Source organism: Vulpes lagopus, chromosome 13 (assembly GCF_018345385.1).
Source record: "Vulpes lagopus strain Blue_001 chromosome 13, ASM1834538v1, whole genome shotgun sequence".
In the NCBI taxonomy this organism is placed as follows: domain Eukaryota; kingdom Metazoa; phylum Chordata; class Mammalia; order Carnivora; family Canidae; genus Vulpes; species Vulpes lagopus.
In genome coordinates, this window is record NC_054836.1 from 39,233,673 (window position 1) to 39,349,685 (window position 116,013).

A 116,013-nucleotide genomic window follows, 5' to 3' on the forward strand; every position below is an offset into this window, starting at 1 on the left:
AACCTTAGTGACTATTCTAAAGCCATCAGGGTGAGGGACACATGGGAACCACTGGAGAAGGAGGCCAGGAGGAGAAATCAGGTAACCCAGGTACACAGACACCCAACTTGGCCACCTGCTTTGAACCCAGGAGATAGCAGCGGACCATGAACTGGGCCTGTTGCCATGGAAGGGGGTGCTATAACCCTCCCGATTCTAAACTGCCCGGTGTCCAGGGAGTTCAAGCCCCAGCCCTCTCCATGCTGTCCTGCTGACCTGCTGTGTCCCTTCCCTCCCCGCTTTTGCTGCTGCCCATCTGCTCTGGGGCACCTACTGCTCTCCTTACTGCTTATCCAGTTCTCCCCTCAAATCACAGAGCTGTTCTCTGAGCCCATGATTAATTCCAGGTAACGCCTGGCACTCTACTATGTGCCAGACACTGCTCTGAGTGCTTTCGCGCATCTTAACTCCTTTAACAACCCTGTGAAGTAGGTATTATTTTTATCCCCATTTTATAGCTAGAAAGACTGGGGCACAGAGAGGTGGAGGGACTTGCCCAGGTACACGCAGCTAGTGAGCAGCAGAGCTCTAGGATTTGAACCCTGGAGGTCTGGCACAAACATCTGTGCTCTCAACCATTATCCTGCCTCTCAACACCAGCCTGTCCTAGGATGCCCGATGTTAGGTGGTGCAAGTTCATTTAGAGGCCCTTTTGGTTTAGCCAATGAGGCTTCCTGCAAGCACACTCGGCCCTGCCTAACCCCTGAGCCCATCAGGACCAAGGTGGCTAATGGCTGGGATCCTGGCATCCTGCCCAGCTCTTGCCAGACTCCTTCCCATGGAGCTTGACGCTAACCGTCTATCCCCTACTGATGAGTCCTGCTGAATACAAACCTCTCACCTGGGACCACTGTCCTGGACCCTGGCTGACTTTGAGTACCACCTCTAGCCGGCTGCCCCAGACACAGCACGCCTGGCACAAAGCTGGGCCCTCTTAACAGTGAGACGGCCCAGGGGCACCACTTTGCACCACCCTGGACTGCTCATTACTCATCCTTCTACCGCCACCCCCCCCACCCCCACCCCGCTCCCCACAAACTCCCACTTCCATGCTGAGCTCACCGGAATCGTGAGGGCCTTCAACCTTCTGTGAGGGCAGGCACCGCCTCCTGCTTCTGAGCACAAAGGTGCAGAGCTCGTGGTCCACACTCCACGCAGCTAGTGGACTGGCGAGAGCCTTTTAGAAACCAATGGGTAGGGACGCTTGGGTGGCTCAGCTGTGGAGTGTCTGCCTTTGACTCCTGGTGTGATCCTGGAGACCCGGGATCAAGTCCTGCTTTGGACTCCCTGCAGGGAGCCTGCTTCTCCCTCTGCCTGTGTCTCTGCCTCTCTCTCTCTCTGTGTCTCTCATGAATAAATAAGTGAAATCTTTTAAAAGAAAGAAGAAAGAAAGAAAGAAAGAAAGAAAGAAAGAAAGAAAGAAAGAAAGAAAGAAAGAAAGAAAGAAACCAATGGGTAGGTGGAGTCTGTTAGGACGCTTCTCCCAGAGGCCACATTAATGGAACACGGTCAAATCTCTGACCTCGGAGCGTCATTGAAGGAATCCTCTGCATCCTCTCTCCCTGTGACCTCCACATTCACCGTCTTCTGACCACACTGATGGGGGTGGAGGTGAGACAGCAGTGTGACCCAGAGGAAGACTGTAGGGGGCCACCCTGCATGTGGCATGGGCCGTGTGGAGTGAACAGTGAGGGGCAGAGCAAAGAGCCAGGAGGAGCGCTGGAGGCCACCAGGCCCCCCACATTGTGGGGGGATCCTCCTGCCTCATCCACCAAATTCTCCAGGACTGAGGGAGTGAGGAACACTGATATTTGCTAGCTTGGCTTTAGCTTTCCTTCCCAGGAACATAATCTCAATTCAGCATTTCCAGGGAACTATTGCCAGAAATATTGCCAGTTCTGCTGTCCAGGGCTTTTATGAGAGCACAGGCTGCTTGTGGCCGCTGAGGACAATTGTCCTGCTTCCAATTGTCCTGAGGACAATTACCTGCTACCAGCCAGGTGAGAAACACATGCATATCTTCATAAGTAATACTACTTTAAGTATCCTAGACACGAAAACAGCATTCTCCTAAACATGTCCTAAGTACAAAGAATTATAAAGGGGGGGAAAAGGTGTGGGAAAGGGTGGACCTAGGGTGGACCTAGGGATTCCAGTGCCTGCTCACATGTTGAGGCCGCTGGGAGGTTCTGCAGCAAAGAAGCCTGTTCAGTTTCATTGAACTCTGTATTTCCCCAGGCTGGGCGCGGGAGTGATTGGAGAGTGACTACTTAATGGGTAAAGGGTTTCTTCTGGGGGTGATGGAAAAGTTCTGGAATCAGGAGTGATATTTGTACAACGTTGTGCATGTACTCAATGCCACCGAATTGAACACTTTAATGTGGCTTAAGTGGTACATTTGTTGTTCTTTCTCTTTCTCTGAGAGAGAGAGAGGAGGGAGGAAGGGTGTACCTAAGATGGGGTGCAGCGGGAAGTTCATGGCACCTCCTATGAGGCAGTCTTGCCAGAAAAATCCACCTCCACTATGCCTCTGGGGCTACCAGTTTATAGGAAAAATGGGGGAAAGAGGAACATTCAACAAATGCAGGCAGATGCATTCAGCAAAATAGAAAATGAGGGACGTTTAAGGGATAAATCACCAGGTTTCTTCAACAAATAAAAGAGAAGGAAAAAAAAAAGAGGGAGAGTGAACAGTCAGTTTAAAAGATTTACAAGACCTATCAGCCAAATGCAGCATATGAACTGTGTTTGGATCCTGATTTAAATGAATCAACTAATTTTTTAACGTATTAATGCAACAACCAGGGAAATTTGTATACTGACTGGATTTTTTATGATATTAAGGAATTATTGTTAAACCTGTAGGTCTGATAATGTCACTATGGTGATGAAAAATAGAAAGATTTTATTTTTAGAAATACATACTGAAGCATTCACAGATAAGAGATGTCTGGGGTTTGTCATAAAGTAATTCAGTATAAGGAAGGGGAGATGGGGTCCTGGGTGGCCTCAGTCAGTTAAATGTCTGACCCTTGGTTTCAGCTCAAGCCATGATCTCAGGATGGTGAGATCAGGCCCTACGTAAAGCTCCATGCTCAGTGCAGTCTGCTTAAGACTCTCTCCCTCTCCCTCATTAGCCATGAATTGATCATTACTGGAAGCTGGGTGTCCTAAATTTATATAAAGTCTAAAAATGTCCATATAGGAAGCATTTTAAAAATACATTGTTGATGGGATGCCTGCATGCCTCAGTGGTTGAGTGTCTGCCTTTGCCTCGGAGCATTGTCCTGGAGTCCTGGGATCAAGTCCAGCATTGAGCTTCCTGCATGGAGCTTACTTCTCCCTCTGCCTGTGTATCTGCCTCTCTCTCTCTGTGTCTCTCATGAATAAATAAATAAAATCTTTTTTTTTTAAAGAAAGAATACATTGCTGAGCCCCAAATGAAAAGAAGGACCTAAATCTTGGACATGGGATAGTTTGCTAATAATCAAATCTCTGGTAGATATAGGATGTTAAAATTAGATCCAGAGAGATGCCTGGGTGGCTCAGCGGTTGAGCGTCTGCCTTTGGCTCAGGGCGTGATCCTGGGGTCCCGGGATCAAGTCCCACATTGGGCTCCCTGCAGGGAGCCTGCTTTTCCCTCTGCCTGTGTCTCTGCCTCTCTGTATGTGTATCTCTCATGAATAAGTAAATAAAATCTTTGAAAAAACTAGACCCAAAGATTATAAGATCAGGATTTTTATATTTTGTTTTCCATCCTTCCTGCCATATTTGTAAAAGAAAATACCATTCTCATAAAGCACAGTAGAGTCAAGGAAAGCAAAAATAAAAGCATTTCTTGAATGTTTGCAGCGTGCATGTATTAATTTCTTATTCACAAACCTCTAAGAGCTTCCCATCACACTCAGAGTAAAATACAAATTCTTCACTATGATCTGTGATGGGTCCAGTATGACTTAGTACCTGATACAGTTCTCCCTTCCTACTGCATTGGCCTATTTTTTGAAAACAGTTGGTGCTCCCCTGCCACAGGGCCTTTGCACTCACTATTTTCATTACCTGGAATACTCTTTCCCCCAGCTAGCTGTGTGGTTCTCTCCCTTACTTGACATCAGACTTTCCCTAGGCACTTCCTTATGTAACACAGCTGTGAGCTCCCACACACATACCATCACTTACTTCTCCTTTATCTCTTTTTTTCCCTCTTTTGTTCATATTTTTTAGCATTAATCACCCCCTGACAAATTATTTGTTGATTGCCTCAAATGGACTGCGGACTCCAGGCAAATGGACTGAGGACTCCAAGAGACCTGGGCTTTGTTTTATTTACAAAACAATACCTAACATACAGTAGGTGCTCATTAAATATTTATTGAATTAATTAATTCAATTCATACCACAAACTGTGTAGGTAAACATGCCTATGTATCTTGGGGGGCTGAAATGTATTTCCATACTGGCCAAGACCTTCCCAGATTAGCTGGATGTAGTTAAACTGGGCCAAGAGGTCTGTAGAGCAGACAAATGCCTTGCAGTGAGAGAAGACTCCTAGTTCACTCCAACCTAGGGGAAGGACATCTGGGGGAGATCTTCTAGAGCTCTGTTGAGGCTGATGACTGTTCTCTTCCTGAGAAGAGCAAGATTAGATGAAGGTCCCCTGAGGGGTGTCAGCATCTGCTGGAAACAAACTTGGAAGAAATGATACAGTTGGATGGAGTGTTTAGGGGTCACAAGAATGCTATGGATTCAGATTGATTCTACAGACGGTTTGAGACACTTAGAGGAATTTGTTTTCAGGGGAGAGCCAGAGAATACATGAACGGATAAGCAATTCTGAGTGGTAATTACCCCTCTGAGCAATACTGTGTGGGAGAACTGGTCCTGATAGCTGTAGAACACATTTTGTTTTTTAAAGATTTTATTTATTTATTCATAAGACAGACAGAGAGAGAGAGAGAGAGAAAGAGAGACAGGCAGAGGGAGAAGCAGGCTCCATGCAGGGAGCCCGATGTGGGACTCGATCCCGGGACTCCAGGATCATGCCCTGAGCTGAAGGCGGCGCTAAACCGCTGAGCCACCCAGGCTGCCCTGTAGAACATATTTTGAAGAATTTCATTTCTACCCAGGATGACCTTTTGAATTACTCTTCAGGTTGCTGTCCAAAGGGATCTGGTTTTTTTTTTGGGGGGGGGGGGGCGGGGGATGTTTGTTTTCCCAAAGGAATCCAGGTAGCTAGGACCCTCCAAACCCAGCTCAGACAACTCACATTTCAGAAGCTGGGCTTCGTGTGTTCTGTCTCTATCCTAAAACCACAGAGGAGCTCTGCTGGAGAAACAGCATGGTTGAAATAGTGGAACAATGAGAGGGGAACTGGGTCTCATCCACTGCCACCTTCCTAAAACGCTGTACTGCAAAATGATGTGTTAATGATCTAAATATTTAAATCAACAAGGTGATCCTGCTGGTTACAAGATTTCTGTCGGAAATATTTGGGGAAAATAAATAATCCTTAATTTACAGTTTCAAAAATGAAACATATTTCTATACTTTCAGTTTTCACATGGCAAAACATCTCTTTGCATCAGCCAGTTTCTGATCCATCAGCCACCTTGCCGAATTTCAGTGTCAGCTATGCCAAATAATCATCCCTTGGCTGTGAAAAGATTTTCTGGCAGGCTCTCAAAGACAAGGACAGATGGCATTCCATTGGGGCTACTCCCAGCTCTTTGTTTTAGCAAATATTGACACTTTTGTGGGAAACAGATCCAGATCCTGTTTCTTCCTAAACTCATCTTGGCAATCCTGAAGGTTTGGAGAGATGTAGTTCAATAGAATTGGGAAAGTGCACTTGCTGCTGAATTAAAAAAGACATACATTAAGGAAGGTGATGTTCACAGTTAATGGATGTTCGTAAAAGTCACAAAGTAGTAAGCGATATTCTATGATCACAAATCACTTTCAAGCAGAAATGAGAGAGGATAAGCAGGAAGAGGGGAGACAAGTGACAAAAAAATTCAAACTTTTTAAAAGATTCCCAAAATATGTATAAAAACAGCTTATCAGGGAGTTCCAATAGTGAAAATATGACAACAACCTAAACATTCATCAGTAGCAAATTGTTTCACTAAGTCAAGATACATTCATATTAGAGGATATATTATTGCAGCCTATAAAGATGACAGTGAGAGAAGACTCCTAGTTCACTCCAACCTACAGGAAGGACATCTGGGGGAGATCTTCTAGGGCTTTGGTGAGGTTGATGACTGTTCTCTTCTTAAGAAGAGCAAGATTAGATGAACGTCCCCTGAGGGGCGACAGCATCTGTTGTGTAAAGCTATATTTGTTTAATATGGAAGATGCAATGAATATTAGTGGTTTGAAAAAACCAGGTACAAGAAATTTGTTATAAAACCAAATTATTTTTTATAAAATTATTATAGAACTCATATAAGTTATATAAACAATAAAATTATTTTTATAAAAATTAGGTGCATGTGGGTAACACTAAAAAAGTATTTGTCTTTGGGTGGTGAAATTCTAGGTGATTTTATTTTATTTTTTTTTAAGGTTTTATTTATTCATTCATGAGAGACACAGGCAGAGGGAGAAGCAGGCTCCATGCAGGGAGCCCGATGCGGGACTTGATCCCCGGTCTCCAGGATCAGGCCCTGGGCTGAAGGTGGCACTAAACCGCTGAGCCACAGGGCTGCCCCCCTAGGTGATTTTAAATCCTATTTTTATTTCTGCATTTCCTGTTGATGCTGTTTTCCAGGGAGCATATATTGCTTCTATCATTAGGAGGAAATGGAAAAGTTATTTCAAGTTGTAAAAAGGAAGTCACAGGTAACTTTTAATCAACTTCTGCAAAAGCCTGAGGCAGTGTTTTGCTGGGGGAAAGGGGGAGGGACAAAACAGAGTCAGTGCAGAGGGTAGATCAGCCTCAAAGGTAAGACACTGGGGCAAGGTAAAGGGTTCAGATGGCTTCCAAGCCAAGCCTCCCGCCCATCTGCCCTCACCTGAACTGGCCTGAAAGCCAATGTCGAAACTACCCCTTTCAGCAACACTCCCTCCCATACCCTGGCTTGGAGGTTGCCGTGAACTTGGCAGCACCCAGAGTGTCCCAATCTTTACTCAGGGGAAAAGATAGTTCTTATATAATAACAAGAACAAGAATAACAACAACAACAAGGAAATAGAAAACTTGTATTTGTTTTCTAGAAATGCCACAGCAGATGACCATGCCAAAAGCCTGGGGACTTGAAATGGGACTGTAACTCTCTGGTTGGGATATCAGAAGTCTGAAATCAAGGTGCTGGCAGGGCTGTGTGCGTCCCCCTGAAGGCCCTAGGAGAGAACCCTTCCTTGCCTCTTCCAGCTGCTGATGGCTCCTGATGCCCACTGGCTTATGGCAGCACTGCTCTGATCTCTGCCTGTCTTCACACTGCCTCCTTCTCTGTGCATCTCTGTGTCCTCTTCTGTCTCCTATAAGGACACTCTCGGGGGATTCAGGGCCCATCCTAATGCCAAAAGATCTCTCGTCTCAAGCCTCATCTTATTATATCTGCAGAGACCCGATTTCCAATTTAGGCCACAGCCTGAAGTTTGGGGTGGATGTGAATTATGTGAACTATTCGGCCCACTATAATACCATAGACAACATTTGTTTAAAAAGGAGGTGGAGGGATGCCTGGGTGGCTCAGCGGTTGAGCGCCTGCCTTCAGCCCAGGGCGTGATCCCGGAGTCCTGGGATCAAGTCCCCTCTGCCTGTGTCTCTGCCTCTCTCTCCCTCTCTCTCTCTCTCTCTGTATCTCTCAGGAATAAATAAATAAAATCTTTTAAAATAAAAAGGAGGTGGAAGGCTAGCAGGAGTTGGAGGGGGGGTGGTGCTCAGAATTGGCTCCATAGGGCCCAGAAGGCCCTGCCTCTATCTTGTAGTTTGTCATTCAGAAAGCTGCCTTAGAGTTGAGATCTGATAGGGTTGCTGGAGTACAGGAAAATAAAGAATTAGAAAACAGCAAGGACAAAGAAACTGTTAAGCAGGAATTGGTTAACGATGTGAATTAGCACAGAGAACATTACAGCTGCTATCAAAAATGCAAATATGCTTGAAGGAGAAGATCAAGGAAATGAGAGAATTCAGGTGCTAAACTAACCATCAGTTCAGGAAATAAAAAGGGCATTAACTCTACTAAATAATGATCAGGTCATTGGCCTCAAGACTAGTTTCTTATATAGCAAAGGAGCAATAAATCGGGCCTCTAGAAACTGGATTTCTATTGAGTCCCGATTAGGATTTCTCGGGTTTTCTACTTTCTGGATGATCAGTGAGTTTCCCCACAACCCAATTTATGTGCAGCTTCCCACCTTCAAATAGTGTGAAGTCGTAGAGTGAAGATCAAGGTGATAGACTTTCCAAATATCATCCGACAGGTACGTGTACTAACAGAAAAAGTAAGGAAGCTACATCATAAAGTCAGAGAGAGACGCTTTCATGTTCCCCTTCCAGTTGGAGGTTGAATCAAGAGTAGAATGTATTAAAAAAAAAAAAAAGAGTAGAATGTATTTTCTTTTCTTTTTTTTAGAGTGTATTTTCTTTTCCAAAACTATGCGGTGGACTTAAAGCTTAAGGACTGAAAGCGTTCAAGTCAAGTGAGAACATGAGTTTGATAGGAATCAAGCATAACTCCTCATTCACTGCCAAGACTTTCAGAGACATTGAAAGCAAGAAGGGGAGTTAGAAGCCCGTCCAGTTCAATTTCTCTGTGCAGGTAAGAGGTCCAAAGTCCAGATATATAGGTCCCCCTTCCAAAATGACTTGTTTGGGCCAAACTAGGATTAGAAACAGGAACCCCAAGCTTGCTTCATGATATGCTTTAAATGTTTTCACCATGCAGCACTCCTTAAACACCTAGACTGTCAGGGCAAAGTGCTACTCTACTTTGAGTAAGCCACTCCAGGTTTGCATTAGTGTATCAAATTCTGATGAGTTGCTAAAATAGTGCCTTCAGTCAGAAATAGTTAGATACCAAGGAGGTGCTGAGCGAGTGGTTTCTAAGTGAATAGAATGTAGACCAAGGGGCAGATGTGTCCAAGACAGGTATCCGTGTTCTCTTGGTCTTAGGAGCACCACTAGGTCCCACCTTCCAGCTTCCTTTGCTTTTAAGCGTGGCCATCAGGCTGAGTTCTGGCCAATGGAATGTGGAAGTCATGGGTGCCATTTCCAGGCCCAACCCATAAAATCTTCCTATGCTTGGTCTTTACTCTCTTCTCCATCACCAGCTGAATGGAGAAGATGCCGAGGACCTGGAAAAAGACAGAGCCACAGTAAGGAAAGGGCCTGTGTCCTCAAATGACCTAAAACAGTAGAGACTCCTCTTATCCCAAACATTTTTTGAAGAGTGAAATAAGAAAGAAGTAAAGCCACTGAGATTTGGGGATTATTGAATGTAGTGGTTAGCTGCTCTGGTTAGGTTTGTGTGGGCAGCTCACCAGAACCAGGCCCAGAATAGTTTAGGAGCTAGGCCCTTTGGTTGTGATGGACAGGACCAAGGTTGGCAATGCTAATTCCCTTTGTCTCAAATGCGTATGCTGCAAGCTTGCACATTTCTCATTCTCGGCAGATCAGCATCACTCTGTCCCCTAGACCTCTCTTGCTAACTTCTTTTCTATCCTTTGCAGTACCCCCACCCCCACCCCAAGCACCACACACTTCCTTGCACACATGGCAACGTCAAACTCTGGAAGCTTAACCTGAATGTAAGAATTTTTTTAAAAAATTTTATTTATTCATTTATTCATGAGAGACACAGAGGGAGAGGCAGAGACATAGGCAGAGGGTCTTCATGCATGGAGCTCGATATGGGACTCGGTCCCAGGACTCCGGGATCACGACCTGAGCCAAAGGCACATGCTCAACCACTGAGCTACCCAGGTCCCCTGAATGTAAGAATTCTAATTCACACTACAGAGACTGAGTGGGAGGCAGCAGGGCTCCTTAGCCTCTTGTTTAAGGCTTGTTTAAGGCTGGCAAAGGCCCAGCCTTAAACAAACCGATTTCTCACATAAGGAATCAGATTCCCAAATCAGTGGCGTGACTTTCACCTTGTTCACATCCTGCTTCCCTAAGAAGACTGCAAGATAGAAATCAAAACTGTGTCCTAAATACAGGAGTGGTTAGTTTTGTGTCAAAGATCAAAATGGAAGAGCATCGTATGAGGGACAAACCAATACTTTGTTTTCCCTGAATCTTTGCAGAGAAGATTTTAGCAGATTGGACACTTTCAAAAGCTATGGGAAGAAGGCATTGAATGAAGAATGGCATCCCCTCCTCCCAGAGGAAGAGGAGGGTGAGTAGTGAGAAAACAAGTGACACAGCCCAGAGGAGGTGTAGCCTACAGTGAAAAGTGGAGAGCTTGTGGGTTTGAATTCTGACTCTGCCATTTAGCACCAGCATGTCACTGAGCACAGGGTCTCAGTCCTTATCTAGACAACATAGAGGTATGACTTCATACCTACTTCACAGAATTTCAATAATAATAATAATAATAATAATAATACACATGAGAAGGGCCCAGCTTATGGGGGGGGTTCAGCACGTCGTAGCTTCTACTGTGAATGCTGTGTGTGAGCGCATGGCTGATGGTCATCGTCATTACAACATCCAAAAGAGCTTTACAGCCAAACTTTCAGAAGATTATAGACTAACAAGAGGACAGACTCTTTCTCTTGATTAGGTATCAGTTGATTCATCATCACCAAGACAGGTTACTAGACTGCAAATGAGGCCATTCATAAATCTATTTTGCAGAAGCCTTCGGCAAAATTTCTCAACAACTGCCGAGTCATTTAAATTCTAGTGATTACGCCTGTTTTGAAACTAACTATGCTTAATTCTTCCTCCTAGATAAAATGACTTACATCTTAATTCAGGTGTTGGACTTTTAGTAGGCCATTTTGCTTAATCCTTGGAATTTCTATTATAAATTTAAATTTCCTGTGGCTAACATTAGCAGAAACGTTCAACAGAAGGATGCCAAAGTTCTAATCTGTTTTAGTTTTTTGTTTGTTTTTTTTGTGTTTTTTTGATGATTTTGGATAGATACTTATAAGAAATTGCCACCGAAGAAGGCATTGGTGCTCCCTTTATAGAAGCTGTTTTTGGCTATATTTTCATGATAACTATCTTTCATGCCAAGTTACAATCTTACATTTAAAATTGGAGTAAACTAGGGACACCTGGGTGGTTCAGTGGTTGACCATCTGCCTTCGGCTCAGGTCATGATCCCAGGGTCCTGGGATCAAGTCCCACATCAGGCTCTCCATAGGGAGCCTGCTTCTCACCCTGCATATGTCTCTGCTTCTCTCTGTGTCTCTCATGAATAAATAAAATATTTTTTAAAAAATAAAATAAAATAAAATTGGGGTAAACTAGATTATTGCATCTAAGGACCACAATGTACCACTGCAATGTTACTTCATAGTTATAAATTATTCATTGACTAAAAAAAAAAAAAAAATTATTCATTGACTATATAACTAACTGTGCAGCACAACTATACTCCCCTTTTGACACAGGGTGTTAGTTATCTAGGCTGTGTAACAAGGTACCCCAAGACTTAGTGTGGCTTGAAAGAACATTTATTACCTTAGAGTCCTTTCTGGGTCAGGTATCCATGTGCCACTTAATTTTGTCCTGTGGCTTCAGGGTCTTTTAGAGATACAATTGATGAGCCAGAGAGGGCTATAGTCATCTTAGACCTCAACTGGGGAAAAATCTGCTTCAAAGCTCACTCAAGTGGCTGTGGGAAGGCCTCAGATTCTCACTGTCTATTGGGTGAAGATGCTAGTGTCTTGCCACATGAGCTTCTACATAGGGCTAACTCACAACATAGCAGCCCTCTCCAAGAAGGAGAGAATAAGAGATGCAGAGAGGAGGTAAGTGCTATGGTCTGAATTTTTGTGTGCCCCCAAAATTCATGTGTTGAAATCCACCCCCCAAGATGATGTTATTAGGAGTTAGGACCTTTGGGAAGGGGTTAGGTCGTAAAGGTGGAACTATCATGAATGAGACTAGTGCCCTTAAAAAAAACCACTGGGCAAGCTCCCTTGTCCCTTCCCCCGTGTAAGGATACAACAAGAAGTTAGCAGCGTGCAACTTGGAAGAGGTTTCTCAGCAAAGCCTGCCCATGCTGGCAACCTTGATCTTGGATCAAGCCACCAGAACAATAGATTTCTGCTGTTTATGAGCCCCCAGTCCTCTGGTATTTTGTTAGAGCAGCCAAAAGAGACTAAGCAAGCAAGCAAGAAGCCACTGAGTCTTTTTGTAACCTGACCTTGAGGATGACATCGTATCACTTTTGCCATGTTCTAGTTGCTAGAAGTAAATCACTAGGTTTGGTCCACACTCACAGGAATACCATTGAAGGCAGTGATTTGCAGACTAATCCTGGTGAAGGACCCACTTTCCTTTTTTCCCAATCTATTGTAAGTCATTTCTTAAAAACATACCAAATGCATAGAAAAGCAAACCCACTGATCATGTGTTGGATGTTGCACAATGTCAAACTGCTATAAAAATTTCTAAACACTCTCAGTTCTATTACTTACCTCATCTGGATCAGAAACAGTTTGTGGACTGGCACTAGTCTTGGACCATCCTTTGAGTAGCACTGATTTAGGGATTTTAGCAAATGCAGGTGACTTTTCAAGGCTTTTACAAGACAATTTGGCTTTTCACTTGGCTATTCTTTTCATTTGGCTATTCTTGGATGGAGGGATTTTAGAAATTTTTAAAAACCTAAGTAGAAGCCATTCCTCCTAATCACAGCACTTTCTGCAAACCTAAAATTGGGACCTCTTGTGATTAAAGTCAAGGGTGTGTGGGACTGATTTTGAGTTTCTTGTTTAAGATTTTACTGCAAGGTTCTTTATGTGCTCTCCTCTTTACCAGTCTGTAAGCTAGAATTAAGGCACTTTTGAACAAAGCAGTCTGACAAATATGATTATCCGAGCGCATTTTTAAAGATGAGGGGTCAACCCCCTTCCCGATTAAGGTTACAAAGGAAGTTTGAATGCCCTTACTGATGCTAGTCTATTATTCGGATTCCTCAAAAACACTTCTCAAGTCTAAATGCCTCAATTCAATTGAAAAAAATATATTTTGAGCACCAGCTCTGTGTGTAAGATTCTGGAAGATACGACCTTGAACAGCGCACCACCTCTGTTCTGGTTCACACAGCACTTCCTTTAGAGTCACATACATTTCAATATTTTGGCATGTGAGTACATTTTTTCTCTTGTTTTTGAGTGTCAGACATCTCCATCTAGTCTCCCTAATGAAATCATAAACCCACTAAGCAAAGTATGCATTTCATATCCTTCAGTCTTCAGCACAGCATCAGGCGATTTAGTAGGTGCTCGGTAAAAATCTAACTTTATAGCAGCATGAACTGAACCCAGAACCTGGATCTCCTGTCCAGGGACTAAGCGCTGTGAACAAGGCTTCAGTCCCAAATCTCACTAACCTGGTGAGCATCTCTCTTCTAGCCTCTTTGCCACCTCCTAACCCATCCTTCAGGGCTTAAAGCAGAAGCAACTTTAAGAAGTCTGCTTCTGCCCCCCTTGCTCTCAGTGGGAAAAATGAACTCTAGTGTGAACTTTTTACACTAGGCCCAGAAGAAGGAACCAGGTAGAGAAAGGGGGCTTTAAAAACAAGTTTTCTTGCTTTACTCCTTACACAACTGCTAACCCTCAGTTGGTCATCTTCTTTTCCCTTCCTCCCCCTCCCCCCAGGGAAGGGAGTGAGGGTTAGTAAAAGCTACATTTGCAAGGCCCAATACTGAGTACCATGTGAGCACAAAGGTGATCCAGACAGGTTTTTTGTCCTTGAGAATTTACAATAGGCAAATGAGACCAATCCTCAACTACAGTACAAAGTAGAATGTGCCAAGTGTTGCAATGTTGGCATATGGAGAAAGCACTGGAGAACAGATGGGGGAAGAGATTAATTCCAAATGGTGAAAATTTAGAGGATGTATCTCTGGGGTTAAGTCTTGGGGGATGGGTAACATAAATAATGGGTAACACTCAGGGAACACTTCCTATACCAAGAGCTGTGGTTGGTGGTTTAGATGCATCTCATTTGGGGTTCACAACAGGTCTGCAGGGGATGTGCTTTTATTAGTCCCACTTTACAGGGAGGAAACTGAGGCACAGAGTGAGTAATTTGTCCAAGGTCCAGGCTAGTAAGAGGTGGAGGGGAGGATTTGAACTCCTATAGACCCGGTGCTCTTAACCCTCGCTTAAGGAGCAAAGCAGACCCCAAGGGAAGGCCTAGCGGTGTGCAGGGCGTGCCCAGGGAACAGTGAGGGGTCGGTGGTGAGGCTGGAGCACAGGGCCTGGAGGGCTGGGGTGGGTGGGGAGGAACAGGGGTTTAGGTGGAACGCTGTTTCATCCCAACTGTGGGCTTTACATAGAGTAGTTCACCTTACTTCACCGCATCCCTATTGGGCAGGTACTACTACCCCCACTTGTACAGAGAAGGTAAGTCATGTACGCAAGGTCACCGCCAGCTGACTGTGCGGCTGGGACACGGAACCAGGTCGGACTCCTGGACTGTGCCCGCCACTGTTCTCACGTGGGTGGTGGTCCTGTGCCTGCCGCCCGGGCCTCCACTGCCCCTGGCCTGCACATCCTGCGCCTGCCCACTCACCTCCACCCGACCCCCTACCCCGACCCCGCGCGGCCACCGACAGCCGCCCAGCCCACCTCGGGCCCCAACCACCTCTGCTCCCAGAAAGCATTGCGTCCCCGCCCCCAGCCTCCGAGCCCGAGGGCCCCGCCCCCCGCAGGCCCCTCCCCCGGCGCGAGCCCGGGGCGGCCGTGGGCGTGTCCCCGGCGGCGGCGCCCGCGGCCCGGGGCGGGGCCTGCGGGGGGCGGGGCCTGGCCGCGGCGCTGGGCGGCGGGGCGGCCGCGCCGCTGACTCTCCGTGCAGGTGGCGGGTCTTCCGCCTCTCCTGACCCCCGGGCCCCGAGGCGGCGGCCGCAGGAGCGCCTTTGTGCCCGGCCCCGAGAGCCCGCGACGGCCGCCGCGCGCCCGGGCCCATTGTTTCGTCCTCCGTCTCTTCCGGGCAGGTGCCCGCGGCGCGCGGGGCCCGCACGTGCCGAAGCGGCGGCCGGAGCGCAGGGACCCGCGGGCGCCGGCAGGGGCGTCCCGGGCGCGCGGCGGGAGATGAAGCACCTGAAACCTTGGTGGTCGGACGGCGGTGGCCTCCTGCACCTCACCGTCCGTGCTGAGCTTGGCGGGGCTCCGCCTGGACCTGGACCTGGACCTTTACCTGCTGCTCCCGCCGCCCACCCTGCTCTGGGACGAGCTGCTGCTGGCTGGCGGCCCGACGAGCTCCACCTACGCGCTCAGCCCCTTCGCGGCCCCGGGAGGGTGGGGGCGCGCGGACCAGCTGCACCCCAAAAGCCGCGAGCCGGAGCCCGAGGGCCGGCTGCTTCGGGAGGTTCGCGCGCTGGGGGTCCCCTTCATCCCCCGCACCCGCGTGGATGCGTGGCTGGTGCACAGCGTTGCGGCGGGGGACGCCGACGGGGCCCACGGGCTGCTCGGCGCCACGGCCAGCGCCGCCTCCGCGGGGGGAGCGGGCGCCGGCGTGGAAGACGGCAGCCAGGCTGCGCCGGGGGATGGGGACCCCCGCGCGGCTGCGAGCAGCCCCGTGGCCGCCGGGGAAGAGGAGAGGGCGCCGGCGGCACCGACGGCCCCGGTGCTGGACGCCGGCGGCCGCGCGAACCAGGTAACCGGAGAGCGGGGACGCGCGCGGGGCTGGGGGCTGGGAGCTGGGAGCCCCGGAGCTTGGGGCGCGCCCGGGGGCCGCGCCCGCCCGCCCTCAGCCCTCAGCCCCTGGGGGGCTCCGGTCTCGGGACCACTCTGGCCTCTCCTTTTTGTGAATCCCCACGAAAGCTGTTAGTTCGGCCGCTGTGGCTTTAAGGTGTCTGACAAAGAAGTGGGTGAAGTCATCCGCTTGGTTCTAGAGGAACCGGAGTTCGGGGCTGCGGAAGGCAGAAGGGATGCTGGTGACTTCCTCGCCCGCGGTCTCCGTTCGGCGTCTCGCCTACACGGAGATGTCTTTTTCCTGGAGCCCGTGTCCGAACCGGAGGACCCGAAAGAGGCCTCGGCCCCCGGGAGGACAGGTTTCCCCGAGGAACCCCTGCTCCCTGTCCAACGCGATGGCCCCTGCGCGCATCTTAACCCGGTTGCAGTTCGTTTTTGTTGCTTACCTGGATTAAAGAGCCGTGGTCGGTGTTCAGCCCCAGGCCACTTGGCAGGCGGTCCCGCTGTGACCTAACCATCCCCGGCGCCTAACGACCCCTCCTCCCTCCCGGAACATGTGTAACTTTTTTTATGATTTTATTTACTTATTTGAGAGAGAGCGAGCGAGCGAGCACGAGCGGGGAGGAGGGGCAGAGGGAGAGGGAGAGGGACACCAGCAGACTCCCGGCAGAGCGCGCAGCCCCGACCTGACCCCAGGACCCCGAGATCACGACCTGAGCCGAAGTCAGTCGCTTAACTGACTGAGCCACCCAGGCGCCCCGTGTGTGACTTCTGAGCATAAAGAAAGCAGATACCCTGATGGTCACCTACTGGCTTAACAAGTGCTCTCTGGTTTATGGTTTCAGATCCTCTGGTTTAACATCCTTTTGAAACAAAGTGCATGAAAATCAACTGATGAAAGTATCTGTATGCTGCTCCTCTTGGCTTTTGGAGTCTCAGGACACTCTCTCTCTCTTTTTTTTAACCAATATTCACATAACTGCCTTACCCAGAGTTCCTTCAAAGGGGCCTTCTTAAAGATCCCTTGTCCCATACCCTAGTGTCAACAGTCGGTATCGATCAACAGGTGTTCCTTGGATGTTGTTTCTGTGGAGTGCAATCTTATGCAAAATGGGAACTGGGGCTAGACTGGTTTGTTTGCTGCTCTTCAGAATTGCCCTGTTTGTGTAGGCAGTTGCCAGACGAGCTTCTCCACCCTCTCCCGGAGGGGTCATTGTGCTGAAGTGCTTGTGATTCACTGTTATGCAGATCTGATCCCTTCCTCTTCCTGAGGCCGGAAAGAATGGGGTGGGGGGTTACTGAGAGTCTTGGGTGGGCTTCTGTCCAAAAAAAAGTGGAAGTTTCTTCCCCTTCACTCATCCAATCTCGATCATCACCTGAATCCTCTATCTCCTAAGGAGGTGACGCATGCTGCACTACAGCCTTTCCTGATTCTGTAACGTGTGTGTGTGTGTGTGTGTGTGTGTGTGTGTGTGTGAAACCCAATGCACCTTGCTGCAGCAGATGGCACCCTCCCCTCCCCTGCTGAATGCCACCCACTTGCAAAGCATACCAGGACCTGGAGGGAGGTGAAGCTGTTCGCTTTGGGAGGACTTCCCCTTCTCAGCATTACCTATTCAGACTGGCAAACCTGCTTTGGGGGAAGCTCTGGGGGCTAGCAACCAGCCACACCTCCACGGAAGGTGGAGCCCAGTTTTCCTGGGGTGGGGGGGAGGATAAAGTTCATTTGGGGCCAACCCCCCCTGGCATTGCCTTCCCCAGCTAGCTTGTATGGACCTGCTGGACTGTGGTAGGTGCCCTTGGTTATGTTCATTCTGGCAGTGATCAGCTGTGGAATACCTTACAGTTTTCACAGCCAGTTCACCTTCTTTGGTAATGTCTTTTAAAAACAAAACCAGAAAACCTAAGGAGCTTCTGCCTCGTTGCAAGTATGTAGTATTTGGTAATACACTTTATTATTTTATCTTATTTTTACATCAACTTGAGAGGTAGGCAGGTGGGGTATCCTTCTATCCAGTTTGTACTACAGGAAAATAGAGGCCCAGCGAGGTTAGGGGACTTGGCTAAAGCCACACCGTGGTGCCAGAAGTACAACCAGAACCCGAGCTTTCTGACACTCATGTTAGCACGTTAATTAAGCACCTGTGCTTACACCCGGGTTTTCTGAACAAGCATGTATCTAGGATGGGGTGATGCCCTCCACTCCTGACCTCAGCACCACTGCCCCCTGATTGACTGTTAAAAGCTGGTTGTATCGTCTGTAATGGTGAGGTTGCAATCTGAAACCATGACTGGGGGAGAATGGGTTGGGAAAGCAGCCCCGGGTTTTGCAGTCAGCAGACCTGGGATTAGGGCTGTCACTTACCAGTGTCAGGTGGGAGAGTGATTCTTATTGTAAGGTTTGTGCAAATTAAATGGGAAAAGCTTGTGTGGAGTGTCAGCCTGGAATGTAATTGCCAATCTTTTTTCTCCGCCTCCATTCTCAACCCACCCTCCTTAACCCGTCCCCACTCTACTCTTCCCTTTTGTCTTGTTTATGAGTCTGACCTGGTTGTTTGCTTGTTTAAGGGGGTGTGGTGTGTTGCAGCTGAACTGCCTGGCTTTGAATCCCAGCTCCACCACTTGCAGCTCTGTGTGACCTTGGGCCAATTTCTTCACCTGTTTACTTCATTTTCCTCACCTCACAATGAGAATGATAAAGGTGCCTACCACAGATGGTTGTGAGAATTCATTCATTTTTTGCAAGAGGCTTAGACTCGTGCCTGTCACATTTTAAGCACTTATTAAAAGTTAGCTACTCTTAACTTTGAAAAGGAGTGCTTTGTCCTACAGGACCATCGGAGGTTTGTTGTGTTTCTTTTTTCAATAAATAATTCCGATGGCTTATGTATTTGAGTTGTGGGAGATTCTGGTTGTGTGGTATAATTTTCCATAACTTTTGTACATTTGCAAAAAATGTTCTGGGAGTGGGGGATTTTCCAGGTATCAAAAGAAAGTACTGCTTTGGTTTCACTTCTTAGTGGGGTAATCATTATTTGAAAACAGAATCCGGAATTCCCCAGGGCAGACCTGCTTCCCTTCAAAACCACTCACAACTGATGATGCACGTGTTCTCAAAGTAATGCACGGCTTAAACAGAGACTGGAACAGTTTTTACAAATATGAATATGTGAACGTATTTGAAGATGGATAACCGCCTGTAGCCAGCTCCCAGCACCCGTGTTTCAGAGAGCTGTCTCCACTTGGAAGCTAAGTGGCCTGTGGTCATCTTCGTAATGGTTTCAAGCCCCAGAATGGGGACCCTTTGCTGGGTGAGGGGTCCAGCAGGACCTGGAGGAGGATTAGACCAGGTTTCTTCAGATCACAGGAAGAATCTGAGACAATCAGTACTTGCTTTTAAGAGTAAAGGAAGAGAAAGAAGCTCCTTGATAAAGTAAAATTTGTCATTTCAGAAGCGAAGTTAATCCTGGTGCCTGGGCAGTTGGAGATAGGTGAATTTTCTTTTCTTTCTTTAAAGATTTTATTTATTTATTAATGAGAGACACAGAGAGAGAGAGGGGCACAGACACAGGCAGAAAGAGAAACCAGCTCCATGCAGGGAGGCCGACCTGGGACTCGATCCCGGGACTCCAGGATCACGACCTGGGCTGAAGGCAGCACTAACCCGCTGAGCCACCCGGGCTGCCCTGATAGGTGAAATTTCAAACGCTTGTTTTTAACTCACAACTGTGATACAGAGGTAGCCTTCGGCCTTCATACATGGTGGTATAACGAAGTGTCAGAGGAGGCTCTTTGCTTACTCAAGGACTTGGTAAAAATTCACCTGTGATCCTGTGGGGAAAGATGGCATAGGTCACTGACTTAGTGTCCTAGGGCTGCAATAATAAAATACCGCCAACAGGGTGGCTTAAACAGCAGAAATTTGTTGTCTCCTAGTTCTAGAGGTGGAAAGTTGGACATCAAGGCTTGGTTCCTTCTGAGGCTGAGAGGCAGAACCTGTTCCAGGCCTCTCCTTACTTCTGGTAGTTTGCTGGCTATCTTTGGCAACCCTTGGTTGGTTGATTGGTTGGTTTTTCTCTTTTCTTTTCCTTTCTCTTCTCTTTCCTTTTTCTCTTTCTCATTTTATTTTGAAAATTTATTTTAAGTAATCTCCATACCCAACATGGGGCTTAAGCTCACAACCCCACTGTCCAGAGGCAGCTGTTGGTTTCTGTCACCCCAGTGTCTGCGGTCATCTTCACAAGCATTCTCCCTGTGTGCTGGTCTGTGTCTACATTTCCCCTTTTATAAGGACACCAGTCACAGTGAATTAGCACCTCCCCCCCCAGTCATCTTTAAAACAAAAAAAAAAATTTTTTTTATTCATGAGAAACACAGAGAGAGGCAGAGACATAGGCAGAGGGAGAAGCAGGCTCCCTGAAAGAAGCCTGATGTGGAACTTGATCCCAGATCCCAGGATCACGCCCTGAGCCGAAGGCAGACACTCAACCACTGAGCCACCCAGGTCCCCCCCTCCCCCTGTCATCTTAATTACACGTGCAGTGACCCAATTTCCAAATAAAATCACATTCTTAGGTACTGAGGGTTATAACTTCAGCATGGGTTTTGAGGGACACAAGTCAGTCTATTACACAGTCACCACGTCCCTTTTCCTGGCAGCTCTTGGGTTGTTGAGCTGGCTTAGCAAGTAGGCTACAGCAGTTTCTGGAAGCAGCTTGTCTATGTAGGATCATTTGCTGCAGGTTTTGGTGTATGCTCATGAGCAAACTTGGGGGTTTTTTGGTTTCGTTTTGTTTTTTTTGCCGACTTCATGTGCAAGTAACCCCAAGGAACTCTGCTTCAAACTTTTTCCCAGTCAATCCTTCACCTCAAAAAGCGGGTTATAGAAATAACCCCTCTGCAGTGTCCCTTGTACCATTTGGCTGCTCTCCGTTTCCCCTGCTTCTCTGCTCAGAAAGCAGAGCACAGGGCCTGGGCCACAACTCCAAGGCAGGCTGGGCCTAGTGGTCAGGTGTGCTTGGCATGGGGGGTCACTCCAGCTGGGGAAGCTGCAGATCTCAGAAGCCACTGCCTGGTTGTATGATCACTTAACCTCTCACTGCCTTGGTTCCCTTATCTGTAAAGCAGGATGATAAGAGTACCCTAGGGAGTCCTTGTGATGTTTAAATAGATCACACAAGTTCAGGGCTGGTACTCAGTAAGCCCTCAGTAATGTCAGCGACTGCTGTTAATTCAGCTGTGGCTCTAATGCTCCTGCCCCAATTTATTCCACTTCATTCTGTTGCCGGGCACAGCTTTCCAAAGCTCACGTTTGTCTCTTCACTTTCATTTGGGGAGCCTCCACCAGCTCATTACCTACCTACCGGTTCTTTTTTTTTTTTTTAAAGATTCTCTTTTTTAGTTATTCATGACAGACACACATACAGAGAGAGAGAGGCAGAGACACAGGCAGAGGGAGAAGCAGGCTCCATGCAGGGAGCCTGATGTGGGACTCCACCCTGAGACTCCAGGATCAGGCCCTGGGCCCAAGACAGGTGCCAAACCGCTGAGCCACCCAGGGATGGCCCCTACCTACCAGTTCTATATTTTGTCATTCAAGGCTCTGCATTTGGCTAGTGTGACCTAACTCCCCAACTGCCCTAGCTGAGTTCATCTCCCACAAACACTCTACCTGTGGCCTAGTTTCCACCTAAAACTCCCACCCACCTCCCACCCCACCCCCACCCTGCACAGTCCCATGCTTTCCTGTGCTCCTCTGTTACCTTTGCCCAGAATGCATCCTTTCATTCCTTCCAAGTCTTATTGTTAAGTTCTCAGACTCATCTCCACTATCGTCATTTCATCTACAGGCATTTCCTGTTCTTGTCTTTGAGCCCTGAGCACACTATGTAATATTTCATGTATGGGCCTTGGAATGCTCTACTTGTCTTGAGCATAGAAACTGGGACTTTACTTTCACCTACAAGGAGCACCAGAGACAGGGTCAAGAGCAGAGGCCAGTCCAGCTAGCCTCTCTCCTGAGCACTCCTCATCCATCCCCCGCATCGGCCTTGCAGAACTTCCAGGATACCGTGAGAGTGAATGTGGCGTGGTCATTCAAGGCTAGTCTCAACTAGTAAGTAGGTCAGATCTGAAATCCTGATGGGCCATCTGACCATTTAATGCCAGTTTGAGTGATGGGGGCCATGGAAAGCCGACTTTGAGCTTGGCATTATAATTAATCAGGTGGTGAAACTCAGGATGGCCTAAAGTTATAGAGCAAGTCAGTGTACCTTACCCAGAATAGAACAAGTCACTGTTCTTAAGCACTGAGTAAACCATACCTCCCACCAGCTGCTAAACTTCAAACTTGTGACGGCAAACTTTCCCCGTTTGTGGCAGCCTTCGGATCTGAGTAAGTTATTCTCAAACTCTAGTTGAGGATCCGTGTGAATATTCAGGTATGCTTCTGAGCAGCCGCAGCTGGCCGCAGCTCCAGACCCACCCCTGGGTTGGTTCTGGTTGAGTTGCTGATGGTGGTTGGCAGAGTATGGACAGTGGCACAGAAGCGAGACCCGGCCTCTTGAGGTTCCAGAGAACTGGGTTCCTTCCCATCGGTGGCAGGGTGCTTCAGAGGATAGAACCAGGATAATAAGTATACAGATGTAGATGGGCGTGTGTGTGTCTACATCTGCTTCCGAAACTTCTTTCAATTGGCTGATGTGATCGTGGACGCTGGCAGGTCCAAACGTTGGGTAGCTGGAAACTCTGGGTGGATGCTGATGCCGCAGGCTTGAGGCAGAATTTCTTCTTCCTCGGTGAAACCTCAGTTTTGCTCTTAAGTCCTTCAGCTGGTTGCGCGAGGCTTACTCAGACAACCACAATCATCTGTTACTGAAAGTCACTTGGTTGACTGTAGCGGTTAACTACACGTACGGAGTACGTCCCCAGCGGCACCTCGGCTAGCGTTTCATTGCTTAACTGAGTACGGTAGCCTGGCCACTTGGACACGTGGAGCCAACCTTCCCCGCCCCAGCTCCATCTCTTCCTGGGCAACCTCTGTGAGCCTTGGTTTCCAGATGGTGCAAGGAGAACATCAACCTGTTTCTGGGAGAGTTCTGAGGACACTATAACCCCATGTGCCAAGGGGTGGTACGGGTCCTGGCGTGTTACTAGACGTATAACGGATGATTTGCTCTTATTGCCCCTGAACTGGGGGTCGAATGTCCAGGAAATTGCTGTCCTCTGGAGGACAGGATCAGACTGCTAGGTCATACTGGGACCTGCTTTGGTGGGAAAAGAGGAACCCTCTTTTATGAGGGGGAAATCGTGCCGGAAATGGTGGAGCAGAGTGGGGATGGCTCCATGCTGAGGTCAGACTGAGGAAAGAACAAGACGGGCCACTCAAAATATCTGAAGAGCTGTTATATGAAGGAGGCCTTGGGATTGTTGACGAGGCAAGCCCTGATCGTGAAGGCTCATCTAAAAGAAGGACTTTATTATTTTAAGGTAGACTCCATGCTCAGTGTGGGGCTTGGACTCAAAACCTTGAGATGAAGATTGCATGCTGTAAGGAGTGAGCCAGCCAGGCGCCCCTTTCTTTAACCTTTCTTAAGAGCGGAGTTTTGGGGTGCCTGAGTGGAACAGGTGGTTGGGTGTCCAACTCTTGGTTTTGGCTTGAGTTGTGATCTCAGGGTCATGGGATAGAGCCCCGTGTTGGGCTCTGCATTCTGTGGGGTCTGCTGAGATTCTCTCCCCCGCCCTTCTGTCCCTCCCGTTCATTCACTAGCACACTCTCTCTCTCAAATAAGAAATAAATCTTAAAAAAAAAAAAAAAAAGGAACTGAGTGATCCAGTGAGTGCATCAGTTACTAAGTTGCTTGTTAAAATGCAGATTCCGGGGCAGCAGTTTAGCGCTGACTTCAGCCCAGGGCGTGATCCTGGAGACCGAGGATCGAGTCCCGGAGCCTGCTTCTCCCTCTGCTTGTGTCTGTGCCTCTCTTTTTCTCTCTCTCTCTCTGAATGAATGAACGAACAAATCAATCAGTCTTTTAAAAAAATAAAATGCAGATTCCGGTGCCCACTCCAGATCAGCTGAACTAGAGTCTCTCAGGTGGGGCCTGGGAATCTGTAGTTTACTGGACCTCCAGATGATCTTTGAGCCAGCAAAAGCTTGACCTCAGCCATAATGCTCATCTCCTATGGCCTCCTAATATTCTGCAACCCTTGCGTGGAAGGAGTGTCTGGCTGAAACCCTGCCCTTTCATGAATTTAAGGCTCATAAGAGCTAAAGGACTGGGCAGCAGGGCCAGGGCTAGTGCTCTGGTTTACCAGGTATTTTCTTTTTTCTTTTTAAAGATTTTATTTATTTATTCATGATAGACACAGAGAGAGAGGCAGAGACAGAGACAGAGGGAGAAGCAGGCTCCATGCTGGGAGCCCGACATGGGACTCGATCCCGGGACCCCAGGATTGCGCCCTGGGCCAAAGGCAGGCGCCAAACCACTGAGCCACCCAGGGATCTCCTACCAGGTGTTTTCAAGTCAAAGCCACATTTCTCTAGTTCCTCGCTGGAGGATGGGGAACTAGCTTGCCAAAAAAGTAATAATGAATGTAGAACTACAGTTGATCCTTGAACAATGAGGTTAGGGGTGATGACTCCACACAAAGGTGAAAATCCATGTAGAACTTTTTTTTTCTTTAGATTTTTTTTTTTTCTTTAGATTTTATTTATTTGAGCGCACAAGCAGGGGGAGTGGCAGGGAGAGGGAGAAGTAGACTCTCTGCTGAACAGGGATCCCAATGAGGGGTTCCGTCCCAGGACCCTGGGACCATGACCTGAGCTGAAGGCAGCCACTTAACCGACTGAGCCACCCAGAGGCCCCTCCAAGTAGAACTTTTGACTCCCCTAAAACGTTACTATTAATAGCCTACTGATAACATGAAGAATTGGTGACATATATTCCGTATGCTATGTGCATTACATTCTGTGTCCTTACAGTAAAGGAAGCTAGAGAAAATACACTTACAGTACTGTAAAAAATGCACATATCAGGAGACTTGGCTCAGTTCACATTTGTGTTGTTCAAAGGTCAGCTATAGCTTGCACATAAATGCAGTTTAAAGCTCTTGCTTAAGTTCTAAAGCAGGCAAGATAGAAATATCAGAACAGGAGAGAAGTTTTTAGGCAGGTAAAAATGTTCTGTGTCAAGTGGAGATGTGAGTTACATAGGCACCTCCGTTTATCAAAATTGTACAGCTAAGGTTTATGCATTCCTGTCTGTGTAAATCCTGCCTAGAAACTGGTGGAATAGTTCTGCAGGGAGAGGTGGAGGTATTGATATAAGCATGTCAGGATGCTGATAGTTGCTGAAACTGGGTGATGGGTGTGCATGGAGGGTTTCCTAAAGTCTGTTTTCTGCTTATTTTATGTGTTCGAAATTTTCAAGAGTAAAGAAAACCGAAAAACATCATGCATTTTGAGGCTCACTTGGCCTGTCTTGCCTGCCGGGGTAGTTCCAGCATAAAATAAATGAATCATAAATGAATTTCTACTGCCTGCCTCTCCACTCCCCGGTGCCTCAACCTGCCTGGAGGGGCCACCTGCATGAGAAACAGCACTTTTTTACAATCGAGTCTGAGTTGGCACTCGTGCCCTTGTGTACTAGGTATTGAGGCCTCTATTTAGAAGCACTGCCCATTTGACTTCTAGTGGGCAGTCACATCAAATGACTTTGTTTTAGCCATGTGGAGCCCTCCTGCCAATTGTTGAGCTGTCTCCCTGCCTCCTCCAGGGCCTTTAGAAATAGCTTGTATTGTACATTATTATGGAAAATTCTCAAGCATATATTACAGGTGGAGAGAATGGGGACTAGGGTGATGGGACCTCCTGGCCCTGTTGTTTATTTAGCTTTAACATTACAGTTCATGGCCAGTCTTATTTTGTCTGTAACAGCCTCCTCCCTACCTCTTTATTTTAAAACAAATCCCAGATATCATTTCTTGGAATTCTTGTGCCAGTTCTTCGCAGGGACTTAGCAAAGAGAAGAGAAAAGCCCAGCTTTGTCCTTGTCTTACTCTTCCCACTGGCTTCCCTGACTCAGAAAACCTACTGTAAATATTTATATATATATATCCCTAAAATGTAAGGACTCTTCTAAATATAACCAGGGTATAACCATTAACACACCTAAAGAAAAAAAATCAACTATAATTCTTTAACATCATCAAATTTCCAGTCAGTACGCAAGGTCCCCCAAACAGTCCGTGAGTAGTTTTTCCGCAGTTGGTTTGTTGGCCTCCTGACCAGGCCAGGCCCACACCTGGCACAGCAGCCGGCCGTGTCCGCAGGGGACGGTGAGGTTCAGACAGACAGGACTTCTTGATGCTGACGGAGTCAGCCCTGCCTGGCAGCCCTTCCCCTGCTCTTCTGTTCTGCCTGAAGCCAGTGGGTGCAGCCATTGGTGGTGAGGCCGTTGGGCTTCTGGCAGGAGGCCGGGTGTGCCCTAGATGGCTCCCATGAAGGCATGTCATGAATGACTTCTTACGGAGCAGATGGGCATAGTGGGGCACCCAGAGGCCGCCAGGGGAAGGGCTGAAAGTGTTACAGGTGAGGGTGAGGACGGTGAGGCCCTCAGGGGGAGAAATGGCCTGGCCTCCTCCTTGTTCAGCCTCCACTGTCCTGCTTCGCTTCCCACCCCTGAGCCACCTGTTCCGAGCCCCAGGTTTGTGGGGGGGGGGGGTACGGCTTCTGCAGGCACATGGAGATCTGGAGGGACAGACAAGGTGGCTAAGAGCCAGCTCTGCCAGGCAAATGCCTGCGGCCGAACCCTGGTTCTGTCACTTAAAAGCTATGGGACTTAGGGCAAGTTGCTTAATGTCTCTGTGCCTCCGCTTCATCCTCTGGCACCGGAGGTAACAGCAGTACCTATCTCACAGGGTTGCTGAGCAACTTAAATGAGATCATGGATGTGGTGCCTGACCCACAGCGAGTGCTCAATAAATGTGAGCTATAATTATTATAAACTGCTATTAAAAACCACCCAGGCCAAATAGGACACAGTCTCTTTATCTGGCTCCTGGTTTCTCTCTAGACCTAATGACTCCAGCTTGCCTCCAGCCTAGAGACGGGCCTCAGAATTCTTTGGCCTTCACCCCTGTCCCTCTGATGTCATCCTTCTTGTAGGCACCACATTGTTCTTTGTCTTTGAAGGTTCATCCAACCCTAAAGGTCAAAGCAGGTCACAGTCATTCCTCCCCCAGAAGCATAATTGAAAGGCCCAGTTAAGCCAGCTGGGACTGTTCACAAAGACTTTTTTCAGGGTCAAGCTCTCCATCCCAGTATTCAGGTCCCCAATACATTATAAGGAGTTCGGGCTTGGAAATCATGTTGCCAGTTATCAGGAACTTCAGAGATTTAGCAAAAAGAGAAGAGCCCTGTGTCGCTCCCCTCTCCCCCTTCCCACTAACCTCCACTGATTCAGAAAACTTGCATGCAAGGTTCTGCTCCTTAACCTTGGTTGCAGACATAAATAACAGCTGGAGGACAGGTGTCTAAGTTTCTAGCCCATCAGGAAATAAAAGATCCCAATAATTGTAATTTTATATAGAACAGGAGAAGTGTCATAGGAGAAAATCCAGAAGCCATGGTATTTTAGAGACAGGAGAACCAAATTTTAGAAAGGGGTGCAAAATGACATCCTGGACCTGTGCAGAGGAAGAGATGAGTCCCCTCAAGGGCAGAGAGGACTGTAGTGGGGGAGGACCCTTCTACAGGTGCCAGTTCAGTCCAAGTCACTGGATTCTTAGCTATGATTAAGCGCCCCAGCTCACTAGTTTACGATGGCTTCCTATGGCAAGCACAGAAACTTTTTTTTTAATTGAGTCCCAGCCCCACAAAAGTAAAAATCACCTACACACAAATAAAAAGTAACTTAATGATGGGTTTGACTTCCCTATTCTTAAGAGCATGGACCATAAATCTCCAGTATATACAACTGTACTTGTAAAACACATGTACTGTGTATCTCAGCTCCTTGTCACTCAGTTGAGAAAAACAGGAAGAGAAGAGAGTAAAGATAGTAATTACTGGTACCAGGGCCTGTATGGCTTTCTCTTGACATTCTGAGTGAGCTGCATGCAGTTAGTCTTTAATTGTAACTCTTCAGAATCAAAAAGCATTAGAAAGGAGTAGTAATTACTGTGACATCTTTAATGTGTGAAGTGCTTTTTTTCAACCAATTTCTTAAAATGTGAATTAAGAAAGTATCCTTTCACTTCACAGACAAGGAAACTGAGGCCCAAGGTAATATAGCTGATAGGAGTAGCATGGCCCTTTTTCCTCAGCCATTTTTGGATCTGAGCCCTCCATAGGGCTTTTTTTTTTTTTTTTTAAGATTTCATTTATTTATTTTGAGACCATGCACGGTGAGTGGGGAGCAGAGGGAGAGAAAGAATCAGAGGCTGACTCCATGCAGAGCACAGAGCCCCGCCCCCCCCCCCCCCCCCAGGGCTCAAACCCATGAACCTGAGATTATGATCTGAGCCTAAACCAAGAATCAGATGCTTAACAGATTGAGGTATCCAGGTGCCCCTCCATTGGACTTTTGAGACACCTTGTAAGCTGTGCAAATTATACGACATGTGCAATAGCCTTTTTTTTTTTTTTTTTTTTACTTTCTCAATATTACAATATTGAGTCCTCTACCCCAAACTGCCTTGAGATGTGGTCTCTCCTTTCTTCCACCAAGATAAAATTGCTAACTGTGATGTCACAAATTGGGTTCCCTGGGAGGGGGATTCTTGAGATCAAGTTAGATCTGCAGGATGATCATAAGGGTGTGACCATGGACACTACAACTAGGGAAGGGAGGACAGAAATAGAAGTCAAACTTGATGCAGGCTAATGAAACCAGGAGCTTTGGGGCTAGCATGGTTCATCACAGTTGTCCCACATTGGGCCAAGATGGCCAGGCCTTTGTACTCTCCCTGCTCAGTCCGGGACTCTGGGTGCCCAGGGAAGGGTGTGACCTCAGGGGAAGTAGCTGTCAGCCCTTGAGGTGTCCTTAAAGGCTCAGCTGGAGGCCCTGTCTCCACTGGTCCTTCCTTGGGGGGATTCTGGGTTACACAGCTTTATGTGCAGCACACTAACCCGGGGAAAATTCTTATTTGTCACTTCTCATAACACATTTCTTTTAGCTTTATAACACACTTTGCAGTAAATGATAGTTGAATGAGTGAAGGACCAGCTAAGAAAATACTGAATAGGGGCTCCTGGGTGGCTCAGTTGGTTAAGCATCTGCTTCCAGCTCAGGTCATGATCTCAGGGTCGTGGGATTGAGCCCCACATTGGGCTCCCTGCTCAGTTGTGAGTCTGCTGCTCCCTCTCCCTCTGCCTGCCACGTCCCCTGCTTGTGCTCGCTCTGAAAAATTAATTTTAAAAAATCCTTCCACAAAAATAGCAGTATGTGTCTTTAAGAGAAAATACTAAATGCCTAAACCTGTGCATATTAAACCATCTCTCTTCCCCAGTTCTCTGGAATTCCACCTGCCATTGAGATTCTTGGTGGTTAGCAGTCTCCTGTCCCCTGCAGCCTCCTAGACAGGGCAGCCTTTTGGGATGGTCTTAGTTTGAGCCTCTTGTCCAGCTTCATTGTTACTAGCGTCCTCTTACCCTTTCAAAAATGGACTGCTTTGGGGGATAAATTCTGTAGCCACTTTCTTAGACCCTCGGAGAGTCAGAACTGGCAAGGGCCCTCTCAGGAGATTAGATAGGTACTCAACAGTGAAACGAAGTGCTCCAGGTTTCACCACCTGCCTCTCCCGCCTCTCTCTCTGTGGCCAGAGAGGAAGAAGAAATACCTGCAGGCAGCACAGCTCAAATCCCTGCTCCTACTGTGACTTTCCTCCCTTGACTCCTGCAGCCAGCTTCTCATGCCTCCCTCCTTAACGATAGTCAGCAATCCTCCTCCGTGTAGACTCTGTCCCCGACTTGAATCTAGAGCCCGGCCTCTGCTGTCTTCATGTCATCAATTGCTTCATGGGTACATTGAGAGCTCTAAGATATTGCCGCCTAGTGAGCTGCATTTTTAACCTTTTCATCAGCAAAATACTAAGAGACAGATCCAGAATAGGAGGGGTGTGAGGAAGTGGGTATGTCCAAATGCTACTGATGACCATGTAAATTAGAACGGCCTTTTTGGAGGGCTTTTTGGCATACCCCATGAAAGCAGTTGAAAACATCGTCAGCATAATTTCTTTAAGAAGTTAAAAAATGTATACTGGTGCAGGAAAATTCAAGAGGAAATCTTCAGGCTTTCCAGTAGGGAATTCTGTAACATAAAGCTTCCCAATTCTTTTTCTTTCTTTTTTTTTTTTTTTTCAAAACCAGCACAGTAATGATACCAAGACCTTAAAAAAAAATGTATCACAAAAATCTAAGAATCACTTTTATGCATATTCATGCAGAACATTAAATAAAATATTAGCAAGGCATACAAAAAATGTAGATGCAAAAAACTTTTTAAATGTTTATGTTATCCAGGGGGGTCCCTGGGTGGCTCAGCGGCTCAGCGGGTTAGCGTCTGCCTTCTGCCCAGGGCAAGATCCTGGAGACCCGGGATGGAGTCCTGCATCGGGCTCCCTGCATAGAGCCTGCTTCTCCCTCTACCTGTGTCTCTGCCCGCCCCCCTCTCTCTATGTCTCATGAATAAATAAAATCTTTAAAAATAAATGTTTATGTTCTCCATTGTTGAATGACAGATTGTCCCAAATTTAATGGCTTAATACAAGTATTTATTATCAAATTCTGTAGCAGCTTGGCTCGATGGTTCTCATTCAGGGTCTCCTAGGTTGTGATCAGGGTGTCGGTTGGGTTGTGTTTATTCACTTCCAAGATGGATCAGTCATGCCTGTTAGCGAGAAGCCTCAGCTCTTCGTGGGGTAGGCCTCTCCGGAGAGCTCGATCTTTCCAACACCAGTGATGACTTCCACTAGAAAAAGTGATGGGGGCAGGGAGAAACCAGTGTCATAACCATCACATCCACCTTGCTTGTTAGAAGTGGTTCACTAGGTCCAGCTCAAGGGAAGGGGAATTGAGCTTTACCTTTTGAAGAAAACTGTGTCAAATAATTTGTGGATATATTTTAAAATTCTTTTTAAAAATACCTTTCAAAAATAAGGATAGGTTTTCCCACCACTGAATTCTCAAAGCTTCCATCCATTTCCTACTCCTTGTCCTGAAATAAAGGCTTTAACTAACTTGTTTCTGAATTAGCCCTGCCACGTGTACTTTGGAATCCATCCTCTATCACCTTCTGGAGGACCTTGCTTTATTGTTACCCTTTCTCCTAAATCATTCTCCTACAAATGTACTCTAGTTTCTCTCCTCTTCAAACAAAACACTACTCTGATCCATATCTCTATTCACTTCATAGCCACCATTCCTGAAAAGTCCTCTTTTCTGCTGTTTCCAAAGTCTGCTGTTTCCAATTTGTCAGCTCCCATTTTTACTCTTCTACACAGTACCACTGGCTTCTACCCTAAATTGATTTTTTTGAAGGTTACCAACAACTTTCTTATTGCCAAACCCAGTGAAGACTTTTCTGTCCTTACCTTGTGCAACCTCCAAGCAGCATTCAGCATCATCAGCCACTCCATCCTTCTTGAAACACTTGCAGATGCTGAGACACTGCTGTCCTCTGGCTTCCCCCTGAACCTCACTTCCTGTCCTCAGGCTCTTGGCTGGCTCCTCTGCTTGACCTCAGAATGCTGTGGCTCCTTGGGACCCACTGACGAGCCCTTTCCATGTACTCTCGCTGGAATTTCATTTTTTCCTGTGGGGTTTTGTTGCTACTGCTGTTGTTGATGTGTTCCCTGGAAGTTCAGACATTCACTCTAAATTCCAGTTTCTCATCTCACAGTGTAATGGACATTTCTACTTGACTTTTGATATCTCAAATCTAATATATCCAAAATGGAAGAACTGTGTTTCCCCTCTTCTCTCTAGAACTGTCCACCAAATTTTTAAGCCAGAAATCTAGAAATCATCCTTAATTCTCTTTATCTCCCATTTCCTTCCCTTTTTTTTTTTTAAGATTTTATTTATTTATTTATTCATGAGAGGCACACAGAGAGAGAGGCAGAGACACACACAGGCAGAGGGAGAAGCAGGCTTCATGCAGGGAGCCGGAGTGGGACCCAATCCTGGGTCTCCAGGATCACGCCCTTGGCGGAAGGCGGCACTAAACTGCTGAGCCACCGGGGCTGCCCCTCCCATTTCCTTCTCCTGTGTATTCTTGTCTGTCAGCAACTCCTGTGTATTCTTTTTTCCATAGTCCATAAATTGTTCCACTTTCTGTTACCTACTACCTTCTTCCGATTCTCCCCCACTCTCCCTTAAATTACTGCAGTAGCCTTCTTACTGGACTCCCCACTTCTACTCTTGCATTTCTGCAGACAGGATGGGAGAAGGGGAGTAAAAATGATCCTGTGCTGTTAATAATCAATAAGAAAAAAGACTACTACTCCAATACAAAAATGGGCAGAAGCCACAAACAGTTCACAGAAAAGGAAATACAAATGCTTTAAAGCTTGTGAAAAATGTTCAACCTCAGTAAGAGAAAGTAAAATTACAGTGAGATACCAATTTTCGAATTGGCACCAAATTGGCACTTTTATCCACTGTGGGTAGGAATTTAAATTACCACAAACATTTTTGAAAGGCTACTGGATAGAATCCATTAAATAAAAAATGCACATATTTATTGACCCAGCATAAATTCTAGAAATTTATTCTGTTTGCACATGCATACAAAGAAGTAAGGATGAGGACGTTTTAATATTGTTAGAAGGAAATATTGGAAACAAGTATCCATCATTAAGAAGCTAAGGAAATACATTATGGTAACAGGCACGTGAGTACACTGGAGGTTATCTGTACCTTCAGTGCATTCCTCTTTTCACATGGCTCTTCTCTGTTTTTTCAGATTCCATCAAATACCCATCTCTTCTGAGAGCTCTTCCCTGGCCACACTCTAAAGGAGGTCTCCTCTTTTCTTCTTTCACTTGCCATCACTTATTCTGTAATTAACTTTCTTCCTCCCTTTAACTCTTAAGGGGCACTCTGAATGTATTTTTCCCTATTGTAACCACAGCATCTAGTATAGTGTTTGGCACTCAATATGTATGTATGTATGTATGTATGTATGTATGTATGTATGTATGTATGTATGTATTCATTTATTTATTATTTGGTATTTATCTCTTTCTGGCCCAGAGCTCCCAAAACTCTTGGTTTCCTAAAAATTAAGAACAATGGGAGCATCTTTTGCTGTACTATTTGGTCTGTTGTCCTCAGTTCTTTTTTTTTGTTGTTGTTGTTGTTGTCCTCAGTTCTTAAAACCGCTCCAGAGCCATAAAGGCAAAAGGCATGTCTTGTTATTTATGTTATTTATGACAAGCCTCTTGCAACCACTCTTGATTTATGTTAATGAGGTGACTTTTGAAAAGTCCTTAAAGGTGGGATGCCAGGGGAACCAGCCAGATGATCAGTGGGTTGCAACTTTCCGCCCCTACCTCTCAGACCTCTGTGGAAGCAAGAGCAACTGGAGATTGAGTCCAGTCACCAATGGTCAATGATCTATTCAATCATGCCTAATGAAACCTCCATAAAAACCCTGAAGGATAGGGTTCAGAGACTTCCAAGTTGGTGAACATGTGGAGGTGTGCAAGAATGGCATGCCGGAGGGGCGCCTGGGTGACTCAGCAGTTGAGCGTCAGCCTTTGGCTCAGGTTGTGATCCCAGAGTCCCGGGATCAAGTCCCACATTGGGCTTCCTGCTTGGAGCCTGCTTCTCCCTCTGCCTGTTCCTCTCTCTGTGTGCCTCTCATGAATGAATAAATAAAATCTTAAAAAAAAAAAAAAAAAAAAAAGAATGGCATGCCCTGCATGTGGAACTTCTATGCCCCTTCCCATGTAACTTGCTCTGTGTACCTGGTTATAATATTCTATAATAAAATGGTAACCTAGTAAGTAAAATGTTTTCTGAGATCTGTGAGCCACTCTAGCAAATAAAATCCAAAGGGAGGGGGTCGTGAGAATCTCTGATTTATAGCCAATTCTGAAGCACAGGTAACAACTTGGACTTGGCATTTGAAGGGAGGGGAGGGAGTGGACAGTCTTGTGAGACTAATCTGTGGGATCTGACACAGTCTTCAGGGGAGGTAGTGACAGAATTGAGTTAAATTGTAGGATAGTCAGCTGTGTTGCAGAATTTCTTGGTGTGTGGAAATGCACACCTCTAGTGTCAAATGAAGGAGTGTTGTAAGAGAATCAAGAGTAGACAAACCAAGAGCTTTTTCACGATTATTATTGAACATTATTCTGGAAGTATAACCAAAGCAAGTAAGGAAAGAAAATGATATATGAAATTTAAATGTTAGAAAGGAGAGATGAAAACCATAAGGCAATTGATAGTATTGTACACTTTGGGGAGAAAATAAGATTAACAGAAAAAAAAATTTAAGATTTTATTTATTCACGACAGAGAGATTAACAGAAAATTTAATGGAAGAATAATTCTGGGTCAACCTTTTGCTCTTGCTTTGACCAAAGTAATTTTGTCATGTACGGATTTTTAGGGCAACTCATTAGTGAGATATAATTTCAAACTTTAAAAAAGTTGTAAGAATAGTATATATCCTTTACTCAGATTTACCCATTGTTTGCATTTTGCTCCATTTGCTCTATTTTGTAATTATAGCTACCTATCCATCTACGCATTTTTTGTTGTGAAACATGTAAATGTGAATTAAAGACATTTTGTCTGAGTACCCAAATACTTTAGTACCCGAACATGTAAAAGTGAATAAAGCCCATTTTGTCTCTGAGTACCCAAATTATCAAAATCAGGAAACTAATGTAAATCTAAGACTATAATCTATCCGTATTCACATTTTATCCATTATCCCGGAAATGTACCATATAAGACCTTTTCCTCCTGGATCAGCATCTAACTCAGGATTATACATTGTATTTAGTTGCCAAGTCTCTCAGTCACTTTTAGTAGAGAAAAGTTCCTCAGTCTTGGGTTTCTTGACCTTTAGATTTTGGAAGAGCATCAGTTATTTGCTTTATAAAATGGCCCCAATTTTTAAAAATTTATTTTTGATGTTGCCTTGTGATTAAGTTGAGATTATGAATTTTGGACAGGAATACCACAGAAGTGTGTATTTCCCCATCAAGTGGCACATTGATTTTATTGCCATTTTGTGATGATAGAGTTTACCTCTTGGCTGAGGTGGTTTGCCATGTTTCTCTTGTAGTGTCACTATTTAAATGTTTCTCATCAAACTGTTTACTCCCTAGTTTTAGCATCCATTAATGATTTTCTAGCCCCTGTCGTTGCATTCTACCGTAAAGGATTTCCTTTTTTCTCTCATTTACTTATTTATATTCAGATGGACTTATGGATTCTATTTAATTCATTTTATTTAATTAGTTATAAGATAGGGCTTTTAACACAATTTCTGCTTCTTGTATTGTTTATCTCTTCCAGAGTCTTTAGGAAAGCCATTACCAAAGTCTCAGTTTTCCCCGAAGTCTTCCCAGACTAAAGCTTACTTGGTTTCCTATCCAGGCCTGTATTAGCTGCTTGTTCCGTTTTGTTTGTGTAATGTTAGACGTAACGTACTCTTGTGTTTGCAAGTTCATGTTGTGTCCATATGTATTGTATTAACTCACATACTATACGTTAATGAAAGGGAGCTTGCTTCGTGGCTCTAAAATAGATCATAGAATTTAGAAGCTCCTGTGCCCACCAACAGCAAATTCGTAAGTTAGCTGCCTCAGGAATCCAGAAGTTTGAACTTGATTATCTTCAGGCTTAACAAAAGAAACTTTGCCTTGGCAAAAGATAGACATTAAAAGAGTGATGACCAGTCAGTCAGCTTTTACTTCCTTCCCCAGATTTAGATAGGAAACAGATTTGTAATTGCAGGAAAGATTAAAACAATGGCAGCTCACCCATTGGAAGTGGATCGCTATCAGAATCTTCAGTTGCTGTGTCTGGGAGTTCCTCTACTCAACAAATACCTAGTAAGGGTCTATCATGTGTCAGGTCCTGGGGTAGGCACTGGGCATGCAGGAGCTAAACAGAGCCTCTACCCTTAAGAAGCTAGCATTCTATTGGGATAGAGGACATTCAGCTGATGCTAAATACTATGAAAAAAAAAAACCAAGGGAAATATAGTGCCTTTTTATAAAATAAAAGTATGATGGTAATATTTGAATAGAAACTTGAAGCTTCAAAGCCATGGGTGAGGGGGTGAGGCAGTGAGCAGAGAGCCCTACGTCAAACGCAAGCTGAAAGGAGATTTTTTTGGTGTGCCTGAGGCTGAGCTGAAGAATCAGCCAAAGACAAGACACCTGGGTGGCTCAGTGGTTGAGCATCTGCCTTTGGCTCAGGGAGTGATTCTGGGATCCTGGGATCCAGTAATCCAGTCCCGCATCCGGCTCCCTGTGAGGAGCCTGCTTCTCCCTCTGCCAGTGTGTTTCTGCCTCTGTGTCTCTCATGAATAAAATCTTAAAAAAAAAAAAAAAAAATCAGCCAGAGAGAAGTGGTTGGTGAAGTAGGATAATAGAGAAGGTACCTGGATGCCAGGTAAGAACCCGTTTTCCAGAAGGAGGGAGTAATAAGGGAAATGTGACTGATGGGTCTGGTAAGGTGAGCCTGGAGAACTGTCAACCTGGGGAGACCCTGAATAGATGTTTCAGAATTCCCACTGGAGTAGGTTCAAAAGAGTGCAGGAGTCCAGATGACTCTCTGGAGGATGATGCTCTAAAAGGAACCAGAACAATGGGATGGAATCTAGAGAATAATATGGGACATCAAAGGAGGGAGAGATTTTAAAGATGAGAGGTGTTGTAGGTTAGTTGGCTGGTGGGAGTATCTCGACAGGAAACCCTAGATACAGAAGAGGATAGAGGAGCAGCAGCAGTGAGTGTCCTTGAGCCCTGGAGCGGGTTGTTGGTAGAGACTGAAGTAGGAACAAGAACAACTCTGCTGCAGGAGGGAGTCAGTTAAGTAAAGTGAACAGAGAAGTAAAACCAAGTGGTCCACTAGCATGTCAGCTTCCTTTTGTAAAGGTTTTCTCTCCTCGTTTCTGGCATCTGTAGGTTTTACATTTCTTTGACCTTCGTGTGTTTTTATTTTATTTATTTATTTTTTTTAATTAGCATTTCTCTGTTTTAAAGTTGGAGGTGGTGCTGCTGAAAGAAAAAATTAAAAATAGGTCTTTTGAAAGAGTTTGAGAGGCCCTGTTATTGTTAGAGAGTCAAACATTGCATGCTTTTAATATAAGTATCAGTATATCAGTGTATGTTAATGGTTAACTCTTAAGTTTCCAGTTAGATTAAAAAGTAGGGTTCATCTGGGTAAGCAGTTGAACATACCTATGGAGATTTAGTCTTAAGTTTTGTTCGCTTTAGTATCTTTTTTCTGACTTTAACATTTGTTGTAAAATATTCAAAAAGTACAGAAATGTATAAAATGTAGACACTTTTTACCCAAACTTCTCCAACCTTATTTACCTTTCAGAAAAAAACTATAACTAACACTTTGTAATAATACTTTCCAGACTTTTCTATATATAGATTTGATCACTGTTGCTTCCAGCTTAACTGATCTATTTTCAACAGAAAACTAAAAACTGCCTGCTAGCAACACTGATTCCTAAATATGATCAAATTTGTAAGTAGTTTAAACTTAGAGCTTTATAAATTCTGCATATTACAACAGTGTCTCAGTGAGTTCTTGGGCCTTGTTTCAGAATTAACTCTTTAATACTGAAATAATGCAATGCCAGTCTTAGCTTTTGACTTGGGTTTTTTTATGATCACTGAATAAAGTATAATGCAGTTTTAAAGGTTGTTTGACTTATTTGGTGAAATATGGATTTCTACTTAGTACATTTTGGGATGCTTTTATAGGGGAGTGAAGTACTAAGAGAGAGGCATGAAGCTGTGGATCATAGCTCTCAGAATGAGGAAAATGAGCAAAGAGTATCATCAGCCCAAGAAAGATCACAAAAGAATGAAGAAAGTAAAATAGCAAATAATCCTGACGGGGAGGCAGAAAAGCCCACTGAATCTAGCAATGAGGTAAGCACATCAGAATAGCTCAGCCTTTTACCATTTCGGCTATAAGGTAGAATTTTTTAAGATCTTGAGAGAAAGCATGTGCATACATACATGGTGGGGAGGGGTAGAGGGAGAGGGAGATGATGTGACATGTTTTCAGGCTTGATCCCAGGGCATTGGGATCATGACCTGAGCCGAAGGCAGACTCTAACCAGGTGCCCCCGTAAGGTAGATTTTGGTTTTGACAATGTGTTGATAAGGAGTTTCCCCACATAAGTGCCCTACTGTAAGCAAGTCAGATATATGAAAATATGTATTTTTTTATAGTTGTGTGAGTGGCTTTTTGATTTACAAAGGAATCAGCCCATAGAATTAGTTGTCTCTGGTTAAACTCAAGATTGTGTGTGTTGTGGGGCGGGAAGGAGGTGCTGTATGTCTTACACACAAACCCCTTCAGGAAGTTGCTAGCAGGTTTTGTTGTGTTTGCCATGGCAATGGATAAAGAGGTGACTGGCTTACTAAACCCAGGAATTCTTAACCGGACATCTGCAGGGGCACCCAAGCTGGCTAGGTCTGGGATACGGAGGCAGAATAACTTGAAGGCAAATTACCCCTCAATACCAGCTGATTCTTGGCCTTAAATCCTCATTTAGTCTCCTGGTAGACCATTCTGAATTCAGGAGCCCGCTTTGTATCTCTGGCCAGACCGGGTGGGACAGCCTCTTTGGCTCCTCTAACCATACCCTTTGGCTGTGAAGAGGTTATAGAAAGATGAATGACAGATTCTTCCTGCAGCCTGTGTGTCCCTTCCTTCTTTCATATGGGCCCCTACTCTGGTTTCTGGTCACCCCTGCTGACACCCTAGTCCACAAGCCTGGTAAACACACACTCCAAAGACAGACCTGAAGGTTCCACAGAACCTTAAACCAGGTCTCGCCCTGATGGTCCTCTCAGCATGACTTGCCCCAGAGAACCACATGTTTATATTTAACATGAAATTTAAGAAGTGGACTTTAAAATACTGACCATTTCTTGGCAATCTAAATTTCACTCAAAGTATGGAATACATCTTGTGGATTAACTGTAAGGATGGCTTAATTGTCCATTTTTGTGCAAGATCTATACCCAGCTAAACAAAAATAATAAGGCCATTGTATTTAAAAACAGAGTAACAAAGTTCTTTGAAACCAAATGTCTGAAAAATTATTCTCTATAATCTTAAGTGTAGTGGAATAATTCTGTTGCCTGGACTTTAAACACATGTTAAGGCCCTCAACTAGAAAGCAAGTATCAACACACCTAATGAGATTCTGAAGAGAGGGAAAGTTTTGTTTGTTTTTAAGGGAAACCAAGAATAAGGAAACTCTCGAGGACAGTCATTATACAAATCAAGGCAGAAGGGAACCTGGGAAGAAAGGGAGCTCAGCTGTCTCTAAGGCACATCTGTCCTTCCTCTCATCTTAGCCCTTTGTCTCCTGTGGATCTAGCCAGGGGACTGGCTCAGTAGGGGCAATGAAGAAGGGAACAAGCACAGATTTAATGAAACAGATCTGTATCCTGGAGGATCAGTCCATAATACACTTAAAGCAGAATAGACTTTGTACCTTTCCATCAGTTCTAAATATTAAGGGTTTCTTTTCTGCAAATAATGTTACTTACCCACAATATAGGATTTTCACAGGAATCTAGATTTGTGCTGGTACTCCTCACACACTTATGACCATCTACAAATTTTGGTCAGTGCTTGGGCTGGGACTAATGACTCAAGTTTGGGTCAGAAATTAACAAATACTAGAACACTTCTGAATTAACAGTCAAGTTAAGCAAATAAAGTCTCCAGGCCACTACAAATGTATAATTTACTAGTAGATGATGACATCTTACCTACCAATTCAGCTTAGGTGGTCCTGTAGCATCCATAGACACAGAAAGCCTTGTATTAATGGGCCTTGAATACATGCCTTCATACAATGCAAGGTACTCAGTGTAACGAGAAACCAATTATTTGTATACACTAAAAACTTGCAAGTTTAACTGGTCTGAATCCTCAAAAATGGAAACCCTAAAATACAAAGTTAGGGGAGGGGAATGTATCAGGAATGTGAACCTGCTGACATGTAAAGCTAAAATCCCTATGATAAACCAAAGAAAGTCCTGGATAAAAGTATTTTTTTAAGTGCATAGCAACTCAAAAGCAAGAATGGCAACTCTAGACAAAAGCAGCAGAGGCAACTCAAATCCAGAATTTAAAAGACATCAAAATTTAAGAAGCCACAGTGAAGGACTGTATACAGATGTCATGACAGAGACTGGAGTTGAACAGATGAGAAATGAGGTATTAAGCCCATACGGTGGGGTACCTAAGTTCCTCCACTTAAAGCTCAGGATTTATAAAGATTCTTCTGTTCAGGAGATGGGAAGACTAGTGCAATCCTAGCCACCACCTAGGAGACAAGAGCAAAGCAGCAGTCTATCCAGCCTTAGAAATCAGAACCTCAAAGACCCCGTGTTTGATTTAGAATCTGAATCCACACTACCATTACTATCAGGAATCCTGAACCAAGAAAGCAAGATGTACAAAATGCTATAAAAACTGGTCCTTGGAGAGAAAAACAATTGTTTTAATAGTTAGCTGGCAACCCTTGGTATGTGGGATTCCTATAGAAACTTACCGAGAAAGATAATTTTTCTTTTATATTTAAAGATGAGCTTAAGACAGAACAAGAAAATCTAAGTTCTAATAGGAGTCTCAGGCTAGAAAAGGATGAAGGTGAACCAGTCTTCAGAGTGTTTATGGCAGAATATTTTGAAAATTAATTTTAGGACTCAGATTAAAGGAGTACAGAGTCCCACGCAGAGTAAATAAAAACAAATTAAATCCCAAATACACCAATGTGAGACAGAGTCTGAAGGGGGGGAAAAAAGATTGGCTATAAAGTGACAGACTGACATCAATAGCAATACACCCCTTAGTGCAAAACACAAAGGGGAAACATTAAACTGGATAATCATAACAGATAAATCCCTATTTAAGCATAAAAGCAAATAATTCCAGTTTACAAAAACTGAGTTTACCACTGGTGGAGCCTCTCTCTAAAAAAAGCTGTCAAACGAGTTATTTCATTAAGAAACAAACCTGAAGGCAGATGAAGCAGTTAGTGAAACTGGCAAAACATTTTGGTAAATCTAAATACATATTTGACTTGGAAAAAAAATCACAATTTTGTAACCAGTTGGAGAATCAGCCACAGAAGGGTAAAAATAAGGTGGAACTAAGAATATTAGCCAAAAATATGGAAAGATGGTTAAGGCAAGAATGGGGGAAGAGTTTGGAGTTAAAAATCCTTGTTTAGGAGCACCTAGGTAGCTCAGTGGTGGAGTGTCTGCCTTCAGCTCAGGTGGTGATTGTGGAGTCCTGGGATCGAGTTCCAACTCTGGGCTCCCATGCAGGGAGCCGGCTTCTCCCTCTGCCTGTCTCTTACGAATAAATAGTCTTCAAAATAAAATCCTTGTTTGAGGGATATTAAAATATTTAATACTGAAAGAAGAGTGTAGAAATTCAAAGTAGGGGTAAAAATCCAGAATAGATAAAAGACCTGGTTATTCTTTCAAGATAAAGAACTTAATGGTGCACCTTCAATGTTTTTTTTTTTCTGCAGAGAGCTCTAAATGGGACAGATACAGCTTTCTCTCTGGAAGACTTATTTCAGATGTTTTCATCACAGCCTGAAAATTCATTGGAGGTAATTGGAACCTTAGCTTCTGCACTGATCTGTGAATATATTTAACCTCTTTACTAGGATGACATAGTTTATGACATGCTTTTGAGCAACAGTACTGCATTATATAAGTGCACAGATTTAGGATTCCTTTTTATAGAGAAACTTCAGTTTTAGAGAATTAGCTTATATAGACGGTTCTTCCTCCTAAATGATCACAAGGATAATCAAATTTATAATTTATCGAATCATGACAGTAAACCTTTGACAAACTAAGGCATAGGTTTTTTGCTTTTTTTTTTTCTGGGAGCATTTGTCTCAATCATAATTTATCAGAAGACAACCCACCACCTTGCCTAGACTACTCCCCTGTGGACTTTCTGCCAACAGCTAGGTTGATTGTTCAGTTTACATCTATAAAGCAGCAAGGTACAATATGAACTAAATCAAATGTTTGACATTTCTAGAATATTTAAAAAAAGAAGCTTCCCCCAAATGTAGCATCATTGAGATTTGGGCTCACATTGCATATTGTACTTGCCTAGGTTTAGTAAAAGTGATTCATAACTAACTGCTTATTTGTATAGAGGCATTGACAAAAGTGACCAAAGTGCTAGATTTGTTAATAGAACTGCTACTGAAATAAGATTACATGTACTAAAAATGGTTTTATCCCCCTTTTCAGGGCATCTCACTTGAAGATACTTTTCCAGGAAACCTCAATGATGGCATGAATTCTTCAACACATCATAATGTAAACTTTAGCCAGGCTATAAGTCAGGATGTGAATCTCCATGAGGCCATGTTGCTGTGCCCTGATAATACATTTAGAAGAGAACCAGTAGCACGGACTTCACAAGAACCATTTCTATACTTAAATTCTCAGAATACCAACTCTGAACAGAACATTCCGGGAACTAATCTGACAGGATTTTTTCCCCTTGTTGGCAATCAGATGAGGAATCTGACAAGTCAAGATCTTCTCTATGACCTCGACCTAAACATATTTGATGAGATAAATTTAATGTCTTTGGCCACAGGTTTTGATCCAATGGAAGTGGCTCAGCTTTTTGAAGAACCAGACTCGGATTCTGGGCTTTCCTTAAACTCAAGCCACAATAGTACCTCTGTCACCAAGTCTAATTCCTCTCACTCTGTGTGTGAAGGTGCTACAGGTTCTAGTAGTGACCTTGAATCTCTTTCCCACCATGACCTGGAAGGGGCTGTAGGAGGCTACTATGCAGAGCCCAGTAAGCTTTGTCACATGGATCACAGGAGTAATTCTGGTTTTCATGGGGATTTTACATTTCAACATGTATTTCATAACCACACTTACCACCTACAGCCAAGTGCTCTAGAATCCACCTCTACATCTTTTTCACGGCCTGGAAAGTCACAGAAAAGTAGGAGGTACCTCAATGACACAGATAGAAACTTAAGCCGTGATGAGCGGCGTGCTAAGGCTTTGCACATTCCTTTTTCTGTAGATGAAATTGTCCGTATGCCTGTTGATTCTTTCAACAACATGCTAAGCAGGCACTATCTGACAGATTTACAAGTGTCACTCATCCGCGATATCAGAAGAAGAGGGAAAAATAAAGTTGCTGCTCAGAACTGTCGTAAGCGCAAACTGGACATAATTTTGAATCTTGAAGACGATGTATGTAACTTGCAAGCCAAGAGGGAAATCCTTAAGAGAGAACGAGCCCGGTATAACAAAGCTATTAACACAATGAAACAGAAACTGCATGAACTTTATCATGATATTTTTAGTAGGTTAAGAGATGATGAAGGTAGGCCAGTCAATCCAAACCAGTATGTTCTTCAGTGCAGCCAAGATGGAAGCGTTCTGATTGTACCTAAGGAACTGGTGACCTCAGGCCACAAAAAGGAAAACCATAAGGGAAAAAGAAAGTGAAGAAACTAAAGGTAGAAGGTATCAAACTGATACCTGGTCACAAAACTGCTTCAAAGTTTGGCTCAAGTATTATTCCTTCTGCTACTTGAATCGGGGCTACATTTTGAAGCTTTTTATGGACAGATTTGTGGGAAATCCGGGGAAGCCACAACTTTTCATTAAGTCCAACTGTTATTTGCATGACACAAACGTACCAAGAACAAGGTGACATGAAAACTTGAGTCTAGTCACTTGGTTACCTTTTTTCCCTCCTAGTAAGCCGGTCACTTCAAACAGCAAACACTGGATGTAAATTATTTTTAAAACATTTTTGGCTTTTGTGACTTGAAATGCAGTGTAGTTTTTTTTTTAGCACCGAAGTACAGTTTTACAAGTGCTGTTTTTAGCTTTTTATGAATACTCTGAATTGCTTGGTGGAAATAAAACTTTAGTTTATAAAAAACATATTTTCCAACCATATCTACCTTGGATAATTTGTTTTCCACAACATCCACATTCTGGATGGTCAGTCACCTAGCAAATAGGGCAGCATGGTATGGATTTTTTAAGACCAGACTAAAACCAAGGTGCCAAGAACAAAAATGGGTCTAAAAAGGGTTTGTGTCTCTTGTAAGCAGACAGAGCAGGGCTCCCTACATGGAACTACCTATCAGGTTTAATCTGAACGTGGACCTCTTTCCCCCATCCCATCCCCAAACCCTCACTTAACAATGTGATAACATTTAAAAGCCACACAGCACAACCCAACAGTGGTACGGGAAAAGAAGTGTGGAGTTTACAATGATTAAAGTCCTAGAATGGTACTTGAGCTCAAGCTCAAAGTAGGGTATAGCGAATACAGCCCAGACCGTTTGGGAAGATAAACATGAAAGAGTACACGTGTTGTCAATGTTATTTCTACTGTGACAGTTTATCATAAAATAGGACAGGTTTACAGAAAGCAGTGTTTATGGATCCTAGTAAGTGCTTTTAAAACGAACCTAAGCATTTCTTTTAAGCACTAGATTTTGCCGACAATCCTTCTAAGACATGTTCTGGTCAGTTTTGTACAGTAATTTTTTAGCCTAAAAATCTCTTCATTCAGAGGCTGGCTTTTTCTAAGGGAACAGTCCACAGAATGTGTAACATGATGCTTCACATTTCCACAGAAATTAACTTCAAATCCACAACTTCAAGTTGTTAATACCAGCTTGCCTACTAGTAACCTTATACACCCAATAAATACAGGAGACTGAGCATTATTCTCACCCCTGCAACATGAACTATATACACCTACAGGTTCAATAACGGGTAAATAGGAACCTAAGAACAAGTACTTAACTGAAGTTTAATAGCTTTAATCTAAAAGGTATTTGGTGCCATTTTGATAGAAAGGTAAACACACTATAGACTTCTAGAACCAGTGGCTCAGGAGTGTGTTACCTCATACCACCAGTGTGCTTCTTCTGAATATGGTACAGGGTTTACAAATGCAGACGTCAAGGGGGAACAGTCAAGCGAGATCAATAATGCTTGCTCTTAAAGCATGTAGCTAGCTAGCCCTTGGCTGCTTTTACAGACATTTTCTGGTGGGCACTCCTTCCCCTCCTCAATCTACAGTGGGTAGGCCCTAGTTTAAATCCCAGTTGGAACTAGTTTTACCTCCTTTACTTATGGGAAAGTTGTAAATCTTTAAGTCATTCCTATTATAAAGTTACAAGTGAAGATTCTTAGCATCCCACTGTTCAAGTTTCCAAAGAAAGCTTTCACATTTCAAAAGTAGCCATCAACAAGCACCATGTTTAACAGCTGTCACAGGTAAAATTAGAATTTCAAGTGTATGTAATAACCTCATGCAACATGTACCAAAGGTCTTGGATTATTTGGGTCCCTCTCAAATTGGACTTCAGTTCAGCAAGATCTTTTAGAACCTAGCAGCAGAAAACCCAATTTGCACATATCCAAGCTGCAAAACACATCAGCTTACACAAGACTTAAATGCTTTTTGTACACCTGGATTTCCCCTTCTAGCATCTTCAAAGAAAGGAATTTGCTCTTTCTTGGGTAGTCTTCTCACCTTAGGGTAGTTTGACCCGTTACAAAAAAACCTGCTACAGCTAAGTGATCGGCGCAGTAGTAAACCGGTGTGGCATGACAATCATACAAGGTCTATCAACCATCTAGGCACAGCTATTCCAAAGCTCAAAGACCAGATTCACATAAAATTTTCCGAAGAATGTGTATTGCTTTTAATGTTTGGATTAAGGTTTCCCATCTTCTTGGAAAGGAACTCCCAACTTGTGTACTAATGGTCATTACTAAGGAATGGAGACAAGATTGTTAAAGCTTCCCTGTATTAAATCAGTACTCTAACCACTTTGTACAAGTTGTTATGCCTTTTAGATCATCTTACCTTGTATTCATACACCCATCAAAGACCCTACATGCAATAATGTTTTGAAAACTTCCAGTAAAGATTATCCCTCTTAATGCAGAAGCCAGCCCTCAAGATGGCTCCCAAAAATGCTTGCCTCAGTAATCCTCCAAGTAAACCCCTTCCATCCACAGTATGTGATTGCTCTTGGGATATATAGTTCAACTATAGGGAAAGGAAAATAGCCAATAGCTAAGTTGCCAACCCTGTCCATATGCCCTATGAAGTTTCTCCTAAATGCAACCTTGAGCTTTAGGCAGAATCACACAGCTAAGTTGTTGACTTGCAAATACCATGTAAAGTAACAAATTCATTGTTGCTCCAAATTGCTAAGTACTGAGGTTAAGGGTTAAGCCTGGTGTAGAAATATGATGCAGAAGTATATGCTAAAGAATGTTATTTCCTTCTTTTAGAAAAAAACTTCTAAGCTTCCTTAAACTTAAGGTTCTAAAAATTACCAACTTAACATACAATATACACACCGGGAAAATGCCTTTGTTGATTATTCAACGTTACCTACTTAGTTGCAGGAAGCCGATTCATTTCAGCCTATTGTGTATTGTAAAGCTTGGTTGTTTACAAACTTGATTTACCTTCTTCCAAGTTTGAGGTCTTGGTAGAGCTGGGCAATTTTAAAACCTTCAATAATATTTACCTATATTTGCAAGTATTCTAAAGTTTGTAAGTCGATGGATGCAGGTACTGCATCTTAAGCACAGCTTAGCTCATCTTTAACCATCATCAGTTTGACTTACCTGTAAAGATACCTCATTATTAAAGCAAAAAAAGTTATTAAATCAACCTTACTATCTTTGAATTATTTCCGGTAAATATTTCCAAGTAAGAAAGTCACTGCTTGTTGTTATGGTGTTATGGTCTGTCCAACCATGTTTAACCCTTTAAAAAGGCAACCACTGAAACTAACTTAGAATGCATATGAAGGTAATTGACATTTGAGAGAACTAACATGACAGATTCTCAGTGCTTTGTAGTCAACTTAATTGGGACAACTCTAGCTTTTTAAATATTTTTAAAAAACGCCACCAGCAATGTTAAACATACAAGTTAAAGCCAGAAAACTAGAGCAGTATTCAAACGCTGAATGTACAGTATATAAAGAATGGCATTTTATTAGGGACAGCCAATAATGTCCACAATGCGTTTCTTATTTGACTATCAATACTGAAAGAAAAATGGCAATATGCATAGCTTTGTGAAACTGCTTTAAAAATCTAGGGGATGGCAATCTTTTAGACAACTGAATGTGTATAGAACAAGATTCACACATTTTATGTGTAAACATTACACCAAGTATTTGAATACAAAAGTGTTTATTTTATAAACTTTATATTTAAAATAGAATTTTAATCTGTCTACTCACAAAACCTATTTTAAAACATGATACATTTCTCTCTCTAGCTTATTTGATGTTACTCTTTTACAAACAATACTCAATTTGTAATTGTTTTATATTAAGAACCTGTAACTAAATGAAGTTTGTATTTTATCAGAAAACATTTCCCTTTAATCTTAAAGTGCTTTTTTTTTTTAAATGAAGGCACCAACAAGAACTACTTTCAGATGGTACAGAATTTCTTATTTCTTGAAGATTCTGTGGTTGACCACTTCTTCATTAGTTACCTGCAGCAAGACACCTTCCTGCCAAAGGAAAAAAAAAGTATCTGAAGAAGTTTATCATGTTTGTCCAAAGAACCTAAACAACTTCAGTGGTGGTCTTAGGATCAAAGAAGACTCACTGGTGCATACAGTAGAATATGCCCTGATTATCACATTCCTGAAAAGGCAATAAAGCCAGGCAAATCAAACTCTGATGACATCTAAGAAAAGAATTTCAGCAGCCAACCTACATCTCTCCTATAAGGTAGGGGATTGGGAAAGAATTACCATATTTAAACCTAAATATTTAGTACTGGATACATACAGGATTTATAATGTAGACACTTTATTCATTAAAAGTATAAACTACCATCTGGAACAGTTTCAACCATTTTACCCTACCTTCTCCTGATCCTGATCCTGATAAGGATATAAAACTAGAACAACCATATAACAGAACAAAATGTCTTTATTTTTAATAAAAACCACTAGTTCACTCAAAATGCTTGATCCAAGAAAGTGAATACACAAGGGTGTAATGATGGGTAATTTCATGATTTATTGAACTTGCAGCCTAACTTTTACCTACCATTTTACTACCAACACCACTGAAGGAACCAAGAAAAGCTTTATTAATGATCACTTGGCTTGCGCCTCAGCTGTTGAAATGAAGCACTTTACAGTCTTTGTGGCAGCAGAATATACGTGTCCATGGTTCATAGCAATGCTAAAATTCCAGCAGGGAAAAAAATGATATGTTAAGCACCTGAATCTTCATAGAAGGGGAAGGGGGTGGGAAAGAAGGAAAAAAAGGGGGGAAAAACAACCAAAATAATTTAAGTAAATGACAGATTGGAAAACAGGGTTTATAAGATTATTCTCTTGAGTTTATAAATTGTTAAACTCAAATTTATAGCTATGTTAAACTACATGAGAACCACTATACTGAAAGACCATTGAAGAGTAGTATTAGTTTTATCTTTTGGGGAGGAAAATTAAGAAAGGAAAAGTAAATAAGATCTTACCTAAAGAAGTTTAACTGAAGCTTAGAACTATTTTGCTCTACACCCTCAGCTTTCGTTGTCATCCTTATAAACTACTGTAGTTAAAGCTTTGTAGAAACAGCGCAGTTTTTTAAGACTGGCTGAATTTAGTAGCCGTCAAGAGTTCTCTTGTACTAGACCTGTATCCCTGAAGAGTACCTCGCTGGGGTTATTTCCTTTCCTTGCATTGAAGAAGCAGCATCTAAAAGATCTAAAAAGGTGTTTCTCTTTGCAGAGATATCCCTTAAGTTATCTAGATAATTTAATCCTGATGAATTGCAGACAACACACTTATTATCTGACCAGCATTTATCTTACACAAATATAACAACAGCTTTGCAATGGACCTTAATTATACTACCCACTCCTTAACTTATTTAAAATAAAAAGTCTATAATTACACAATTTCCTTTAGAATTATTTTATTAAATCATAAATGTACAACAGCTTCTTAACTCTACACACGCACTTAAATTTTTTTAAAGGAAAAACGTTATGTCTTATTACACCATGATCCTGGCTAATAGCTTTTCAAAACTTTGAGAAAAATCTTAAAAAAGGTTTCACATGTCACCTGAAACTTACAAATTTAACATTATCAAAGAAGGAATGCTTCTACACTCTTACAAAGACCACTAGAAAGAAACAACAATTAAAAAGCTAAGAAACTGTCTCAAAGGCATTTTTTTTTTTACAATCCTTCCTCCACAGTAAGGTAATGTTATTAAATAATCCAATCCATTCACAAAATGGCTCTCTGCATCTGCTCTGGTGTCTTCTGCCATATCACTGCATATTTATGCATGACTGAGATAAGAGTTTCCTTAACATTGTTATTTCGATAACCTGAAGCTGTTCTGTTACCTCTGGGCTCTCATCCTCTCCTATTTATACAGTGAAGCCTGTTTCAACAGAAGTAAAGAGTAAAAAAAAAATAGGTTATGAAATTATCCATCTAACCAGATTTTAAGGAAAGATAACATGATCCTAAAAAGCTTTTACTCCTGGCAGCTAGATCTCCCAAGACAATAATAATGTAAAACTCAAAAGCTACTTACCCATGGCAAGTAGGAAGAAGCTCAATATCGGCTTCTCCCTCCATAACCCCCACTTCCTCCACTGCCTCCAGGACCATAGTTTCCTAGAATTATTGAAACAGCAAAAGAAAGCAAAACTTACTTCCATTTTCCATAATAAACCGAATACTACCTATATTTGATTTCTATTTTATAGGCATACACTCCTCAAACCATGCAATTCATAACCTGTTACTTCTAGCTAACCTATTATTTGGGAGATAATCCAGACTCACAAAAAGTTTAATTTTGCCCTTACACACTTGAGAACATTTTACTGTGATTCCTTTAGAGGGTTGTCCACCACAATCAATTGGAGTAAGTAGAGGATTAAAAATACATCAAGCACAAGATGCATTAAAAAAAAAAAAAAAAAAAGTTTGGTTCGACTACCGCAAACTTTCTCAAGACCTGAAATACGTTGAGTGAGTAAGAATTCAGGATATTCACACTAAATTAGCTTTCAAAGACAGAACTCCTAGAACTTTATACAACTTGCAATGTGCTCAATTTTCTTTGGCTTTCTCTAATTAAATAATTAGCCAAGGAAAGAGCCCTCCATCTGAAAGGTCTAACCTACTTTCCCAAATCCTAAATATTCTAAAACCACTGAATAACCCACCATTTCCTTTAACACAGAGTTATAATGGAAGTGTTACCCAAACTAGCAATGAGGAGGTCTTCCATTCTTAAATGAGTGATTAAACACAAAAATTGTAGAATAAATTACCTCCACCATATGGTCCCCCCATGTTCCTGCTACCACCAAAGTTTCCACTCTTCATTGGACCATAGTTAGAGGGTTGCTGGTTATAATTTCCAAAATCATTGTAATTTCCACTTCCATAATTTCCTGTGAAAAAATTGGAATAGGTTTTGCATAATGATTTTCAAAATAACGCTGAAGCATTAAACCAGCAATACATGGTAATAAGCATATTTAGGACAAATCTCCCACAGAAACAATCATCAGAATAAATGCAAGACACCTATCTACAACTCTACATTTTAAGACAACTATTGACAACATTGAAACGAAAATCTCATGTGTTAAAAGTCATTAATTTCAATCCAAATTCCCACATAAAGGTTGCAGGTGAATTACCTCCTCCATAGTTGTCATAACCACCTCCGTAGCCCCCACCCTGGTTGCCATATCCAGGTCCTCCACCACCATATCCTCCTCTTCCTCCTCCATAACCAGGGCTACCTCCAAAATTGCCACCTATTATAAAATAAGCCTTTAAGTAATTACTTAATATTTTCAATGGCATTTGAACTGTCTTATCAAACCCATTTCCAGTTTTCCAAAACACATATTCTTATAAGCAAAATATTTGTTCTATGAAATATCTTCCTTAATAGCCTCAAGGGCAGAGTAGTTACCTATCCTTGGTTAAAAAAAAAAAAATTAGGGGCAGGGAACACCTGGTTCACAATCAACTGGATGAAACCTTTATGAATTACTGCAATGCCACAGCTCTCCCTTAAGAGTAAAGACATTAAGGATTCTCTTGATATCCTGAAATATTTCTATTTCATGTAAGGATTGAGGGGGCAGACAAAAGGCATAGGTTAGCAGGATAAAAAAGCCTGACACACCCCTACTGGTCCAAAAGATAACTTAGTTTCATAGATTTTTTTTTTCCCCATGAATTCCCAGGTTTCTTAAAGAATGTGCCCACTACACCCTTCTTCTGAGTAGAAATGGGGGGAGGACCAGAAATTAGCAAACTTGCACGAAATTAAAAAACAAAACGGTAGTGTCAAATTACTGAAACAGAAGAACTTGTCTTACTCCTAATACCAAATTAATATTTGGATTTTAAAGCAAAATTGAAATAGTTAAGACATAGGAGTTACTTAGTCATGCTTAAGGAGTATCAAAACCAGCAATTAGATCGATTACTAGGCTCACAGTTTTTAATACAGTATTCTTATTAAGACTTGTGTCAGGAAGTATTAACTTTCCTGTACTCCCAACAGAATATACATCTAAATTCACCACTTATTAAAGAAGAGTGGCTCACAACTTTAGCTGGGCCCGGAAATACAACTGTGCATTTTTAGGAAGGTCTTTAAGTGACTTTTTTTCTTACTAATTACCTTGGGGGACTTATCTTGTTAAGGGACTATTTTAAGATATTCCAATTATCTTACATGTGTTCCCCTTTAGTGTTGACCATGGTTCATAGCTCCTGGTCTGTTTTCCAGGAACATAGCATATAGAATACATCTGTATATAATCCTTTGCTTGAAGAACAATGGGATAGCATGACAGGACCTTTAAATTCTCTACTAAAACCCTCCCAAATGATTTTGCGACCTGTACTAACACAAGAAGGAAAAACTCTTTCCTTAAGATATACAACTAAGATTCAAATTACAAAGGAATGAATAGCCAAGTAATTGAACCACTATGACCTAAACTCTTTACAAAAGATAGAATGTCAAAATCTTAAATATTAATGTATACACTGAACTAAACATGTAGCACTTAAATCTTGTAAGGCACATAAACTAAAACACAGAAAAACTGACCTCCAGGTCCTCCTCCATACCCATTATAGCCATCCCCAAATCCACGGCCACTTCCATATCCATCTGTTAAAGACATAAAATCATCAAAAAATTATACCCTATTCACCCCAATTTCTTACCCTTTCTCTGCATTCTTTATTAATACCTCCAATTGAAATTAGGAACCACTCTCTTTGCGCTGTAATATTGTTACTACTTTACCCTTAGAAGTGTACATAATTAAATCTCACAAGATAGTTGTCTCCTTTGGGGGCCCGGACTTGGCAAGACTCAATTTTAAGAGATTCTGTTTATGTGCAAAATGACCTTGGATGGAGGCAGGAATAGTTTTTCTTTTGTCATCTGGTTACATTAGTAAGGACAAAAACCATTTAACTAACTGATACAGACCTTTTAAAGTCTCTACACAAAGCCTTCATTTCCCATTCAGGAATACCCCTATTTGTTTTTTTTTTGGGGTAGTTACAGTAAGTATCACTTAAAAAAAAAAGACCACTCCAATTCATTATCTTGGATTACAATTCGTAAGATTCGATTTTTAACCATCTCCTCTTACCTGGCCAATTCAAAATATCCCACACCAAAATAATACAATTTACTTAAGTGTTGAAATAATTCTTTAAAATAAGATTTTCTAATAAATCCAATTCAGCAAAGTTTGAGTTTTTAATTGAGCATATAGTCACCATTCTTGCACTTAGAACTTGATCTTACCAGATCCTCCTCTAAAGTTACTTCCTGGTCCTGGTCCAAAATTTCCACCACCACCACGAGAATCTCCAAAACCAAAGTTGCCTGTAGTAAATACCCACGTTAGTAACATGTGTTAATTCGAATAGTTAAACGAATAATTAAGTGAGTGTTAAAAATTACCTCCTCTTCCACTTCTAGAACTTTGGACTTCCTGCATTTCTTGTCTAGACAAAGCCTTTCTTACTTCTGCGTTATGACCATTGATGGTATGATATTTCTGCACTGCAATGAAAAATTTTCACTCCATTATGCCAACGTTCTTTATCAATAGGAAACTTGTACAATTCATCTTTTAATAGTTAACAAATCTAAAACTTACTATTTATGTAAAGAGCCACACACCTACTAATTTTAGATACTTACACACAATCTTATCCACAGGATCATGATCATCAAAGGTAACAAAACCAAAGCCTCTTTTCTTTCCAGACTGCCTATCAGTAATTATCTCAATGGTATCAATCTTTCCATATTCCTCGAAATAATCTCTAAGATGGTGTTCCTCAGTATCTTCTTTAATTCCACCAACAAAGAGCTTCTTCACAGTTACATGAGCCCCTGGTTTTCCAGATTCCTGACATGATGGGGAGAAAAAAAATCATTTTAACGAAAGTAACCAAAACATGATTTAAGGCACTCTCTCAGTACCAAAGATGGTACCATCTTTGTGACATCTATACTAAGATAAAATATCATGTAAGACAATAACTTATGACAATAACCCAGCTTTTTCATAACTATGTAAATCTAGGGAAAATCAAAGAGTAGAAAACCAACAACTTCAGCAAGATTGAAAACGTTCTTTCTCACCTCTCTTGCAACAGCACGTTTTGGCTCAACCACTCTCCCATCAATTGAATGAGGTCTTGCAGCCATAGCAGCATCAACCTCAGCCATGGATGAAAAGGTCACAAAACCAAATCCTCTTGATCTTTTGCTTGCAGGATCTCTCATAACCTTAAAACCAAGGGGGAAACTTTAGCATCTCATCTCACTACTTGTTATGAGCTACGTATTTAAAAGACTTTACAGGTTTCACAATGAACACATTCAAATGATTTTCACAGTCATTTACTCAATATCTCATTAAGCCCAGTAGCCCAACAAATTAAAGACTAGTATCTGTAAGTACTTTTGTATTCAACGTACCACACAGTCTGTAAGTTTTCCCCATTGTTCGTAGTAGTTCCTCAAACTTTCTTCTGTGGTTTCAAAGCTCAAGCCACCAATGAAGAGTTTACGGAACTGTTCCTTTTCTCTCTGCAAACGAAAACACCATTTCAATTTTTATTTACATTTCCTCTTTGTATGCAGGAAATTAAATTCTTAAATATGAGGTGACCTGCTGGCAGAGTACCTTTTTCCTCTCCAAAGGAACAGTTTCTAAAGTTTTCTGGGGGGGAAAAAAAAAACTTACATCAAATTTAAACCATATGTTAAACTGCATATTAGTTGTGTTACACCAAAAAAATGCCCCAGTTGATCTACACAAGTTTCAAAATCATTAACGCTTGATCTAAATTTACTCGACATTATTTTGAATAAATTTAACATCCCTTTATCAAACTTTCGGAAGAGAGGAACAAACCTAGTCATTGGTCACTGAAGGTTTAAGTGACTTTTATAAAAAGTTGCATTCAGTCCTATTACTCAAAACAAAGAACTGGCTTTTAAATACGCATTATAAACATACGGCTTAACATTAAAACTGTTGCTTTACTTATAGCGTGTAATTTACCATATCAGGATTCAGTGTCTTAACAGTGACATTTATTTTCCCTTTATTGCTCCCTCTGGTGGTGATTCTATTGTATCTCAATTAAAAAAAAACCGCTAAGAAAAACCATTCTTTCCCTTCATACCCCACTCTCTCCATGATGAAAACTTTAACAATCAATGTATATACCAAAATATCTTTATAAAATCTGCCTTTTTTCTGACCAAGGAACAAATGTTTTTATGACCAACAGCGGGTATTTAGAGCTTTAAAAATTTAACATACCTGGTTTTTGGTAGGCGCTTAGTTTTGGTATTTACAGAACACAGATTATTACACTAAACTATAAAATGCAGTAAAATGTTTGCTATAATCAAAAACCGTAAAACTTTAAATGCTCACTGCTAACTACTTAGTAGTTTTGTACAATTTACACTTCATTGAAGAAGAAACTCCCCCCTCAAAAACTCAGGTGTACTGGCCTTAAAGGCCATCTGGCAAACTACAAAGCACAAATGTCTCTGATTTTACAAGTGTGTGGGGGGAAACCTGGGCTGAAAAATTTTAAGCCCTATAAACCACCAAGCAAATACGTTGCATCAACAGCCCTAGATTTTCAGCTGTCATTAAAAGAAAAAATGGGTTGCTACACTTCCACATGCCTAGGTTAAAAATTTTAAATATTCAGATACCACAACAAATTATAACGTCTAGAAGCAACTAAGTGAGTGTACAATACAAATCAGGTCAAATATGACTTTCCATACAACAGAAAATAATTATCAGCAAATAGTATTACAGCTAACTCCGTTGTGATTTCTTCCTCTATGCATGAAAATTTCCCCAACAGCTCAAAAAATACAGTGATAAGCATTCAATTAAGACTTCCCTGCACAGTTCCCAAAGTCGTGAAAAATCTTAAAGGTCAAAAACCTATCAAACTCCTAAAACACTCAAAAATAGCCCGTTAAACGATTATCTGACATTGGTACTTAAATAAAGGTAATTTATTTAATTAGCGTAACTTGGTCTTTTACAACCCAAACTACGCATTTTTTAAAAGCTGCACATTTACAATAATTTTTACACATCACTAACAAAAGGCAAAATTCATTACTTACCTCATTTTTTTTCCAAACTTACCCGATGTCCACTATCGATTACAAACAAAGTTATTTTATAAGTGTGCTTAAGGTCAAAGAAAATACCCAATCAGGCCCCCTTCGCTCGAGACCTTATTCTTATCAATGTAATCATCAACCATCATAGCAAACATAGATGAGAAAAGCAAATGACAAAGTTCAAACACATGGTGGCCCAGTCGTTTCTCGTAACGAAGGACTGAGCCACTTTTTAACCAAACTAAAGGAAAAAAAAATCATTTTTCACTTTCCTCTTTAATTTCTACTTTATCGCCAGTACCTCTAGTCTTTGGTAGTAAAGATTAATTTTCCCAAGAAAAGTACTATTTAAAAACAAATAAATCCTACAATTCAAAAGGAAATCCTTCAGGAAAATAAATTGTGAAACCGACACCCTCCCCCAAACCTCCTTCCCCAAGGCCACCCACAATCGGTACTCACTTAATGGCTCCCAATTTTTATTTTTAAGTTTCCTGTGACTCAACTAGCTTTTTAACCACCACAGACCCAGATAAAACCGTTACTCAGGGGGGAGAAAAAAAAAAAAACCAGAGGTTGGAAAACGAAATGTTCTCTTTGTGGTACGGCTCGACTTAAAACTGGGCCCGACACCATGGGTGGCTTTACCTCCTCTTAAACAGGGCGAACCAGCCCCGGGGAACCGACTCCCCCACCCGCCCGCTCTTCGGTGTGGCTTCTGAACGCAATGGCGCCATTTCATCGAGGGGAAGGGAAAGAGCCTCTAACGAGGTGCGCAGGACTTTTAAAGATCCAAGCTCACAAAACACTCGTAATCCACCTCGAAACGGCATGAAAGTGGCCCGAAAAGAAAGAAAAATAGTTAACCACTTTTATTCTTCGATAAAAGAAGCAGAGTAGCAGAATCCAGAGGTTGAAAAGAAAAACGCTGCGAGGAAGGAATGGAATGAAAATGGCGGCCGCCAAATCCGGTTCCCGGGAGAGGGGAGGGGGGAGGGGAAGCTCCGCAGCCTCCCTCAGGAGGAGCCGAAGCCCGCCGAAAAGCTCAAAACGCGGGGAGGCCGGGCCCCCCAAATCAGCGTGCTTTCAAGAGGGAGTAAGAATTCCCGCCTCCGCGCCCCACTTTTCGCCGAAGAAGGGCTGCGTCCGCCATGTGGAAGTTCCCCATCCCCCACCCCCAGCAAAGGGAAATGGCGCCGGCAGGCTAAGGGTGGGGAAGACACTGTTCAATCAGGCCCCGGCCAGCGAACCCTCTCCGAAAACATCCTGAGGCGAACCGCTTTGGAAGCGGCCCAATTTCACCGCCGCTCTCAGGCGGAGGCGGGCGGCCGACTTCCACCGAGGCGCCAACGGCCTCGCCATGCCCTTTTCAATAACTCATTGATTTCAAACCCGTTACCTCCATCGCGGACTCAGTCGCTTCAGCCCGATTTCCCGCAGCCGAGCGAGATGAGAGAGATCTCCGCGGACGAACACGAACCGGACTCGTCCTGGCGCTGTAGTGAGAACTGCCGCTGCTCGAGAAACAACACCGCTAAGAGCACCTCCACACGGGACCCGGCGCTGCTGCTACTGCCGCTAGTGCCGCTGCCGCCGCTTTTCTAGAACCTTCCCCCCGACTAACGCGTCTTCCCCTACGTCAGGCCGTTGCGTAAACGCCCTAACCGCCGCCAATGGCGGGAACGCTCTACGCCCTCCTTACGCCAGCTACGTACTCCTCCCCCCCCGGCAGCCAGTAGCGGTGCTTGACGTCACTTGCGCAAGTGCCCTCCGTGAATCGCGGAAGGCTCGAGTGCTGCGTATTTTTCTTTCAGGGAATTGGAGCCAGCCCCCGCCTTAGCGCAGGGCAGGTGAGAAACGGTCGCGCAGTTTGAAATTAACGCTGCCGGGAGGAGCCTAACGCACGGCCCTAAAGTCCTGCCCCCCTCAACCCGGGGGGTGGTCCCTACTGTAAAGCCTCCGAGAATCCGCGCCGCTCCCCGCCCCCCGGCCTCCCGCCAGAATAATCTTTGTAGCCTCCCTCCGGGGACTTTCCTCCCCTAACCGCCCCCCCCCCGCCCCGCGCTGAGGACTGACTCGGCCCCTTCCGGAAACACCCGAAGCGACTTCTAGTCAACACGTCGTACTTCACGCTCCGCCGAGCTGACCCCGGCCAACGTCCCTGGGAGTAGACCCCTTCGGTTCGGGAGAGGTCTCTGGAGAGGGTGGCGCGAGGGGGCCTCTCCTCCTCAGCTCCCGGCTGCCCCCGCCCCAGTTTGCCTTCACTCCCTCACCCCTAGCGTTCGGAGGCACCCGCTTCTGGGGGCGAGGAAGTGGGCGGAGCCCGGTTTTGGCGCCAGGCGCTGCTGCTGCCAAACGGAGACGCCTCCGTCTGGAAGATCGGCCACCGTCCTCGCCTCTGCTTTCCTCTCCCTCCCCTCCGGGGACCACCCGGCGCCACGCCGCGAACGGTAAGTGCCGCGCCGCCGCCGCCGCCGCCTCCTCCCACCTGCCCCCGGGCTCGGGTTCCCGGCGGGCGCGGCGCGCGGCCCCTCCCCCCGCCGGGCGCGCGCGCCCGCCCGCCCCGCCCCTCGCGGCCGCCCGGCGTGGGCGGTGCCACCACCGCCTCCCCTCCCCCCTCCCTCCAGCGGCTGCCCGCCGCGCAGCGCCCCAGCCCCCTCCCCCTCGGATGTGGCTGGAGCTTGAGGCGCGCAGGGCCGGAGACGCCGCAGACCCGGGACCCGGAGCAGCTCGGAGGCGGTGAAGTCGGTGGCTTTCTTTCTCTCTCTGTCCCCTCGGTGGCGGTGCTTAAAACACCACCTGCGCCCCGGGGATTCCCCCGCACCCAGTTGCCTGCTTCCCGCCCTTCCCCGCCCGACCCCGAGTGGGGAGCCGGCGGGAAGCAGCGGGGAGGCGAGCGGAGACCCCGCGGCGGGCCTGGCGCCGGGCCTGCGCCCGGAGTTAGTGGGGGGGAGGGGGGAACCGAGACCGTCCTCGGAGGGCAGAGAGCCGCGGCGACAGCCTCCGTATTTCTAGACAAAGCGCATTTCCCTTTCCCCTCCCCCATCGGCGATCAAGCTGAGGGGCCCTCCCCGCCGCGGCCGCGGGTCGGCGGGCGACTCGGGCCTCCTGCGAGCGCGGCGCGTTCCCCGCATCAGCGCGGCCCGCTGTCCCGGGGCTGCGGCGGCCGCTCCGTTACGTGGCTGCGGCCGGGTGGGGGAGACCGCGGGCCCGGTGGTGCAGTGCCCTTGAGCCCCCGGGCCGCGGCCTTTGTTTCTCCCCGCGGATGGGCTGACCACGAGGCCCGCGCTCCCGGGTGGGGGGCGGGGGCCGGGCGTTCAGGCCTTGCTAAGCAGGGTGGGGCTTACGGGGCGCGGATAGAAGAGGTGGTTTGTTTTTTAAAAGTGGCACGAAATGGGATTAAAGCATTTCAAAATGTTTGTTTTTTTTCCCCCTTTCTCAGTTTTTAAACTAGTGATTAGAAAGGGAGAGGGTTTTTAAGAAACCAAGTTGGGGTTATATAGGCGCCTCTTTGGATTGTTAAAAGGTCTAGAGGGAAAATTCACGAAAATTTGTCGTTGTGATTGGGTGATCATGTCGAATTTGAACCAAATTATTTGGCCTTTTTTTTTTTTTTTTTAAGATGCTGGCTATGACTTAAGTGGGATTTAGATTGGAAACAATGTTTTTGCTATTTTTCCTTTTGTAAAACTGTCTCAGAAACCATTGTACCCAATAAGGTTTTCTAGACCTGATTGATGAGAACACTGATGTATCAGCAAGCATAGATTACTAATAATGCAGGAACTCAAATTTGCATCTCTGGATTTTGAGTACAAGTTTTATGATATATGATACATAGGTGGGGGTTGGAATCCAAACAAAACTTGTGTTTAGCTACCTTTTTTCTGTCGTGCAAACTTCTTTTTAACTGTCATGCATTTTTCTAGTAATAGCTCTTCAAGTCTGCAATAAAAAATGGCCTCCAATAAAACTACATTGGTAAGTTAATTAAAACCTAAAATATGTAAGGATCTAACTCCAATTTTTTTCTAAAATTATAACTTTGCATCTCTGTGGTTGAGATATTTACATCCACATGTATTTCCCAGTCCCCTTCCCCCCACCCCCTCCCCACCCCAGTGTTGTAATAAGGAGAGTTAGAGGCAAAAATGAAACCATTACTTAGAGATACTGCCTTGGCTTAATAGTGTCTTAATCCTTTTAAAGAAACCAAATCTTGAGAGGATAGCGCCATGAATTTTAGAGTGTTTTTGTCTTGAAATAAAAATAAACTTTTGCAACATGGAAGAACGATTAGAAGCATAGGCATACAATGCTGTAGAGCCTTTGCTCATTGGCATAACGGTCCCTAAATCACCCTATACTGAATTCTAGAGAAAAGTATTTTCAGTATTGCTAAATTTAAAGAACAGGTGTCTTAGACACCTAGATTAGGACAAAGGTCATTCAATCTTTGGAATTACTTTGCTCATGTCCTATTTCAAACTTGGTTATTCTAAAATACATAAATGCCTTAAATTCAAATCGTTGCAATTTTTTAAAATACAAAGTAAACAAAATCAGATACATGTCCAGGAAGAAGAGAGGACTAGATCTGGATATTTTGAGCAATTTTTTCTCTCCACTTTCTTAAACCACAAGTTTGCATTTTTGCACTTCATTAAAAGTTCCATGAATGTGGAAAGACCTTTGTATGTTCAGCCATCAAGTTCAGACTTTTTTAAAACACTGTGAAAGAGTCACATAAAAATCACGAAATTCCAAAGTTAATGGTTCTCACAGTGATTTTAACACATTTCATTAATAATTGCAATCCTGTTAAAGGTGAGTCTTACTATCTACATAGAGCAAAACCTTTGATTTGGGTTTGTATATTCTCCCCTTGAGTTTCACACAAAAAACACTGGTTTTTAATTTTTGCTATCATTAGGTTTAGGTTGCACGTGTAACTCAAATATCTTGGGAAACATTGAAATAAGAAATACAGAGTCTGTGGCACAAACGATTCCCATCAAAGCATCAGTGGAAAACACAAAGTATTTTCTGTGCCCCCTCAGGATTGAACTGTCCTTCAAATTCCATAAGTGGTAAACCAGAGTGTAGATAGATAATTGAATTGGCTCTATGGTTACCTGTGTTCTTCAGGTATTGGAAGGAGAAGGAATTAGCTGTCCCTGAGGCTTTGAGGATTGAGGATGAATAGAGATACAGAAAGCAAACATAGATGCTGCTTTTGCTTTGGCAAACAGTTCTGATAGTCCTCAGTGTCTGTTATATTCTTTGTTAAAGATTATAATTTGACAATTTTCAAAGTTTTTCTTAATCTAACTTTTCATTTTGAGAGATGAGATGTGTTAATTTAGATGGGAAAGTAGGTGAGTTTTCTTTTGAAAAGAAAAGGGTGAGTAGTTGTAACTTAGCTTATGAGTGTGACAGCAAATCCTTCGTTTTTTGTGCCAAGGGGTTTTTTTTTTTTTTTTTTTTTATCTTATTGGTGTTTGTTTTCACTTTCTGTGTTTTTGTTACCGTCTTTATTAATCTCTTACCTTCATGAGCAGAGCTAGTTTATCGTTTAGGATCAGTATCTAATAGGTTTTCATGTGCCACAGTTTTTCTTTTCTCTTGGTACCATTCCTTGTACTGTATAGAAGCAAAAGCTCTGACTGGTTGCAATATCCAAGTGTCTTGACTAATAAAAATTACAAGAAAAAAAGAAAATTGTAAGGCCTGACTTGGAGATGATATCCAACAAAATCAGATGTTTGCTTGGTTACATTAAATTCTAGATAATTTTAATTTTTTATAAGTATACACTTCGAAATACATAATATCTTTCTGCAGTCTTGAGGTATTGCTATTGTTGCTTTTCTGCTTGTATGCTGTATTGAGAGGTGATTTTAATGACTAGGTAATTGTTTTTTTAATAGTACTCCTGAAATTATTTTAAAATTAAAATAACATTTGAGATTTTCCACTTTTAGTCTCTTCTAATTAACAATTTCAGTTTTTTGTTTTATCTGCTTTCAGTTTTCATGACTTAGTGGAAAGTCATGGTTTTAGCTTGGTCTTTTGGCTTTTCTTACAGTGTTACACAAAAAGAAAAAATAACCAAAAAACTGGTTTAAACTGAATTTACAAAATTTAGACTCTTGACAAAGAAGGATATTCACATTAGAGAATTAAAATGATCCCGTATTTTGGCCTCTTCAAGAGACAGTATAACTTTGTTCCATGTGATCTATACAGAAATTATGGAACAATAGTAGTGTCCATTTTAACCTATTCATGGTCTCCTTAGTTGACTCTGCAGTTGGTCTCAGGATTCTGAACTGTGTTTTCATTCTGCACTTAACCTCTTTCTGTATAATCGAGACTTTTAACATTGGTGTTTATACTGAGAAAGGGGGTTATTAATGTTTGGGGCTGTAGTTTTAATGGAACTGTGGTTCACTAAATAAGCCCTATCATTAATAATTACTCTCATTGTATCATTCTCTAATACCTTCTACTTGTTTGTTGTTGTGTTGTAATTAAAATGAGTGCAAACTCAAGTACATGTGGTTTTGTACACAGATAAGACATTAATTTAGAAAAAATAACAGTATTTTTTAGATCTTGTTTTTTATTGTATTATTTCAGCGAAGGGGGTGGGCGATAGGTGTGAACTAAAATGGAATTAAATATTCCTTTTTATTATCTGTTGACTTTTATCTTTTCAGAATGTGTCTGCCCTGGGATATAGAAGTAAAAATTATAGATGTCAAACGTAACAATAAAGTAAATGATTTAGCCTTAAAAATGTACTTAAAAGCTTAAAAAGAAAATGTTTCTTAAATCTCTCTTTTGTTTTATTTTAGCAAAAAATGGGAAAGAAACAGAATGGAAAGAGTAAAAAAGTAGAAGAGGCGGAGCCTGAAGAATTTGTGGTGGAAAAAGTACTGGACCGCCGTGTAGTGAATGGGAAGGTGGAGTATTTCCTGAAGTGGAAGGGATTTACAGAGTAAGAAACCTGGTGCTCTTACTATGTTTAACTACACGCACTGACATTTAAAATTTGCTTTTAGTCAGGTTTTAAAAATCAGTTTCTTCATAGATTGGTTTACATATAAAGACATCTTTGATCCAGGGTAATTTGAAATCTGTTTAAAAAACAGGCACATATTTAGCCTGTAATTGTAACCAAGTAGATTTGAAATTAGTTGATTGCCTTGGAGTTAAATTTACAGGAGTGCAGTTTACTATGTAATGCATTTTATGTATTAATTAGAATATTGTATTGATCTTATTTTTTTTACATACAGAGGGCAATAAAAATATTGAAGCTACAGATATATATACGTAAAGTAGACTGATGGGTGTCAGAAAAAAGTGCTTGTCATTCAGGACTTAACACTATGTACTTAAGGTTTACTGTGTCCTAATCTCTTTAGGAAGTGATGGGGGCATTTTTAAGCTCCTTAGTTCTTTTTATGTGTTCCTTGTTACTAATTGCTCTCCTACTTTTTATGTTAGTAGTATTGTGAATAACTCATGCAGAAATTCCATTCTTAGTCTTAACTTTTATAAATTGCTAAATCTACTTGGATTCTTCTGCTTTATACCATAAAACAGCAAGGCTCTGTGGTCTGTGACATACTGAAAATGGATAGCTAGAGACAGACAAATAGTTTTCTGAGCATGGTGAAGATGGGGGAGCCTGCTAGTCAAATAATCAGGCTTCGAATATCTGTTATCTACTACTTGCTGCCTCCATAGCATTTTGGGAATTACAAGTTGAGTGGAAGATTAAAGATTTATTTTATACTTCCAGTGTCCTTAGTTGAGCTTGAAAGTATGTAAGTTCATAGTTTGCCACTAGAAAAATTTCCTGCAGATAGCAGAACAAAGTAAGTCTGAACTATTTTAAAATTATATTTAACCAGTATTCCAAAGAATTGATTACCTTCATATGATAGGTTTTTTGTTGTTTGTTTTGGAATCTCATGAGACATTAAATGCTGTTTGTCTTTGTCCAGCCCATCAAAATGTTAAGAAACTTAGCTCCTTTTCTCCTTTCTCCCAAACTTAAGGCCATTTAGTTATGATAGAACCTGCTATGTGCATTACAATGTGTTAGGTAATACACAAGTCTATAGTGAGAGTAACGCTATAAAATGGAGGCTCTACTTCAACTCTTAGGTTCTCCTGTATCCTCTGATTTCAGGTTTGCCAGTTTTAGTGTCTCCACATTATCAAAACACCGGAGTTATAACCAGAAGTTAACAATATCTTTCTTTTTCAACATCTCTAAAATGATTAATTTCATTCTTTCTTGTTCTGTGAAGACTTTGATCAGAGCACAACACAAAGGTAGCAAGCCTAGGGGGTACCTGGATGGCTCAGTCAATAAAGCATGCTATTCTTGATCTTGGGGTCGCAAATTTGAGCTCCACATTGGGCATAGAGTTGTTGTTGTTGTTTTTAAGTGCTTTTTCTCACTAGTGTAGGCTTACCTAACTTTCATATTTAGGAATTGATACTCGTTTACTTTCTGGTCCTTCTGAAAAACACATGAAAATGGTCATCTCAACATTATATCAGGGGTTGCCAAACTTTTCCTTTAAATAATCATGTAGTTAATACTTTAGGCTTTATGGGCTGAAGATCTCACAATTACTCAACTCTGCACCATGGTACAAAAGCAGCAGTACACACTATGTTAAACAAATGAGCATGGCTGTGTTCTAATGGTATTTTGTTTATGGGACCTGAAATTCAAATTTCCTTTAATCATTTTGAGATTTTTTTTCCCCAACCAATTAAAAATGTAAAGAACATTCTTAGTTTATCCAACATACAAAAGCTGAATTTGACTTTCCAGTTGCCAGCCTCTGCTTTTTATCACTGCCCAATTTCAGCACCAGCAGAAATTGAAAATAACTGTCTCACATGAGAATTTTTGTGTTTTCAGACAGGGTGTTGGAGGTCCCAACTGGAGGCGTAGTCCACCTGATCTGATAAAGTAATTTAGGGTGGGAATAGGGGATCCTCACTTTTAAAAAGCCTTTGCAGAGAAATTCTGAAGTGGGTTGTCTGTGTAACTTGGAAAAATATTGGCTGCAATTATTTTGCTAGAGTCAGGTACAGTTAACTTGGAAGTAATACAGTAGACTGCAGACTTATTGGAGTCTTATACAGGAAGTATAGGCAGATTCTCTCAAAAGAATATGGGGCTAGGGAGGAAATGGTAAGCATCTCCATTATGGCACTTATTTCAGATATATTTTAAATGAATGTAGATGATGGCAATGAATCATATTTAATTGAATTTTTTTTTTTTAAACTGAACCCAGTGCTGACAATACTTGGGAACCTGAAGAAAATTTAGATTGTCCAGAGTTAATTGAAGCATTTCTTAATTCTCAAAAAGCTGGTAAAGAAAAAGATGGTACAAAAAGAAAATCTTTATCTGACAGCGAATCTGATGATAGCAAATCAAAGAAGAAAAGAGATGCTGTAAGTATAAAATACTGCCCAGCAGACTGACTTTATAAAAGGTTGATGGCTTGACTATTAAAATACGTTTAAAATACTTCTAAAAATTCAGATAGTCTTAAAATCATTTAAAAGTTTTTTTAAAAATGTTTAATATTTAGGACAAAAAGGATAGGCATGATCTAGCATACATCATAGAAATGTTCAGTAAGCGCTTAAACCACTTAAATTGTTGTGCTAGTGTTATTTTGAGTAGATTCATGGATTTAATCCTGATAAGACCCATTTCCTGTGATCCTGGATTGGCCTTCTTAAACACAATGAACACAAAGATTAGATCATTACAATCCCTTACAATACAGTAAAAACAATCCACATAGCACATCCTGATTATGCACTGCTAGTGGCATTGACCAACAGAACATACTCTCACATGTGCTCTTTGTTTGTTGTCAGAGTATTGCCAAACAACATTTTTATTTTGAAATATATAATCTTTGGTAATAGAAATTTTTTCATGTTTTTGTGGTGTGAGTTGAGATAGCTGGTTCATTCACTACAGGAGTATTTTGATCCAGTCTTTGCTTCATGAATGTCTCCGTGGCTTTGGGCAAAACACATAACTCCTTGCTTATACCCTCAACTCCAAAACAGATTGTATTTACCGTGTTTGCTGGCGATTTGGGAAAGGGTCTTGATTCTGAATTGAGAACTAAACCTAAAATACAGATTCATTGATAAGGTCTTTGGATTTAAAATTTGATCATTTGAAGTAGATGTCAAGTAGTTTATAGATAATCTGTTAAATCTTCATGGCAGGTCTGCTAAGATTATAGGTATTATCCCCATTTTCCAGATGAGAAGCAGAGAGGTTGACTACAAATTTGGTTCTGGATGCTTTAGCAGCCAAAGCGAAAAGGTAACAATGTTAAGAATCCATATGCATAAATTGAAAGTCAGCCATATATTCAACAGAAGTGCTATTTAATAACAGTAGTTACCCTACATTGAACCCTTACAATGTGCCCAGCAGTGTGCATTTTATGTACTATAAAGTGTCTTTGAGACCAATAGTAGTAGTATTCCTGTTTTATAGGTAATGAACCTGAAACCATAGAGAGATTAACTTAACTTGCCCAAAGCCACACAGTAAAGGTTAGAGTCCTCATTCTAACCCAGGTAATCTGACTCCAGAACCTGGGATATTGACATAAAAAGTCTAGTAGGGAGAAGAGATTTATTAATCTAAGCAGTTCCCAAACTTTTTTGGTCTCAGAACCCCTTCAAAACTCTGGAGTGTTACTGAGAATCCCAGAGAACTTTTATTTATATGTGTATGACCATCAATACTAATTACTAGAAATTAAATTTCTAAAATATCTGTGTAGTTGGTAAAGAATGACAAATTGCATTGAATGTTCATAACTTTTCATGAAAAATAAGAGTGGCATTTTGCATCTTTGCAAATCTTTTCAGTGTCTAGCTTAAGAGTTCTACTTCTGCATTTGATTTGCTGTCTTACATTGTTTGGTGAAGGCAAATGAAGATAATCTAAAGCCAAAGATAAATGAAAGGAGGGGACCTTGCAGATGAACAGACACCCATCAAAGGTCTCAGGGACCCCCCCTTGTTTCCTCAGACATCAAAATTTAGAACCACTGGTTTATGCTAAGTATTTTTTAAGGTTTTTTATAATACACATTGATTACAATACTGATTAATCTGAGTTTTGAAGTTTTTATTTATTGCTATTGTATTTTGTGTGTGCTTTTAAAAACGGTAATTTAAACTAATTCCTAAAAGTGATTTGAAATACTAACTTTAAAGAATTTATCATTATTGATGAGTTAGCAGAAATAAAGGGATTAATTCTTTGTGTGCCTACCCAATTCTGTCTTTTGATATTTTAGGATAAAGAAAGGTATTTTTCTTGCCTTGAGATTCATAATATTTGTAGATATCTGGATTTGTTTTTTCTTGCAAGGTTAATGGAAATTACAGTGTGTTTTAGTTCTAAATAAGGGTTCTTTGTCCTGTCCTTTCTTTTTCACTTTCATTTGAAAGCTATATTTCATGAAAACAAATTGAAAGTTGTTATTATTCGTTTGTAATATGGAAAATGCGTGAAACACCTATGTAAATAGTCACTTAATGTCTTTTAATCAGGCTGATAAACCAAGAGGCTTTGCCAGAGGTCTTGATCCTGAACGAATAATTGGTGCCACAGACAGCAGTGGAGAATTAATGTTTCTCATGAAATGGTAAGTGTACAGATGATTGCTGTCCTTTTTTAAAAGTAAGAATAGATTTTCTTTTTACACTTGTAAAGACTTTTCTATAAAAGGTTTCATAGTTTTCATCATTAGAGAATATCAGCTGAAAAGATAATTCTAGTTTTTTGCTGTTTCCGTTTTTAAACCAAAGATTGGCCTGTTCTGAATAATGTAGTTTTATTGGAACACAGCCACAAGGATCACATAACCCTTCTTGAAGCACCTTTTGATTAAATTATGATAATTTTTTTATTTTTTAAGTGAAACATTCTCAGTTGACCAAAAACAATTGAGACTTTTGACTAAACATTTTTTTTTTCCTCACAACAGGAAAGATTCAGATGAGGCAGACTTGGTGCTGGCAAAAGAGGCAAATATGAAGTGTCCTCAGATCGTAATTGCATTTTATGAAGAGAGACTAACTTGGCATTCTTGTCCAGAAGATGAAGCTCAATAATTGTTTGCGTTGCTTTTTATATATATTTATATATATATATAAAATCTGGGTCTTTGTTTTTTGGTTTATTAGTGTGAAGAAATAACATTCTAATGAAAATCAAGTTTGATATGTTTGTTTTGAAGTAGTATTGGGGGAGTTGTTGGGGTTTTTTGCATCTATAGCACTGGTTACTTTGAACAAATAAAAGCTTTCTGTAGTTGTTTCCTTTATCAGAAAAGAATATTTGAGACCATGGCATATTATCCCCCTGCATCAGAGAACACCTTTTCTAAATGTTGGGGGAAATCTTCATAGTTGTTACTCAGTCAGAATTTGTGTTTAACTCCTATATGCCTAAGGACCATTCTGGGTTTTTTGTTTATTTAGGGCTTTTTGTGTGTATACTTAAAAGTACATACATAAGTGGTTTTCTTTTCTTTTTGTTATTTTTGAAACATTCACCAAAACAAAAACAGCATTTTATAACCATGGATAAGGCCATGTTTCTGGGATGCTATCATTTTCAGCAGCTTAAGAAATAAATCACTTAAAGTTACATTGAAATTTTTCCTGAAGCCTTAACCTTTCAAATTTTGTAATTAATTGGACAATTTAAATATAATGTAGAGAGTTTAAATTGGACAATTTAAAAGCAGCCATATCAGAATCCATATCCCTAGTTACAGTCACATAAATGCAAGTTTATTTGCAAGATCCTTGAAAGGAAAATTTTAATCACCACCAACAACCTCCCCACCCAGAGGGCAAAACTAGACAAGTTTTGGTGTACTTTAGGTAAGCAAAACTTAGTTAAATGATATTTAAAGGTTCCTTCTAGTGAACCATTCCTTTTCAAGAAGTTGAAAACCCTTGTGCTGTATTGACTAAAAGGTCATGATTCATGGAGCGTCTAAGACTTCGTTCATGGGTACCTGATCATAACCAGGTGGTTAGAAATGTTTTGCAATTTAGCACCTGCTGGAATAAATGGGTGGACAGACTTCTATAATCCAAATTTTTGACCTGCATGTTTTTTCTTCACCCCAACTCATTCCTAACATGTAGGCTCAATCTTCTCAGTATTTGAACTACTGGTTCAGCAGAAACCAGGAAAAACGATAACTTTGTAGTCAGAATGTTATCCAACTGTATATTGTTTACTTTATTGTAAATACTGGTAAACAGTGGTCAATAAATAGTTTTATATTCCTTTATGTGATTAGACTTTTCTTTAAAATCTGACTGTCTTTCTAGTCGGAGTAGAACCACCTTTGAATCATCTTCATGTTTATAAATAACACTAAAGCATTAGAATCCATATCTTAGATCTTTTGAGCTGAGCAGTTTCAAACTTATTAGAATATGTATTTCCACAAAAATGAGAATTAATTTCTTTGATGCCTGAGAGGAATCTGCTTCAATAAACTGAAATTTTATTTTTTTTACAATTTTTTTTTAATTTATTTATGATAGGCACACAGTGAGAGAGAGAGGCAGAGACACAGGCAGAGGGAGAAACAGGCTCCATGCACTGGGAGCCCGACGTGGGATTCGATCCCGGGTCTCCAGGATCGCGCCCTGGGCCAAAGGCAGGCGCCAAACCGCTGCGCCACCCAGGGATCCCAATAAACTGAAATTTTAATACTTAGAATCTAGTTTGTTGAAACTGCCATCTGAAAAAAGTTACTCTGATAGGACTGATCGGCTGTGATGGACACATTTCTACTAATTTTCCAAAATCCTTACAGAGAAATCATTTTGCAATATAAATATTTAATCATGTTGTATACCTGAAACTGATAGGTAATATACCAATTTATACCTCAATTTAGAAAACTAAAAAAAGGAAATCTTACCTATACTAAGCTGTTTATTATTTACATTTATGTACTGAGTATTGCTCTCAGCAGTGGGTTCATAGATGGTACTGAACTCCCTGTTTGTACCAGAAATTGATGGCCCCTATATTAAACTTTAGTAAGGGCATTTCTGGAAACAATATTGTCCTCCTATTACTTGTATTGTCCTTTATTATGTTGTATGTTTCTTATTGTAAAAAATTGCATCAAGCTTAATGGCTTTAAACAACACATTTATTATCGGTTCTGGAGGTCAGAACTCTAATTTGTCTCACTGACCTGAAAAGGTATCCGCAGGACTGGTTCTTTCTCAAGGTTCTAGTGGCAAAATCTGTTTCCTTATCTTTTCAGTAGCACAGCTGGCTGCTGTTATGATGATTCCCCAATTTAACCAACTGCTGTAGGTAGGTTATTTGTAGTTTTCTTGCTGTTGTTAATGTAGTGAACCTTCTTACATAAAATGTATAGTGGCCCTTAAATGGATAATTTCAATATATTACTGAAGTTAAGCTTGCAGTGATTATTCTCCCCATTGGTCACCATTATCATATATACTCACATATACTATAATAATACTGATCTTTTTTTTCTTAGCCAGTCTGATGGTTTCATGTTTTAATTTGTCAGGTCTGTGATCTTTCTGAACTTTCTTTTCATGCTTAATGACTGTTTCTGTTTCCTCATCTATAAATCGCCAACTTCACAAAAATTTTTAATTGGTAGGAGTTCTTGTAGTAAGAATATTAACACTTAATTTTGTGTTGCAAATATTTTTTCCCATTGTCTATATTTTGACATAAATGGTATCTTTTGTACCTTTTTAAAATTTTTATATGGTCAAGTCTTGTCAGTTTTTGCATCTTCTGGATTTCCTATCTTGTTTAAATATATTTCTCCCATCCTGAAGTTGAAATTGTATGGATAGTCTTTTAAATTTTCCTCATTTTCATTGTCATTTTTTTTTTGTTTGTTTGTTTTTCTTCTTTTTTTTTTCTTTTTTTTTCATTGTCATTTTTATAGTAAAGTCTTTAACAGATTTTGTTAGATATTATTATGAAAATTTCTGATTTTTTTTTTTAACCCCAAGATGGACATCAATACCTCTGAAGAAGTGAAATGTGTAGGTAACAAAGTTTGCCTGATCCTATGGATCAAAGAAAACCATATGCACCATATGCCCCTACAAAAATGTTGGTCAGCATTTAAAACTAAAGTTTTTCAGGGCACCTGGGTGGCTCAGCCAGTTACACAACTGCTTTTGGCTCAGGTTATGATCCCAGGGTTCTGAGATGGAGTCTCATGTCGGGTTCCCTGCTCAGTAAGGAGTCTGCTTCTCCCTCTCTGGCCTGCAGGTCTCCCTGCTTGTGCTGTCTAAAAACCTTTAAATAAATAAAACAAGTTTTTGTTTTTTTTTTTTCTCCTAAAGGGCCTGGAATCTTTGAGATACCTGGATAAGTTTTAGTGTGGCAAGACCCCTGAGTTTAATACCATTGAGAACAGAAGGGGACACTGACCTGAATTTATTACCATTACCAATAAGCAACTTTTATTTTTTAAGATTTTATTTATTCATAGAGACACAGCTAGAGAGAGAGAGGCAGAGACACAGGCAGAGGGAGAGAAGCAGGCACCATGCAGGGAGCCTGATGGTGGGACTTGATCCCTGGTCTCCAGGATCAGGCCCCGGGCTGAAGGTGGCACCAAACCGCTAAGCCACTGGGGCTGCCCCAATAAGCAACTTTTAAAACCTGAAGTTTTAATATTGTGATCCCTCTACTACTCCCTTTCCCCCATGCTTTGCTTTTTTGTTGGAAAATGAATTCTATATCCCTTGTTCGTGAGCCAGAAATCTGGGTTTTCACAGGACGTGATACTTGATTCTGCTCATGTATTAATGTACTAAACAATGTGGCTAGTAGTGGAACGTATGAAAATCAGTAAGAGGGCAGCCTGGATGGCTCAGCATTTGGTGCCTGCCTTTGGCCCAGGGTCTGATCCTGGGGACCCAAGATCGAGTCCCACATTGGGCTCCCTGCGTGGAGCCTGCTTCTCCCTCTCTCTGTGTGTCTAATGAATAAATAAATAAAATCTAAAAAAAAAAAAAAAAATCAGTAAGGGAAAGTAGTCCTTTAAGGTAACTGTTAAGATTTAAATATACAATCTTCCTCTTTCAAGTTTGAACGTTAAATAAGCAATGAAGATACATGTTGGAAAGAAATGTAAGGAAATCATGAGTTTGAGCTTGATTATATTTTCCTTTTCTGTCAACAACTCAGGTTTGTTTTGGCTTAAACACCCCACAAATGAGCTTATAGTTAGGCTCATATGTTGGCTACATTCCCTAAAAGGATAAGGAAGAGAAGTTCCTACTTTTACTTTAAAATTTGTATGTGTGTGTTTTAATGGATGAGGCTGAATAAGCTGTCTTAAGTTATATTTGATTCTTATGCATTATTTTTATGTTTTATGAAAATTGGGTATCAAGCCAAAGAATAATACACAGTGGAAGGGGAATAATATGTGTATTTGTATATAACCCATAAGCTACATCAACTCTCATATGTTCTCTGATGAATAAATGAATTTATACCTTTGAATATTCACCAAAGAGATTTTAGCAAAGCTCTAGTAGTTGATTTGTTACAAAGAAGTTGATTCTTGGGCAACCCCAGTGGCTCAGCAGTTTAGCACCACCTTCAGCCCAGGGTGTGATCCTGGAGTCCCAGGATAGAGTCCCACGTCGGGCTCCCTGCATGGAGCCTGCTTCTCCCTCTACCTGTGTCTCTGCCTCTCCCTCTCTCTCTCTGTTTCTCATGAATAAATAAACATATTTTTCTTAAAGTTGATTCTGAATGTAGTATAGTGTGTGATGCTTTTCAAATACATGGCAGTCCCTAATATATCTGCTAATAGAGAATAATCAAGGAGGGGGAATTGAAGGCTTGGTTTTGGGGGGTGAGGTTTTGTGTGTGTGAGCTAAGAATTTGTTATGTTGCAAAATGTCTGCAGGCAATCATATAGGTTACCTGGAGAAGTAAAAAAATAAATCGTATTCATTTAAAACCTTTTTTCATCACAGTTCATGTTTTTGCTATAAAAGCAATGAAAATCTCCATGAGCACATATAAGAGTTTTTTTAGTTCAAAAGAAATACTAACAATTGAATACTGTGGTGTTTTTCTTTCTTTCTTTTTTTTTTTTTTTTAAGATTTTTATTCATGAGAGATACAGAGAGAGAGAGTCAGAGACACAGTCAGAGGGAGAAGCAGGCTCCATGCAGGGAGCCCGACGTGGTACTTGATCCCAGGTCTCAAGGATCACATCCTGGGCTGAAAGGTGCGCTAAACCGCTGAGCCACCCGGGCTGCCCACTGTGGTGTTTTTCATACTTCATCTTCAAATTCCCTATGTGGGATAGGTATGATTGACCCCATTTTACAGATGGGGTCACTAGGTAAAACACTAGTGTGTTTCAGCGTAGATACTAGAGTACAAAAAGGTCAAAGAAAGTTAAGGCCATTTGTATGAACTAGGGCATTAGCTGTGGGAAAAAGAGAAGGGGACTGGTTTGAAGATCAGGTTTTGTCCATTGCAACTGCCCAATATGTGTTTGCACAAGAAAGAGGTTTGGGATCTAAAAGGTGATATGGAAGTTGGGAAGAAGGATCCAGAATGACTCCCAAGATTTCATTTCATCTTCTATGGATGAAAATCTCATTTGGTGAAAAAGGGAAGGGAAACAAGTTTGATGAGGAAGATAAAGTGGCTTTGATACTTAGATTGAGATATTCCTTTTGACTGCTTTGATTAGTGTATTACTTAGTATACCTACAATGCAAATTACATAATTTGGCTGAAGGTGCAAGATACCCAACTCAAACTTGCTTTGATAAGCGAAATTGCTCACTGGCTTAGAGAATAGTGGTTCAGAGCACTGGCTCTGGAGTGTGACTCCATGGGTTTGAATCCCAGCTCAGCTGTTACAATTACTTAACCTCCCGATGGCTCAGAATTTTCTATAAAGCTGGGAGGACGGAATAATGGTATTTATCTCCTGGGGTTTTCAAGATTAAATGAGAAATGAAAAATACCTGGAGCTGAATGTCTAGCACTTAATTAGGACAAATTAAATCATTGCCAGTCTCCCCTGTAAGCCTCAGGGTGTCTGGGACCCTGGACTGGCACAATCCCAAGATGGGCCATCTCTGATTGTAGGCTCTCTTCTCTGGAACCAATCTCCACAAATCAAAAACAGAAGTGATAACAGCACCCAAATCCCCAAACCTGTCTCTAAGACGAAATTGAGGTTTTCTCTCTCTGCTGTCCAAGAGTCCTTTACAGGATCTGAATGACCTGGCTTGGGTCAGATGCCCTCTCTGGAACAACCAACTGTAACCAGATGTGTGGGGAACTATAGTTGGATCAATTGCCAGAAGAGTGCTTTCCAGAAAAAGGTGTATGCTTTATTATAAACAAAATGTATAACTAATGCAAAGAATTTCAGCCAATTTGAAAGCACCTTCTTTTTAGAAAACTTCTAATGTGAATGGTTTTCAATGTCCTGAAACATAGTAGAACTTAGCAACTCTTCCCTTTTTTTCAAATGAAGATTGAAATCTGCCCTTTTCCTTAAATTTGAGTTTTGGGAAAAAATTGACTTAGGAGAGCAGAACAAGAACATTGATATTTAAAGCTGCTCTTATAGCTCCATGAATGCATAGAGAATTTTCACTTTTTAAAAATGAAGCCTTCTATCCTTATTTACAGGTTCTGCATATAAGCTTCTTAAAGGAGAAAAATAAGGACACTGAAACTAATAAAGTGACCTTTCACAGCAACCTTTTTCCCTATCGTATTTCAGTGTCTAACAAGGCTCAAGCTCAGTGCCATCTACCAACTCCTACCTATTCCCCCCTGATGCATTTATTGGGTCCTGACAACACCCTAATTTAATATCCTGAAGTGGCTTTTCTGGTATAATAAGCTGATATTTTTAGAGCTCCAAAGCCACTTGTGGTGTCTCAAAGCTCTAAGCCATTTTGATGAGGAGCTTTAGGGGAAAAAAGGGGCAGATATCCAGGAGCAAAGTCTAGATGAGAACGGGCGTTGAGGAATTTGAGAGATTAGTAAACCAAAGAAGATCCGTATTACATTCAGGATCCATGCCACCACTTAATAAGGCCTGTTGGTAGTTCAGGAACTGAAACCTTTGGATAGATCCCAAGATCCCTTTAAAGTGAATTCATTTCTAGCATAGTGTCACAATGAGGTTCCTGTTATACTTTCTCACTCCTCAGGTCTCTTTGGCTCTCACAAATATTTGATACCTCTGCACGAGGAAAATTTCCTGAATATAGTAATAGAAACTTACCTTATGTGCTGAAAGGGATAAAAGCTTGGACATTTTGCAGTGGGAATGCTGTAGCTTTCGTGCAGATTTAATGTGGCAACACAAGGGGAAACCGCTTTACCCTGAAATCCCACTTGTTCTCTCCCGAAAGTCAGGCTCAGCAAGTTTCCAGCACCTGACATTACATCTACTAATCGGAGAAGGTTCTTAAATTACACTGCACTCTTATTTTATCATAAATAAATAGGATACTTGGCTCTATGCAGGTGCTTGTTATGCAAATGAGGGCAGAAAGGGACTCTCAACCTTTGTTTTCTCTTTCCTCTAGAATGTAGGGGTCTTTGGAGCAATTATTTGTATTTTTCACTAGTGTGTTCCCAGCACCTAGAAAAGGGCAATGGATGAGGGAAGGCCCTGGTTTTATTTATTTATTTATTTATTTATTTATTTATTTATTTATTTTCTGCATCCTGGTGATCACATTTATTGAAAGAGTTAGAAAAAAATTAAAATGCCCTTTAGCTTAAGAATTTTTGAGTTATCTGCAAATCAACTCAATTCAGGAGTGGAAGAATCCTTGGTCATTTCTTAATATCAAAATGAACGCAGGTTTCTCTTTTGGATGTCTTCTACATTTAAAGAGGCAATCATACAAAATCTCCTATATTCCATACACGATACATTTTTTGTTTCAGCCGACCCTTAATGGAGGAGCAACTAGTACAACACCATCTCCCCGGACAAAAAGCATCGGAATATTCCGTTTTGTTGATTTATATATCTCTTCATATGTTTCTTCATCAATTTCTATAGTAGTCACAGTTTCTTCCATATCTCCCAATATCATATTTAAATGCTGATCATATGCATGTAATCTGCCTCGAAGCTCTCGGTCATTTCTCATTTTCACATAAATTCGCTCATCCAGGCTGAGCCTGATGAGATCCAGGGGCTCTTCTACGGTGTTGGTAGTTTGTTGCTGGTCCACGTCGTCCGCCATCTTGCAAACCCTGCGCCTTTCCCCAAGGCCCTGGTTTTAAATTTGGGCTTGAAAGAATAGTTTTTCCACTCAAAAACTCCAAAAGGATCTGCCTAAAGAAGATCAAACCCGTAAAATAGAGCAAGTTCAGGATATGGATCATATATCAAGGCTAGAGGAGTAAAATTACATGTTTTTAAATGTAAATGTTGGGATTTGGGGAGTCAAGTGCCTGAATTAATAACATGTATCAGTACACTTTTCCCCCACAAACATGAAGCCTACTTTACTGCATACAGTTTACAATAGCCCTCCTTGTGCTTATCATTGTTTTCTAAACTGTTTATAATTTCTCTTTCCATTCTCATTTGTCTAAGTAAAAGCATGTTTGTCTTCAGTGGCAATTGTGTGTTCCCCATTCAGTGTGTATACACACACACACACTCTCCAAGAAAAGTGGACTAGAATGGTCCTGTTTTGCTATTTCAACCTGAAATGAGTGGAAGGAAGGAGGAGCAGTGAGAAGAACCCAGAGATTGTGAACACATGTTCATTTTCAGGGATGAACTAAATCCATGATGGAAATTAACCCCATTCCTTTTAATAAACAGGCTCAAGTTAAAAATGGTACAATTATTATGAATGTGCGTTGGCCATTTGCTCTGTTCTTGCTAGGTACTGTCCTGGATGTTGGACCCAGGTCTGTTTTAGACAGATAGATACCTCTTCCTGATGGCATTTCCATTTTAAGACGGATGCTGGTGAGAACACTCAGTTGGCCTGAAAGTAAAGAATTGAAGAAAACATATGCCCCTCTGTTATGATCCTCTGTTCACCCAGCCTAAAGAAAGAATATGCCACATTAAGAGCCCTGCCTCTGGTTGCACAAACCTGCAAATATATTTGAAACCAATGAATTGTACACCTTGAATGGGTAAATTGAATGGTGTGTAAATTATATCTTAATAAAACTGTTTTTAAGAAAAAGAAAAGGCTGAGGCATGAGAAGGCTCCTAGCTGAAAAACTACTTTAAGAAGAAAATCATGGGATGCCTGGGTGGCTTAGTAGTTGAGCATCTGCCTTCAGCTCAGGGAGTGATCACCGGGACCCGGGATCGAGTCCTGCATCGGGCTCCCTGAAGGGAGCCTGCCTCTCCCTCTGACCCTCTCTCTGTGTCTCTCGTGAATCAATCAATCTTTAAAAGAAAAGAAACTCATGCCTCTTATTTTTCTTCTTCGGAAATTCTTCAATTTGATCATATCATTTCCTGTCACCTCTTTGAAATGTTCTCTTCTACTCTTACCTCTCTGTGTTCCCCTCATCACACTTGCATGATGTCACATGTATAAAACAGTCATGGTACTATCCATCTCACGGGGTTAACAGAATGATAATGAAAGTGTTTGGCACACAGCGACCTGAATTAAGTCAACACTTGAGTCTTGGAGAGCCCTCAGCTTCACAAAGCTGAGCTGGGGGTGAGAGAAATTCTTACAGGCAGATTTCCTAGTCATCTCTTGGGGAGATGAAGAAATGTCTGCTGCCCAGTGGCTTAGACCACAGAGAACCCAGATACGATGTACGCTGCTGGCAGGAGGACTCAATTTTGTTTTCCATTCACAGCCACATCCTTGACCACTCACTCTGGAAGTCAATACTATGATTCCCAGAGGTTGTCTTTTGAGGCCTCTTTTAGATTGTTCTGACCCTCCTGGGGCTCCAGTGATTTCCTACAGACTAGAAACAGAAGTGCCCCTCAAGAGAAATCAGGATGAAATGCACCTTCCAAACAATTGCTAGACTTTAGGAGACTTTATAGGTTTCCAACAGAAATTTTAAAAATAGGGGGGATCCCTGGGTGGCTCAGCGGTTTAGCCCCTGCCTTCAGCCCAGGGCGTGATCCTGGGGTCCTGAGATCGAGTCCCACATTGGACTTCCTGCATGGAGCCTGCTTCTTCCTCTGCCTGTGTCTCTGCCTCTCTCTCTCTCTCTTTTTCTCTCTCTCTCTCTCTCTCCTGTCTCTCATAAATAAATAACATATTTTTAAAAAGAAGGAAATTTAAAAATAACCCCTTTTTAAAAAAAATAACCCATTTTTCACTATTTGTCATGGGTTGATTTCTCACTATTTTCTCCATGCCCTCCAGAAAACAAATCCCAAAATCAAAATGGAGAGCAATATTTAAGATAACCCAAAGAAAATAAACCCTGCAATAAATTACTAAAACAGGCTGGTGAATTTCAAGAATAATTTCTCCTAAAATGCCACGTTAACTATTACCAACTTGTTCCTATGCAGCAACAAATACTCTAGTTGGAAGACTTGTAAGCCATAAAAGTCCTTAGACTTTGTTAGGAATTTTTTTGAAAGTCCTTACATTTCGTGCTCATTGAAAGAACCTTGTACTACAGTGGTCAACTAAATTTTAGAAGAAACAAAAAATCACTGTGTGATCGTCCCAGGACTCTGATCTGTAGCAAGGAGATGCTAGAGATGCTAAATACAACCCCCTTGAAGTCTGGCAAAGCGGCTGCACATGCCCTGCCTTTCCATGGCCTCTCCCTACTTTATTTATTTTTTTTTTTAAATTTTTATTTATTTATGACAGTCACAGAGAGAGAGAGAGGGCAGAGACACAGGCAGAGGAAGAAGCAGGCTCCATGCACCGGGAGCCCGACGTGGGATTCGATCCCGGGTCTCCAGGATCGCGCCCTGGGCCAAAGGCAGGCGCCAAACCGCTGCGCCACCCAGGGATCCCCCTCTCCCTACTTTAACTTAACCTCCCCCACTTCTTAACTACTTCTTTTTGCCTTCAATTACCCTTTGTCTATAATTTACATTTTCCCCCTAAAAATACATTTCTGAGTTAGACATCCTGAGCTTCCTGTCTCTACCCCATCACACCCCTTACCTCTCACAGTATTGTAATTGCTAGTTAAGTGCTAGTTTTCCTGTCTTCTTCTGACAAGCCCCGAGGGGGCAGGAACTGTCTCTTGCTCTCTTTTGGAGCCTCTGTTCCTAGCCCACAGCCAAATGGTTCTGATTAACCATTTGCCAAAGATAAGAATAAAATCGGAGCCAGTTACCCGTTCGAGCACCACACACAGCCATGTGCTCCCAGAGCCTAAAGACCATTTCCACCTAACTTTAGAGGTTCATGCTTGGCAGTGTCTTCACCAGCCATTGGTTAAAAATTCAACTCACTTCACAAAACAGACACATTCAGCCCTAGACAGATGCAGTTCATGTATGTATATGACATCTCGTAAAATTGCAAAAAATATCTCTAATGTAACAGTACATGTATATCACACAGTGTTACTGTCTCATAGCAACAAAGGAAGCTCCGCTCTGATTATTTATTGACTCCATATCAATAATTCATAGTGCATTTATTCCTACATACAAAATCCGTTGTTCAGGAGGAGTCATCTATCAATGTGAGATGGATGCCCAAAAAGCTATAAAGAAATTCACGCACCCAAAACCAAACCAAACCAAAATAAAAAAAACTTCACAGGAGAAAGGACAAACGGTTTGAATGTATAATATTTTTTTAATTTTTTTTTAATTTATTTATTCATGAGAGAGAGAGAGAGAGAGAGAGAGGCAGAGACACAGACAGAGGGAAAAGCAGGCTCCACGCAGGGAGCTCGATGTGGGACTTGATCCCGGGTCTCCAGGATCACGCCCTGGGCTGAAGGCAGATGCTCAACCACTGAGCCACCCAGGCATCCCAAATGTGTAATATTTTTAACTAGAGGGCTAAAAGGTCTATGACTTAACATCTAATGGCAGTTCCGAAGCATTTTAGCAGTATTTTAAAAACTCTAGTAAATAGAAAGTTTTGGGGATTGTATTACTTGATCTCTCTGTCTCACCCCCAGCCCTTTTCTTTATTTTTTCCTGTTTCTGAGTTCTGTGTGTGTCGAGGTTGATCACTGCATTGATTCTGAAGGGAGATATGAATTGGAACCCTTAAAAACCCAGGGCAGCCTGTGAATGGGCCGGCTGGCTGGACTGCTGTGGGAGGAAGGGCTCGTGAAGACAGCAACCCTGAAAGGGGCCACAGTCTCTCACAGGCAGGGACTTTCCACTCTGTCTCCCTATCTGACTGTTACCCCCTACCCCCCACCAGAACAGCTTAACTGTTCTGTTTCCCACTAACCCTTTACTGCCTAGAACAGGCCCAAGAAGCACATGCTTGAGAGATAGGTGGTGAATGAATGAGATCTAGGACTGGCTCCAGTACATAACCCAACTACACCTTTTCCTTCCTAGCTTCCATGGCTTGAACTAAATTGACCTCAGGATATAGAAAATCATACACACACACACACACACACACACACACACACCCTTCCTAGCTTCCATGGCTTGAACTAAATTGACCTCAGGATATAGAAAATCATACATACACACACACACACACACACACACACACACACACAAACACATATACATGATCATCCTTGGGGCTCATGACTAAGGGTTTCTTAATAGATCACACCACAACTCAGCAACTATATAGAGCAGGTTTGTCCAACATTGTCATGGCAAATCTTACTAAGAAATTTTACGTTAGGGGGTGCCTGGATGGCTCAGATGGTTAAGCATCTGCCTTTGGCTCTAGTCAGGATCCTGGGATCGCCCCTGCCCCCCACCCCAGCTGAGCAGGAAGTCTGTTTCTCCCTCTGCCTCTCCCCCTGCTCATGCTCTCTGTATCTCTCTGCCTCAAATGAATAAATAAAATCTTAAAAAAAAAAGACATTTTACATGAAGGTATAGTAGTATCCATAACCCCCAGCACACATCTGAAACTAAAGTTTCACAAAGTAGTAATTCTACATGTTTTCTGATCTGTTTTGTCTTCTATTATTTTGATAATTATTATTATTTTACTGGTCCCAGACCACCACTAATTTCATGTATGACCCACTAATATATGAGACCTGTGGTTTGAACAACACTGGCCTGGGGCACCTGGGTGGCTCAGTGGTTGAGCGTCTGTCTTTGGCTCAGGTTATGATCCTGTATCGGGCTCACCCAGGGAGCCTGCTTCTCCCTCTGCCTCTGTCTCTGCCCCTCTCTGCGTGTCTCTCATGAATAAATAAATTTAAGAATATTAAAAACAAAAAACATTGGCCTGAGCCCTCCCAGTCCTGCCCTGGTGGTTCCAGATTGGCAGTCAGTGGAGACTTGTTCCCCACAGGAGAGGGTAGATAAAAGGCCATAGATTTTCTAAGCTGAGAGACTGGAGTACAAACTCATTCCACCACAGGGTGGAACTGGGAAAAATAACTCTTCTCAGCTTCAGTTCCTGGAAAAGAGGGTTGAGGAAAAGAAGAGCCTCCTTATGTAGAAAAGGAAGATCATAATAATCTTCTAGGGCTTTTGTGAGGACTAAATGAGACCGTCTATGAGGGTTTCTCAACCTTGGCACTACTGCCATTTGAACCTCACTATTCTTTTTTTTTTTTTTTAAACCTCACCCTTGGGCAAGCCCTGGTGGCTCAGCAGTTTAGCACCACCTTCGGGCCGGGGCCTGATCCTGGAGACCCAGGATCAAGTCCCACGTTCGGGCTCCCTGCATGGAGCCCACTTCTCCCTCTGCCTGTGTCTCTGCCTCTCTCATGAATAAATAAATAAAATCTTAAAAAAAAAAAAAAAAGCCTCACCATTCTTTATGGTAGGGCCTGTTTCCCCCACATTGTACTGGTATCATCCCTCCAGTTTAGACAACCAAAAGTATCTCCAAATATTGCCAGTTCTCCCCTAGGGGGCAAATCACCCCTGGTTGAGCATCACTAGTGTATACAAGGCGTCCGCCACAGTCCCTGCCACTGTTCTTCCCCTCAGCATGGTTTAGTCCGTGGGAGAGGATACACAGGAAACAGCTCTGAGCTGTGTGTCTATCATCGTAAGTGAGGACATGGGCACTATGATAGCTGGACCACAGGCATAAACTGTGTCATCTGTGCCATCATGAGGGGTAGACTGAGTCTGGAGTTGGAGGAAAGTTCCATGGTGGGAACACTGTATGCAGGTGGTTGCATTACAATGGAGGCTGTGGGCAGAGGGAATGATGATCTGAGTTGAACTCAGATGGGCTGGTGACTGGATGTGGAGGACAAAGAAGACCAAAGCAAAAGGCTAGCAGGTGTCCCCCCACCACCCTTAGAAGACTTAATGGGGCAGAGGATAGTTCAAGTTATTAATATTAATGGGGTAAGCAGGAATGGGAGAGTAGAAGATAGGTCAAACGTCAATGATGAGTGTGGCTGTTTCAGATTTCAGAGTGGACTATCTTACAAGACATTCTCGTGCCGACAGCAGCACACTCTTGGCTATAAGACAGGACCCAGAATAAGGATAGCTGATTGTCTGGGGGGTAAACAAAACAAAAAAACCCCAGCAGCTATCTCTCCATTTACCTAAAGTCCCAGAAAGGAAACCCTTGAGTCCTGCAACAGAGGGTGTTCTTTCCTTGGATGTTATGCAGTAATACTTGAATTGTTCAAAATTATAGTAAGCAAAAGAAGAGAAAACTATACTATTAAGCAAATAAAGTGTCAGTTTCTATTTACGATTACTTTTTTTTTAAAAAAAGAGTTTATTTATTTATTCCCGAGAGACACACAGAGAGAGGCAGAGACATAGGCAGAGGGAGAAGCAGGCTCCCTGTGGAGAGCCCGATGTGGGACTCGATCACAGGAACTGGGATCACACCCTGAGCCAAAGGCAGGTGCTCAACCACTGAGCCACCCAGGCGTCCCTTACGATTACTTTCTAATCCAAGCTAGCATTATGACCATCATCGTTAATATCCTTTATTCAAAGGCATTTGTATCCTTCATGAGAAACAGAATCCTAGGACCGCAGGATACAAGGTGCAAATAAAAGTGTTAATAATTTTTCCATGTTCTTTCATCCTCGTTTATAAAATATTAACTGTAAATACTTTTCATCCACAGATTTTTAAGTCACACTGTAGGTTACCTAATAGAAGCGGTTATTTAGGCACAGGAATATTTAAGAGTAAATTCTACAGCTGCATTTTGATAGTCATGCACATGCTCACAATATTATGTGTATTTCTTTTCTAATACACGCTGGAGTGTGTGAATTTGAGGCCCCAGTAAAACAAATACCCTATGAAAAGATGTCATTATTAGTAATGTTAGTGCTTGTTAACGTGTTTCTGACATTATCTTCAGGGAAAAAAAAAAGATATAATGTAAAAACAAAAACAAAACCCACACCAGTAATCTTATAAGTAGAGAGTTAGAGGAGGGCAGCCTGGGTGGCTCAGCGGTTTAGCGCCGCCTTCAGCCCGGGGCATGACCCTGGAGACCCAGGATCGAGTCCCACGTCGGGCTCCCTGCATGGAGCCTGTGTCTCTACCTCTCTGTGTGTCTCTCATAAGTAAATAAAATCTTTTTTTTTTTTTTTTTATGATAGTTACAGAGAGAGAGAGAGAGGCAGAGACACAGGCAGAGGGAGAAGCAGGCTCCATGCCCTGGGAGCCCGACGTGGGATTCGATCTAGGGTCTCCAGGATCGCGCCCTGGGCCAAAGGCAGGCGCCAAACCGCTGCGCCACCCAGGGATCCCTAAAATCTTTAAAAAAGAGAGAGAGAGAGAGGAATTTGTATAATGTCCGCTACTGCCGGAGGGAAATAGAAACCTATAATGAAGTAACTAATACCAACAGTGTGTTGTAGACGGTAGACCGTTGTAGACAATATCCCCGGGTCAGATAAGCGCAACAAAAAATGTGGCAAAATGCCAATTAAATATCACCAAAACAGCAAGGGAACTTCCATCCCCAGCAATATGTGCCTCTATAAACCACACAGGGCTTGGCAAACCATGGGTAAGTTCATAATTCCCAGAGTGACTGAGTAGGAAGTTTATTGTTTAAAAATAAAATTGTGTTCCCCCTTTTCTTTTTTTTTAAGGTTTTACCTCATATCCCTTTTTTTTTTTTTAAAGATTTTATTTATTCAAGAGAGAGAGAGAGAGAGGCAGAGACACAGGCAGAGGGAGAAGCAGGCTCCATGCAGGGAGCCCAATGTGGGACTTGATCCTGGGTCTCCAGGGTGACGCCCTGAGCTGAAGGTGGCGCTAAACCACTGGGCCACCCAGACTGCCCACATTCCCCTGTTTCTATTGACCTTCAGGAGGCACGAGACAGGAAGTGGTGGTTAGATGCTGTCCTTGTCAGCCTCCAAGATGCCCCCAGTGACTCTGCCTCCTGGCATTCGCATCCATAGGTAGTCTTCCTCCACTTTGTACTCCCTTTGGTCTAGTGTGATTGAAGGGATGCAGCAGAAAAGATGGTATGTCACCTCCAAGATTAGTTTGTAAAAGATGGTAACTTCTGTCTGGATACTCTGCACCACCTCACCCCACCTTCAGATAAACTTGCCCTGGGGGAAGGAAGGAATCTACCACAAAGTGAGCACTCCTACAGAGAGGCCCACCTGGTGAAGAAGTAAAGCTGGTGAGGAACTGAGGGCTGCCAACAACTTCATGAGTAGACTAGGAAGCAGGTTCTCCAACCACGGTCGAGCCCAAGGATGATTGCAACTCTAGCCAACAGCTTGAAGGCAACCTCACAAGAGACTCTGGGTACCACTGTGTGTCCACTCCTGGAAGCATGACTCTCAGAAACCGTATGAGATAATAAATATTGTTGTCTTAAGGTACTACATTTTGGAGTAATTCTTTTTTTTTAAGATTTTTTATTTATTTATTCATAGAGACAGAGAGAGAGGCGGGCAGAGACACAGGCAGAAGGAGAAGTAGGCTCCACGCAGGGAGCCTGATGTGGGACTTGATCCCGGGTCTTCAGGATCACACCCCGGGCTGAAGGCGGTGCTAAACCGCTGCGCCACCAGGGCTGCCCTGGAGTAATTAATTCTGCAGTGATAGATACCTAATACCAATGTCTTCCTTGTCTTTCACAGAGATAACTCTTAGAAAACTGGAAGACATGATGAGGCACCTGGGTGGCTCAGTGGTCGAGCATCTGCCTTCGGCTCAGGGTGTGATCCTGGGGTCCGGGGATCGAGTCCCGCCTCGGGCCCCTTGGGAGGAGCCTGCTTCTCCTTCTGCCTATGTCTCTGCCTCCCTCTGTGTGTCTCTCATGAATAAATAAAATCTTAAAAGAAAACTGGAAGAAATAAGTTTTGCTAATCTGAGAGACCACCAATATGGGAAAAAAATACATAAACCCAGGAGAGAAAATCAAGCCAGTGAATAATCCTTTAAAGAGGAATGGTACCTCACGAGAGGGTTGCTATAGTGTTTATCCCTTTATTAAAGAAGTACTAACATCTGTATACTATCGTTAAATCCATGACACTAGGGTAGGTTGAGGATGTCTGTTGAGAAAGAGGAGAAGGAAAACACTTGAGCACCTCCTCTCCTCTGTCTTCAGGAGATTGGGGACTCTCTCAATAATCTATTGAACTACTTCTATAAAACTATTAAATGATGGATATTAGCTTTGCTCTGTCTTCTATATTGCACACATCACTTTTACAATAAACAGAAACAAAATAAAAAGTAAGGCATATTTCTCTGCCCAGTAAACCACCACCACGGCAAAACACAGACAGTTGACAGAATGATGTCTATGACAAACCAAACCTATAATACCACAGTCCCCCTTATCTGCGCTTTGCTGTCCGAGATTTCAGTGACCTAGGGTCAGCTGTGGCCAGGAAGCTGATGATCCTCCTTCTGATGTATATGGTAGCCTGATGCTTCGTCACAGTGCCTGGTCATTCACCTCACTTCACCTCATCACGGAGGCATTTTATCATTTCACATCATCACAAGAAGAGCACGGCCTAATGTTCTGTGAGAAAAACCATATTCACATAACTTAGACCATAGTATTTTACTTGTTCTATTTTATTACTGTGGTTATTAAGTTCTTACTGTGCCTAATTTATAAATTAAACTGTGTCATAGATGTGTATACATAGGAAAAACATAATATATTTAGGGTGCAGGACTACCCATGGTTTCAGGCATCTACTAGGAGTCTTAGAATGTATCTTCCACAGATAAGTGAGGGGGTGTGTGCAGACTACCATATAAATAAACTATCAGCAAATACATAACACCTACTACACTCCCAGTCTAGACTGCATTTTGAAAACTTTTAAATGATTTTTATCTTTTTTGCAAAGTAGGGGCCAGAGAGGCAAGATGTGAGTTCATGACTATTTTTGAGTTTGGGATTGGATTTGTGATAAGAATAAGAGTAGGAATGCAGCCCCGGTGGCTTAGCGGTTTAGCACCACCGTCAGCCCAGGGTGTGATCCTGGAGTCCCAGGATTGAGTCCTATGTCGGGCTCCCTGCATGGAGCCTGCTTCTCCCTCTGCCTGTGTCTCTGCCTCTCTCTCTCTCTGTGTCTCTCTCTCGTGACTCTGATGAATAAATAAATACAATCTTTAAAAAAAATTTACACATCATCTTAAAAAAAAAAAAAGAATAGGGGTAGGATACCATAATATGGCACCACCAAGGGTGGCAGAGAAGAATCCTTACCACAAAGCATGTCAGTGAAAAGACGGCCAGGTAGGGTATGGGGTTAGCGCTGTTGGTATTTTGGAAAGTGGGCTCATTTCTTTGGATTATTTAGTAGAATGCATTATGATCTAAAAATAATGTCACTGAACCCAGTAAGATCACTTTGGAGAAATTACTCATAAGGAAATAACTCTCAAAAAGAAAAAGCTTAATGCACCAGATATTTTTTTATACCATAAGATTGAAGAATTGAAAACAATCTGAGTGCCCAACAATAAGGAATTGTTAAATAGTGTTTAAGGGTGATAAACTAGCATACAATTATGAAATATGAAAATTATAAAAAGTAGATGCTAATAAGTTATAATAAACTTATAACAGGAGAGCACCTGGCTGGATGAGTCAGTAGAACATGAGAGTCTTTATCTCAGGGTGATGAGTTTGAGCCTCATGTTGAGTATTAGAGATTACTTAAAAAAAAAAAGTTATAATAAAAAAGGCAAAACAGTAAGCATGTTGTAACTACATAAGTCATTTATGTTTATAGAAAAGACTTAAAAAGAAAAAATCAGAAAATTTTGTTACAGTGGTGGAATTAAATGACTTGATTTCATGAATTGTCTTTATTGATATAATATGCTTAGTGTAATTTTAAAATGTTAAAAAAATTTAAACTAGAACTTTCTTTTTTAAAGATCTTATTTATTTATTCGCAAGAGACACACAGAGAAGCAGAGACACAGGCAGAGGCAGAAGCAGGCTCCCTGCAGGGAGCCCGACATGGGACTTGATCCCCAGTCTCCAGGATCGCACCCTGAACTGAAGGCAGGCTCTAAACCGCTGAGCCACCCGGGCATCCCAAAACTAGAACTTTGATTCAGGCTATTCTATTTCTAGAAATGCCTTCTAAGAATATAATCGAACAGGAAAAATATGTACATATAAGATTATTAAAAAGAAGCATTATTTGTAATAGAGAAAAATTAGAAACAATCTATACTGCTCAAAATAGAGGGCCAGTTACATCATGAGAAATATGTAGTCACATCATGAGAACTGTGTAGTCATTGAAAGGGTGATACAGATTGATGTTTATAAATACAGATCAATGTTGCTGATAGGCTGCTAAGCTAAAGAAAATAAAACAGTATATACAACAACAAAGAGAAAAGTCTGAAAGGATGCATGCCAAAATATTAACCGTAGTCTGAGCAGTGCTGTTTTTTTTTTAAAGGCTTTTTTTTTTTTTTAAGATTTTATTTATTTATTTATTCATGAGAGACACAGAGACACAGGCAAAGGGAGAAGCAGAAAAAAAAAAAAAAAGGGAGAAGCAGACTTCTCTTAGAGAGCCTGATGCGGTACTCGATCCTGGACCTGGGATCACGCCCTGAGCCAAAGGCAGAGGCTCAACCGCTGAGCCACCCAGGCATCCCTGAGCAATGCTGTTTTTATGATTATTTGAATTTTTGGCTAATCTCTATTCCTGATTCTTCTACAATTAAAATGTATAGCTTATGTAATTTTGAAAAGGTGGACGGAATCTTAGACATGCAACTGTGTTGCATATTCTTTTCTTATCTTCTCTCCTTAAATTTAGAATCAGAAGCTAGTTTGATGTCCGGGTGGCATGCAGACGGTTGAACTGAACCCCCAGTACAAACCCCTGTCAGATGCACAGATGGAAGGTAGCTATGGGAGCCTGTGGCCCAGAGGAATGAGTACCAAAGCCAAAGCTCATCTTAGTTCTGTCCCTACTTCTTCATGGCTTTGGACAAACCCCTTAACTGCCACCTAATATTTTTTTGGAAACTGATTGAAAACAAATCACAAGTTAAGTAAAATTAGTTAATTTCTGGGGCACCTGAGTGGCTCAGTCAGTTAAGCATCTGCCTTTGGTTCAGATCATGATCCCAGGGTCCTGGGATCGAGCCCTGTGTTGGGCTTCCTGCTCTATGGGGAGCCTACTTATCCCCTCCCTCTGCCCCTCCCCTCAGCCCTCAGCTCATGCTCTTGTGTGCACTAATAAATAAATAAATTTAAAAAAAAAGCTCCTTTTAAAAATAAAAAAATAAATAAAATAAAATTAGTCAATTTCTTAGTCTTATTTCCCTTTATTTACTAAATGAGGAAAACAATGCTGGGCCTCCTACCTTGCAGAAGGGCTCTAAGAATCAAAGTGGAAAAAAAAAAAAAGAAGAATCAAAGTGAAAGTAAAAAGAAAATATTTCTACGTCAACATCATCATTTTAAAGTGACAAACATGCACATTATGAAACAACATGGAAAAGTGTTTTCAAAACAGGCAGAAAAGAACCCATCACATAGTTGCATCTGGGTAGGACAATGAGTGGTATTTTTTTACAGTACCTTATTGAGATATACTTTACAGATGAGAAAATGAATAAATCTTAAGTATACAATTCAATGACTTTTTACATACGTATATACCTATAGGACTAGCATCCAGATCCAGATAGAGAACACTTCCTTCTTAAAGAGTTCATCATGCCCATTTCCAGTCAATCCTCACTCCCACCCCAGAGGGAACTGCCATTCTGACTTTCAGTTGATATCATTTTAAGAATAATGTTAATGTTCAGAGGTTTTCCAAAATCCGTTCAAAAACATTTGACATAAAACCCGAAGTCCTAGGTACATACCTGAGATCTGCCCTTCACCAACTATGGCCTATGAGGAAGTCACCAATGGTGACTTTTGGTGCCTTGCATTTATCATCCATTTAATGGCAATAATAATTCTCCCTCAGACTTTCATGGTTGTGGGGAAATTAAGAACCCCATAAAACAAGCACCTGTCAAGATGTCTCGTCACCGGAGGCACTCCACAAACTACTGTGGCTTGTGTATTTGTCCTGTAGTGATGAGTGTCCCAGGGCCTGGAAATTCCGGATTTGGATCTCTATTGTCTCACAACTCACCTGAGTGACTTTGGTCAACTTTTAATCTATCCCCTTGATGTCATCGTCTGTAAATTAAATACTTTACTGTTTTCAGAATATATAATACTCTGAGAAAGACACGAGAACCTGCATGCAAAAGATTTTGAAAGCTGGATTTAGGGCACTATTCTGAACACTGGGAGGCCTTACCAGGTCATTGTTGTAAATCATTCTGGAAGTGGCTCCAAGGGACACAGTAAAAGGGTGACGAGTGATGAAAGTCAGATCAGAATTTACTCTAGGGCTCTGAGTCACCTCCAGGTTTGGCCTTCATCCACCCGACATCTCTCCTCATCGCCATGTGACTGAATAAAGAACAATGAAAGCATAACACATTCTATGGAAATCATTGTCAATTTTTTTTCACTGACGTAATTACAGTATGTTATTAAAAGCAAAACAGGAAAAGTCATGCTCAGAAGCACTTCTAACAGAATTTTTTTTTCAAGTCCAAAGATAATTCTTATTCATTCTAGAAAAGAAATAAAATAAAATGGATAATTTTTAAAATTCACTATGTGAATATTTTGATACATATTCTTCAATCTTTTTCATGAATTCTTTTTAAAATCTTAGAATCAATCATATTAAATACAAACTCAGTTATGCAAGAATTATAACTTTTTAAATTCTTCTATATAATTAAACTTGCTATTTTTTTCGAGGCCCTTCCATCTAGGAGTAGAAGTTAAATCTCTCTCTCCTTTCTCTGCAGAGACTCTACACTGCCTCTTTTGTTTTTTGAATCTTTTTGTTTGTTTGTTTGTTTTTTGAATCTTAAAAGTATTTTCCTCTTCTGTTGAAAGAAGTATTTTTCTTGTCTTGTGGTACGTACGTTTTTAAGAATTTTGAAACACAATGTCAACTTAATCTGTGTACAGATAATAGGAATTTATGCTTCTGTCATCTAAATGAAGTCCTATTTATTCATAAATTCCACAAACTATGGTTTTGTTCTTTCACCCCTGAAATAAGTTAAAAATTAATGTACAGTTACTTAAAAGCCATAAGCCGTATCAAAGTCCAATCAGTAGAAAGGGAAAACCTTGTTCTCAGGGCAACAGGCTGGCTCAGCTGGTAGAGCACACAACTCTTGATCTTGGCATCGTGGGTTTGAGCTCAATGTTGGGTATAGAGATTACTTAAAAATAAAATCTTTAGGGACACCTAGGTGGCTCAGTCGGTTAAGTGTCTGCCGTTAGTGCAGGTCATGATCCTGGGGTCCTGGGATTGAGTCCCGCATCAGGCTCCCTGCTCAGTGGGGAGCTTGCTTCTCTCTCTCCCTCTGCCTCTCATCCCCCATCTCTGCTCATGCTTGTGCTCTATCTCAAATAAATAAAATCTTAAAAAAATAAGAATAAAAAAATAAAATCTTTAAAAACAACAACAACCAAAATCTTTCTCCCGACAATATTCTCCACTGATTTGTCAATATATTTCCAGGGTATTTTCAGTAGTAAGGCCGAGATAGACAGAGATAATAGATGGATAGAAAAGAGAGGCAGATTAATGTATATGTTTAATATAACATAGAGATACACATATTTTTTTAAAAACAAAAAATAGCATGTATATATTTTTTAACCTTTTTTACTTATTATAAACAATCATTCATTCAATAAATATTTGTCAACTATCTACCGTGTGCCACACGTTGTTTTATACACTAGATATTTTTCCAAGTCAAAAAATATCTGTATAATCATTTTAATGGGTGCATAGTATTCTGTTACATAATACATCATAAATAAGTCACCAATCCTCCTTCATTACCATTTAAAACTACATTCAAGCCTCATACAACTGTCTTTGTGTACTTAAATTATTTTGAGTTATATTCCCAGAAGGGGAGATGCTGAGGCAAAGGACATGCATGTTAAAATGCTGATCCTTATTCCCCAATTTATCCCCAGAAGTGATGGTTAATCTCACTAACAGTGTCCAAGAATTTTTGTTTCTCAATATCAATACCCAAATGGGCACTTTTTTCCTTTTTTAATTCTTACCAGTGCAACAAACAAAAACCCAATTTATTTTATTTTGCTTTTAATTAGTACTTAATTCTATATGCAGTTGAGAAAGCCAATGAAACTTTTGAGTGGAAAGGATTTTGCTCATCAGTGTGAGGGATGGAGTTGAGGAAAGAGGCCTAGAGACAGGGAGACCAGGTGAGAAGTGCTGAGGTCTGAAGCGGGCTGTGAAGATGGGATTGCAGTGTGCAGGACAGTCAAAATCCAATTAAGATCATCCGGATGAAATCTCCAAACCCTGTGGCCAGATGTAGTTATAACTAAGGTCAAATTTAATCACTTACATTGCACTTTCACACAGAATTTAAAAAAGGAGGTGACCCGCAAGATAAATTTGGGTGCGTTTAACCAGTTCTATGGAGGGGAGGGGGAACTTGACCCTAATGCTCAGGAGTGAATGATTTGCCACAGTGAACCTTAGGGTGGAGCTGGGGAGCTAATCTGGATCTACCAGAACTGGATTTTTTCTTTTTTCTTTCTTTCTTTCTTTCTTTCTTTCTTTCTTTCTTTCTTTCTTTCTTTCTTTCTTTCTTTCTTTCTTTCTCTTTCTTTCTTTCTTTCTTTCTTTCTTTCTTTCTTTCTTTCTTTCTTTCTTTCTTTCTTTCTTTTCTTTCTTTCATCTCAGCAGAACAATTCTTTTTCCCCTGGAGGAAATCATGCTCATGATATATTAACAACAACCATAATAATAAATTACTAGTGTGTATACAGTGAAAAGTAAGTGTCCTTGTCTTAAGATCTTCAGAGTTAAAGAGTGCTTTCCTTTCCTCGCTGGGCCTAACCATACTAGGACAATAGCTCACTTTTTTTTAGTGATTACTGTGTTCCAGAAACTAGATTTCCTAGGTAGATTTACTCACTCAAATCTCCTACAACCCTCTGAATATGTTCTGTTTACAATTTCTAGACAACATTGTATCACAGAGAAGTTCAATAACTTGCCCAAGGTTGCCCAATTTATGAGCAGTGGAGCTGGCATTCAGACCCAGTTTAGCTTCCCACCCTGTTTACTTAATCTAATCATACTGTTCTAAATTCTTTTCATGGTAGTAGGGTGTAATTTTCTGGACACAGAGATATGGGCCAAAGGGCTGTGCATTATTTCTTATCACAGGTGATGCTAAGCAGATTTCATCTACTGGACTCCTGAGCTGGTGTGGTGTATCAGCAGTAAGGGCTGCCCCAAGTGGTTTACCCACAGCTGCCCACTATTACCATTTCTTGTATGTCCTTCCTGGGATATACAAGTATAGGGATAGTTTTTCTGTATAACTTTTGAACGAGTGGTTAAAAAATTCACCTTAGAAGTCATTATTTTTTGGTTTATAATGAACTCATTCTTTTTTATCTGGCAATACTCCACTTCTTTCTCTACCAATACCCTGGTAATGGACATCTAGACTCTTTCTAAACAATGCTACAATGAATATCTTTGGATGTAAGTCCTTTGCATAAGTGGAAGCCACATTATATTCCTAGTTGTGAAATTATTATACCAAAGGACATGTGCATCTCAATGTTTAATAGATTTAAAGTTTATTTACCTCCAAGGCATACCATTCTGCATTCCCACCAAATGTGTGCCTCTACTTCATGTATTAAACAAATACATTTTCAGTCTGACACCCTTCACCCTCACAATCCATCCCCTGATTCCATGTTTCAAGGAATTGAAATTGGTCAGTAATTCTGTTCTCTGGGAAGAAAAGGAACACCATGCACAGAGGACATGCCTATCGTCCCTGAAAAGTTCTGTCCTCTCCATTCTCTGTGAGAAATGACTGATTCCAGGGTTGGGGTAGAGAAACTAGAAATGGGTCTGGAACATGCTATTGCACCAAAAAGCAATGAAGTGCTCAAAGAATTATGGGGGCATGTCAACAGACCATAGAAGCCAGTATTAATAGGCTCCCTAATAGCAAATACGGAATAATTTGTGCTCTAAATTAACTTTGATTTATGTAAGCCATTGCATCAGATGATAACTTATTGAGTAAAATAAAAATCCATGAGTTTACTGTGATACAAATAAATGAACAAACAAATGGGAGAGAAAGTAAAGCTCTGCCTTTTAGCAGTATGCCAACAAATAAATGTGGAAAGAATGCCAGAATTAGAAAATCACCAACTGACAACCACCATAAAAGTAACAAATGATTCAGACAAGAATCATCAATAAATTCTAAAACAGATGGGTCAAAGTGGAATGGAGAACAAGATATTTATATAAAGTATCTCTTCACCGAAATAGGCATTGATTACTCATTACCTGATAGTACAAAATACTTACTAGTTAACTTAACAGTGGGAAAACATGGGAGACATTAGCTTAATAAATGATAAAAGTTAATGTCACCAGTAATGGAACAAATCGACATTATGTTATTTGTTTCGATATGTTATATTGAGAAAAACACAGCATCTGCTTGTGGATGTTTTTCTGCCAACAACACACAGTTTGAATCTAATTATGAAGGATCATCAGGCAAATCCAAATTTCAGTGCAATCTACAAAGTAACTGGACTGTTCTTTTAAAAAGTGTCAAGGTCACGAAAGACAGACAAACTGTTCCAGATTGAAAAAAAATTAAGAGATATAACAACTAGGTACAATTCTGAGCTTGGATTGGATTCTGGAGCAATAAAGGACATCATTGGGACTGCCGGTGAAACCTGAATGTGGTCTGTGGATAGATGAAAACACAGCATCTGTTCATTTATGTTGTTGGTTGTATACGATCCTGCAGGAGAATGCTTTTGTTTTTAGGAAATACACGCTCAAATACTAAGAAGTAATAGAACTTCACATCTACAACATATTTTCAAGTTGTCAGAAAAATATGTTTGTACAATAATGAGAATAACAAGGTGAATATGATAGAAAGCTGGGTAGAGAATATATGGGAGCTCTTTGTAGCGTACTTACAACTTTTTTATAACCTGAAATTATTTACAAACAAGAAGTATAGACAATGTTTAAAATATAAAGCAAAGCACCATACCTACACAAAAATTTTACTAAGCTTTCAAGGAATAGAGAATTCAAGTTTAATACAAGACTTCCAAGGAATACAAAAGGTAGAAACACTCCTCAATTCATTCAGCCGTGGTAAATAAACTAGATAGACAGTTCAAGAAGAAAAAAGGCAGCCTTATGCCTGAGCAGAGGTGCAAAATCCCAAACACAAGTAAAGTGAATCCAGCAATGTGTAGAAAAGAGAATACACTGTAAGTTAAGTTCAGTTTCTCCTTGAAATACAAGTTTCATCTAACATTGTTTTATAAATGCAATTCATTACATGAATAGATTCAAAAAGAAAAATCATATATTCTCAAGAATTGTACAAAAAGCATTCGTGAAAAAACCCTTGGCAAACCAGGAATGGAGAGAGATTTCTTTAACCAGACAAACAGTATCCACAAAAAAAGAAGCTCTCTTATCGCCTCTGTGCTTAGGGCTTGTAGCCAGCACAGTAAGAGAAGGACGAAGGGAAGGAAGAAGGCAGGGAGAGTAAGGAAGGAGAGAGGACAGTCAGACAGACATTCAGAAAGAAAAGGTAGAAACAAAACTGGTGTTACTCAGAGGATACAAACATGTACTAGAAAACTCAAGATTCTTCAGACAAGTTATAATTAATATATTTAGTAAGACGGCTGGACAACAAGTCAATATGCAAAAGAGTGAATTTGGGACACTTGGGTGGCTCAGCGGTTAAGCATCTGCCTTCAGCTCAGGGTGTGATCTTGGAGTTCTGGGATCGAGTCCCCCACAGGTTTCCTGCATGGAGCCTGCTTCTCCCTCTGCCTGTGTCTCTGCCCCTCTCTCTGTGTATCTCATGAGTAAATAAATTTTTTTTTAAAAATTAAATAAATAGAAATGAATTTGAGTTAGATACTCCAGCCACCAAGAAAACTTCATTTCCAAAATGATGCCATTAACCTCAGCAAAATAGATAGCCCAGTAATAGGTTTAATAAAAGACATACAAGGAATTAAAGAAGACTTAAATAAATGCAGAGATAAGCATGTTCCTGGGTAGGAAGATGTTATCTTAAAAATATGGCTTCAAAGCATAAACTTTGGATACAGAATGCCACCTCGTAGCAGGCAAGTAACTTAACCTCTCCCTATCTCCACGTCCTCCCCTGTAAAACAGAAGGAAAAACAGCTCTTACCTCACAGGATTAAGAGGATTACAGGAAAGAATGCCTCTGAGAGGACAGTGCCTGCGGCAGAAAACCACATGGTGATGTTGAGATTGGAAGCCACGCCTGGTGGAGCAACAAGTAAATCGGGCCCCTTAACCAATAGGCAGCCACCGCCTCTCTGTTTTTATGTGTGTGAGAGAGAAATACATTTCTACCTTGTTTAAACCACTGTTGTGGGGGTGCCTGGGTGGCTCAGTAGTTGATTGTCTGCCTTTGACTTAGGTCCTGATCCTGGGGTCCTGGGATCAAGTCCCAGACTGCTTCTCCCTCTGCCTATGTCCCTGCCTCTCCCTCTGTGTCTCTCATGAATAAATAAATAAAATCTTAAAAAAGAATAAAAGTAAAAAATAAACCACTGTTGTTTGGAATTTCCAGTTTCTTGTCATTGAGCTGAATCCAAACAGATATATTGGTTAAAGCAACAGCCAAGGCCCAGCCCTGCTGTAATCCCTCATCCACCCTCTACTAGGTGCGGGCTTTGGGACCTCCCAGACAGGGGAGCCCAGGTGACCTACTTGGGGCCAATAGGCATAAGGGGTGTCTGCAGAGGGCTTGGTAGGGGAGGGAGGAATCCCACCTCCCCAGTACCAGGCCAGGGCAGCAGGAAGAGAGAGCTTCAGGTGCTGTCCTCACTCACCTCTTATTCTAGTTTGAACTCCCTCAGAAGCCGACTCCTAAACAAGCATCAGGAGTTTGGGAGACATTCCTAGGAAACATTGGTAGGGGAGTGGGGAAGGGACACTAGGAAAGGCGAGAAGCCAATAAAAAATGAGTTATCAAAGCAAGTTCCCATATGGGTAACTGAGGCATAATCCCACTGGGAAGCAATGCAGAACATGTCTTCAAAGTGAGCCCCCCTTCCCAAGGGCAAAGAGCAGGAATTACTCAGCCGTTCCCATGAGCTATGGCTTGAGAGCCATTCCCAGAGGTTCCAGAGACCAGAGAACCCTCAGCAAGGGGTGTGTAGAGGGTAGGTCGCTAGCAGTTTGAAGCTGGGCCAGCATCCATGAACATAGTACATGCCAAAGGGGTAAGGGCGTGGCACTGACAGAATTTGTTGCACCCAACTTGCTTACCCTGTTGAAATGGTTGTAGGAGGATGGGACATTAGGGGGCCTGCTGCTACCACACGGGGGAAGGCAGAGAAAACTCAGAGTTGAGGAACTCAAAGAGCCACTGAACCCAAAGAACAAACCCCTACCTTGGGACTTCCTGCTGTGTGAGAAAAAAAGAAACTCCACTTTATGAAACCACTGGTTGTTGAGGCAAATGCACTTTTAATAGCCATGCACCTTTTTTTTTTGATGTTTCACTCAGGAGTATTTCAATTAATCTTACTGGGGTTAGAGTTTTGGAAATCAAAGCTGGGAGACTTAATGATATTTCTGATTTTTGTTTGAGGGAGAGAGAGAGAGAGAGAGAAAGGAAAACATTGGATGGAGAAGGGTGAAGAGAGAGAAAGGAAGAACACAAGTTAATAGCTTTAAAATATTATCTTATCACCATGGTTCATCATGGCTGGAGCTTAGACCCAGGAAGCCAGCCTGGCATCTAGGTTCATTCCCCAGACCCAGTCCTCACCTAGTGTGTAGTCCTCTTGCCTATTGCAGTTCTTGCTCCCTGACCCTTTCCCCCTTCCCCCACCCCCATCTGGTAGAGGGTGGGCGGTGTGGAGGGGGAGGACCTGACAACCTACCAGAATATCCAGATTTCAAAACAAGTCTGAAAATAATCTTCCTCCCTAACTATACCTTTTGGGTATAAACTGCTGTGGAGCAAACAAATGGCCTAGATGTTGGAGTGTAGGAGGAGACACTTTGGGACACAAGGGAAGAGTGATACACTGGAAGGAAAATACCGGATGTGCCTGTCTTTCTGTCTTTCTTCCTTACGCAACCTTGGCTTCGTGTGTTTCCCTGTTGGGATTAACGCCATGTTGGCCTTGCTGAACTTCCTCTTTCAACAGCTGCTACCTGACCAACTGGTAGACATCAGCCTCAGCCCTAACAAGATCCTGTTCACTTGGTTCTGGTGCTTCTCTCCCACAATACTAGGTCCATGTGGCCATTGTGTTCAGCTGAGGCTGGCAGAGTTAGAATGTCCCCCTGCCCTTCTAGATACTATCTGGAGTGCATTGTTCTGTCTTGAACATGTTGTTGCTGTTTGAAACTGAGCTCCTTTCCAGAATCTTAAGAGAAGGGGAATGACAATGTGGCAGATTTTTAGCTGGATCTGCTCATGTTACCCCAAGAAGGTGTCCTCATTGCGAGATCACATATGGAGACCCTTTGCAGTGTCCCAGAGGGATTGAAAGAAGGAGGTACCTTTGAGATGCCATGTGATGGACAGGAAAGGTTGCCCAGATGACAGGTACGTGGGTCCTCAAGAAGGACCATCAAAAGTATGTTCTGACTTGTAGAAGTAAATGGGGTTTCCCTGAAAGGGTGCATCAGCATAAAATCTTTACAGGACTTCATATTTGGCTCCCAGGCCCTCTTCCAGACTGCAGTCTAGGCAGTTTGTCCTGGTTGCACACCACCCCTTATCCTGAGCCCTGTCTGAAAGGACTGAGTAGCTGCATTTCATTTTCTGGTTGGCTCAGGGACCCAGGAGGGCTTGGATTGGAGGTACCCTTAGGAAGCTGACCCTTGGAAAATGACCTCTGGACTCTAGCAAAGATACCCTCTCTCCCTACAAGGTATGAAAGTGGCAGATTCCAGACTCTGAAACAATGGATGCCTTGGTGGTAACTAGGATATACTGTCATCTGATGACCTAAGGCCTCCCTGGTGCCTTGATCCTATGTAGCACTCCGAGATTTTGCCCAACCACAGCAGAGGTAGTCACAAGAGTAACTAAGATTGAATTTCCACAAATCGAATGGAATGGGGAACCAGAGCCAGTTGGTTGATTTGAAGAAAGTCAACATATTTCTCATGCACTTTGGTTTTGTAGAGTGACATGAACATGGGTTACTTGTAAACAAATTCAAGAGAGGTTAAATAACAAGTCCAAGCCCACACAGCTAATAAGCAGCAAAGCTAAAAATTGAATATACTTTTCCTTCCACAACCCAGACTTTTCCCATTTTAACTTGCTGCCTCTTGGGCATAATGAGAATGATATTCTTCTTTTCTGAAATTACTGCCAGGCAATTCATGTATAGTTAACCAAGACTGCCAGTGTTGCTTTCTAAATCCTTCTCAAAACTTTCTGTGTTCTCCACACTTACTTACTGCCAACAAGCTAGGCCATTAACTCCTACTTAAACATTTGTAATCCTTTCTTTTTTTTTTTTAAATGTTTATTTATTTATGATAGGCACACAGTGAGAGAGAGAGGCAGAGACACAGGCAGAGGGAGAAGCAGGCTCCATGCACCGGGAGCCCGACGTGGGATTCAATCCCGGGTCTCCAGGATCGCGCCCTGGGCCAAAGGCAGGCGCTAAACCGCTGCGCCACCCAGGGATCCCTGTAATCCTTTCTTAACTAGTCTCCTTGCATTCACTCTTCTTCCCATTCCAATCCCCATTCTAAATACAATCCAAAGTGATCTCAAAATAGAAAGCTGATCAAGGAGCACCTGGGTGGCTGCCTTCAGCTCAGGTTACCCATCTCAGGGTCCTGGAATCCAGCCCCACATCCAGTTCCCTGCTCAGTGAGGAGTTTACTTCTCCCTCTGCCCCTACCCCTACTCACATGCTCTCTCTCAAATAAATAAATAAAATCTTTGCAAAAAAAAAAAAAAAAAAAGCTGATCGTATTTACATCCTATCTAAAACCCCTCACTGGTTTTATGATGTTTTAGGATTTGACTCCAGATCCCTAGCCTGGCTACATACCTCTGCAGCTTTGCAGCTTCATCTCCTGTTGTCATTCCCAGCCCTGTGCTTCAGCCACAGGGCCTTTGCATATGCTGTTCCAAACACTTGGAACAATCTCCTGCATTCTTTCCCTTTCCTTCCAGATCTTGTGTCAAATTCCATTTTCTCAGTGAAAGCTTCTGTGATTCCTACAGGTCAGTTCTCTCGGTTTCTGATATTGTAATATTTAGTAATTTAGCTTCCCAGCACTTAACACAGGTTATACTTAATTATTAGTTTTTGTTTTTGCTAGATTAACATCTATCACTCTTATTAGATTATAGTTCCATGAGAAAAGGGACAATATCTAGTGAACAAACTAGCTTGTGGACTGACACATAATAAGTGCTCAATAAATACCTGTTCAATGAATGAACAAAAACTTTAAGAAGATAAGTAGAAACCAAAGCAGAGGCAAAGGAGAGAGTTATGATCATCTATGGTTCTGAGTTTCTTCTTCTTTGTTTTTTTTAAGATTTTATTTATTTATTCATGACAGACACAGAGAGAAAGGCAGAGACATAGGCAGAGGGAGAAGTAGACTCCCCGCTGAGCAGCGAGCCTGATGTGGGACTCGATCCTAGGACCTTGGGATCACGACCTGAGCCAAAGGCAGACAGACGCTCAACCACTGAGCCACCCAGGTGCCCTGGTTCTGGGTTTATTCTGATGGCCCTTCTTACACAGAGGGAATTGTGGAAAATAGAGAAAGGCATTTCAATATTGTTTTAAAAATAAGTGAGTGGGGAGGTGATATTTTATAACTAGGGCATTGATATATAGCTCAAGTATATTAATGTCTGTATTGGAAAAATACTCTAGGACAGCCTGTGACTGGCTTCATCTGGTCACGCTCACTTCCAGGAAAACTGAATCACAAACTGTGAGACAGAAGAAGGAGAAATATTCCAAATGAGCTACTGGAACAGTACAAACTGTGATTAACTTTGTCTCATTGCTACCTCACACAATTAAATGCTACTTGTACTGATTACAAAAGGAATGAACATTTCTATTGCTAATATCATTTTCTCCCAACTGGAAACTAAAACAGGCTTGCTGGATAGTAAAGTGGGGTTTTTTTTTTAATTCTAGAAGATAAAATAAAATAAAATTCCAGAATCAAGTTATAACTTCTTTAGGGCCTGACCAAAGTATACCTGAGGAAGAAGAGAAGAGATACTCTCCTTGAATGACTCATATCTTTGGCTGGATGCAAAAGATATGGGCTGTTTGTTCTCGTCTCATAAAATTTGTGGGTGTTTTTCTTTCAAGGTTCCCTTTGCTCTATGGAATAGATAATAGAGGAAAAATCTATATATCTTGCCTGTCTTCTCCACACAATTCTGTTATTTAGCTGGAGATATATTTCTATGAAAAAAAAAGGTTACCCTGATGTGTTAAAAATATAGCCAGATTTGTTTTGTTTTAAGATTTTATTTATTTATTCATGAGAGACACACAGAGAGTGGCAGAGATATAGGCAGAGGGAGAAGCAGCCTCCTCACAGGGAGCCTGATGTGGGACTCGATCCCAGGACCCCAGGATCACGACCTGAGCCAAAGGAAGACGCTCAACCGCTGAGCCACCCGGGTGTCCCCAGCCGGATTTGTTTTAATCAGTAGGTCAGCAGGCATGGACATGGCTGTCATGAAGGAAGAAGTTTATACTCACACATCCCTAGAAATAGGAGGCATACCACACCACACAGGACCACATGGGGAAGGGTCAGGGGTGGTCAGGAGTGGGAGAGGGAAGAGCATGGCCCTGAACCTTTATTGGAATTCTCTTAGGAAGGAACCAGTAAAGAAGGGTAAGTACACTGAGGATTGGATGGTCTGAATAATTTGGGTGGGCTCTGGCCTATAGGGGTGGTCTCTAGTTGTCCAGTAAGGGGCACTGGGGTGGTTTAAGGCAAGAGGAATACAACTAGGTATGGGAGAGTTTGATAAAGGAGATGGTTGAGGGTGTGGCCTCTGGATTGGTTGATTTATATATCAAGGGCACATTTGCAAGGGAGTCACTCGCTATCTCTAGGATTTGGCTAACCCCAGGAGGAACCGTCTCTCTGGCATCAAGAATACAGAAAATAAGAAAATATTTTATATAGTCAACACACTTTAGGGTCAGCCAACTGGGGCTTTCTTAGGTTTCCTCAGTGTTTCTTCAGCTTGCTTCTTCTTCTCTCTCTTTTCCTCCCTGTCCCCTTGCCCTTTTATCCTAATGACTATTTATTGAGGACCTACTGCTTGTGTGTCAGGCACTGTGTCTGGAACTCCAGAAGCCAACTGTGTACAAGCACAGTTTCTGTCCTCAGCAAGCTCACGGTCTGGTGGCAAAGGTGGACCTCAGACCCGTGGAATTTTAGGGATCTTTTCTGACTCGTTTTTAAAATGTTTTTCTCTCTCCTTTCTGGTATTGTCGTGTCTACTTCTGACTTTCCCTTCTCTTCTGTTTTCTGGGTTACCTTTTACTCGAGAACTGCAGTAAATAAAAGGAAGGGGGGTCCGACTGAGTCTTGCGGGTCTCCTACCCATGAAGTGGTGGGCTTTAGTAATAAGACTTGTACTTCCTTACAATAACCGTGGAGCTTTGTTGCAGATGACCATGCTAGGCCACAATCTGCTGGGTGAGAGGGCCCTTACTCTTCCTTATTCCATCTCATCTGGAAAATGTGTAACGCTTTATTCTCCAAGGATGTCAAGCAAAGGAGTTATTACAGAGGGAAAGTAACATATCACAGGGAATACCTATATCTCCCCCTCTTTGACACTCAGGTACTTTGGCCACTTGCAAGGCAAGGTTGTTAAAGGATGAAGGAAGATGGTGTACAAGATTGACTGGCACATGGGGACACTGATTAGTGGCAACTGTTTTCAGAACCAGTGCGCTTTCTCAGCAACACCTGATCTATCTTGCTGTGAACCAGAGCCGGTTTGACTCAAGAGCCCTGATATTTTTGTTTGGGGGTAGTAAATTCTCTTAGTCTTCGTGTGCCTCAAAGTTTGACCTCACTCTTGAATGACAGTTTAGCTGAATAAAAAATTTTAGGTTGTCATCTGTTTTCCCTAAGCATTTCCAGTATCTGTGGCCACTGCAGAGAAGCCTATGATCTTCATTGATCATTCCTACAATCTGCATCTTCTCTCTGGTAGCTTAATAGACTTTCTTTTATCCCTGATGTTCTGCAGTATCATTTTTATAAGTTGAAGTGTAGGCTTAGTTTTATTTTTCCTTCTTGTATTATAAAGTACAAAATCTATCTGAATTACCCAACAATGCTGGATAATTTCCAATTGTCATCACCTTAAACATTGCCTCACTACCATTCCCAATCCAGTGTCTTCTTCTGGAGCAGAACTTGTATGTATTTGGGGGTCTTTTGATCTATTATCCACATCTCTTAACTGTCTCTGGGATGCATCCTGGGCAAAAGATGCAATGATGTTTTCCAGTTTAGGAATCCTCTCTTCACCTGTGTCCAGCCTAGAGTTTATCTTGTATGTTGAGTTTCAAACTTCATTGACTACAGTTTTCCTTCCAAGAGTTTCATTTTTTTTAATTTTATTTTTTTTTTAAAAGATTATATTCATTCATGAAAGACACACAGAGAGAAGCAGAGACACAGGCAGAAGGAGAAGCAGGCCCCATGCAGGGAGCCCGATGTGGGACTTGATCCCAGGACTCCGGGATCACACCCTGGGCCAAAAGCAGGCACTAAATAAACCACTGAGCCACCCAGGGATCCCCCTTCCAAGAGTTTCAATTGGCAACTTTGTGTACCTAATTATTCTTGCTTTTCTTCTGCCTGTTTTGGATTTATAATTTTTCCCTTTAATGGATATTTTTCATTTATTTGCCTCTTTTAAAGCATCCTAAGATGCCTAATGGGCATCTCCGTGGGAACCAGTGGAGACTTTTGAAGACCTGAAGCTTCTTTATTATTTTTTTAAAGATTTTATTTATTTATTCATGATAGACAGAGAGAGAGAGAGAGAGAGAGAGATAGAGAGAGAGAGAGAGGCAGAGACACAGGAGGAGGGAGAAGCAGGCTCCATGCAAGGAGCCCGACGTGGGACTCGATCCCGGGTCTCCAGGGTCACGCCCTGGGCTGAAGGCAGGCGCTAAACTGCGGAGCCACCCAGGGATCCCCGTTGAAGCTTCTTTAAGTATTTAGCTCTGAGGAAGACCTCTAGTTCCCTTTTAGCCTGTCATGGAGGCAGGTCTTGGATTGTGAGGAAGGGCATTAAGCGACCTAATGCCTAAAATAGACTTTCTCACTGATCCTGTGCAGTGGAATTTAGAGTCTAATTTATTTTCATAGACAAAATATAGAAGTGGGTCATTTCTTGAAAAAAAGAAAAAACAAGGTTACGATTGCCACGTTAGACCTACCTACATGTGCCTCCTTTAAGAAAACAAATATGAAAGTATAATTTATGTACATTTTATCACCTGTCTTTTTTTCACTAGACGTTATATTGCTAGCTTCTTTCCACCCTTACATATTGTCTTTTACTTGTGTTAACTTCATCTTGGTTATTCCTCAGATTAATTGCTCCTTCATTTATCCCCCCCTTTTTTTTATCTGATTGTCTTTGTTTCTTAAGCGAACTTACATATGAGCACCCTAACTTTGTCCTCTGGAGGGAAGCTGGAGCGTGTGCTCCTTCAGGCCTGCCTGTTGCCATAGAGACAGAGCCCAGGTGCTGCTGGGGAAGAGGAAGGTGTAAGACTTAAAAGTCTGTAAGTAGGGAGAGTGCCAGCCAGGGTATGGAGAGGAAACCACGTGTGGGTCAGGAGCTCACAGGAAACTATCCAGAAGCTGTCAAGATGTCTGAGTCCTTGAAATGCTCCTCCAGGCTGGCTTGTATTAAGGAAAGGGCCTTATCCTGTGCGGTGACATAGCAGCAGATGGATTTGATCAGTCTGTCTCATGCAGTGGAAAGCAATGAGGAAGAACATCTGGGCTGGGTCAGGGCTGATGCTCACATGAGAAGAAAGAGACAAGGCTTCTCTTCCAATTTGCCTCCACCACAGCAACGAAGGGGGAACTTCTGAGAAGTGACCTTGTGGCCAGTGGACAGCAGCTCGTGATTGTTGGAGGAGAGAAAGAATTGGTGATTCCAGGTGGACACTAAGGCTGGCAGGTTTACAGTTGCACATAAGGACCCGTTGGGGGCTTCCAGAGACAATCAGGGGACAGATTTGGGAAGAGAGACACTGAAGCTCTGCTCGTGAGTAGGTGACACCTCAAAGTGTTATGATTTGGGCATTAATACAGGTGTACCATTTTTTAGACTTTAGACTATTAGATGGAGCTCATTTGGGGGCTTTCATCAGTGGTTATTTTGAACCCTAGGGCATCTGTAGCACATCTGTACAAAGTAATTATCTCAGCCTTTGGTTGGGATGTTGAGCCTGATTATGGTACACATACCCCAAAAGGGTATGAAAAGGTTTACTACTCACTGAGGAGAATAGGATGTCTCCCAAGCAGGTCTCAAAATGGTTTGAGAGAGCAGGGAAAAGAGACTGGCTTGAGGGTATTTTTATTATGTTTGTGGTAAGGCCAGGTAGGGATTCCATGTGTGTGTGTTTGAACTTCCTGCTGGTGCCAAAGTGGGGAGCACCACACTTTCTTATCAGTTTGCCATGATGTGGGATGCAAGGGGAAGAGGAAGATGTAAGACTTAAAAGCTATCAGAATATATATTTTAAAAAAAGAATCAGGCTCTTATTATATAGCATATGACTTTGTTGACATATTTATCTCGACGCAAACTAGTTGAAGCGGATGTTGATGTTTTAACAGAACATACTTTCATGCAGACAAAAGGCAAGCCATTAAAGTTGAGCTTTCTTTTTAAAACAGGATTGAGCCATATGCACAAAATACACTACACTCTAACCCACCCCATCCCTGAGCCTTGCTCCGTCCTACATTCTTTTCTTTTTGATCTGCTCCCAGGATGGTGCTCTTGCTTCTGCTTTCAGTAACAATGATAGTGTTGCCTCCATGATCTGTAGTACGTTCTCGTTTATGTCCCCCGGTCAGGAGGGCAGGCTGGCTGGGCAGCATCCAGGAAGTTGCATAGAGGGTATATTAAATGAGAAAAAAAAATGTATCACTGTGCAGGAATTAATGCAATAGTCACATCTGGTTCGGATCGCAGAACATTTGCTCACAAAAGTCATTTGTTCCGCTTTGATGGATTCAACCAAATAAAATCATGCATTATTGTCTCCAGCATGCTGCACAGGGCTGTAAAGCCAGGCTATGTTAGCCTAGGGAAAATTCTACCTGTGGTAAATGAAGACCTTCACAGAAGTTCTATTGCTCAAGTTCTTATTGTTGCAATTCATGCTTATGTAAACGCTGAGTAGCAAGATTCTTGAAGCTCTATCTGTATCTTCCAATGATGCATATCAGCACACCTGAGAGGCAGTGAAAAGAAAATTGCCAAACACGGAAGTAATGCAAACAGACTCTCATGAAAGGGAATCCGGGACCCCTGTCAGGTTCAGCAAAACCACAGACTCAACTTCAGTGGTGTTTCTGGGTTTTGATAGGACGTAAGGAAGAGACATCTCACACAGTGGAGCCCTGTTTGGCGTGTGATCCTCTCTAGGGACCCAATCCTGGGGAATTACCAAACTGCTTCATTAGGAGCCAGCTGTCTCCTACTCCCTAGAGGGAATCCTAGGAAGAAACTTTATAAGGAGTATCAAGAGGAGGGAGATTATATAAAACAGTCTCTTGGCTGGGCAGGCACTAAACCTTGAGATGGGCAAGGAGAATCATATTAGACCCTTTGTCTCCCTGTATATGGCCATTCTGCATATGCACCTGTGTCAACACTAGCCAGATCAAGAAATAGAATATTATGTCCCTTCCAGTCACAGCTTCCCACTGCTACGACTAATAATGCTGTAGATGACTTCTGACTGATTTTTATACACTCTTTTGTATTTGGCTTCTTTCACAGAACATTATGCTGTAAGAGTCATCCGTGCTGTTGGGCATAGCAAGAGTGCATTCGCTCTCAGTATTGTATGGCTACGTTGCCATTTACCTCTCCTGATGTGGATGATCATTCGGCTGTTGACAGTTTGGGGATATTATAAATAGTGTTGCTATGAATGTTCCTATACATATGTAGTGAACACATATGTGCGTTTATGTTGGGCAATGTATCAGGAGTGCATTTACTAGGCCATATGGTATGCGTATGTTAGGTTTTACTACGTTATACCAAAGGATTTTCCAAAATGGATCATGAGAGTTGTAGTTGCTTTTCATCCTCAGCAAAATTTAGTATTGTTAGTCTCATTCTAGTTGGTACTTCTAGGGTATATTCCTCTGAAAATTTATGAGGCTGAACACCACATTATATGTATATATGTTCATTGTTTATTTGACTATCTTCTGGGAAGTTCAAGACTTTGCCCATTTTTCTATTGGGCTGTCTGGCTTTTAAAAAATTGATTTCAAGGGTTATTTATATACTCTTGGATACAAATCCTTTGTCAGATTTCATATATTCAAATAGCTTCTACTCTGGTTAATTTTCCCACTTTTTTAGTGGTATCCTTTGATGAATAGAATTTCTTAATTTTAAGGAATTCCAATTTATCAAATTGTTCTTGATGATTAATGCTTGTTATGTCCTGTTTTAAGTCCAAAAAATAGTATCCTTAATGTTTAACTAGAAGCTTAGTAGTTTTACCTTTCACATTTAGGTTTATGATGCATCTTGAAATATTTCTGTGTGGTGTGATGTTAATTTTATTATACATTACATATATGTATAATGTAAATATATATATATCTTATAAATGTGCCCCCAACATTTATGGGTCCCAGGCCAAGCATATAATGGATATATACATATGTCTAAATATTTGTAAGTTATAAATTAAGCTGACAAACTATTACATGAAATATAATTCTTCTACCTCAACAGATCTACTTTTATAATGTCAAACTTGAAAAATATGTTCATAATCATGTTTTTATGTGATTGATATTTGTTAAAATGTCCAAGATGACTAAATTTAATTATTATTGGGCATGTCTGGGGTTCTGTTGATGGACTGGTGATGTTTATATGAGGGATAAAATAAACACAATTCATAAATTATTACATATTTATCCCATAAGGTTATTTTTCTTAACTTTATTTCAACTAAATCATTAATTTTACTACTATAATGAAGATTTTTGACATAATTTGTCTTCTATTGACAGCAACAATCTAAAGAATTAAACATATATTGTAATTGTGGTCAAAAAATAAATAAAAAAGAATAAAAAGTAAAAGAAAGAAAACAGCAACAAACAAACAAATGTAATTATAGTCAAAATGACCAAAATTAGAACTGAAAGTTTCGGCTGTTTTCCAAAAGTTCTTTTTCTTCTAAAACATTCACTATCACCTGTTAAAAAGCAAAAAAATAGACCTCGAGAGGCTGGTGGAATCAGTGGCAGGAGTGGCCAGAAATTCCCACCACAGGTTGTGAAGCTGAGCTCCCTGTAATGGGCAGATGGGTCCTGGAGGCAGAGATGCTCACTGACTGCCTTGAGCCCTGCCATTCGCACAACAAGGACAACTTCTCTCTGGGAGACTACATGGTTTCTCCTGGAAATGAGTCCAAGGAGACTCCCTGGGTCCCAGATGTACTGTTGGCAACAGAGAGTATCCAAGATGGGAAGAAAGGGAACTAACCTAGAGAGGTCAGTGACTTGAGATCTATACATCAGAGAGGCCAGCCAAGTCACTAGCCAAATACAACCAAGTGAATGGTCCCAGACAACACACATAGAAGAAGAACCACCTAGCTGAGTCCTACTTGAATTTCTGATCCACAAAATCATGGGGAAAAAAACAAGAAACAAGCCCCAAAAACCCAAAAGCAAAAAACACACATGAAAAACCAAAAAAGCTGAAAAAAGGGGAAAGAAACGAAAAAAGCAAAAATAAAGTGTAGATATTAAACAAAATTTATTAAATTATTTAAGTAAAGGGACACCTTTTGATTTTTTTGAAAATTAATGAAATATTTAATATTTTCATACAAAGAAAATTCTTCACAATTTCAGTGTTCAATGCCAATTTAACTGCCACTATAAATAATCAGTATCACATTTTTCTCTGGTATATCTAAACCCACATAGAAATTTAACAGCAATTCAAATTGCTTAATACTGCAAAAATATCTAAGCTGCCATGAGCAATTGCTGCAAATACTGCTCCTTCCCGGGGCCTCCAAAACATGGTCTGAAACACAAAGAGAAGCAAGAAAATGGATACCTGGTGCTACTGAGAAGTGATACTTTGTTATGCAGGATTTATTGTGCTCCTATCAACTAAAGGGACAGATTTGAGAGGTTATTAATTTATCTTGTCTGCTACCTAAGGTTGCTGCTGCTCAAATTCTTCCTGCACTTAGAAGCAGTAAGTCTCTCTCTCTTTTAAAGATTTTATTTATTTATTTATTTGAGAGAGAGAGGGAGAGAGTGAGCAAGCAAGGGGGAGAGTCAGAAGATGAGGGAGAAACAGACTCCCCTCTGAGCAGGGAGCCCCATGTGCGAGCTCCATCCCAGGACCCTGGGATTGTGGCCTGAGCTGAAGGCAGACACTTAATTGACTGAGCCACCCAGGTGCTCCAAGCAGTAGGTCTCGGATGTCGGCAATGACATCACCTGCAGACCTCACTGCACTGACACTTAGCTGCCTTCACGCTGAAATGTGTTACATGCTGAATACTAACACATTGAAAACTACCTGATGTTTATCCGTGTGGCCAGGTTAACTGTTAACTTATTTTCTATAGAACTCAGGTTTAAACCTGATCTCAGTCTCACTGCAAAAAGGTTCCATTGTTCCCCGTAAAGGGCTTGTCCTCCAGGGCCACAGAGCAGGATTATGCAGATCGTACCTTTGAGCAACTCTAGGGGGCACACTTCACAGGGTAGTAAGTTTTCACATATTTTAAATGATAGTTTTGCCGCAGATGGCAGTAAAGTGTCTCGATGAAAGAGAGCTCTTAAGAAATCCTCACAAAGGGCTTGCAGTAGGGTTGGGTCATTCTTTTCCCCAGAGGAAAACTTCTATAAATGTTTAAAGCTCTCCTAGACCAACTATTCTCTCTCTCTCTCTCTCTCTCTCTCTCTCTCTCTCTCACACACACACACACACACACCAACCAAACAAGTTTTATAAACTTACAACTTCTTTTATGTAAATAGTAGCATACTATATACTATTTTCCACTTTTCTTTTTTCACGTAATATGTCTTAAAGATCTTTCGATGTCAATGCATACAGACATTGCTGTGCATGTACCGTAGATTATTTAAACATTCCCTGATTGGTGGACATCGAATGTGCTTCCAGTCTTTTACTGTTACCAACAATGCTGCGATTCCCATCCTTGTACGTGCATATTCTCAGCCACGTGCATAAGGGTTTCTGTAGAAGAGATGCTGAGAAGGGGTACTGCTGGCCTACAGGGTATGTACAACTTGATAGGACACTGCCAAAGCACTCTCCAGAACTGTTTTTCCAATTTACACTCTCATGAGTAGAGCATGAGAATATCTATGGTCAACATGTGATACCCTCAATTACAATTTTTAAACTAAGCTGAGTGTTGAAAAATGGATTCTCCTTTTATGGTTTATCAGCTTTTGCTACTTTTGTGGAATTTTCTGTTCATGCCTTTAGAGCTTGCCTCTTACTTTGTCTACATGTTTTTGAATGTGCTCTTTAATATTTAAAAGGTTCAGAAGACTATAGAGGGAGAAGTAATCTTCTTCCCACCTTTGCTCCTCCCATCAACTCCCTATTTCTCCTCACCAAAGTGTATCCTTCCAGAGGTATTTTATACATATACACTGACTGGTTATTTATTATTTTTTTGACTGGTTATTTTTTAAAATGTAGGTGCGTGTATGTCCCTTTACAGAAAACTGTATACATGAATATAAGAGTATCCTCTTCTGCAAGAGTTATCACAATGAGATTTAGATATTAGGCAACCAGTTATTCAGGAAAGTTGAGGTGTGCATTAGAAGCAATAATATGGGGACGCCTGAATGGCTCAGCAGTTGAGCATCTGCCTTTGGCTCAGGGCGTGACCCCAGGGTCCAGGGATTGAGTCCCACAACGGGCTCCCTATGAGGAGCCTGCTTCTCTCTCTATGTCTCTGCCTCTCTCTCTATGTCTCTCATGAATAAAGAAATAAAATCTTAAAAAAAAAAGCAAAAATATGTAAGTAATGCTTATGAAGCTCCATTTTACTCTGTTGCAGTGCCAGGCTAAGTACTTTTAATTTCAACCCTCGGGTAGATACTACTTTATATATAGATAAGAAAATTGAGACTTGGAGAGACGAAGTGATTTGCCAGGTCACATGGCTACTGAGTAAAAGCTTTGGGATAAAAGCAGAGCTTTTGGCTCTGGAACCACTGCACTCTACTACCTCCACATGGCGATTGGCTGTAATGCACCCATAATCTAGAACTAGTACCACGTGGATAAAGTAGAGGCTACCCATTTTGCAGAGCAGGAACCTCTACTAGCTCCTCCATCCAAGAGGGGGGCTTCTCTATTGTCCTCTTGCTCTTTGGTTGACTGTTGGTGCTAATTATACCATGTGACAGTTTGTATCAAAGGCCTAGAAATTAGATGTTTTGGGACTGGATTCATGATAAAGATATGCCCTGTCACCCTAAGTTTTGTTGTTTATTTTTGGTCAGTTTTAGCCAACCAATTTATTATTTTTAGTTTGTAATAATAAAGTCTGTTAGTAAAACCAATGGTTTTAAAATGGAGTTCTTGGGGCATCTGGGTGGCTCAGTCAGTTAAGCATCTGCCTTGGGCTGGGGTCATGATCTCTAGGGGGATCTCTTGGTTGTAAAATAATACAAAAAAGTTTTACACACACACACACACACACACACACACATGCAGAGCATGTGTGCATGCTCTCATCTCTGCCTCAGCTTTCTGGCATAGGATTCCTAAGATATTTGTAATTTCCTAAGTGATAAGAACATTTGGAAATCTGTTCTAATATTTGGTTTCGACCCTGGTTCATGACACAGAGCTCCTAAATCCCTTGGAATTTCCAAGATCCTTTGGAGTGCCTTTTGTTTTAATGAGGCAACTCTGGGTGGGTTCATGGATAGCTTCAAGATGGAGGCTGATCACCAGAAAGACCAGACCATGGTTAGAAGCTTGGAACTTTCCACTCCATCCTTTAGGAAGGGGAAAGGGACTGGTGTTGCAAGAGAAGATCATACCACATACCACTAGCCTGGGAGAAGATAAAAATTCAAAATCTGAAGTACAGTTTCTTCTGGTGAAGATATATCACTTTTGCACCACTGTTAAGTAAAAAAATCCTAAATTGAACCATCATTAGTCAGGAACCATCTGTACAGGTGATAACTTGGAACTTGCACTTGGCACCTGAAGTGCAGGCAGTCTCTCAAGGGACTGAACACTTAACCTATGGCATCTGACACTCCGTGGAAATAGTGTCAGGGCTGAATTGAATTGTAGGACACCCATCTGGTGTTGCAGAATTGTTTGGAAAACCCACACATCTGGTGTCAGAAGTGCTATGGATGCGGTAGTCACGTGAGAGTAAAGGAGAAACATGGGACAGTTTTTTTTTATATGGTTGTGTAAAGACAAGTGACCACATAGCATGTGGTATGGTGATAATTCCCATTATATACGTGTTAGTACCTACTGTAAATACTGGTTTTCTGACCTGCATTTTCTTTTCTTTTCTTTTTTTTCTTAAAGTTTATTTATTTATTTTTTAGTAATCTCTATACCCAATGTGGGGCTTGAACTCACAACCTAGAGATCAAGAGTAACATGCTCTTCTGACCCAGCCAGCCAGGCGCCCCCTGACCTGTGTTTTCTATTCGCAATAAAACACGAGGATGTGTTCTATATTCTTAGTGCTTCATCTTTGAAACAAAAATTTCGATTAGCCCCGTTCAAACTTCTAAATAGATTGAAGAAAATCTTAAATTGTTTACAAACTGACTAAACAGCTCTCTAAGTAGATTATGATATTTTCAATATTGAGCCATCAAATACAGAAATAAATTGGATGTTGATCCTGATAGGACATTCCAAAAATCATTCACAAGTCCCTGATTTCAAATGCTGGTGTTCAACAAAGCAGCTTCCAGTGGTCTTGGATTTCTATGTGATATACAAATGTTACAAAATCAAAATTTTCAAATAAATGTATAGTAATGCAATACTGTTTACACTGGTTTTATAAAGGGGGTTCATTTTTATTTTATTTTTAAGATTAAAAAAAGATTTTATTTATTTGAAAGAGAGAGAGGGACAGAGAGAGCATGAGGTGGGGGAGCGGGAGGGCCAGAGGGAGAAGCAGACTCCCCACTGAGCGAGGATCCCAATGTGGGGCTCCATCTCAGGACCCTGGGATCATGACTTAAGCCAAAGGCAGATGCTTAAAACCACTGAGCCACTCAGGTGCCCCAAGGGGGCTCTATTTTAAAAAGGATCTCTTGCTAAAAACATTTGAGAACCACTAACATGGACCATAGTAAAGAAGATGTTGTAGGATTCTGAGAGAGTAGAGCTGGATAGGAGAATGGAGAGCAGAAGGTGAGGGAACAGCAAGCTCTGACCACAGTGAAATGCATGGGACTTGGGTCTGTGTGGATCGGGGAAGGGAGCAGGTCAAAGGCAGTGCTGATGTTGGTAGGATTGAGGCCTTTAACTGAGAGAAAGGTAGTTCTCTAACAAAAATAAGGAAGATGGAGTGGATGGGTTGATGGGTGAGAAGTCGAAACCCCTTTATCTTACAAATAGGTAATCAGGCTCAAAAGTTTTCTTTAGTCATTGTTTGGCAGGGGTGCATAAGACAGGTATTTGGAAAAAATATGTTAGATTAATGGTCAGAGTCGTTATTTTTATTCATGTTAATCTGTCTTTATACTATTCCAAAAAGATTATGATTGTAAGATCAGAAATAAAAATCCAAATGATTTGCAATTTGTTTACTCTGTTTGCTCACATCCCTTATTGTTTGATGAATGATAAAAACTGTTTTCTGCACATTATATCTACCGAGACAATGTTTTTCAAGAAGGCAGGCAGGACCATTCATGTCAATTTAAAGATAAAGAGTTTTTAACGTTTATGTATAGTATCAATTAATTAAAATTTCTGAACACTGAGTCCAGGCAACTTCCATTTTTACTGTCTGTGGATTTTGTAATTTTCCCAGGGGCTGGAGGAAGAATTCAGTGTCTTCTTACTGACTTTTGAGCTAGAGGCAGGGTACTGGAGGTGGCTTTCCTTAATATGTCTACTAAGGGCAGCTTGGAGATGGAAGAGATTAGAGAAAGGATCAAATTATAATAACAATTACAATAAAATCATAATAGTGTCATAGTAATAAATATATTAAGTACTTATTATGTACCCAGAAGAGTTCCAAGAATTTTACTTGGATTATTAAATACAAATTTTTTTGAAGTATTTTACCTTTTTTTTTGAAGATTTTATTTATTTATTCATGAGAGACAGAGAGAGGCAGAGACACAAGCAGAGGGAGAAGCAGGCTCCATGCAGGGAGCCTGATGCAGGACTTGATCCCAGGATTCCAGGATCACACCCTGGGCAGAAGGCAGGTGCTAAACGGCTGAGCTACCCAGGCGTCCCAACAAAGTCAGAACCTAAAAAGGTGGTAGTCACTTAGCTCCATCCTCTGGATTCAGGTTGCACATTATAATTTTAAGCCAGTAACACCAGTAATACCATCCAGCTGCTACACCCATGGAATGGATTAAAATACTCCATTATTGCTTCATTCTATTCTGAATTCTTTTTGTTTTCTTCTGTTCTGTTAGGGTCATAATTCTTTTTTTTTTTTAAAAGTATTTATTTACTTACTTAAAATTTAATGTGCCAACATATAGTATAATAGCCAGTGCTAATCACAACACTGGCCCTCCTTAATGCCGGTCACCCAGTTACCCCATTCCCACCTCCCCTCCAGCAACCCTCCCTTTGTTTCCCAGAGTCAAGAGTCTCCCATGGTTTATCTTCATCTCTAATTTTTCCCCACTCAGTTTCTCCTCCTTCCCTTATGATCCCTTTCACTACTTCTTATATTCCACGTATGGGTGAAACCATATGATAATTTTCTTTCTCCTATTGAGGGTCACAATTCTAACAGATATTTAAATGACCTCCTATAGACTCCCCAAAGATTTTTTTTTTTGCTACTCTGTCTACGGTTGTAAAGTTGTGCCTTGGAAATGATAATATTCAGAAAGTTTTTAATTTTCCAGAATCTCTTGGGATCTTAGACGTACACTGCATTTTGTTTTCCAGTCAATACTTTTGTGGGGCAGAGGAACAAGAATTTGAAACATACACTTTAATTTGATTTTCAAAAGCGATCATGTTTACACTCACTGTGTATTATGACTTGTGTGCGATTTTTAGAAGTTAAATAGCGATGTTAAATACAAGACACAGGCCCCAGATGGAGTCAGTTATGCTAAGCCCCACACCGCCAAACTGAGACTTCCTTACAGTTCTGCTGTCTCCCAGAAATGGAATCTTAAACCAATCAGGAATAATCTGGTTAGCACCGGCTAGGGACTCTGCTTGAGAGGCCCCTGCTAAGCCCTAAAGGGAAATAACCCGTGCACAACCAACCTGCTTTTTGTTCCCATAACTTGTCCTGCTCCCTTCTGCCTACAAAATCTTTCATAGGGTATAGCTCCTCAGAGCTCCTTTCTAGCTGCTAGCTGGGATGCAGCCCGATTCGTGAATCGGTGAATAAAGCCAAGAAAATCTTTTAAAATTTACTCTGTTAAATTTTGTCAACACCAGTGCATGCATGTTCAGGATCCAGGACGTTAATACGTTAACATTGTAGATTTAGAAGTTTTGTTATGCCGAGTCAGTTTAGGTGTGGAGGACAGATATGCACATTTTTCTAGTGGGCCTGAAATGGCCCTGAATGATAATCTGCAGCCGGCTGTGTCGTTCGGGAAAATTCGTGCTTGTAAAAATGATGTATAAAGCTACGTTAGCATTCTGG

At 41.6% G+C, this 116,013-nt stretch overlaps 4 protein-coding genes across 13 annotated transcripts; 2 read left to right on the forward strand and 2 right to left on the reverse strand.

Annotated features, from left to right (window-relative positions):
• The first annotated feature begins 15,002 nt into the window (after positions 1 to 15,002).
• On the forward strand, positions 15,003 to 47,067 carry NFE2L3 (nuclear factor, erythroid 2 like 3). The gene is given in 5 exon segments (XM_041727351.1): positions 15,003 to 15,324; positions 15,326 to 15,832; positions 37,837 to 38,007; positions 41,646 to 41,729; positions 42,391 to 47,067. Coding segments are annotated over 5 exon segments (2,052 nt in total). The 5' UTR covers positions 15,003 to 15,267; the 3' UTR covers positions 43,624 to 47,067.
• Positions 47,068 to 47,350: 283 nt separating this feature from the next.
• On the reverse strand, positions 47,351 to 57,530 carry HNRNPA2B1 (heterogeneous nuclear ribonucleoprotein A2/B1). 6 transcript variants are annotated; one of them, XR_005983413.1, is made up of 13 exons: positions 57,304 to 57,529; positions 54,424 to 54,459; positions 54,216 to 54,326; positions 53,877 to 54,023; positions 53,430 to 53,640; positions 53,187 to 53,288; positions 53,028 to 53,108; positions 52,314 to 52,376; positions 50,878 to 50,997; positions 50,503 to 50,625; positions 49,755 to 49,837; positions 48,243 to 48,380; positions 47,351 to 47,695 (listed from the first exon to the last, which is right to left on the reverse strand). XR_005983413.1 is itself a non-coding variant. In XM_041727354.1 (12 exons), exons 1-11 carry the CDS (start codon positions 57,307 to 57,309, stop codon positions 49,776 to 49,778), a joined length of 1,062 nt encoding a protein of 353 aa, XP_041583288.1. In that variant the 5' UTR covers positions 57,310 to 57,529; the 3' UTR covers positions 47,351 to 47,695; positions 49,755 to 49,775. The 6 variants fall into 6 exon arrangements, 5 of the variants coding, with proteins under 5 accessions (XP_041583288.1, XP_041583287.1, XP_041583286.1 ...); XM_041727354.1 differs by lacking the exon at positions 48,243 to 48,380; XM_041727353.1 differs by lacking the exon at positions 47,351 to 47,695 and having other exon boundaries at positions 48,193 to 48,380.
• Positions 57,531 to 57,708: 178 nt separating this feature from the next.
• CBX3 (chromobox 3) lies at positions 57,709 to 69,307 on the forward strand. Of its 4 annotated transcripts, none has more exons than XM_041727358.1 (7): positions 57,710 to 58,354; positions 59,834 to 59,885; positions 62,765 to 62,907; positions 65,240 to 65,402; positions 66,238 to 66,300; positions 67,548 to 67,642; positions 67,985 to 69,307. In XM_041727358.1, exons 2-7 carry the CDS (start codon positions 59,862 to 59,864, stop codon positions 68,109 to 68,111), a joined length of 615 nt encoding a protein of 204 aa, XP_041583292.1. In that variant the 5' UTR covers positions 57,710 to 58,354; positions 59,834 to 59,861; the 3' UTR covers positions 68,112 to 69,307. The 4 variants fall into 4 exon arrangements, with proteins under 4 accessions (XP_041583295.1, XP_041583292.1, XP_041583291.1 ...); XM_041727357.1 differs by lacking the exon at positions 57,710 to 58,354 and adding an exon at positions 58,499 to 58,648; XM_041727361.1 differs by lacking the exon at positions 59,834 to 59,885 and having other exon boundaries at positions 57,709 to 58,354.
• Positions 69,308 to 75,762: 6,455 nt separating this feature from the next.
• LOC121474506 (U6 snRNA-associated Sm-like protein LSm3) lies at positions 75,763 to 96,126 on the reverse strand. 2 transcript variants are annotated; one of them, XM_041727397.1, is made up of 3 exons: positions 95,997 to 96,126; positions 89,942 to 90,096; positions 75,763 to 76,393 (listed from the first exon to the last, which is right to left on the reverse strand). In XM_041727397.1, exon 3 carries the CDS (start codon positions 76,299 to 76,301, stop codon positions 75,993 to 75,995), a length of 309 nt encoding a protein of 102 aa, XP_041583331.1. In that variant the 5' UTR covers positions 76,302 to 76,393; positions 89,942 to 90,096; positions 95,997 to 96,126; the 3' UTR covers positions 75,763 to 75,992. The 2 variants fall into 2 exon arrangements, 1 of the variants encoding a protein (XP_041583331.1); XR_005983418.1 differs by lacking the exon at positions 75,763 to 76,393 and adding an exon at positions 85,590 to 86,148.
• Positions 96,127 to 116,013: the final 19,887 nt, after the last annotated feature.

Bases quoted from the DNA above. Each gene is read 5' to 3' on its own strand.
- HNRNPA2B1 (XM_041727354.1), bottom strand. The intron at 53,109-53,186 runs GTAATTTTTAAC...TATTTACTACAG, and splicing joins TTCTAGAAGTGGAAGAGGAG to GCAACTTTGGTTTTGGAGAT. The intron at 49,838-50,502 runs GTAATTTATTCT...CAATAATTCTAG, and splicing joins GGGGGGACCATATGGTGGAG to GAAACTATGGTCCTGGAGGC.
- CBX3 (XM_041727358.1), top strand. From the start codon at position 59,862: ATGGCCTCCAATAAAACTACATTG. The intron at 59,886-62,764 runs GTAAGTTAATTA...GTTTTATTTTAG, and splicing joins CCTCCAATAAAACTACATTG to CAAAAAATGGGAAAGAAACA. The intron at 62,908-65,239 runs GTAAGAAACCTG...AACTGAACCCAG, and splicing joins AAGTGGAAGGGATTTACAGA to TGCTGACAATACTTGGGAAC.
- LOC121474506 (XM_041727397.1), bottom strand. From the start codon at position 76,301: ATGGCGGACGACGTGGACCAGCAACAAACTACCAACACCGTAGAAGAG.